Source organism: Ambystoma mexicanum, chromosome 5p (genome assembly GCF_040938575.1).
Source record: "Ambystoma mexicanum isolate Mex_15411 chromosome 5p, UKY_AmexF1_1, whole genome shotgun sequence".
Classification (NCBI taxonomy): domain Eukaryota; kingdom Metazoa; phylum Chordata; class Amphibia; order Caudata; family Ambystomatidae; genus Ambystoma; species Ambystoma mexicanum.
The window spans coordinates 778,728,683-778,872,861 of NC_090930.1; positions in this window are offsets into that span (position 1 = coordinate 778,728,683).

Here is a 144,179-nt window from a genome sequence, read left to right on the forward strand (position 1 = left end):
CATGATGATACAGCAAAGACTATAGTAGAGTCATTGATGTTGGTATGATGCTGGTGTGAATGAAGTGTGGTTTACCCTAATAGGAGTTGTATTGTATTTAGGAATACTTTCAACATGGGCAATTTAGGGGTAATGGTGTCACAAGAAGTGAAGTAGTTACCCGGGTATCTGGGCTACTCAGTCTAGTTGGAGGTGGTGTGTATTTAGGTACATACCGGTTTGCATTGTTGGGTGTGAGGGAGATGTGTGTGTGTTCTTTTGTGGGACGATGAAGTCAAGTTTAGGAAGAGAGGTATGGGTGCCTCTATTTGTAAAAGTTTTAGTAAGGATGTTTGAGCAGTTGGGTGCCTTTTTCCTCACTTGGTAGAAAGAGGAAGGGGCATTGATTGTAATTGTGTCCCACGGCTGTGTGGACTATTTTGGAATATGTAATGAGACTAGCAGAATGTTCTCAGTTAGGAGTGATGAGGCAAGTGCATTGAACGTGGGGTTGTTTGTGTGCGTGTTGTTATTAGCCATTATGGTTAAGTTATCTACTTGTGTTTTTATGTCCCTAAGGAAGGGAGATATGTAGGGATTTGGTATTATCCTGCATCCTAATGGAACCTTTGGTCAGTGTATTGATTGACAATGGAGTGTTAAGGGTTAGAATGTTTATGTGTGACTGGGGTTCTATGTGGTCAGTTGGGAGATGTAAGCCTACCTGGGAGGATGCAGGTGTATGTTGCCCTGAACCCAGCTGTACCTGACATTATATGACCATCATAATGTACTGGAACTAAATAAAGAAGTTACTGGAACTTCAACTGAGGTCATGGTCATCTGTGGGGAACAAGGAGTTCTACACAAACCTGACAATGCTCCCATTATGATGAGATATTAACCTTGGCAGGGGCACAGGACGAACATCAATCAGGCTGCTCAGAGTGTAGGCTTGTACCAATGAATTTAGAAAACGTCCTGATCAGCCAGTCCCCCACACTAGCATCTTGACCAAGCATCAATTGTCAGATTCTCATCACGTTCCTAGGTCCACAGATGCAAGCTGTCTGTGTTTTTCCCTGATGCCAATGCCAAAAGCCAGTAGAGGGATGCTGCTGAATGCACGATGGACATGCAAATTACCATTTGCAGTCACATATCATTACTAGAGATCAAATCAGGAATATTCTGAAATGTTTCAATCACATTTCTTCTTAGTAGATGGTATTCATAGTAAGTCCAACCCATCAGATTGTGTCACTGTATGTGTCTCAAAAAGAAAGCCGGTTGGAAATGTTTAAAATTCAAGTTTGTTTTCTTTGCCCAAATTCAGTTGTCAGTAGTACTTGCCACAAAGCTAGTCTAGGTGGTGAATTTCCCCAGATGAAGTGCTGTATCAGAACATCCAATTCCCTGAAAAGGCCACTCAGGTGTTTGAGAGCACATTGACAGAATGTAGTTAATCCTGAGTGAAATGTTCATTTTGATACTATTGACCTTGACCCATAAGGACAGTTTCAGGAGAGATCATCTTGTCAGGTCGGATTTGATTTTTGATAGAAGGGTAGCAAAGTTGATCCACATTAATTATTTAACAGCAGGGAACAACTATATTCCCAGGTATTTCATCTGTACAGGACACCATGTGAAATTCATTGGTCAAATAAATCTCTAATGAAGGAGGGCGAGATGGGCAGGATTTCAGATATACTGCAATTGATCGTATAGCCGTATATGCTTGAAAAGCAATCCATCAAAAATATTCATAATGGGGACCAAACCCCTGTCAGGGTCCTCCAACACTATCAAAGGATAATCAGCATAAAGCCAGGTCTTCCCTGATTATTCACCAAAGCCAGCTCCCTTGATGTCTTTGTTTGATCTCACCATGACAGCCAGAGGCTCCATTACGATGATAAATAGCAAAGGTGATAGCATCCCTGCCTGGTGCCCAGTCTTAGATTAAATGGACACTGGTAGAGGTCTACATACAAGAGGTTTGTCCATCCAATAAATGTTCACGGAAAGCCAAAGTTTTCCAAGACAGTAAATAGGTAGTCCCACTCAATTCAATCAAATGCCTTCTCAGCATCCAAAGATATAGTTGCGATCACCATACAGGCTGTTTTCTCATATTGTCAGCAATATTCCTACTATGAACAAAGCCGACATGGTTCTCATGAATTAATAAAGGTATCACATTCTACAGACGTGTAGCAAAGATTTTGGTCAGGATCTTGCAATCAGTATATATCAGGCTTATGTCCTGTAGTTGGCACATCAAGTAGGAGACTTGGCTCTTTTCAGGAGGACAATAATTAGGGCATGCCTGACACTAACAGGCATTCAGCCAGATAAAAGAGGCTGGCAGTATGCAGTAACATTCCATTGGCAGCCCATTCCTGACAGTGTTCTTGCCTGGATTGCACAACAAAAGTCTCCTTAAGAGAGATCCATCTCCAAGGCATTTGGCACATTAGTAGTAAGTTGAGGTGTTGTCTTACCATAGAAATATGAAGCGTGGCTTCAGAGGTATAGAGCTTTTCATAAAACCATTTAAATATGCAATTAATACTTTCTGAGGTTATATCCAGCGTGTGGTCAGGATGTCTGACAGCTGTGATAGCTCTGTCTCTTTGTTCAACTTTCAGCCTATAAACCAGAAGACAACCTCCTGTCTCCCCATTCCCAAAATTAATGTACCTTACTTCTGAACATTGCATATTCCACTCTATTCGAGATAATCTTGTTCAGTTCATATTTCTTCTTCCTAAGTTCAATTTGGATTGGTTCAATTTGGGGTTTAAGCCACATCATTCACAGCTATATGCCACTGTTCCAGGTTCTTGGCCTCTCGGTTCAGATCTTTGGTATCGTATTCTTTCTTCCATCTGTAGTGGCCACTTATGCATGACATAAGATTTGAGAGTTTCCCATATGGTTGACTTAGACATACCCACTGTCTAATTTCATTCAATGAATTCCTCAATATCCATAATGATCTCTCCCAAAAATGCATTGTTTTGAAGTATAAACGTATTGATCCAACAGAGAAATGATGTAGCGGGCATATGATTTAGGGCGAAGTAGGTAGACACACGCATATGGTCAGTAATTACAATCATCCGTGTCTTATAGCAGTTTGGAGTCACACGATGTCAGGAAAGAATTTCCATCAGTGAATAAACATCATGGCAAGCAGAATGAAAGCTATAGGGCCTCATTACGACCCTGGCGCTTCCGTAATGAAGGGTGCCGGTACGGGACCGGCACCCTTCATTACGTGAGTGCCGATTGCAAGGTTCCCTTTGCGGGACTTCGACCAGACTTCTGGTAAAACCAGACGTACATTCTGGGTTCCGTGAGGGGAAGAGGGAGGTAATAACGGGCCATTTGTAATGTGCCTGTTATTACCTCCCTCCCCATTCCCATTTGAGCCCTAAGGGGCTCAAATGGGAATGGGGAATAGTTCCTTCAAGGAGTAATAACCAGGTTCTCCAATGTTGGAATGACCCGGTTATTCCTCATTGAGGGAACCCAGTAATGGAGCCGGGTTTGGAGGCAGCCATGGTGCTAATAGCACCATGGCTGCCTCCAAACTCGTAATGAGGCCCATAGTCTCTTTCGCTCTAGCATTCCACTCTCCATGTATCTTTACTATGTTTAGTTTCTCAATCATACTGTTCAGAGCTTGTCCACTCATTGTTATCCACCTGGTCCTAATTATACTCAAACATTCTAACATGCGATCCGTTACATCATTGAAATCACCTCCAGTTATAACAGATTTCTAGACACAGGTCTGAATCTTTTGTCACAGTTCATGAAAGAAGTGGGAGTCGTTAGAATTCATAGAATGAATGAAACACAGTATTATTTCTGCAAGCTCAATCTTACCTCTCACTGAAACAATAAGCCCCCTCAAGTCTTTACTGGTTGGTAAGACCCTGAAGGACAGATCCTTAAAGAAAAGGATAGATATCCTTCTCGTTCGCACATTGAATGTAGAATGGAACGTTTGTCCCACCCATCTTCGTTTAAGTTTCTGAGCCTCTGTAGCAGCAAGGTGCATTTCTTGCAATAGGACTATGTCAACCCACATTGATTTAAAACATGACCTAATCTTCTCAAGGTTGGCAGGGTTATGCAAACCATCCACATTCCATGACACAAGTTTAACATGTTGATTTGCAGTATTAGAGGAAGAGCCCATTGTGCGAAAGAGGCAGATACAAAATGAAAGGGAAGTACAGATATGGAATACACGGTATGGTTATAAAATATCGGTTTAAATAGAAAATTGCATGTATTTTTTTTAATATTGCATTGCAATATGTATGTGAAAAGTATGACTATTGTGAACAGAAGCCAAAAATGTGTATGGGGGCAGAGTAAGACCCCCCCCCCCACACAAGAGGAGTGCAGGGAGAACTGACAATGATTGGAACAGATGGAACACTGTAGGTAGCCACAAATGTCAGAGCAAACAAATAAAAAAATAAAGGAACACTACCCACCCACCACAAAAAGTAAGTATCATGAACACATATTTAAATAATAAATCACAGATCATTCAGTCCGAAACACAATGTCAAAGCAAACATCAGCAGTGGCATTTAGACATGCTGATAAACCAAGTGTCACACATTGCAATATATACTTAAACCACTAAGATCAATCCCCACTTTTTATCCGAGCTCCCATGTGTAAAGGGACATCATTGCTGCAAGTGGGTAAGTAAAGTGTCAATAAGGGAAGTCACAAAACCTTTACGTGTGCACTCTCTCAAAACTATGTGTTTGTGCTTTAGAATTGAAGCCTACATTAAATGATAACGGAAGTGATACAACAATCAAAGGCAATCAACAGAACCCTATCAATGGTTTCTTATCTTATATACATTTTCTGATCCTACAGTAATCTAGTGGAAGTTACTGAGCACTTTGTCTAAATCTCTACATGAGCACTAATATTAAAGCAACTCTGCTGGTAAACAGAAAAATCCTGTACTGTAAGAAACATTATCCAAAGGAATGATTACTGGTTAACTGGTTTCCGGATAACAGTCTGGTAGTTGAAGATCCACAATCGAATGTAAAATGGTTGAGGGGGGCTGTAGTTATTACAGCCTTTGACATGGGTACTCTAACTACTTTTCTGCAATAGAATATGTTTAAGATGGGTGACTTGTGACTATGACCGCACTGTGAATTAACTGCCTGCTGTTTCTCATGCCCGTCTGGCCTCTGTAATGGGCTGCACCAGTTGGAAATGTAATGAAAAGATTGGAGAAAAAAACATTAAACAATAGTTTGCATAAGAAAAACTCACCAAAGATAGATAAAACAAATAATCCTTGCCCCCCTCCCACACTTCACAGAGCACAGCGGAGGCATCAGTTTGGTCAAATGGAAATACAGTGCACAGCTTACTAAAGGAGGAGAGGAACAGACGCATACATAGCTCTCAACTCACACGCTTTTGGCGGGTGTCACCCGCCTTGTAAACAGCTGACTCACCCGCCAAGCCTCCAGCACGCCCATTCATTTCAATGGGCGTCTCACCCGCCAAAACTAAAATCGGGTGTTTTCACCCGCCTTCGCGACCCAAATGGTTGAGAGCTATGCGCATATGATCATATCACGGCCTTGTGCTTCCCTATTGTATAGTAAAACCCATGCTTGAGCACACATGAGATACTTTAAAAGTGCTGCTATTCAAAAAAGTCCAGGCTCCAAAAGCACTTGTTATAAAATCGCCAAAAGTTCCAATACAGCAAAGTGCTGACCTGCTTTAGCCACATGTGACTGCAGATGATCACCTTGAGGGCACGAGAAGAGACGTAGAAAATAATATCTGAGCCAATCCCTAAACGCGGCCATGGAGACGTTGCAAATAGACGTTTGTTGTCCTTTCCTCAGTCGCGTCATGACGTAATCAAGCAGGAAGTCAGGCAGGCTGGTAAATACAAGGAGAGGACAGGTCGGCATGGGTACAGACTGTTACATAAGCATGCATTCTGAAGACCGTTAGGAACGTTTATACGGATTCAAATCAACGGTAAACAGCAAATCAATATTATCAATAATATATACATCAATGATTTATATAATTATATATTCGTACATAATTATAATTAAGAAAACAAATATTACAACATTACAACATGCCACATAATCAGTAAACAGTAGCAAACAATATGGAAGCAGCTCTGTAAAACGATAAGATTATATAAGATATGCATAACAAGAGGCCAATTAAGTGCAATCCTACATATTTACACATTCTCATTCAATCAGTTACTGGGCTCCATGGGATATGAAGTCATGTTTATCTCATTAGGTAGAAAGAGTTGTAAAGTTGCAGGATTAAGCAGAATTACTTTGATGTTCTTCTCCCTTGCAATCCTTTTGGCATCCCCAAACAGCATCCTTTTGGATACCACAACATTCGGAAATATAGGTACATTTGTATTGGGTTACCATGCCATAATAGAGGGCCTCTAATCCTGGCCTTTTGTATTATGAGCTCCTTGACTGAAGTTACACTGATTATTGAATTAAATGTGTTCTTCCTTCTTCTAAGTGTCAATGTACATCTTGTTTTACAGTAATTGAGTGACAATGTGTCTAGAGGTTTCATTTGCTTATTGTGTATTTTAAAGGCCTAATAAATCAATGTATATGTTTGTACTTACCTGTCTAAGTGGAATTATTGGTGTTGCTCTGTGTCGACTCATTGTAGCCCTTTACCACTCTCACACCCCTGCTAAGTCTAATCCTTGCTACTCTGCTACCTTACTTTGATTGGGGTTGGCAAGACCTCACTGTTTTCCCTTGTCACCATAAAAGGCTGGCCTTCCAAAATCCACCAACAGGGTGGATTTTGGAAATCCCTCTTAGCACCTTGCCGGAGACATTTACCTGGCCGGACACTGCTGAGGATTTGAGGTTAACCTAGAACCAGTCTACAGAGATTCAGACCACAAACTGATCTGTATAATACATTTTCTTTGCTTCTGAGGGTTATGTGAGTATACACAATGGGGCTCATGTTCAAGTTCCTCAGCAATTAAGCAGAGGAGGCCTGTTACATTCAAACCTTGACTTTCACATGTCGTCTCTGTGTAATTCTCAACTTTTGCTCAACAGAGTTTAAAAGTGCAGTGTAAAAAGGTGCTGTGGTCATTTGTAAACCAACCTTTTATAATCCGCCATGCAAAATGAGTAAACGTCGCCTGCCATCTTGTCATATCAAGCAGCGTTTACAATTAACTTCTGTAGAATCCACCTGGTTTTTAGTGGTGTAAAAAGCAGGCAGATTTCATAAGAGTCTGCGGTATTTGCACCAGAATTGGAATGAATGCTGCTCCAAATGCAGGAGGTTTTGTATGGTGGGGAGGAAAGGTGAGGCGGTATCATAACTTACAATCCTCCTCTCCTCTCTGCCATGCAAATGATTTAAAATACGCAGCACTATTGTTCAAAACATAAAACTCTTACGCTGAACGATTACACATTCAATTAACCTTGACAAAAATGAGCCCCAATATGTTTATCAGCTATGTTCTAGTGGCACAAAATACAAGCTGAAATGATGAAGGTTATTCACTTGATTTGTCCCTTATTTTAGTCTTTGCATGCGAATTGAAGTTCAGCTTTATCCAAGTTATTTGTAGTAGGCAACAATATATGTTTCTAACCCATCTGAATATTCACAGGTTGGCTGTCCTGAGGAATTAAAATACTTGGGTTCAATCACCCATGTCTGGAGGCAAACGAAACATGCAATGTGTTAATTGTATTTGTATCTGTACCCTCTCATATACACTCTCTCTGGGCAGCGCAATCTGAACGAATGGGATTAATAATCTGTATCTCTGGTTGAAGCGTGCCCTGCACCAGTGCCTCTTGCCGATATTTATTTATATTGCTCTGTCTCAGGCTACTCTCATCTCTTTCAGAGAATATGATGCGCTACACTGTCAGTAGTAGTTTTTATGTTATATGAATGTGTCTGATTTTTTAGGTTGGATTTCCTTTTGTTGTACTGAAAATTATTTATCCATTTCTCATTTGTTTTGGTTTCACCAAGGCTCATGTTTCTATCCCCTGTGAAATGGATATTTTTTAGCTTGATATTCTATTCAAATGTTTTCATGAGTAGCAACACGTTAAGCATGTTGTTAGGATAATGACGAATCTTAGATTCTCATGCATTTCATGAGTTTGTCATCACCACACTCCACGGACTTTATCAACTTCAAGAAACGTTTTTAATAGCACAGCATCATTTGGATGGTCCTTTTGCAGGTCTTTCCATGCATATTACTTTTGTTTCAGGGTGTCATTGTGTTGCTGAGGGAGGATACATGTATTGTGTTCCAACTGTATTTTTGTACCTTTCAGTGGTTGTCACAATGGGGCCCGTTTTTTAAGACCCTGTAACTTATGGGAACGGTTACGTTTACGTTTTGGTGTAAACAGGTCCCCTTAACGTAATTATCAACATTTGCACATCGAAGTGCAAAAGAGGAGTGTAGAATGATGTCCTACTTGCCTGCACAACACCCTTTTGCAGTCTGCTGTGAAAATTAAGTTCAGCCTGCCTATGGAATCTGCCTATTTTTTGGTGGTGTAAAGAGCAGGTGGATTTGGTAGAAACCTACATCATTTACGATAGAATTAAACTGTAATTCGGACGTAGATGCTGGCGTATTTGTTTGGCGGAGAGGAATGAGGAGACAGAATCGTAACTTACGATCCACGCCTTCTGTTCGGCATAAAAATGAATGAAAACTAGGCGTAACATCAATTCAGTATGCAAAAGTCCTATGCAGGACTTTTAAGGGTTACATTTACATTACGCCTCTTGAAAAATGTGTCCCATATGTTGTTCAATATGTTGTCATAGCTTGTTTAACACTGTAAGCAAATATATTAAATCTACTGTTGGAGTCACAATAGCAGAAAGCATCAGTGTCACTTATAGATTACTGTAATAAACAACATTTAATGCAGAAAGCTGCACAGAGCCAGGAGACCCAGCACATCACATGGAATATGGGGGGCTTAGGGGGGACAAGGAATACGTTGGGCCTCATTACGAGGTTGGAGGTAGCCTTGCCGATTTTACCGGCAGGGCTACCCCCGAACTCGGCGGACCCGGTAATTCTCCTTACGCGGGTGCCGGAGCCGGTACGTCCCGATTACCAATTGTGCCCCTATAGGATTCAATGAGAATGGGGAGGATGATAGCAGCGGTACCGTTAGTAACGGCACTGTTGCTACCATCCTGTTCTGCTTGCGGGTGCCGGTACGGCCACCTGGTCAGGCCAGGTGGCTGCAAGGGCACCCCCAAGCAGAAGTCCCAGTATGGCGGTACGGTAGCAACGGTGCCGGTACCGATACGGGCACCGTTGTTGCCTTACCGCCATACTCCTAATGCGGCCCATTGCCTTTTACACAACCGGTATTGTAGCGCAATTGACAATGCACACTCTGAATGCTCTACAACTAACTAAAGTTAAATACCTATACTCCATGTAAATTACCTTGCGTGCTGATTGTTGATAATGTTCTAAAAGAAAGTAGGTGCAGAATTGTCAATGCATTGATTTTTAGGGAGTACTGCACATGTATGCATTTAAAAAACCCTTTTAAAGTTCATTTTTTACCATCTCTGTTCAAACAATGTGTGCCCCTGACAACGAATGATGAGCAACAAAAGGGCCTCATTACGAGTCCGGCGGTAACCGAGGCGGTAAAACCGCCTGGTTATCGCCGGACTCGTATTACCATTCCGCCTCCGTGATTCCCGGAATTACCGGGGAATTACAACCCCAGTTGTCCGGGAATCACGGAGGCGGAATGGTGTTAATCCCCATTCCCATTGAGTCCTATGGGACTCAATGGGAATGGGGATCATGGAAACACCGGCAGCATCTCGTAATGCTGCCGGTGTTTCCTCGTCCGCCTGCAGGACTCGGGAACATCACCTCCTGCCTGCAGGACTCGGGATCAGGCGGTCCGGAAAACAACGGTGGCGGCGGGTTTACCGCCACCGTTATTTCGGGACTGCCTGATTTGTAATGAGGCCCATGGTGCTTCAAAATCTAATATATTGGAGCGGCAGTATCATTTTTTATGCAAGATGACACTTCTTAATATATTTGTTTAGCACATTATGTATTGATGTGCATCACTTTGCTATGCTAAGCCGCATGTCTTGTTACAAGTATTACATGTGTACATGGCATACGTTCTGCTCTCTACCTCTGTAATGGAAATACGCTAAAAGCACTGACTTATAATTATGATATGGTTTCGCTTCCCTCTGGGTGGAAGTTAATTATAATTATCTTCAAACGTTTTCAAAATATTCAATAAAAGGAAGAGTTACAGTATGCTGTTTGCGGTGATAACTTTTTTGCTCCAGGGCACATTAATGATTTATGAACTCAGTGTTGTATTTCTCTGTAATATTAGCTACGTTCCATTTCTATTAATATGACCTCGTTTCTAGCTACCAGGGGATTTCTGAGTACTTTTTCTCCTTGGCCCTTATATAACCCTGCATAGTAGAGTCCCTTGTGATGCCATAAACGTTGCTGCTAGATTGGAAAATACGTTCTCAAATTTCCAATTAGCCCAGAAAGAGAACAAAGCCTCGCTTGGAATAGAAGTAAGCCTGAGATAGGTAAAAAGATTAGAAAAGCAAATTGGATACGTTAACATTAAAAGAAAAACAGATGACTAATGACAAGATTACAAGATGGATGATTTGGTAATGTGCTTGACAACTCCTGTCAATGTGGAACTCACCTATATTATAAGGTTGTCTTTCTGGATTTAGCATAGATAAATCTGTCGGTGGAAAGCTCAATTTATTTATTTTTATTTATTTATATATTTGTAACGCGCCGAAAGCTCGCAAGCATCAGGGCGCGACAAAGACACGAGGACTGAGAGTTCACAGGACAGTAGGAGCAGAAAGTAAGGTAGGCTCAACATGAGCGCAGGGTGGTAGTGTGTCAATTATTTAAAGAGTGTAGTTTTCAGCTGCTTTCTGAATGATTGGATGTTTCTTTCAAGCCTGAGGTTGCGGGGTAACTCGTTCAAAAGGGAGATGGCTTTGGTGGGAAAGGCTCTCTTAGGCCTGTGGCTTTTACTCTGGCATGGCCGGATTCAAGTAATCCTTGCTTAGCAGATCTTAGGCTTCTGCTTGGTTCATACCAGTTAAATCCCTTCTTCAGGTATGCCAGAGCAGCGCCATTTAGGCAGCAGTTGACCAGAGTCAAGGATTTAAAACTGATACGCTCTTTTATTGCAAGCCAATGGAGATCGTTTCTGTCTTTTGTTATATGGTCGCGTTTGGATTTTCTTGCGATGGAACTGACTGCGTTATTTTGGATTATTTGACATTGCTTAATGCAATTAATGTTGGCACCTAACAGTAGTGTATTTCCGTAGTCCAGTCATGACAGGATAGTGGCTCTGGCAATTGCTTAATGTGCTTAGGAGTGCCCTGATAAGGCATAGGAGCCTCTGATAATACTGGCAATTCTGTTTCAGGTACTAGACCTGTGCCTCAGCTCCCAGTGAAGATTGCAAATAGATGCCAAGTGTTTTAACTTTATTAGCCAATGTGATGGTGGAGTCCTTTATGAGGAAGGAAAAGTAAACTGGGCCTAAGTTTTGTAGAACTTTTGTTGTGCCAAATGTCATGAGCTCAGTTTTAGAGCTATTGAGACACATTCAATGAGACTTCATCCAATTTTCGATGGTGTTGTATGTGGCTGATAGTCAGTTGTTGTCGAAAGTATGGTCCACACATATTTCTAAGATTAGCTGTGTGTCATCTGCTAAATTGGTAAAGTAGATCCCAAGCTGTGAGAGTAGGGAGCAGAGACAACGGATGTATAGATTAAAGAGCAGAGGGGAAAAACTAGCTCCCTGTGGGACACCACAGTCTACAGGTTTAGAAGTGGTGGAGTGTCCACCCCAGGTGATTTTGGAGTTTCTATCCTCTAGAAAGGATGATACCCATTCAATGGCTTCCTCTGAGCCGTTTCCAGTAGTATTTAGGGCCTCTCGGAGCTTCCCGTGATTTAATAAATCGAAAGCTGCCGAGAGGTACAAAATGATTAGCAAACCTGCTTTTCCTTTATCCAGAATATCTAGCATTTTAGTTTGTAGATCTAGTAATGCAGATCCGGTGCTATGAGCACTTCTGAAGCCTGACTGTTGTGAATGCAGAAGGTTATGCTTGTCAACGTATTCTTGTAATTGGTGTGTGGCTATTTTATCAAGGATTTTTAATGGAAAATTACAATTTGTGATTGGTCTGAAATTGGCCGGGTCCTGTTGGTCTAGACCAGGCTTTTTCACCAACGGAGTGACTGTGACTGTTTTTATTCCAACAGGGACTTTCCGATCTCTGAATGAGGAATTTGTCATACGACATAGATACGCTGCAAAGATCTCTGCATTGTCTAGTAGGAATTTGGGGGGCAAGATGTTTTCAGCGCATGAGGTGCAGTTTATGGATGAAAAAGTATCTAACATGTCTTCTAAAGAGACCGGTGAAAAATGGAACTTGGGTACCTTAGGTTCTGGATTTTCTACGTTGATGTGGTGTGTGGGTGGTTTGTCTGTTTCTTTACAGTTTATTATGGTTTCTCTGGCTTTTAAAATCTTGTTTGAGAAGACTGTTTGGACTTGTTCACAGTCAGCCATGTTTGGCTGGAATGGCGGGGAGAGGGTAGGTGGTTTTTCAATGGATTTTAGGATTTGGAACAATTTGCCGTTTGAATTTGAGGCGCCGGTAATTTGCTCATTATAGTAGTTTTTTTTTATTTCTGTTAGTTTGACTCTGTACAAAAGGTCACATTTTTTCCAATGTTCTTTGTTAAGTTCCGGAGCGGTTTTGTGCCACTGGGCCTCATCACGAGTTGGGCGGTAACCCTTAAAATCGGCGGTAACACTATCAGCGTCAATTTTAAGGGTCCATCGGATCACAAGTCCAAATACCACCGGCGCCATTACAGCTGGCGCAAGTACAGCCGGCTGTACAAGTGTCGGCTGTAAAAGCGCCAGTATCCATTCGCGCTAAAACATAGGGCCTCATCACGAGTTGGGCGGTAACGCTGGCGCTATTAGCGCTGGCGCTAATAGCCCTACCGCCGAAACCCCGGGGCTAATAGAGCTGGATCACGGGTTCGGCGGAACGGGTATTTCCCATTCCTCATTGAGCCCATTTGGGAATTCCCCATTGAGCTCAATGGGGAAATTTTGCACTCTTACCGCCGGTGGATTTCCCGCCGGCGGTAAGAGCGCGAAATTTCAGCAGATTTCCCCCCAGCTAAGAGCTGGGGGAAATCAGCCGAAGCCGTGATTTGGTGGACCCTTAAATGCGGCAGTAATAGCGCTACCGCCGCATTTAAGGGTTACTGCCAAATTTGTGATTAGGCACATAGCAATCACTAGTCTGGCGTAGGCGCAATTAACACCAGAAAAGTGGCCGAAAATACCCCCAGCAAAATGCTGGAGGTAAAAGAACACAGGCCACCGCAATAAGGGCCCAGGTAAAACCAATGCAAGTCAGAGGCCTGCAAAGGACCCACCAATGCACAACACACCCTCCCCAACACCATTCCACCAGCAGGAGCAGGGAGGAGACAGCAATAAGGGCCCAGGTGAAACCAATGCAAATCAGAGGCCTACAAAGGACCCACCAATGCACAATACACCCTCCCCAGCACCATTCCACCAGCAGGAGCAGGGAGGAGACAGCAATAAGGGCCCAGGTGAAACCAATGCAAATCAGAGGCCTACAAAGGACCCACCAATGCACAACACACCCTCCCCAGCACCATTCCACCAGCAGGAGCAGGGAGTAGACAGCAATAAGGGCCCAGGTGAAACCAATGCAAATCAGAGGCCTACAAAGGACCCACCAATGCACAACACACCCTCCCCAGCACCATTACACCAGCAGGAGCAGGGAGGAGACAGCAATAAGGGCCCAGGTGAAACCAATGCAAATCAGAGGCCTACAAAGGACCCACCCATGCACAACACACACTTCCAAACACCATGCTGCCATTTGGAGCCGGGAGCCTTGATGTGAACATTTACCTGCTGCGCCTGGAGCTACAGAGTCCAGCCAACCAGGGCAGGGCCCTGGGAGCGCAGGAGGAGAGCGGCACCAGCAAGGCGGCCAGCCATCCCCAGGGTCAGGCCAACACCTTGGGCCCTGACTGATGGCCAGTTGGCTACTGAATATCGGCTGGACAGGGCAACCATCACCCAGTTGCTGGACACAATCCAGGCTGACATCGGCAGCCGTATAGCCATCAGCACAGCAGTACCCCCGCTTGTGAAGCTTGTGTACGTGCTATAATTCCTCGGGACTGGCAGCTACCAACACACCGTTGCCATGATGCATGGCATGGGCCAGTCCACATTAAGTGCCATGCTGGGACAGGTGCAGGATGCACTGTTGAATCATGTGAATGAGCACATCGCATTGCCAGCCACACAGGCACAGGTGAACCAGCTGAAGGGTCAATTCCATGCCATTGCCCAAGTCCCAAATGTAATAGCAGCCCTGGACTGCACACATGTAGCACTTGTACCACCCCAGGCACATGAGGCAGCCTACAGAAACAGGAAAAATGTGCATTCCCTGAATGTGCAGATAACATGTGGCCCTGACCTCACCTTTAGCCACTGCTGTGCCCGCTACCCCACCCACGACTCCATGGTCCTGCGCCACATTACCCTGCCAACGTACATGGAAAGGCACCGAGGGCAAAACACATGGCTGCTGGGTGAGTACAAATGTATACCGTAATGCATGTTAAACCACATCTAATGGGGCTGGTCACACACAGTGAAATCCCTGAATGGTAATAGGCAGCACCATCAGTGCAGCATTTCCATTCAAGCACCTTGCACGAGAAACCTTGGACATGTCCGACACAGCAGAAGACACCATTCAGGATGTAAAAGAAATGTGGCAGCACAGTGACATATGAAAGGCCTACCACCACAAAGCCTCCTGTGTGAGTAGCACTATGGCTTCCCACACTGACACAGTACAGACATCCCCCCCTGCCCACCCGACAGTCATGCAAATGTAATACAAAAGTCGGCACATCCACAAAAGCACCACACAGAAGTAGTCTGATTAATGTCAATGTACATCCCCCAAACACTGTCCCCTGATTGGCCAATGAAATGCCTAGAGAACAGTACACAATAATGGCAACCAGCAAATGCAACAGCAGTCAAAGGGAATGGCAATGACACATGAGGTAGCCACTTCTCGTATGCACAAGAAGATGGAAGGATCCCCTTCCCCAGTGACAAGGGAATGAGTACTGTTACATTCTGAAACAGAGGCGTACCAAGTTGTGAGTACTTCATTTAATCAATGCTGCTCGTAGCACAGCACACTCCACAATGTTAGTGACCAAATGACTAGTATACCAAAATGACACTGATGACTGAGCCCTGTACACCCACTGAACTTACCTTCTCCCCAAACCTGCTTTCTCTCCCCTGCAGGTGATTCCGGATATCCCCAGTACACATGGCTCATGACCCCTGTGCGTCATCCACACGCTGCAGCAGAGCGGGCATACAACATTGCCCATCGTCGTACACGGATCTGCGTGGAGGGGGCATTTGGAGTGCTGAAGGCACGCTTCCGGTGCCTAGACCGTACAGGAGGGGCATTGATGTATGCACCTGAAAAAGTTGGAAACATTGTACTGACATGTGCCATGCTGCACAACATTTGCTGTCGTAGGAATATGCCACTGCCCCTGATGCTCATGTGCAGCCACCTGAGGATGGGAGTGAAGGTGATGACATGCCTGAAGGTGTTGCACGTGCACAAAGGGTTGGGCAGAGGAAGGGGAGGTTGGCCAGACAGGGCTTCATTGTTTTTTTTTTTATACGGGTGACGGCTACATTTTGCACATGTCACTTCAACATTAAAGAGCACTTAATCACAATCACTACTGTCCATGCTTTGTACATTTTGAAGCGTGATTTATTCTCAGTTTAACTATCCCCCCTCCCCGCAGTGAACACCCAGCACACAATTCCCCCTCCCCCCAGTGAACTCCCACAACAGTGCAGGTAGGTGCATGTTTGTTTTCAGGGCACCCACAACGATGCCATGTCCAACTACGATGGTCGTGGGTGCTTTCCATGACCAGGCCCCTCTGGTGTGTGTGACCTCAGGTGGCGCATTGAACGGTGCCTAGGAGAAGGCTCAAGGGATCCCTCCGTGGGTATAGTGGAGGTCGATGAGACTGAACCGGTTGCTTGCATATGCTGACATAGAAGGTTGTTCCCCTCCCTTGTCTGCTGAGCAAGTGCTGATACTGCCTCGCACAACTCCCTCACCCTTTGACCAAACCCTGTCAGGGCTGAGGTGCATTGCTCCACCACTCTGCGTATGGATGCACTGATGGCCTTGATGTGCCGGCTGTGCACTTTGGCCATGGATTCAACTTTGGCCTGTTTGGCCTCGATGACGTCCAGGCGTCCCATCACTGCTGCTCCCGTGACAAAGGGTACCCCTGGTGTGCCAGGTACCGGCCTGCCACTTGTGCGCTGTTGGGGTGGGGGCTACATGGGGACATGTTGCCGGCTGGGATTGGGCTGCCGGGCTCTGAGTGCCGGTCTTCAGGGCTGACATGTGATGGCGTGTCTTTGTCTGGCAGTGGTGTGCAGACGCGATGCACATGCACACGTGGGGTTTGTGCTCCCGTGTGCCTGGCCCTGGGGTCCCCTGTGGTGTGCCCATCCCTTCGGCGTCACTGCTTCCAGGGGAATGCAGACATCCTGCCTGATGCGCACATGGAGGTGTCACTCCCACGTTGGGCTCCGACCCACAGGTGACTCCCTCTGCATCTGGAGTATGCATGCTGGCTTGAGGTGAGCTGGCCGCTGACTCCCTGCGGGCATGTGGGTGCTGCTGCGGTCTGGTTGGGCTGTGTTGTGGTGATGTGGGATGTGGCCTGTGTCGGTTCCCTTCCGTGTGGCCCCTTCGTGGGGTGATGGTGCTGGTCGAGGCACGCTGCCTCGGATGCTGTGATGGTGTGGCCTCTTCCCCGTCATCTTCATCCCGTGAGGTTTGCTGTGTGCCTGTGGGGTACACAGGGTGTGGATTGAGTTCAAGGCAACCTACATAAGTATCAAGCAGTTCATGCCATCAAGTGGGATTGCAGACAGTATCAATTATGCATTCAACTTGCATTTTGTTCAGTCACCATGTGGTGATTGGTGTGATGTGTGAGTGTGGAGGTACACTGCATGGGAATGTTTGTGTGACAAGATCACATGTGGGGTTGGGGTGCACTGCGCTCAGGGTCCTGGGGGTGTATTCTTGCACAGTCACACTCTACGTAGCTGTCCCATGGCTACGGATGTCTGTCCTCTGCCCCTTCTATCGATGCAATGGCACGTGCAGGGTAGTGAGGCGGCACTACGGTTCAATGGTTCAAGGGGTCACTTATGGGTGTCTGCAGTGCCTCACATGCATTTCTTCACATTCATTCACTCAGGGTCTGCATGTGTGGTACTTTCAGTTGCATGCATTTGGGGTGGGACTCACCTGCAGTCGGATCAATGCCAGTGCCTGCCTCCGCTCCACCAATTCCCTCGATGGTGCAATGTCAATCAGGGCAGTCATCTTCTCCTCCCAGGGTGTGAGTTCGGGTGGGGTGGTGGTGGCCCTCCTCCAGTGCCACTGCTTGCACTCCTGTGCTGTGAGAGGATGCCGCAGACTCTCACACGCAAGTCATTGAGGCACTTGCGACAATCCACGCCATCCCGGGGCACGTGCCCCACTGCAGATACCCTTTGGCTGGAGTTGTGCCAGATCTGTGCTCGGCGCTGGCCACTGGTCTTGTGCTGCTGCAGCTCTTCATGGTGGATCTCTGCCTCCTCCACCAGTACGACCAGTTCCTGGTCACTAAATTTGGGCTTCCTCACCCTGTCCAGAGCAGACTTGCCCCTCGTGCGCTCCTGTGACATGATTCAGTCTTCCCAGGGGTGGATGGTGGATGTGATATCCGATGGATTGTGATTTCCAAGATGGCTGCCACTTTGTTTCCCATTCCGGCGGTGAAGCGTTTCCCACGCGCTAATAGCACACGCTCATGGCACGTGCTAATAGCGCAGTATGGCGGTAGCGCACTGTGCGCTGGATTTACGGGTTCTTGGCCCGTTTTCCCATCGAGCGCTATTTGCGCTACAACCACGTCCCTGAGCGCGTGCACGAAAACATGTGATCTGGCGGACTATCCGCTGGGGGGCTTGGCTTTAGCGCTATTTACACTCGACGGGAAAACCGCCGCATTTCCGCTGAACTCGTGATGAAGCCCACTGTCTTTCGAGTTTCCTTTTGGTTGTCTTAAGTGTGCCTAATTCTGCTGTGTACCAATTTTATTGGTTTGGATTAGGACGAGCTTGTTTATTTTTAAGTGGTGCCTTCTTATCCAGTAGCTCCTGAAAATGGTTGCTATAGATAGAAGTGATTAAATCACAAGGGTCGTCATCTGTGGTTTCATCCATAATATGTGTAATCCCTTCTAGTAGGATTTCTGGTGTCATTTTCTTCAGATTACTACTTTGGACAATTTTGGGTGAGTTGTCAAAGTAGTTTGTCTTGAATGTTAGAGAAAGCGTAGCTTCAATTTTGTAGTGGTTAGTCCAGATTCAAAGCAAAGTGTTTGTTACTGTGAGTTCTCCGGTGTTTGTAATAATCCAGTCTAGTTGTTTATTCGTTTTGATAGTAGGACCATTGTTTGCAATTGAGTAACTGATGTTTTAACGTTTTTTTCAAGGCTTGTGGCTTTTTTATCGATGGGATTTCCTTGCCATCTGTTTAGATCGCCCAAGAGTACTGTTCCCGTATTGTTTCCTTTTAGGCTGTTTAGGATGTGGCAGAGATCGTCATTGAAGTCAGAGATTAATGAAGGAGGTCTATAGATGGCGATAAAGTTGATACAGTGGTTTTGGGAGGGGGTTAGTTTTAGGTGGAGAACCTCACAACCAGGGCATTGGATTGTAGAAGTGAAGAGGTTAAGGTCCTGTTTTTCTATTATGGCTACCCCAACTCCCTTTCATGTTTCTCTGTTTTCAAAGTAGATGCTATAATTTGGAGGGACACTTAGGGACAATTAGCACACTGAAGATGCAGTTGAGCCAATTAGATGCCTTGAAAAGCAGACATTATCTGCAGATGTACTGCTGTATTCTGAGAAGCTTCCCACACTTCCCTCCAACATGCTGCCCTCAACAACTCTGGTACACCTACTCTTATCAATGCCGAAATGGCTTTGGCTGAATGTGGTGAATCACCCCATGTAATTATGCTCAGGCCGTTCATTAGGGTGGTGGATATTACTTACTAGCACAGCATGCCACCACAGCCAGTATCACCATATTAGTACCGGGATTGATTCCTTGGTGTGTCAGAGTCAATTAGGTCACTTGAAATGTAGGATGTAACCATTGGTATGACTCTTACAATCCCCTGCACAGGCTTTACAAAGCTACTTTGTCCTGCCCATATGCTGTTGGTATGCATATTATTGCCTGCCGGCCGCTGAGCTGAGCTTCAGCTCTTGCTGCACTAGCAGGTCCTTTCGCAGAGGTCCGGAAGAGAGAAGTCTCAGGCACCAACAGCAGGTAAGTGTGTGTGTGAACGCTTAAATAACATGTTTATATGCAGGGATTGTGGTCGGGTTTGTGTGTCTGTGTTTGTGTGTGTGTGTTTATGAGTGTTTATTTGTGTTTGGGGTGCAATGTTTGTGGTGCAAAGGGGCGGGAGGGGGAATGAAAGAGGGTGCAGGGGGGCGGCCGCTATGGTTAGCCTCCTTTCAGAGCAAATAGAAGAGATTCTAAACACAGGCCTAGGACCACCTCGATTGTGTATAGAAATCTATACAAAACAAAAGGAGCAAATTCCCTAACAAGCAAATTCCACATTGTAAACAAATATCTATGAATTGCACAAAGCATTTGAAAGACACACATGCAAGGACATGCTGTGATGTCTGAAGACCAGTTACAACAAAGGTGTATTTGTTCACAGTAAATGACAAGGCACAAACATACATCTTTTACATTACAGCGAATTAATTATACAGCAATCTGTATTCAATTGAGAACAGTCAATCTGGGATGAAAATGCACAGCATTTTATAGAAAATAAAAAATCGAATTGAGGCCTACGATATTTCTGCTTTCTTCTTTACAAGACTATCACCCTTATATAAGAAACCTATAGAAACATAAGGTGTACGTTTCTATCAACAGAATCCTCATTGCAAAGATTGTATAATATTCCTGATTAAAGAACAACAAAAAACATGGAAAGTTGCAAAATAAACGTGACTCTGTAAGTTACATTTTGTACATAAAACCAGTCACAGTGACTAAAAAACAAAACAGCATTTTCTCTGACCGCAATAAGAGTGCTGAGGAGACATTTTCCCAAAAGAACTAAGATAAAGTTCTGGAAGCTGGGCTATACACTTTATGACACCATTCTTCCACCAAAGGATCAATTGTTCTCTTTGTTCTGAGATGCAAAACAACTAAGGATGCCCATTAAGAGTTTCCATTTGTCATTGGTCTATTTAAGAACTCCCTAAAAATATAGAAACATATTTGGAAACCAGGGGGTCACAGTGGTCTTGCACCAAATGATCAGAAACTTTCATTATATAGTTCTTCCATTAAGGATGCCATTCACACTTGTACAAAGAATGAGTCTGGCATGTGTGACAACCAGCTGGCATAATAACTTAAGTGGCAGAGGACTCTGTTAACATTTGGGTTCAGCAGCTTACTTTTTTAAAATGTTTTTAGTTTTACAATGAAAGAAAAACTATTTACACATTCCTTGTACTAATAAATTTTTCAACTTGTCAATACATCCATATTGTCATCACTTCAATCCAATGATACAGTCTGCCAATATTGGCACCTTGCAGATCATCTTGATCTTTCTCTTTCATAGGTTTATCTAGTAAAATGATGGCTGCCGCTGTAAAGCGCCGGTTCCTGCCTTGGATGAAGTGCAGGCACCAGTCATCCATATCATATGATTTGTGTTCTTTCAGATATGTATGCAAACTTTTCATCCTTGTGCCGACAACCCCAATACAATCCAAAAGAACATGTTGTGTTGTCTACGGTTCCGTTACTTGTTTGCAAAATCAACAGGATCCATTCTCAATGCCTCGCTTTCCTGTATTATACTTGTGGGCATTAGTTGGATTGACTCCCAGTCTTATTTGCATCAATCTTTCTCTAACATGCTTAATGTAGGATTTCTCTAAGTATGCTGGTAACGTACCCCTCTTATAATGTTCTTTTGCAGTATCCTTTTGCGATTTATATAATAATCGTAATTCTCGTGTTATTATCCAGTCTTGTTTTTTTTCTCTGTTTTTAGTTTTTTCTGGATTGGTTATTAATTTATCCTCTGAGGAGCCAAGTTTTATCAGTTCTTCCATCCACTTCTTTTTCCAGATAGTCAGCATCTTCGCACTTTTACCAGGTTTGCAGTTTGCGAGAATTTGATAGCTTGATATTGGTTGTGGCAAGATTATTTTTCTTAATAGTGCCATCGATTTCCATCTTATGACAGAATAGAGTGATTGCAGCCCCAATTCAGCTCTTATTGCCACAATGGATGTCCATCTTGGAAGGTTTAATAATCATTTCCAAAACTGACTTTCAAGTTTAGTGCACATTTTCCAGGATACATTCAAGGCTGCCTGTCCTCCATATGTTAATGCTGGTATTACGTTTTGGACATGAAAGGATCTTACAGGTAATATAGAAAGCTTTTCATACCGTCCATTCAAAATTGCCCCTTGTGTAATCTTTTGGCTTTCATGTACAATTCTAGCTCCCAGTTCCTTTCGGTGATTGACTGGTTAAATTGGATCCCCAAATATGCTATTTCTTTGACTTTTTCTAGTTTTTCCTCACCTATTCTACAGTTGAATCTTTTCTCTTTCAGCTTCCTGGTTCCTCCAATCGAGACAACTTTGGATTTACTAATGTTGATTTCCAAGTCATTTGACTTCAGATAAGCATGTAGATCAGTCAACATATGTTGTAGGCCAATTTGTATATGTCTATTAGTACAATATCCTCAGCGTAGCATATGATAGAAATTTCCACGTTGTTCAACTTAGGTGGAAATTTCCTAGAGTTTCTGAGGCTGTGTGGGAGATCTGCTACATAGAGCTTGAAAAACGTTGCCACTTAGGGGAAGCCCTGTTTGACCCCTTTTTTTGTCTTGATGTCTGTTGAAAGAAGACCTTTGTTGTTTATCCTAATTTTCGTGGAGGTTTGATCATGAAGGGTCATTATTAGCTGTAAAATCTCACTCGGACAGTTCCAGGCCATTAGTTTCCTCCATAGTTTTACCCTATTTACACCACCAAAAGCCTGTCACAACTCTATGACGGCCAGATGTAGATTCTCTTTGGCTTTGATGGACTGAAGTTTCAGGAGGGAAAGAATAAACAGGTTCAACTCTGTGCCTGTGGTTTTGTAAAACCTGTCTGTCAAGGGTCAATGATGTGATTTTGCTCAGCCCACTGGCTTAATTTTCTTTGCAAGTCACTTGCGAACAGCTTTCCAATTGTATCCAGGAGGGCTATGGGTCGGTAATTACCAGGATCACTTCTCAAGCCCTTTTCGAAAATTGGAATTGTGATACTAGTTGTCCAAGATTCAGATATTTTCTTATGAGTTTTGATGTTCGTATTTATTTTACTAATCAGGCTTCTCCATTTTAGTAGATCTTTTTTTTTAGATGGATGTTTGTAATCCCCTCAGGACCAGCTGCTGAGAAAGTGGATAGTTTGGTTATTCTCAGCCTGATTTCATCTTTGTCTTTTAACACATCCCACGCCACTATACATTGTGGCAGCTCCTCCCTTTTACACACGTCATTACTCCCAAATACTTTTGAGTAGTACTGCACCCACGCAGACTTAGAGACAACACACTGCAGTTGGCTTTGTTGATTCAGAGCCCATTGTGTCAATAAATGTAATGTTCAGATCTCCAGCTATTAATACATTTAGGAGGCACATTTTCCCTAGTTCATTTTTTATTGTTGTTGCCAATTTTTTTATTAGTGTCCCAGTCCTTTTTTGGGCATGATTCCAGTAAATATTTACAATCAATTGTCGATGCTTTGCTCTGCCCTCAGTCCATCAGATTGCCATTCTTAATAATCTGTATATTTACACCTTGTTTTATGAGCAATAGTAGCCCTCCATAAGGCCTACCATGTCGCCCTGTTCACGCCGGATTCATTAATACCTTATAATTTGGGCAGACTCGTTGTTCTCGTACCCAAGTCTCTTGTAGACAGATGATTGTGGCATTTCTAGTTCCTTGTCTGTCTTATTGAAGAGGTCCTTAAAACCTGCAGTCTTCCAGGACAATATGTAGTCCCTCACCTCTGTTGCGTTCTTTTTTGGCTAATGATTAGAAGTGGAAAGTGCAGTTGCGATCCAGGCCCAGTCCTCTTGTCGACTATCGGGATGTTTATGATCGTTGCTTCTGTTAGGGTCCTGAGGTTCTCTCAAGGCATTATCAAAAGTGGCTTTTATGATCTGTCTTTAAGTAGGCTCCTTCTTATTTGGTACTTTCTGAGCTTTGGTATCTCTTTCCTTTGGTTGTTCCTCTGGTGGTTTCGCACAGCAATCTTCTACCTCATAGCCGAATTTTTGAAGTTTATAGGCAGATTCTAGCATGGTTTCTTTGACTTTTAATGAAGTCAGATGAACAATCACTCAATCCACTCTAACTTCGTCCACATATTCCACCACCACTATGCCATCTGTATCAATGTTTCTTTGCGAGTGAACCCCATGTAACAGATGCAAAACATTCTTTCTGTTTAAATTTGTCACATTCTATTATTACAAAATATTTGTTAGTTTGATTTTTAATTTGTTGGTGCCTCTTTGAATTACACCTTTATCCTTCTTTTTGTCTTAACTGCTTTACCTTGAACACTTGCAGGTTTTTTTGGATTTCAATTAATTTCTGACGAGTTTGTCAGCTTATTCCTCGTAGATTGCTGTTGTCTGTATTCCTCAGCATCGCGTTTTTTACTTTTGTCTTCCATAGACATGAAGGGGTAGTCACTTGAACCAGATTCAACAGCAATGTCATCATCTGAGAGACCATCATCTGAGCCAGAGTTTTGAGTGATATCATTTGTTTCTTCCGTGTCTGTATCCTGAGTGGCTGTTTCCTTAATGCCAGATGTCTGTGCGTCTTGGCTTTCTTTGATATAAAAGGAAGCATCATTGATTAAATTGTGCGTTTCGTTTTTCTCATTCTCAGAATCGACATCCTCTTGATCGTCGTCTGAAACGCTCAGTAAAACCACCTCTTTCCTTGGCTTTGGCTTACTGATCTTAGCTTCATCCACTTTCTTGTCTCCAATGTTCAACTTGATGATCAAATGCAGAGGAGTTTGAATATTTCTTAAGAAATCACAGGATCCCGTCGCTTTCTTTCTGATCCTGCTTTTAAATTTTTTGTTTTCTTCTCCACCATTTGAGAGCCCACATGTGGCATCATGATTTCCCTTTGAGGCGGGGCAATATTACTTCCTTCATTCTTTGTCTCCGCCAAGCTATCAACGTTTTTATGAAACACAGCATATGTGCTGTCAGACGCTCCTTTTTTCATTGCTTTTTCATTATTAGTTTCCAGCTTCGTCTTCCCTTTTGCTCATTTTTCCTTGTTTTGTGGCACTCCAATCAGGAGTGTCATCTCAAGAAGAACACTAGCTGATGTCACTCGCTCAGTACTTTTCTTTATTTCTGCAGAAGATGAGACTTCTGGAGGTTTATTGGTCGACATGTACTCTTCTTTTGCACAGCCTGTCGATCAAAGTTGCTTCAAGGAATGCTTTGAGTGCAACCAGGCATTTGTTCCGGGCAGTTGCTCTTTCAGGGTATACCTCAGTGTCCTTGCTTTTCGCAATTCCATTTCTGCAACTTCAGACCCCTGCATGTGGTCACCCATTAGCTGTTGGTATTCTTCTCTCATACACTGCAAGTTATGTTGGTGGTCTCTTTCATTTCTTTCCATTAACTTCCTCATCCATGTCATTTAGTCAAGGAGTGCTCTTGAAATGGCAGCAGATTCCTCTTGAATGCCAATGGCTATATCATTTAAATGTCTTTGCCAGGTGGCTGAGGATTCAGCTTCTCGATTTATGCGTTCTTCAATCTTTGAAGTAAATGATTCAAGATAGACAAGTTTGGAATGAACTAGAGCTAGCAATGTGGTACTGTCCTTCACATGTTCACTAATTGATTCATATAATTTAGTATCTGGCGCCAAGGAGATTGATAGCACTGCCATTACATTATTATGAATCTGCACCTCCGCGGCTATTGACAGATTGTTTTTGTCAGCTGGCAGCTGAAGATTCTCTTCCCTTTCTTTGTTTGTTGGCCCTGTTGATTTGTTGTAACCTCTTTCAGATTGTGCCACTGGCTTTGACCCACTGTTGGCCATCACATAAAGTTCCCAATCTGCCTTGGCTCTTCACCTTCAGAGTCCTCAACATGTATAGACTGAGTCTCTGTTGCATGAATGATTCTTTGTAATGATACTGGCAGCTGGCCATCCGTCACCATTGGTCTACTTCCTTCTAGTAGTTCAATTGTTGCCTTATTTGTTTGTCTTTTCTCCTTGTCACTCATAGCACAACCTCTTATTGTTACAAAATGGTCAGTATCTTGTCCTTGTGCACCCTCAATGTCTTCAAATTCCTTTTGGTTGTTGTGAGGCACTGCGTGCACACCTATTTGATGGCCCTTATTGTCTTTCACTCTTATGTTCATTTTTTTGATAAAAGAGTGTCGCGATTCAAGTTCACGGATTTCATCAGCAATCAAGGTTTCCTGGAAACTTAAACTTTGTTTGTTTGTCTTTCTTACGATCAACGGTATACACATTTGGTTCTTTACTCATAAATTGTCGGGTTGTATCCACTTTGACACAAAATTGTCAGGACTTTGTCTCTTCCTCTGCCTGGACTGGGATTGGTTCATATGGGCTTGAGTTGGATGACTCCTTTTATTCATCCAAATCATCACCGTCCAGACCTTGGGTATGGTCTTCCCTGTCATTGTATCATTGTTGTTAATCCAGTTCCTTATTGTGGAACGATTGCTGCCCATCCTCAATGGGATCACTACCTCCTTGCTTAGTCTTGTCCGCAGACTCATCATGTACATCAATCTTCGTGTCATCTGGTTTATAGGCTGCTTTTAGTTTGGGTGTCCGTGCTTGTGATTTCCTAGCACCTCCCTGTGCAACGTGGCCCCCTTCTTGGGATCCCACAGATGCATGGTTGTTATTGGATTGGATTGAGGTACCCATTGGACAGTCCAGTATTGCGCTTCACTCCTCCTCCCTCACTTGGTGCTCAATATACGGGTCGGTAGGTTCCACTATACTTTCTACCATTATATTACCCGTATGCATTCCTTTGTAGGTAGAGGAAGAGCACAGGCTTCTGTCTGTGCCGCAATCCCCTTTCATTTCCACTCTATCAACTACTGTTGCCGCTTTACACTGCTTGTCGAGTGTTTGATCAAGCCCACGCTCGGCCATTGTCGTATCCAGCGCTCCTTCAGACAATAATACTTGACCCTTACGGGGAGTAATCTTGTTGGCGTCATTATACAATTTTTTTTGTCCCTGTTCGTGCATTAGGCAAATGGATGGCTCTTGTTCTGCCCTTCTGGGCAAGGTTCTGCATATTATAGTCTTCATCTCCATGAAACGGGCAGACGGTGCACTCGCTCCCATCAATGGGTCTGGTGTGACGCTGGAGAGGGAGTAAACTTCCCAACACTCTGCATCTGTTTTGGCCTCATATACTGCACCTTCCTGCATCAAGCCACCATCGGTCGCCGAGCCAAATTCAATCAGCTCAGCATCCATCATATCCAGGCTGTCCTGGCTTCTTGTCACAAAATGAGTGCTACCCTCATTAGGATCTTGTGCATCTGTCGTATGCAGGCAGCACTCATTCGCTTTACGTACAGTTTGTGTGTTTACAGCAGAGGCACTTACCGATCGCCACCTGTTGCCTGTCATCCTCGCCTTCTCCCAGTGAGCATTCTGTGGTGCTGGAAGTAATGAGGGCTTCTTACCAAGGTGGGCACGGGTGTTAGGTCTTCGGCCTCCATCCACTGCATTTTCTTCTCCCGCCATCATCCCGGAGTGAAACTGGAGTTTGACTGGAACTCATGCCAAACTCGTGCCTGTGATGTGTTTTTATGTGAGGTCCTCAGCACTTAAAGGCACAGTCTTTTCTGAACAAAAGATTCAGAGGAGCTTATTCAGCATGTCGTCCTCTCACACTGGATACTGGAGTGTGACTGGAACTCCTGCCAAACCCGACTTTCAAATAACCTCTGACAATACTGCCATGACAGTCAGGTTTCTCAGGGGTTATAAATGGCCATGGTCTGAGCCTCAAAGGACTAACTCCTTTTCACTATTTTGTTATATAAGTAAATAAGTGCATCTTGAAATTTTACATATGGGATCGCATTTGCTTGAATACCTTTTGATAGGAATGCCATAGCAACTTCCTTTTTTTATTTGTTGAGAGTGAAAATCTCTATCAGCTTAGTGTAAAACAATATGTTAATGGTATTCTTTTTAATTACCTTTGAATAATGCAAATTATATGAATGTAGATATTTTTGTACAGAAATGTTGCACATCAGTGATTCATTTAGACTAGGATTCTTGCCATCTTGGTCAATATTTTGGGGTGGGATCGAATATTTGTATCAGAGAATGAAAAGCAAAAATCTGTCACACACAGATCACATGTTGTGTCGAGATGAGACTAGCATTATTTAATTCACCTGAGTGAAAGCAATCTGCCAAACTAATATGTAACTTAATTGCATGGATGGAACATAATGTTTTAGAAAATCATATTTTCTTAATGTGAAATATCCAAGATGATGTCTCATCCAATGGGAGGGAAACTGGGTTAGAATGTTACTCCAATTGGACTGTCCTCTTCATCAATGCTGACCAACTGAAATAGAGAAATGATACACACCTCTAAAAGGAGTTGTTTCTAATCTATAAACGTTCAAACCCAGAGATTTAAGGGACCGACTGACTGTCTGACTGGCAGGGAGACTGGAAGAAGTATATAAAAAGAGTAATTGCCAACAATAAAAAGAAGACTAGACCTGCTTGCTTTCCTTTGGACTAATTTTTAATAGCTGGCACACCACTGTGAGAGAGGCTTATATGGAGTTCAACCCCAGGCCTTTCTCATTGGAAAAGGAAGCAGATAGGCCCAATGCAGAAGGAGAGAAACCATGCTGCAGAAGGAAACTGACCCAGCTGGCTGATTGGTGCCCACCTGTTACTATAGGGAGAAGTATTGAACCAGTCCTTGTGATTGTGCCTGTGAGACATCTAAAAACAATTCATATGTGGATATACTGCTAAGTGGAAATATAATTCTGAGGGAAAGTATATTCTATTTGGGAATATTATAAATACCAGACCACTCGTATTTGTGTAATTTATGAGGGGATATATCAATTGACTTTACATCCTGGGAAATTAGTAAATATTACAGAAGTGTAAGTGCTTCTGGAAAATGTATATTTGATCAAATAGATTAAATGGACCCAACTTGTCATTTGAGAAATTCCTACTCCCTTAATGTGCAATTGCCAAGTACAGACTGGGAAACACATAGGGGGTAATTCATGGAATAAATGTGTGCCAAAATTAGTGGTGCAAGCTGGCACAAGCGTGAAAAAGCAGCCGTGTGCGATTCATGGAAGGCCCTGCACGTGTTTTTCCCGGGAAGGGTGCCAAATCCATGCGTGGCGCACACGGGCGCACAAGTCACTGCAACATCCCGAGTATGACGCGCACACCGAAAGTGCACAACGTTAGCGCACACACCAAAAAGGGGCGGAACACGGGGTGGAATACGCGGAATGGGGAACAACGCATGAAAATAAGGGCGTAACTGGGGAAGTACTGCTGGGAAATACACAGAACGCCCACACGCACGCGAACTACACGTATTCATGGAATGGAATAAAGGAAAAACGTGCACGCCAAAAGACACGCACAGGCCTAAACATGTCTGCCACACGAAGGCAGGACCACGCGCATTATAAAAGGGCGCACAAACAACAAACACGTATATACAGCTACAATGAATGTCCTATTCTGTTGCCCCTTAGGAGAAATGACGTGTCACGCAACGCCTAGGCATCCCAAAAAAGCAAGCAAAAGGGATATGCAACCCCTGTGGCCCACGTGCGTGTAAAAAAACACACGCAGTACGCTGTGGCAGCCAGGAACACAAAAAATGCATACGTGATCAACACACAGGCCAGTATGCCCGAAAAAAGGGGTACGCGACTAACAGGGACACCCGCAGTAGGAACAATAGCTTGTGCGACTCACCGTCTGCCTTGCATCTAGAAGAAGAATGCATAGCCAACACCCACGCCAAAAGAAGAAGTACGCATTGTAGCCGCTGTGAACTAATCGCGTGTGAAACCCAACGTCTGGAAAACACACACACCGTTTTCCATGAAAAGCATGTACAGATCGATGGAAACCTACGTGGGACCTTCAACCGGTGCCGAGGGAAACGCCTGCATTTTTCACGTGCCGAATCACTCCGTATCAAGCTGGCCATGCAACAACACACAGAAGACCATGCTCATGCCCAGAAGGCCGAATTACTGCCCCCCAGAGCCCCGAGCAGCCTCCCACGAGCCATCTGCTGCTACCTGCTTGCCTGCTGTCACTGTGCCCTGCCATTTGGTGCCTGCACATCTGCCATCCGCAGGGGTCCAGTTGCTGTGACCACCCCTGCTGGAACAGAAGACTCCAGACTGGTGTTCCATCACTCCACAGCCCAGCCCCAGGACCCAGTTGCCCACCCACACCTGCCTCGGGGGTTGCCATGTCCGACACAACACCTTCTGGCACCAGTGGCAACCAACGCAGCCAGCCTGGTGGAGATCCCGTCCATGTCACAGTCGGGAGTCGGAGGTCCAGCAGGGGTGGCCACCCCACCAACTGGACCCCAGCAGATGGAGGATGTGCCGGCCTCATCGGGCAGGGCATGTGCACGACGGCACTGGTGGATTCCATCAGCCCAGATGCCGTCGTGGTGGCAGAGGCAGTTGCGTCGGAGGCAGCAGCAGGCTCAGCGTGGGAGGCATCATGGCTCAGGGCCATCAACACCCCGGAGGCAGGCATCGCAGAGGGGTAGGAGGACCCCGGACTGGGAGTGTCTTCTGTGTAGCAGCGGTTGGGCCGGCAAATAGATGCGGAGAGGCGGCGGGCGGAGAGGGCACGGCTCACTATGGTCAGGGCAGAGAACTCCATGTGCAGGGCATTGAGGCAGGCTGAGTGCCTCGAGGCAACTCGCAGGGAGTTGGAGGAGGCCATGGATGCATCCCTGCGAGACCTCGAGGCCAGGGAAGAGGCCCGCCCCCCGGAACATCGACGTGGAGTTCGATGAAGCCCTGGCCTGGAACATCAACAAGTGAGCCGTTGAACTTTACCGCCGCCTTTGTACATAGTTCTTTAGGGTTAGATTTCCTTTGTTTTTCTTTTTATTTGGAGTTACTGGACTTTGCACCACCTTATGTATATAGTTTTTCATTCATACAACTTTTTTGTAGGTTTCCTTTTGTTTTGGGATCATGGACCCTTTGGACTTCGATTGTATATAGTTGAAGACTTGTACATACTTTCTTTTCTGACATTTTCCATGGATCAATACTTTTCTTTTTTTTATTATTTTGTTCATATTGACATTGGCAATGGACCACTTTTCTTTTTTCATGCCATGGATTTTGGTTTTTCATTGGATTGTCTGTTTTTTTTGGTAATATCTGTCATTGTTTATTGATTTTCAAGTTTGATTTTCTTTATGTTATTTCATCATGTTTTTAATAAATGTATTCTAACTTCCTGATTGGTGTTGTGTACTATCATTAGTTTTGTGCATGTCTCAATAAACATTGCCTCAGTCATGTGATGCCACTGTTTGGCTGTGTTGTGCATTTATGCATCGGCATGGTAGTTCTTTTATGACTGTCATGGCATGGGTAATTTGGGAGTGGGTGCAGTGGATGGTTGCATGCTTGTACTGGGGGGCAAGGGGGATTTGGGTTGGCATTAGGTCCTTGGGTCTGTTTTGTTAGGATATGTTGTTTGGTGGGCCATGTGTCGGGGCCTGCTGGCAGGTGCCCGTCAATGGGGGTGGGTGGAGGGTGTGGGGGACATGAGTTGAGGTCTGCTGGCAGGTGCCCGTCAATGGGGGTGGGTTGGGGTTGTGGGGGGACATGAGTCAGGGCCTGCTGGCAGGTGCCCGTCAATGGGGGTGGGTGGGGGACATGTGTCAGTGCTCCCGAGTGCATGGTTCCATGTGGCCTGCCTGTGTGGCATGGTCTGGGTTGATGGGCTGCCTGTGGGGCATGGGGAGGGGGGCATACCCGGGAGGGCACACACGGGAAAATCACATGTCTAAGTCCAGCGCACCCCCGGAATACACACAGGCAGCCCATCCACCCTCCCCATGGCCCACAGGCAGCCCATCACCCCAGTCCATGGGCCGCAGGCAGCCCATCACCCCTGGGCATGGCCCACAGGCAGCCCATCACCCCAGTCCATGGCCCGAAGGCAGCCCATAACCCCTGGGCATGGCCCGCAGGCAGCCCATCACCCAAGTCCATGGCCTTCAGGCAGCCCATCACCCCTGGGCATTGCCCGCAAGCAGGCCACACCACAGGGTGGACTTTTTCCATGCATTTTACTTGACGTAGTGGGGTACGTGTATTCCGAGGGGTGTGTGGGTAGTTTTACACATGTTTTCGCTGGCGCGAGTGGGGTACGTGTATTCTGGGGTGCGCATGGACTTTCACATGCAATTTAGCTAGCGTGAGCGGGGTGCGCATATTCTGAGGTGTGCGCGGGGAGTTTTACATGCGTTTTCACTGGCCCGAGTGGGGTACGTGTATTCCGGGGGTGTGCGTGGAGTTTTACACACGTTTTTGCTGGCGCCAGCTGGGTACATGTATTCTGGGGGTGCGCGTGGACTTTCACACGCGATTTCGCTAGCGTAGGTGGGGTACACGTATTCTGAGGGGTGCCTGGGCAGATTTACATGTGTTTTTACTGGCGCGAGTGGGGTACGTGTATTTCGGGGGTGCGCGTGGACTTTCACGCGCGATTTCACTGGCGCGAGCTGGGTATGTTTATTCCGGGGGTGAGTGTGGACTTTCACACACGATTTCGCTGGCATACGTGCATTCTGGGGGTGTGCGTGGACTTTCACCCGCGATTTCACTAGCACGAGCGGGGTATTTGTATTCCGTGGGTGTGCGTGGACTTTCAAATGCAATTTTGCTAGCGCAAGCGTGTTATGCATATTCTGAGGGGTGCGTGGGGAGTTTTACACGCGTTTTCACTGGTGCGAGCGGGGTACGTGTATTCCGGGGGTGCGTGTGGAGTTTTACATGTGTTTTCACTGGCGCGAGCGGGGTACGTGTATTCCGAGGGTGTGTGTTGACTTTCACACGCGATTTCACTAGCGGAGCGGGGTACGCGTATTCTGAGGGGTGCCCGGGGAGTATTACATGTGTTTTCGCCGGCGCGAGAGGGGTACGTGTATTTCGGGGAGCGCGCAGACTTTCACGTGCGGTTTCGCTGACGCGAGCGGGGTACATTTATTCCGGGGGTGCGTGTGGACTTTCACTCGTGATTTTGCTACCGCGTGCAGGGTACGTGTATTGCGAGGGGTGTGCAGGGAGTTTTACATGCATTTTCCCTGGCGTGAGCGGGGTATGTGTATTCCGTGGGTGCACGTGGACTTTCACATGTGATTTCGCTATTGCGAGCGGGGTACACGTATTCTGAGGGATGCGCGGGAAGTTTTACATGCGTTTTCGCTGGCGTGAACGGGGTACGTGTATTCTGGGGTGCGCATTGACTTTCACATGCGATTTCACTAGCGGAGCGGGGTATGCATATTCCAAGGGGTGCGCGGGGAGTTTTACACGCGTTTTCACTGGCGTGAGCGGGGTACGTTCATTCCGGGGTGTGTGTGGGCTTTCACACGTGATTTCACTGGCCCATGGGGGGTACGTTTATTCCAGAGGTGCGCGTGGACTTTCAAACGCGATTTCGCTGGCGTACATGTATTCGGGGGTGCGCGTGGACTTTCACACGCGTTTTCGCTAGCGCGAGCATGGTACACATATTCTGGGAAGTGCACGGGGAGTTTTACATGCGTTTTCACTGGCACGAGCGGGGTATGTGTATGCCGGGGGTGCATGTGGAATTTTACACGGGATTTCGCTGGCCCGAGCGGGGACGCGTATTCCAAGGGGTGCGTGGGGAATTTACCACACGGTTTCGCTGGCGCGAGCGGGGTACGCATATTTCGAGGGGTCCGCAGGGAGTTTTCCACGTGTTTTCATGGTTGGGGGGCTGTTTGCTGGTCCACTGGCCTTTGCACCATGTCCTGGATTTGGGTGATGTTTTTGGCGCATGGGGCGGGTTTGGGGGCGTAACTGGCGCTGCTGCAGGGTAGCTGCACCACTCTGCTCCACGGCTGGATATGGATGTAAGTATCCATGAATACGCCGTGTTCTAAAATGGGTTTTGACGGACGCAGCTGGCGCAGACTGACGCAAGCGCACTCTGTGCGCCAGCCGCGTGCGCCACTTGTGTGCTAAATTCTATAAATTACCACCATAATATCTCCTTGCACATATCTAGAAAAATTATGTAAATGAAGTCAGTCCCTGGTTATATAATTTAGCATAGCCATTGTATTAGCTCAGGACCTACTTTAAATAGCCCATCGAAAAACAACAAAATGTACAATTCCTTCACATTATTGCAATTGAAACACTATTGAAGGGAATCTATCAAAAATAGAAATTACATTTTATTTTTATTTTTCAAGAGACACTGGAATGGCAAGTAGCCTGCCACTAAATTGAGTGCTCTAAACTGCATTATGAAACAAAGTAGGTATTTATTCGCAATAAATGAAAAGTAAATATATTTAGATAGGAAGGGATTATCTGATTTAATTGTGTTTTCCATAAAAAAGCTTTTTTTCCAGAACCCTCATTCACTTTTGTATGCATTGTGAATGTGTGCGCAGGGTAAATCAAATGTACATATGGTGATGTGTGTGCTTTTAAAAAGTCTCCATTCAAATGTAATGCAGCTTTGACAATTGCATTGACCAGTGTATTTATCATTCATCATTGTAGTATTTATTGACATCAGGATTTAACAGAGAATGGAAAAGATGTATGATTTGTTTGTATTCTGAATTGGTTATTTTAAATGTTTTTTTTTAATTATAAATAGACCTTTTGTGAAACCTGTGTATTCCTTGTTCTGAAAAGGGAGGGAGGCTGTAGGGAATTGCCACTGTTAAAACTGCTGTGTCCCAGTTTCTTAAATAAATAAAAAATGTGCATGGCTGATTTTAGATGGGTGGACAATTCCCATTAACTAGGTGTTGCCCGATTAAAGCATCCTACAGTGACCCATAGGTTTAAACTTTGTACTTTTACATCCAGCTGCTACATTAAAAGCTACATCTCGAATTGGACACGTTCTTAAGATTTAATATGTCATTTATGTGACAAAATGAGCGGCTTGTGAACATGTGATGCCTAACTTGTTTTACTGCAACCCCCAAAGCTTCCTTTAAACTTAAATTCCATTACTGGGGGCGAAATGATCTTCCACATTTCCTCCAGCACTGTTCTGCTTACGTTACAGTCTGTCATTTGAACAGGATCCACCACAGGGGTGCCAGCTGTTACATAGAAAGTCCTTCCTCTGTTGTATTGTAACATTAGCTCTGTTATTTTTAAACATTCTGTTTAGTTCAAATTCTGCCCATACCCGATTTCTATTCTGCAATATGGTTGAAGCCTTGCATTGGTGTTGCAGACCCCAGATCCACAGATCTTAAGTCTGTGCCCTGTGCCAATTCAAATTTTAAAATAAATAAATAAATGTATATATGTATATAGTAGTTCATTGGACATTGCATCTTTTATGTGTACACCTGATAAAGAATGTACACATGTCTGTGTAGTGTCCTCTTGTGTGCATACTATTAAGACTAAGGGCCTGATTTGCAAAGCCTTTTTCTTATTGAAAAGTGTTTTTCTAAATCCTGCCCTGACTGTACCTAAGCACCAGTCTTCCTTCCTTCCTTAAGTAAAGGCTGACCTTTCTGTTTTAGCTATCTACAGGTGAATCTTTTGAATGGCATACTGCAATTCCTTTAGGATCGATCGGTTAATACTACTCACTATAGGGCTATGGAACACTCTCCCTAATGTCGGTGCTGTATACATCACAAATAAAATAAATAAATATATCCTGAAATTTATCCAATCACATGCAATGAATTTCCATCAAATTAGACACAAATGCACCATATGTCAAGTTTCCCCCCTCATTGCCCATATTTCTATGATCCTCTAATACATTCCCTATTTGTTTGAGATATTTGGTGACTGCCTTTATAATAATAATAATTCTTTAATGTGATATAGAATGAAAATAAATTCAAACTTTACACATATATTGATAATCATTCGTATAAGATCAAACATATAAAATCATAAACATAAAATCATCAATCATAGGTCACTGCTAATGACATCTAATGCAAAAACATGATTACTAACAACCTTCATATTGTTTGCCAGTACTTTAACTGGTTTGCAAATAATCCTGAGCAACTAAGTATTAAGTATTGATGATTGGGTATGCTTGAGTTCCCAATCCAGGTTCTATCTGTTGCCATACATTATAGAGTGCTATAAATAGATGCATGTTGGTTGTGTTGGTACAATACTGCCAGAATGGAGATTTAGGTATACTAAGAGGGTCATGCACAAATTCCCATAGGAAATATACAATGGTCTTCTTTAGTGCCATACATTGAGTTAGAACATGTCTGGCTGTCTCTGGGCACAAGGGAGATTTGCACACTCGGCAGGTTCGCTCTGCTATGGGAATATTTTCCCTTGCTCCTATGATAGATAAGGTGGGTAATTGTTCTTTTTTTATTTTAATAATGTTTATTGTTTAAATATTGAGTATGATACAGATGTCAACTATTTGCAGACTTTGAATAAAACAAGAACCATAAAGAAATTACATAGTAAATGATTCTGGTCATTTGTAATAGTATTTCTATATAGTTAAGTCATTTGTTAAAGCATTTGTTAAAATCACTTACGAATTTCATATGTACTATAGTAGTTATAAACTGCATTAACATAACAAGTGGTTTAAAATTAATAGTAGTATAAGTCTACAAAGAGTGACTTATATGTAATGAATATAGAGATTAGGGGGAGACGTACTGGGAGACAGACAAGAGACGTATAAGAATTAGGAGGGTAGAGGATAGGGGGGGAATGGGTATATTGGATTATTGCATCAAAATTAAACTAATCATTTCGAATATTATTAAGTACAAGCATTTCAATTTGAGTGTGAGAATACAGATAAAGATGCATATATATGGGTGTAGATTCATGTTCCATGAGCTGTTGCATTAAAACAGTTAAGATATCTGGTGAAGTAATACCACTTAGCATTATATTTGGGAATTGTGTTATGAATATTGGCCATGCACATTTCCAGTTTATGAGTGTTACAAATAGTGTTCCACCAGATTTTGGTAGTAAGCAAACTAGAGTCTTTCCAGTTGGCAGTGATGCATTTTAGAGCTATACAGATAAATAAATCATATAGTCTAGCAGAGTTAGATGGGAAATAAGATGTAATAGCTATACTTCCTAAGAATATGTTAACAAAGGTAAAGGGCACATCAACACAGAAGATACGCTTGAGAAGCATCCAAATTTCCTGCCAAAATTTAACAGTAAATGAACATTCAAAAAACATATGCATATACGTGGCTGGAGATATGCCACATGACCAACATTTTGCATTATTAGGTGGGTAATTGTTCTAATCGAAACAGAATAATAAAACAGCGGAGTCTTCTGGTGGGACATAGGAAAAGGTAGTCCTGCGGTTTCATGAACTTATAAACTCTGTAGTTCACAAAGCGGTGTGATTTGAGGGTGTCCAGATGAGCGAAGTTCTCCAGCCAATCCCAAAGGTCCACCTTTTTCTCCAGTGCATTTAACATTTCTTTGGTCACACTTGTCCCTTTAAGAGTCCAACCAATTTCATTAAGGAATTTTCCCATATCTTTATATAAAGACGAAGTGGTACGTTTTTTACTTAATTCCTGATGTAAAACTATAAGCAGAGGGTTAAGAGATCCACTTGTCATCTTAAGATAGAACCCAGTTCTTCTTTTTAGTACCATAGCTTTAAGCGAAGGCAAGCCAAGTTCTAATCTTATCAGGGCCATTGGGACCCCTGGGGGAAGCCTCAACATTCGTCACCAGAACTTTCCCTCTAGCACTTGGAGCCACGCCAAATTCGTCGTCAGCAGCGATTCCAGACCATAAATGACCATCGGTGCGAAAACTTGCATATAGAGGTGGCGTGTTCCCCACAAAGTAAAGCCCCCTTGTTTGCTCATGAAAGATGCAATGAGTGAGATCACTTGAAGGGCCCTGGCAATACGGCCCTGTTTGCATAGAGCATAGTCACCTAGAGGCTCTATTTCCACTCCTAAGTAGCGGTAAAACGGGGCGTACAAAATTGTGTGTCTATGTACTGTCAGGTTCATACGGGTTACGCTTTTCCTAGTGAATCTCAGAACGTTAGTCTTCTCCAGATTGATGGTTAGGCCATTGATCTTGACATATTCCCAAAGAGCATGGGCAGAACGTCTCAGCCCACCAATGGTGTTATCGAGGACTACCAAATCATCTGCATATGCCAGGACCACACATAACGCATCACCTATTTTTGGGGGACAGTTATTGACCTCCGCAAGTGTCGCAGGGATATCATGTACATACAAGTTATAAATAAGAGGCGCTGTAACGCAACCCTGCTTGACCCCTCTATTTTGCCTAACATATTGGATCGAATGGCCCTCCTGGTTGAGTCGTAGGCGCACCAAGGTGTCTCGGTGAAGCAGTCTGAGATAATATAACAAACCTATGGGGCAGCCCAATGCTTCAAGCTTGTTTAAAAGCCTTGCTCTTGGGATCGAATCGAATGCGGCCTTAAAGTCAATAAATAATGCGTACATAGGGGGCTTGCCCCTACTAAGTGCCCTCGTACACAATATATCCATTACAAAAAGGTTATGTGATGTTGAAAACTCCCTCCTAAAACCGCATTGGAAGCTACTCAATATTCGAGTTTTCTCAACCCATTTTTGCATTTCACAAAGCAAAAGTGAGGCAAAGAGTTTCCCAGTGACATCCAGCATGGATAAGAGTCTGTAATTATTAGGATCAGTCCGGTTGCCCTTTTTAAACACCGGGATCAGAATAGCGGTTTGCCAGGATCGAGGAATTTCCCCCAGTGCAAAGACCTTGTTAAAAAGTACCGATAATAACTCTGCCCAAAAGGACGGGTTTCTTTTCAACACCACATTTGCTAGCCCATTAGGGCCTGGGGCTCTAGATGACTTGAGAATCACAATTTTATTGAGTATAGCCCCAGGCGAGACATCAAAGGGTTGATTAACAGGAGGCATTCCCCTAGGGCAGCTCCCAGACCCATCCTCTTCCTCATTGCGATTAAGGAGGAATTGTTCCCATATTTTCACATTAATAGGATTGGCTACATAACCTTTGGTCTTGGTTCTGTTCTCATTTAAGAGTGCCCAGATGCTTCGAGAGTTTCTGGAACAGATGGTTTTAACGAGTCGCTGATAACAATTGTTCTTCTCTGTCATCTTGATACTCTTCACCTCTGATCTATATCGATTTTTAATCGTTCTTAATTTCTCATGATATAGAACTCCAGAGACATTCTGGGATTTTAGGGTGCGTATCATTCTTCTGAGTCCTCTCTTAGCATCCCTAATTTTCCTACTATAGGGGAAAGGGGCATTTCCCTCTTTCATGGCATACCCCTTTTTAATAGCTGCATGAAGGCCTGAAAATCCTGTTATCCACTCTTCTATTTCATTTACAGACATAGCCAGGAAGTCACTCCTGCCCTCTTCAATCTCCCGCTGGTGCTTCAGAGACCGCTCTGATATTCTTCTCCGACCAAACTATACTGGTTCCTGCACAGTTGGTCGAAATGCTTCCAATATTTAGCTTAGGAGAGTCTGGCAACGAGGTCAAGAATGTACATAGTAATGCCGCATGGTCACTCCAACTGTTTGGCTTTACCCACATGTCAACCACTCTAGTCTGCATCGAGGGGCACATGAATATATAATCCAATGTGCTCCGAGATGATCCATTGGACCAAGTGTGCTTCCCCGGCCTGTCGCCCGGTGTTCGGCCGTTGATCATGGCCAAATCCCAAGATTCAAACAGTTGCAACCACACCAGGCCTTCCTTCTCCCTCTTTCTATGGGTCATCATACATCTTGCGCTAAGGCCCGGATTGGAAGAAATGGGAGTTTCATCGACCATATGGCAGTTAAAGTCCCCAGCTACCGTAATTGCGGCATTGCTGGATCCCAATGTCCAGGAAGACAGTAAATCTTGTAAAGCCTCTTGCAAAGAGTCTCTTGCCACTGCTCCGGGGGGATTGTAAAGGTTGATGAGAAGAAACTTAGCACTTCCCTTATCCTGAGGGTAAGTAACTTCTACAGCCAATAGTTGGTCCTCAGCTCCGCTTTGAATTTTACGCGACATCATGGAGTTGACAATTCCCGTGACAAGGCCACCATAGGGACGTCCCTTGCTTCCCCGTCGTGCTCGTGACTGGTATGTAACATAGCCATCCAGAAAAAGAGGGTCCAATGCCCAAGTTTCTTGCAGACAAATACAGCTATGCTGGCCTCCAAGCTCTGCAGAGCCCTCCTCCCTCAGTAGGTGGGAGAAGCCTCTGCAATTCCATGATAATAATGATAGGCTTCAATGCTTCTGCATCAGCTTGGGAAGTGACTCCAGTAAGGACTTAATTGCCTGTTGTACTTCAACCAGTAACTGGTTGTCTCCTAACTCTGACTTGGAGTCGTTTTCCAAATTTGATGTTATATCTGGGACTTCATGGATTGCTGAAAGATCTTTCTCCTGCGGATCCACGTCAATAGCGATATCCACTGCTCTCACCTCTTCTTTATGATCTCTAAGAAATTGTGCCGTGTTCAAGAACACGCAATGAAGAGCAGAAACATTAGGATTCGGGCCTGATAATGGCTCAATGAACAGGAAATCCTCTGATTTTAGGACTCGGAGTTGAGGGATGTGATAGAGCCTGGTCAATAACTCGGAACGTGCCAGCCAGGGATGTTCGTCCCTCGGATATAGATTCTTAATGAAGCAGATGCGGTTAGTAGACTTTTTCTGCGCATCCTTTGTTTTCTCTGGCAGTGTGGGCTCCGATGGTTCCCCCAATAACCGTCCCTCATATAAGGGCTATGGTTGAGTTAACATGCTTGATTCACATTCTGGTGCAGAGTCCTCCCCCATAGTGAAGTCAGGGTCCCCCTCGTTTTGCTTCTCTACGGGCTTCAGCCAGTCTACGAGAGGACCTTTTTTCCCTGCCACCCGGGCTGCCGCTCTCATCATCCTTTTTCCGGGCTTTTTTGGAACGTGTTTCAATAATGGGGCCACTTCCCGCAGTATCACGTGGGAGACCCGTTTTATCAGGCTTGTTTTTAAGAGCCTTTTTTACCAGTCTCCGCTGTTTCCGTGAGAGGGGGCCCCGTGGGCTGTGATTCAGATCAAGATCTACTACCTCAATGGGAACCTCATCAATCAGGATGTTATTCTCCAGTGCCTCGTGGGACACACTCTCCTCCCTCTCGGCTGCCTTACCTTCCATCTCCTTAGCCATTAGCAGGGCATCTGATAAGTTGTCTTCCACATCCTCTTTCGATATGTTCTTCAATTCCAATGCTAATGAGATGGAATTTGAATTTGCCAGAATACGACCCGTCATCTGAAGTAATATTTTTAATGCAAATTGGAGGTCACCGACGGACGTTTGTAGCTCAGCTAGCTGAGTGGCGCAGGTTACAGATTCCCTGCCCCCATTGTCTCCTGTTCCGGCTCATCCTCCATCGAAGCCATTACAAGGTTCGGCGATGTGGAGAGGCGTTTGCAGTGCCCCGCCGAAATATACTCCCCCGCCCCAGCATGCATGCTGTTGTCTTTCTGAGTCGGAGGACCACTCGATGTAGTCAGTGGGGTATAGGGCTGCATTCCTCTCTGTATTGTCAAGCACAGGTCCAGGAGGGAGTTATTATCGATGTCATCAAAGTTGGAAGAATTAATAGACTGAATGTCCCTGGGCACTTGCACTGGTCCTTCATCCATTATGGTGGAGTTGATCTCGGGAGGAGGGTTCACCGGAAAAAACTCTGTGATGGCCCCTTGTGCCACAGGGAGTTCGTATTTGGAGTTCTTCCTGCATTTGGCCCCTTTTCTACTGGGCTCCTTTGGCTCTTTCAGAGCTTGCGACTTGTTGTTCCTCAAATTATAAATAGAGTGCGCAGCTCTCTTCCCCCGCTGCATCTCTATGTTGAAGCCGCCTTACTACAATTGAAGAAATCGTGGGGGCCGCCTAACTCTTAGACTGCTCAGTTAAGGGCACGCAGACTACGTGACAAAGGGCAACAGAGGCGGGATATACCCACGTGTCTAAGCCGGTAAAGCCCGTCAAAACCACGGCAGAGACACAGCAAACCACCACACCCCTTAGCCCCTCAACTTCCTTGCCCGCTAGCGTGCCCCTACGCTAGGTGCTGCCCTGCACCGCCCCTCTGTTGAACAGCCGTCCTCGGAGGCAGCCTCCCCACACGCCACAGGTGACGTGTGCAGTGCAGAGAATGCGACTTCCTGCAGCTTCGGATTCTCTCGGGCACTCCACCCAGTTAACACAGGCGGCACTCCACCACCTGGGTGAGCCTACCTCCGGAAATCATTTTCCCAGGGGCACATCTGCCCAAAACTCACTTGGCGTGCGGGATGGTCGTGAGGGGGGGAGGAGCGGATGGAGACCCAGCACAATCCCTCAGTTCGCAGCTCACCCCCACTCGCCGCCCCTCACCTCTGCGTCGTGCAATCCCAAAATCCAACAAGGGATCTCCAAGTCAGCTGCAAGGAATTGTGGGAACACCACGGAAGCCCCGCACACTGGGCCCTGGCTCCGCAACTCCGCCGCCTTCCCAGATCTCTGCAGCTCACACAGCCCTCAGAGCGAGCGGACAAACGTTCGCCCTGGGCCCCTCAGCTTGCCTCGCGCCTCGCGTCTCAGGATCGTCTCTGGGTCGCAGCCTCCGGCTCCTCACCACTAGAGGAAAGCACCCTGTCAGCGTCAAGCCGCACCAACGAGCACACGCTCAGACTCCGACTGTCTCCTCTCTCGCTCGCACAGTGTGACGTGGCCGCTTCCGACACCGCAAAAACGTTGCCTATTACTCCAGGAAATAGTCAGTGAACAGCATTATGCACTGCCTTTATTCTTGGTTGGTAAACGAGGCTTATGAGAGTACATGTTTTCACATTTCTAGATAACAAATCATTAATGTCAAGAAAATTGCAACTCCTCGAGCAACAGAAAAAAAGACACCACTTGCAAATGGCACACAGCCGAACGGCATTTGAGCAAATTGAGAGGAGTCCTTTTTTCGCTTATCTGTGTCATTCATCACATTTCTTCAATGCAGGATCCACAACGAACCAACGCAATGCAGCAGTTACCTATAGCTCCTGGTGGTGCACACATTTTTGAGTGTTTTCAGGTCAAGGACAATGGTATGGATGTGTGTTCTTTCTGCATGTAAATGTGAACAGTCTGCAACATCTATGATCTCTTTACAAGGCAAACCCAAGGTGCAATTGACCGATCAGAATCATGACATGCTTCACTGGTCTGATAATTAACAGTAAAGGCCTTGTTAGATGTCTATACATGTGGTCTGTGAGAGAGCAAACACTCGCTAACAGCACTTAAAATATTATTTAACATGGGCATAGCCCATTCAATTTAAAAATGAAGTATTTCAAAAGCTTTAGCAAACCAGAAATCGGTGTGAAGTGTTGCCAAATCAAACACACTGCACATAGCCGAGAGTAGCTAGTGGTAATGACTACAATGGCACTCATTAAGAATTTGGTGGCATCCCGCCAGTAAATGCAGCGGGATACCACTAAACAGTATTACCGTTCCTGCAGCCTGATATGCTGAAATTACCCGCATATTACAGGTGGTGGGAATAACGGTAAATCCCCATTCCATGGAGTCCAATAGGACCGGTATTATGGTAACCGGTAATACCATTACCAGCTGTTTTTTGCCAGTAGGGGCCAGAATGACCTCCAGCTCTTGGCTGGAGGTAAGTCAGGTAACCCCCACTGGCGACATTATACTCTGCCAGTTCAGAAAGATGCAGGTATACGAAAATACCAGCACTTTTTTTCCAAACTGGCAGGGTCCTAACAAGCCCCAATATCTCTTAAGTTTTACAACTTTACTTGTTTTCCAAACGTTTGTTCATGAGTTGTTAGTGAGATTAATATTTTAGGTTGATAGCTTTTATGCCTTCCCTTTGACAAAGTAGCTTCTGATAAAGGCTTTGGAGTAGGGGTGCTGGTTCTATTAGGCTCATTAGAAGTTTTCCAGTCCAGAAATAAGGTGCGGGAAATAACATATTCCGGTACCTTCCCGGACCGGCAAACTACAAGTCTGCTGTTAGGGGCTTTGATCTTCCAGCAGGCCTGTTCTGCCAGTAGATCAGGCCCCTACTGGAAGATAAATGCCTTAAATCCCCAGCACCGTTACTAACGTTGCTGGTGATTCGGGCAGCCCCATCGCATAAATGGGGAGTTACTGGTGTCTCGGCCATCCGTAATATCCTGGTAACACTGGGATATCTGGCGGTGGAGACGGTACGGTAGTTCCCTGGTATCCTGCTGGAATTACCAGTTGGATAATAGGGAACTCATAATGAGCCCCATGTCTTATTGGAGCAGTGGTATCTTTTAAATTTGTGATCTACATGTTTGTTTTATGTGTTGTTTAGCTAAGTGCATAGCTCAAGTGCAATGTTCTTGTCTTGGAAATAGGAAAATGTGTGCCACATGGGATCTTCTCCATTGTAATCCCTTCCGGTCGATACATTGAGAACGAGTACGTAATTATAGTGACACTGATTATAAAAGTGCTTGTAAGATCAAGGAATCCAGCAGGAAGTGCTATATCTTGGGCCCCAAGGAAATTCTTTCCAAACTCAACACTAAATACACTCACTTCACCATTGACCACATTAATATATCAGTCTCTACATCTGTAAAGACCCTCAGAGTCTACTTAGATTCTGCACTTTCGATGACAAGACAGGTCAGCGCCATCGCTTCTGCCTCTGCCCACACCGCAAAACACATAAGTGCCCTTTATAACTGCTCAAAATTGCCTATCCATAGCCAGAGCCACAAAAGGAGCCAGACTTGATTACTGCAACGCCCTTCTGGTAGGCGCCTCTATGAAAAACATGAAAAGACTGCTCCGCGCAGCCCTTCACATCCATAGAAGTGACCACATATCCCAGGCAAGACTCGAAGCCCATTGGCTCCCGGTCAAGGAAAGGATCAACTTCAAAATCCTCACCCTTACACACAAATGCATCAATCTTTCCGCACCATCTTAACTATCAGAAACATTATCCAAAAACATCTCTGCCCGCCCCACAAGAAGCCACCTTGCCAACCAACTCTGCGTACCTTCCATAAAAAGAGCCAACACCAGCGGCATTGGCTTCCCACACATAGCACCGAAACTTTGGAATGCCTTCCCCAACGCATTATAGAAGAACCTTCATTACTCGCCTTTTGCAATCTCTCAAAACCACACTTTTCATATAACCCTCACTACACCTAGCGCCCTAACCCTCTGTGCCGTGCTAACCCACTAGCTGCAATCTACATGCTTTCTGTTATTTATCCCTGTTCTTTGCACCCCCAACATGAACCGTAAAATGCAAATTCATAATACCTGATTGGTCTATGTATCTCTAAGATCAGTGAAAAAAACTTTGTTAACGGGACATTATGGTTAAGTTGCACTACAAAAAACCTATGAAATTCAGTGAAAAAATCAGTAAAAGGGATTTTATGGTTAAGTTGCGCTACTAAAAACCTATGAAATTCAGTGAAAAAAACATTGTTAAAGGGACGTTATGGGTAAGTTGCGCTACTAAAAACCTATGAAAATCTGTCAAAAAAACATTGTTAAAGGGACATTATGGTTCGAAGTAAAACCGAAAAACCCCAGAAATTCACAAGTTATGGTAAACTAAGCAACCATAACTCGTGCCAACTTACCCATAACGTCCCTTTAGCAACGTTTTTTTTTTTCACTGAATTTCATAGGTTTTTAGTAGTGCAACTTAACCATAACGTCCCTTTAACAACGTTTTTTCACTAAATATTAATATAGACAATGGAAATGTGAAAAATGTTTACGAAGACTCCCTTACCTTACATTTATATAACATAGAAAATACTAAACACCCAGTCCCGCTGGTGATTTTGATGTCCGCGGACCGAGCGCATGTCCGCAGGCGCACACGGTCACCATCAGCACTATCCAAAAACTTAGAGGGTATCTTCCATTATTGTATCATACAATAAAAACACACAAACATATTCAAAAAGCACCACATAATTACATTACATTTAATAATAAATAAGAAGTTGTGGGATGTATTGATCCACTTTTGCACAGCTATGCTGCCTCACTCTGTTATGATGGTGCCAGGAACAGCAAAATGGCCGCAAAACTCTTGTGCGCACCAAAACCCCTCTAAATCGTGCTTTTCCACGCACAAAAAGATGGCTGCCCAATTTGCCACGCATGTTGTCAGTGGTGGAACAGAGCAAAACTACTGAAATGTGTCACTGGGCTTCACAGCAATTGAAAGTGGGGTGCAGAAGGAAAAAGCAGTGCTTTGCTAAATGAAACGCCAAGATTGCTTTAAATCTCTTTTTCCTTGCTGCTGAAACTTCAGAATGCCGTTACAAACACCTTTCAAAAAATTCAAAATTCTTACTGGGTGATACAATTCAGTTTAAGAAATCTTTGTGAACTTACAAGGTCCTGAAAGGCTGAAAGCATAGAGAGATTTTCAGAGCAAAAGTGGCCTGCCTGTGGATCTGTCAAAAACCTCTGTGCAGCAGAGGGCTACTGTGTTGACAGGGGCTACTGTGTTGACAGCAATCAGGGGCCTGCCTGATTAAACTTTAACATGTATAAACTGAAAATCAAATGTTTGCAATCTAAGAGGCCTGTTACTGATAGTAACCCATATTGTAATTGTTTTATTCCATGGTTTAAAATGTTGAATGAGAATTCTAGCTGTATTTGATACGAGTTTGTTTTGTGCTAAGGAAAAGGCCACATAATTAAACAATTAATTTAAACCTGGCTGGAGCTGCAGAACTTGAATAGCAGGTTTCTCACAGAAGGAAGGTCTTTGCCCCCAGCAAGAAATCACGCAGAGGTGTTAATTACAGGGTAGGAAATAACCTTGTCTACAGAGGAAAAAGGAACAATGACAAGCTGCAATTCAGGAAAATCGAAGTGTGAAGACTGTCCTAAATGGCCTCTGCACAGAACAAACTAGGGGGATGGCTCCTGGGCTTCCAGGGAGAGACCAAGGGGTGGAGCCAAACAACCATGTGTTGCTTAACATGGACAAAGAACATATTTTAAAAAGACTGATAACTTACTAGTCAAAATTGTGAAAAAAATAAAAATGACAGAGTTGTTAATTTAACTTCCGGCTGCACGGGTGAAGAGGCACCAGAACTATGGGACAGGTTCTGGACAGCAATGGCAAGAAATGTGATTTTATGCAAACTGTATTTGCGCTAGAATTGTGAAACTTTATACACTTATTCCAATGTTAAACACGCACACTTGTAGAAATTTGCTTAAAAATTGGACATTGTGTTCATAATGAAAAGGGCAAAATTCTGTGAAAGATGGAGACAAGATCCCATAGCTATGGGGTTTTGAGGAATAGCTGCTAGGTAAAATATGTGATCTGTATATGTGATTTTTATAGAGGTTGCACATGTGGAAATATGTATTTTGCCAAAAGTAGATTTTGTGTTCCAGGGGCTAGGGGTGGATTCTCAGCCTCATAAAATCACACCATAAAGATGACACTCTGGGGGTAATTCATAGAATTTAGCGCACATGTGGCACACGTGGCTGGCACACAGTGTGCACGTGCGAATCTCTGCGCCAGCCGCGTGCGCTAAAATCCATTTCCGCGCACAGCGTATTCATGGATTTTAGCTACCAAAACCAGCCGTGGCGCACAGTGGCGCAGCGACCCAGCAGCAGCGCCAGTTATGCCCCCAAGAACGCACCTCGCGCAGGGAAAAGCCATCAAAATCCCCAATCCAGCGCAAAGGCTGCGCTAACCCTGTACCAGCACGGCAAGCGGGGTACTTGTATTACTGGGGTTTGCGGGAAGTTTAACATGCGATTGGCCCTGTGCGAGCGGGGTACGTGTATTTCAGGGGTGCGCGGGAAGTTTCACATGCAATTTCAGCAGGGTACGTGTATTACAGGGGTGCGCGGAAAGTTTCACATGCGATTTCAGCAGGGCACGTGTATTACAGGGGTGCGCGGGAAGTTTCACACGCGATTTCAGCAGGGTACGTGTATTTCAGGGGTGCGTGGGAAGTTTTACACGATTGGCCTGGGTACGTGTATTTCAGGGGTGCGCATGAAGTGTTACATGTGAGTTCAGCAGGGTACGTGTATTACAGGGGTGCGCGGGAAGTGGTACACGTGATTTCAGCAGGGTATGTGTATTTCAGGGGTGCGTGGGAAGTTTCACACGCGATAGGCCCTGTGCGAGTGGGGTACGTGTATTACTGGGATTCGCTGGAAGTGTCACACGCGATTTCAGCAGGATACGTGTATTACTGGGGTTCGCAGTAAGTCTCACACGCGATTGGATGCGGGTACGTGTATTTCGGGGGTGCGCGGGAAGTTTCACACGCGATAGGCCCTGTGCGAGTGGGGTACATGTATAACTGGGGTTCGCGGCAAGTTTCACCCACGATCTCAGCAGGGTATGTGTATAACTGGGGTTTGCGTGAAGTTTCACACGTGATTGGAGCAGGGTACATGTCCCACTCATGTCCCCCTGCACCCCCACCCCCCAGCAATGCAGGGCACCTTTCAGCAGGCCCCCACTCATGTCCCCTTGCACCCCCACCCCCCAGCAGTGCGGGGCACCTGCCAGCAGGCCCCCACTCATGTCCTCTTGCACCCCCACCCCACAGCAGTGTGGGGCACCTGCCAGCAGGCCCCCACTCATGTCCCACTCATGACCCCCTGCACCCCCACCCCCCAGCAGTGCAGGGCACCTGCCAGCAAGTCCCCACTCATGTCCCCTTGCACCCCCACCCCCCAGCAGTGCGGGGCACCTGCCAGCAGGCCCCCACTCATGTCCTCTTGCACCCCCACCCCACAGCAGTGCGTGGCACCTGCCAGCAGGCCCCCACTCATGTCCCCTTGCACCCCCACCCCCCAGCAGTGTGGGGCACCTGCCAGCAGGCCCCCACTCGTGTCCCACTCATGTCCCTCTGCACCCCAACCCCCCAGCAGTGCAGGGCACCTGCCAGCAGGCCCCCACTTATGTCCCCTGCACCCCCATCCCCCAGCAGTACAGGGCACCTGCCAGCAGGCCCCCACTCATGTCTCCTTGCACCCCCACCCCCCCAGCAGTGTGGGGCACCTGCCAGCAGGCCCCCACTCATGTCCCACTCATGTCCCCTTGCACCCCACCCCACAGCAGTGCGTGGCACCTGCCAGCAGGCCCCCACTCATGTCCCCCACAACATGTCATCACGATCCACAATCATGGGTCTAATGGCCACCCATATCACACCCACGCCACCCCAGTCGAAACACACAACCAAGTATTACATACACCCCACATTGAAATCCCCATCACATGAAACATCCCAAATGGCAAGTATGCACATCAATACATGTCCATCACACACACACAATGGGTGCAAGTGAATGAGGAAACATGCATCGTGACATGCAGGAAACCGCATACCACACAATGAAGTATCAAATAAAAATGTATTAGACACAAAAGCAAGGGAATTAAATGAAATCACACAATAAAGTACATAATAAATAAAAAGCTGCATGTCCAAAATATGAAAAAGAAGATGTGTAAAACCAGAATAAAAATCAATCCAAAAGCAAATGGGTCCAAAGAGTCTGTCCATCAAATCAAATCCAAAGTGAAAAAAAAGAAAAATCCATTGATCCATGGTTAAAAAAAAGGCAAATGAAGTGAAATCCATTGTGGAACTATATACAAAGTACAAATCCAGGGTCCATGAGCCCAACCATTGAAAGGAAACCTACAAAAACCCTACATAATGAACAACTATATACAAAAAGGTGGGGCATTGTCCAAGCGCCCCAAATGAGAAGAAAAACAAAAGGAAACCTAACACTATATAACTATTTACAATGGCAGCGGCTCACTTTCTGATTTCCTGGGCCAGGGCATCATCGAACTCCTGTTCGATGTCCCGGAGGAGGTCCTCTTCCATGGCCCCGAGGGTTTGCAGGGACGATGACATCTGGACCTCCAGGTCCCTGCGAATGGCCTCGAGGCACTCAGCCCGCCTCACGGCCCTATGCATGGAGTTCTCCGCCCTGACCATCGTGAGCCATGCCTCTTCCGCCCGCTGCCGCTCCGCATCTATAGCATGGCCCAACCGCTGCCACACGGAAGACACTTCCCATCCTGGGTCCTCCTGCCCTCTGGCCGATGCCTGCCCCTCTGATGTTGAAGGCCCTGAGCCATCATGGCTCCCACCTTGTTGCTGCTGCTGCTGTGCCTCTGCCTGTGCCCTGGCTCCTGCTGCCTGCACATCCTACTCCGGCTGGGGTGCAGTTGTTGATGTGGCCACCCCTGCTGGACGTCCGACTCCCGACTGTGGCAGGGATGTGTCCTCCACCAGCCTGGCCGCAGGGTCAGAGGCAGCTCCACAGGGCACCCAGGTGACACATGGGTGGGAAGATGGCACGGAGGACGACTTGCGCATTGGGGGTTCAGTTGAGGAGGGGGTCGGAACAAGGTCCAGAAAACGGAGGAATCCGGCCCTGGTGAGCTGTCCCAGTGGGTCAACGCGGTCAACGAGCCATGCGAGAAGACGTGCAGTCTCCTCATGAAAAGACTGCAGGTCAGCTCGCATGGCACGTTGACGCAACGCCACCCCACCCAGGACAGGCTCAACCCGGTGCCAGATAGCCACATCTGCAGGGAGAGGAAGGCCAGTTGGTGTAAGCCGATCCCCTCCCTGAGAACGGGTCTGGATGTAGGCATCCCTGCTGGTGCGGGATGATGCAGTGACAGGATCGGGGACAGGATTACACACAGGCACCTCCGCGGCGGCCTGTGCTGCCTCCTGTCCCTGCCCCTGCACTGCACCACTGGCATCAGTAGAATCCCCACCTCCAGACCCCGTCTCTGTCCCTTGCATGGCCTCCTCTTCCACCAAACCCCCCACCAACCTGGATGACTCCATGCCATCTTCGTACGTCGGACCCTGTGGGGTCTCAGCTGCCCCTTCTGCTGCCGAGGAGTCCAACTCCGACCTCTGCCTCTTGGACCTACCCTCGGCAGCAGCACCCTCTCTGCCCTCTTCATCAGTTGATGCTGCAGACAAGGAGAGATAGGAGACAGGCATCAGGGCACTGTACAATGGACTTATACACACATGACAGTTCCACATGAGTGGCAGTGTCAAACTTCAGACATGGCATCACAATCCCCAACACACATGTCATTTGAAATCACACACATGAGCTATTCAACAGCCATATCCCAACGGCCAGCACCATCCATACACATACAACAGCATGAGCAGCCAAAGATGAGCCAGACATCACATGAAACACAGGGAGTGCACTAGACATGCACACACGCCACCACACTTACATGCATGTGTACACCTCCACCAACTGTCACAGTGATGAGATCGGCATCCATGTCACATCTGGCAATCAGCCTTCTACATATGAGTGTCACATGCATCCACGTTGCATCACTGTTGCACCCCTGTCAAATACACACACATGCACATGTACACGGTGCAGATACATGCAGCTGGAACCAACATCCATGTGTGACACCACTACCATGCCAACTTACATACGCAGTCATTCAAACATGTGTGCTCACACATATGCATTTGGCCTGAATGCTTACCCACACATACACCATCCATGTGTCACACATGAGAGGACTCACATGTGTTAGCCTCACGGCCCTATACATACACATCCATACATGGCCCTACAAAACCACATGTGCAACCTGCACACTACTGGCACACCACCAGACGTACAGCTTCCAATCAGTATGCATGTACACTTACCGCTTGACTCCAGATGGGTCTGCCTCTCAAGGACCCGGACGTGGAGCGCTGGGCATATGCGTTCCAGGACCCTCATCTGGTGTTCCGACAGGTGGCCCCGGTGCCCCTTAGAATCCGCTGCCTTCAAGAGGCGCCGGGCCTTGTTCAGGGTCCTGGACCTGAAGTCCTCCCAGCGCTTCTTGACATGTTAGAATTTGCGGACTGCCACCCCCTCCGCGTTGGTGGCAGTCACGATGTCCGTCCAGATCCTGGTCCGTCCTTCATTGTCGGCGCGCGAACATCCGAAGAGGGCATCATACTGCCCCAGGACTTGCTCTACCAGGACACCAACTTCGGTGGCTGTGAAGCTGGTGGCCCTCTGCCTCTCTGGCTGGGGGTTGCCAGTGGTCTCAGATGGTGGTGTGCCTGACATGGCAACCCCAGACACAGGTGTGGGTGGGCAACTGGCTCCTGGGGCAGGGCTGTGGAGCGATGGTATCTCAGTCGGGAGTCTTCAGTTCCAGCAGGGGTGGTCACAGCAACTACACCCCTGGCTGATGTGCAGGCAGCAAATAGCAGGGCACGTGGGCAGCAGGCAGGCAGACAGCAGCAGATGGCAGGTGGGAGCATGCTCTGGGCTCTGCGGGGCAGGAAAATGGCCTTCAGGGCAGGAGCGTGGTTTTCTGTGTGTTTTCGCGTGGCCAGCTTGATACGGAGTGATTTGGCACGTGAAACAATTGCACGTCAGCGTGTAATTCGAGGAAAGGCCCTTAGCGTATGAGCACGTCAGCGATTTCATTGGACCAAAGGCCCTTCACGTGTAAGCGCTTCTGTGACGTGACGCGCGGGGGCGTGTGCGGGCGTTTCCCCCGTGATGTGGGCACAGTGGATTAGCGCGCGCGAAAAAAATGCACGTCCCCATGTGAATGCATGTAATCCGAGGAAAGGGCCTACGCGCGTAAGCGACGTGACACGCGCGAGCGTTTCCCTCAGCATGGGTTAAAGGTGAGCAGGGCCAGCAGTTCGCTGTACGTGCCTTTCGTGGAGACCGACGTGTGTTGCACTTTGTGTTGTTTCGCGCACCATCACAACTTCACAGCTATCAAGGACGTATCTCTTCTTTTGAAGGGGGTATTGGCTACGCGTGTTTTTCTGCATCGCGCTAGTCAGACGGTGAGTCGCGCACGCTATTTTTCCCACTGCGGGTGCCCCTGTGTATCGCACCGTTTTTTATGTCATAGTAGCCTGCGTGTCCCACGCGTATGCGTTTTTTGTGTTACTGGGTGCCACCGCGTACTGCGGGAGGTTGATTCCACGCACGTAGGCTGCAGGGTTGTGTGCACGGTTTTCCAGCAGTATTGGGGTGCCTGAGCGTTGCGTGACCCATCACTACATCACTGGGGTCACATACAGCCTTGCAGGTGCAGGGGGGCTGTTAACATCTTGCTTCCCACCCCTTTCACCCCAATTGCCCAGGTCAATTGTGGTGTACACCTCCCATTGGCACTACTCCATCTGTGCCAGGACTACTACATCTGTGCCATGGTTGGGAGGACACCAAAGGTGAGGGGTGCCTCAGCTGGGCATACTCCTCGTGGCGGGCGTGTTCAGGGATGTGGCTGGGGTGACCAGGGAGTAGGGGGACTCCAGGGTGTCCAGGGCAGCAACAGAGGGGGAAGAGGCAGGGGTGCGCCACTTGAGCACGATGTCGTGCCATGTGTCAGTGCAGTCATGCCAGCACCCCCTGTGGTTCCAGGAGATGCAGCTTCTGCATCAGGAACTGGCACCCGTGTGACCCGGCAGTCCGTTCCATCGACTGATCGGGCCCAAGGGTAGTGGTAGCTGCAGGTGCAGCTGTGGACACCGCCACCCAGGCTCAGGGTCTGCCAGCGCAGCCTGTGTTGGCACTTGAGGAGCCTTTGGAAGATTTCCAACAGGCCAGGAGGGAAACCGTAGGGGCACGCAGGGCTGCCCTGACTAAGACACGTGTCCCTGGGGCAGCTATGTCATCTGCTGCCCCAAACAGCCGGGTGTTGGCAAGTGCAGGGGCAGATGCACCCAACAACACCCCGGTTGTGAGTCTGCCAACCAGGACAGTTGCGGTCAATGTTCCTGCCGCAGCGGATGTTGCTGCGCAGGGTCCATTAGAGGGCACCCAGCTGCCACTGACAGAAGTCAGGCCTTTGGTCATCCCTCCACCTGCCACTCCCTTGGGACAATCCACCAAACCCACTGGCCATACTGGTCAGGGCGGCATTAGCCAGCCACGGTCTGAACCACAATCCAAGAGGAGGAAAGTTGCACCTGCAGCACAGGCTGGGACCTCACACACAGCCACGACCTCCTGCACGTCGAGGAAGAAGCCTTTCTGCAACCAGGAACTGGACTTCCTCGTGGGCTACGTGCGGGGCCACAGCTGAGACATGCTAGTGGGTGCCAATAGTCAGACTACGGCTGCCCAACGTGATACCCACTGGAAGCATGTTGCAGAAAATGTCAGTGCATTCGGCCATGAGGTGCGCACGTCGCAAGAGTGCAAAAAGCGTTGGAATGACATCAAACGCAGCGCTAAGGCTAAGCGTGCCTCAAATTACAACTTGACTCTGGTGACTGGCGGTGGGCCTGCACCAGAGGAGGAAGTCCTCACTCCACATGAGCCACTCATTGCTGCCCAGTCCAGTGAGTGTTGATGCGTGTTTGTTGAGGACGTGTTTGTTTTACTTGTGGGATGTGTTGTGCATGATTGCCACTACATGTGACGTGTACATGGTTCGGATGTGCAAGTAATGCAATACTTCTGTGACGCATGTCTGCTCTGCTGGATGGTGGACATGTGGAGCAGACGGGGACTGTCGGCATCAACACTATTGCACCCTTCTCACATTCTGGTTACCAGTATGCCCCTGCGGTCCATGTCCCAGCTCACTGGCCCTTCTGCATGTAGCGTGGGGTGACCTTCCTCTCAGCCCAGGCACGATGTCATAGCATGACTGACGTGCATTTGTTCTCTGCCTGCATGCGGGTACTCCATGTAGGCATGCTCACTTGCCCCTCCACCCCCCGCTCTGCACCTCAATTCCACCTTTGCACTGGTCTGCTTCAATATTGCTGTTGGGTACTTCCGTGTTAATGCGTCCTGTGTACATGCTAACTTCCCGCAACCAATCTGCTAGACATATGCTGTGTGGCACAGCCTTACTTCTTGATGCAGGGTATCTCACTTGTACTGTGCAGAGGTCAGATGCCCCGCAGGGACATGAGTGCCCATTCATGCTCCATGTGCATTGCACGCATGCCCCTATGTGTCCTTGACTGGATGATCACTGTAATACAAGTCCTGGGTGACATACATTGCATGGCATATCATCAGCCTTCCCATGTCTACTGTGGCTCAGTACTGCGTTGCACACATGTTTAGGGTCTGACAATCTAGGTGGGTCACAGGACTCAGCCTGTTTAAAGGCCAATGACTCTGTCTAACTGGTGTAGTGTCCTCTTCACACGTAGGTGGCCTCCAGACGTTTCATCATGTGTCCTGCTTACTGTCCCTTCATCATTTGCAGTGTTGTCACTTGACTCACATGAAGCTGTTGATGCTAGTCAACACTGCCTGTCAATGCACAGGTCTATGGTCAGCCATTTGATAACATGCTAGGCATCCATGCTTTTGCACTTGGGTGGAGGGGTGCTTTACTTGTAGATATGCTACCCATTGAATGCACACTGCACGTGATGCCTGAAGTTGACCTTGCACTGCCTTCACATTTTCTGATACACACCATGAAGTACTTGTACATGTAGGTAGTGAGTAACATACACATTGGCTGCACTGCATAGACCCACTTCAATGCAAACTGCCACCTTTCAACAGGTCTGATCACAGAAGCAATTCCAAGTTGCCCCAGCATGCATGCCAGGTTCTATTTTGTGTGTCACATGTCTACCTGATGTTGTCGGTGTGTGTGTGTGCGTTGTGTGCTTCTGACATGTGTAGTGACCTTTTTTCTCTCTATTTTTCAGATGATGACGCAATGGAGCCCGAGGATGGTGTTGTCATGCCAGGCAGAGGGTTGGTATCACTACATCAACCCGGCACAAGTGGGGGTCATGGGGTGGCAGGCCACGAAAACAACCAAGTGCTACAGGCCATTTTGAATCTGGCTGCCTATGAGTCCAGCCCTGATAACGACTCTGAAGTCCATGTCGAGTTGGATGAGCATCAGGTCCATGTGTCAGGGGTGAGTGATTCTGATGTGGACACTCCTCTGTCCGTGACACCTGCACTGAGGTGTCAGACAGTCTTGGAACCTCTGCCCGTGGTGGATCGGGACGCAGGGTCACCCTCCACACCAGTCACTGATGTGCCTGGGACATCACATCGATGGGGGCATGTAGTCGTGCAGCCGCGGGCGGTGCCAACACAACAAGGACAACCGGTCCGTAGGTCCCGCACGGGTCAAGCCCAGCAACGCGGTCGCCGCGTGCAACCGCTGTATACTGAGTGGGAGCAAGACATGACTGCCAATTCAGAATGGCAGGGGGCAGCAATGGAGAACATCGCTGAGAGCATGGAGCGTGTGGCCCGATCTGTGCTCCCCCCTGCTAGGCAGGTACTTCTCCAGCAGCAGGCGGCACGGTCCACGGCCCGCTCGCTCAGGCTGGGCATGGCGGCCTCAGACAGGGCACGCCATGCTGAAATGTCATCTCTGCGTCAAGCAATTGCTACTCACACAGAGGCACACATGGAGGCCCTGAGGGAGGAGTATGCTTCCCTCAAATCCACTCTGGGTGTCCTTCTGATGTCCCAGATGGAGCGGTCAGAGGAGAGGTTTGCACATCTTGAGCGTACCATCTCGGCTGAGCTACAGCCTTGCCGGGAGGTTCAACAGTTGTCCAGCCAGGCCTTGCAGGAGGAACTCCGTGTTACACGTGCTACCTTGCAAGAGGAAGCACATGTATCACGGGAATTTCTGCATGCACACCTACGTGTCATCGCCACACAGAACCAGGCTCACCCGTCTGGCAGACTTGCTGCCGATGAGGGGCAAGCTGCGGCTAGGTGTGGCCAGGCTACTGTGCCACATTCTCCTTTCCAGGATGAGCCAGACTCGGACGACCATCTATCTCCCACATACGTCGGGCTGTGCAGGCGTTGAGCCCATGGAGGTTTTTGTTTTTGACTCAGCATCATCGCATGTGGGTGTTGAGCAGCACCCTGTACCTCCCCCCTCCTGGGTGCTCCCCCCCTGGTCGTAGGTGTCCATTTTTGATTTTTCTTTTAGTTTAGTTAGTTAAGTTTCTGTTTGATAGTTAGTTTAATTAGGTAAAGTAGGTTTTTCGTAGTTAGTGTAATTAGTTAATATAGTTTAAAATTGCCAGCTGGGCCGTTCAGGCTTGTCTTGTGTATGTGTTTGCTGCTTGGGGTCCTTGACTCACATATGCCACTCCTGCTTCCCTTATCCATGAGCTCGCAAGGATGGTTCAGTGTAACAGCCTATTACACAAGGGCTTTGGACTGTCATATCTGTGGCATGTCTGCTGCTGTGGAACTTGTGTTAACACCCCTAGTGGGGATGATTGGGGTGTTATTGACCACTGTTCTGCTTTTGCTAGATGGGGTGTTTCATGATTCATGTGTACATTCATTGCTATGCATTGTGTAGTATGTTTCTTATCTTTACTATACATTTGCTTGTTGCAATTCATGCCGTAGATAGTGTGTTCCACACTTTGGCTGTGAAAGACGGACTGTGGTGTGATTTCTGATGTACGTCTCTGACATGGTCCAGTGATGTGATGCCTGAAGAGACACACACAGATGAATCTAATGCATTAATCATGTGTTTCATGCCCTTTCTATAGGGGGATGAGCCTCCAGACCACCTTTGCCAGCAGACATGGGCCATTGGACGTCTGGAATCTGGACACGTTTGGTGGTGCCCACATGCACATGTGTGTGCAAGCAGAGGCACAGGGATTGCAATCATACATCCGAAAACTGCTGACATCTTTCAAGGGACTCCAGGCAAGGTGAGCAGCACAGGAGGGGCACAACACAGCAAACCTTCCAACAGGCCAGTTGCACATGCATGCTTAGTAGCAGCACTGAGGGTGAGCTTGGACGAATATTGGTGTTCAAAAGCACAATACAGCTCAGATGTGTTGGTGGACTCATGGCTAGTTGATTGTAAGGTTGTCTGGGGCACTTGCAGGGGCAGTGGCACATTCCCCCCGGTCCACCATGGTCCATTGAGGCACTTGTATCACCCAAGTAGCATTCCGAGACATGGAAAGAAGCAGCTGACAGGGACAGACGGCAAGGGACAGACTCGGGTGCAGTGCATTTCATTTCCGTGTAGAATTTGAAACATGCACTGCTTACTTTATTTGGGTCATGGTGGAACACGACTTGTTTGGAAGTCATACCTTGCTATATGCGTCTGTCTGCTTACCCAGGGAACATTGCATGTTGTGTGATTCGTGACACATTGGTGTTCCATTTGCCATGCACCCACCAGCGCCTGACTTACTACATTGACTGTGTATGAACCATTGCAGGGGTAATGTTACGTATGGTACGAAGCATCCACACCAGATTGTCTGTTTGTAGAGTAGTTTGTTACTTTGGGGCATATTTGGTGGTGTGTTTGTGTGTTATGGGCACGCACAGATTTTTAACTGTGGCTCTCTTTGCAGCACTGAAGTGCTCCTGTTACCGGACCTGAGAGTGCGCAGGCAGGAGGCCAGCACTCACCCAGAGATAAGTTTCTATTTGACTTCCATTTCAGTGAATTGCTGCTATGTTTATGATGAACAAGTTTGGTATGATTGTGTATGTTTTAATGTAATTACTACATTCTTGTCCATTCCCTACTTTCCCGTGTCAATCCTACTCCCCTCTCCTGCCCCTCATTCCGGTTATCCAGTATGCCAATGCCTGTCCCGACTCCATATACCTGACCCTCCTTCCCTACCAGGGTCTCAGAGGCCTGTGTGAGTTTGACCTTGAAGCCACCCAGACCACGGTGGGGGTGGTTGGTTCATGCCACTCCTGCACCTGTACACGGGAGCAGTGACAGTACACATCCGTTTGTGGTGCTTCATTCTATGTTATGTACCACACATGGTACACATCCTGCTGTGACATTGTTTTACTGTGCTAATTTGGTTGTTACGTCATTGTGGTAGTACTTGGCCTTTGTGAGGTACTGCTACTTCAAGTCATCTACTGGAGGCTGTTCTGGTTAGTTTTTCTGCCTGCAGGCTTTTTGCTTGGCTTCTGTGTTGGCCTGCTTTGAGTTCTCTTGTATGTAGTGTTTTTGCAAATCAAGGTGGACTCTGAGGGTGCAGGCAACTTTTTACACACAAGATGGGAGATGGTGACAAAGGGGAAGGGTGATCCTGTGGCCAGGTGAAATTCAAGGATGTAGGCTCCATAACCCTGGTGCAGTTGTTCAGTGGGTCATGGTGATTTGTGAGGGAGGGGTGGTGCTTGGTTGTTGATAGTTGCCTTGCCCTGCAGTGTGATGGGCACCCTGACATTGTAATTGTGGTATCCTATGTACATGATGTGTTCTGCTGATCAATGCCTGTTCATGTGTTGTGTTTACCTTTCAGGTGTGAGGGGATAGTTGTGGTTTGACATGCTGGGGTGTACACATGGTGAATGTTCACATGTGATGTGTAGAGGACACTGATGGTCACTTGATTGCACATGCATATGTTGAGTGCATGTCCCTACTGACCCACACACTCGCACTATAATGCACTACATGTACAACCAACCTTCCATGTCCACGTGTACACTCTGTTTTCCTTCTGGTGCCCACTGTGTCCCTGCAGCACATGTCCTATGACCAATTGTGGATCCTGTACATGCCTAGTTTGCTTTTTGATGTAGTTTGTCGCTTAGATGTGATGCTCAGGGTGTGCATCACACGCAATGGCTGTTAACTGTGCTGTGCACTGAGCAGTGTGTTGCAGGAGATGGACAAGGCACACAGAAGCTGCAGTGTTGATTTTTCAATGCACAATGTGCATGTAGACAGGCATTCATTGTTGTGTTACAACTTCGACTTTTGGAATGCATTTGGGCATGACTTCTTTTGGGTGGGAGGTTGTTGGTCAGTCATTTCATCTGATTCCATGTCAGGCATCATTGTCTGATGCCAATTTACATTTTTCACATGGCAATGTGTACCTTATTGGTACTGTGTTGATGTATGGCTATTGCTTGCCATGTCATGCTGTGCTTTGGGAGGGTTTGAGTGACATACCAGTGATAGTCATGGCCTGTTTTGCAGGTGTGTGTGATTCACACCTTGCATGTGTGCCTTTTGGTCACACAGGATTGCTTGTGTTTAAGTAGCTAGGGATGCACACAATGTGGCACTTCCATGGCAACAATCTCAGGGTGGTAAGGTTGTGACAGTTGACTGTCTCTTTGTCATCATCGATTGTCACCTGGTATGTGCCAGGCCTGTGTGCACTCCGCAGGGGTGGGAGTTTAGGTGAAAAATGTGACCAGAAGCTCGGTCCGGGGATCCTCGCCACATGCCCTATCCCCACCCATGGGCAGCGCCTGTGCCTGTGGTTGGGGATGTGGGGGCACCACCATGTCCACCGGTACGCCCTGCCATGTTGCAACATTGTGTAGGACACATGCTGCCACAATGATCCTGCACACTACTGGGGGTGCATAGAGTAGCTGCCCACCAGAGCGGTCAAGGGAGCGGAAGCGTGACTTGAGCACTCTGAATGTGCGCTCCACTATGGCCCTGGTTGCAATATGGGCCATGTTGTATCTTACCTGGTGTGGTGTGGTGGGGTTCCGGATTGTCATCATCATGTGGTTGCTCAGAGGGTAGGCACTGTCCCCTGGAGAGGTGATAATGTTTGTGATTATTGGGGTTTGTGTATTTGTGTGTGTGTGTGACATGCATGCATGTGCAAGGGCATTGTACTCACCTAGGAGCCATGTGTCACCATGCTGCCCAGCTTCCAGGGCCCGGCTCAGGGCAGACATTCTGTATATGAAACTGTCATGGGTGGAGCCAGGGTAGTTTGCATAGACAGAGGTGATGATTCCCTTTGCATCGCATACCACCTGTACATTGATGGAATGCCGTTTGATGACGTGTGTGCCCGCATGCGACATGCACCGATTTGGCGCACAACCAGTGGGAAACAAGTGCAGCGCCTTCCTTGAATCGCAAGCGTGTGTGCGCGCGTGCGCTTGCTTTCTCATGCTTGCGCCACCTTGCGCCTGCTTGTGCTGGGATTTTCGGCGCACGTTTGTTCCATGAACCGGCCCCTCTGTTTCTCTCCTCCTATCAAGGCAGAGGGTAGACTCTGACCCAATCACCTTTCAAAGGGGCAAGCTTAGGCTAAACCGGCCCACACCCCCACTTTACGATGTCATTTCATAGCATAAATATAGACAGCTCACCACTCATAGAGACAGACAGTCTCACTGGGCCTCATTACGACCCAGGCGGTAAGTTACCGCCTGGGCCGTGACTTTACCACCATGGCGTAAACTACGTTTACGCCATGGTGGTTGGCGGACTTACCGCCCCATTCCGAGGTCGGCGGGGCGGTAAGTCCCCAATCCCCATTTACCCTTCCCCATTCCCATTTTTGCCCCATAGGGCATAATGGGAGTGGGGAAGGCGTTATTTACGCCACCGTAAATTACGGTGGCGTAATTAACTCCATGGTCCCTTAGCGCCATGGATTTTAACACCCGCTAAAAGCAGGTGTTAAAAGCGCCATGGCGCTAAGGGACCCCGTAATTGGCGGTAAGGGGTCGGCGCAGCTAACGCTGGCGCTAACCCCTTACCGCCAGGGTCGTAATGAGGCCCACTGTCCTGATGCTGGCGGAGCACCCTGCTTCTGAACTCTACATCTTCCTTGCTCCAGACTCCAGAAACTTGGAAAATAAAAAGGCCTATTGCATAGCTGAACCACTCTCAGCTAGGTCTCAAATTCCAGAACAGAACCCCACAAGCCTAAGGGGAAGCAACATAATACAGCCGGGCTGTGCTTTTACTGCTTGCCTGCTGAAAAGAAATAACCTCAGAAATCAGAAGGGCAGATCCGATCCAGTCCTGTGCCGTGCGGTGACCAGAGCGCCTTGCTGACCCTGCCCAGTCTGATGTGCCAAGCTGTCTTTCCTAAAACAGATCCAATTCCCTGACCAGAACTGACGGTTCCAGTTAAAAACATATCCAGTGAGTATAAATAGGAAGAATTGTGTCACTAGCATATTGTAACGCTCACTTGGTTTCCACGGAGGCGCGAGCGTGGTCTGGACGGCAGTGGCCTCTTCGAAGGAGATGTTCAGCACCCTGAAGATGGAGTGGGCTGGGTTCCCAAATCTGGCTTGTCTGGCTCGGATGAATACCCTTCTGTGAGCGAAAAGGAAGGGTTAATACTCTGCGGGTTTTGTGTTGATCTCCCGTTCCCCTTCTCACCCTCCTTGCAACCCTTCTGTAATTCCCTGTGGAGACTCACCTTACGGATTGAAAAGGCGAGCTCTCCATCCTACTTCTGATGCAGGGGCGCGTTGGCATCCAGTTACGTCACTGGATAGTAAGTTCGAGTTTGCGTGTCTGTTCCGGTAAGTACCGTAAATGTTTATGGCAAGCTTGAGTCTAAACTGTTCCTCTTCTCTTTTGCAGGTAATGGAAGACTCCGGGCTGAGGGCGGTTTCCGTCGAAAACCTGATTTCAGGTGAGTTTTGGTGTAGGCCCACTACTGTCTTTTCCTGTCTCTTTTTCCTTAGGGGCCGGAGTTCGAGAATGCCGAAGAAATGGAGCCGGCACGAAGCAGAAGCTGAGTCCGACCTGTAAGCAGGTAAGTTTTGAAATAGTTTGTTTGCTACGGTTCTTGCATTCACTAATGTGATGTTTGCTTTTTCCCATAGGGGCCGGGGTGCTGAAATGCCCAAGGAATGGCATCGACCCGAAGGTAAGAAGAATTAGCTTGGCGGGTAAGTGCTTCTTGGTTATTTTCCCCTTTTCACCTTGCTTTCTTCTCTTCGTCTCCCCGTAGGTGCTGGAATGCTGAAGGAGATCCGGATGGGCGTCGCAGAGCCGAAGGCGCCACGTGCAGGTAAGAGAAGTGCGCTGAGATGTATGCGATGCGGTGAGTATTTAAAATGATGTCTTTTTGCAGGAACGTTGGCGCGCTGAATCCGGAATGCAGCCTTAACAGGTAAGGTTTGTTTTCACCTGTTTCTTCTTCCCTTTTCTATCCTTAGGTGTTTCCAGGATGCTGGCAGGCGTGGTCGAGGACTGGAGCAGGAGCAGGCACGGTGAGCGTCCAGCTGCTATGAGCAGAACAACGCGAAGCATGGTTTGCTGTCTGGGCGTGGCTTAAATAGCCTTTCAAGTAGTCCCAGGTATGTATCCTTCCACTGAAGGTATGTATCCTGCCACCAGCCACACCCGCGTGGTTAAGTAGTTCCTTTTTCATCTGGAAGTTGTAGAATGATCTGCCAGGTAAGGAAATTGCAGCATGGTCTGCCAGGTAAGTTTGCACCAGACACTATTCCTTCCATATCTTGTATGAGCCTGGCGCCGATGGTGCCAGGACTGTTATCCCTTATGAGCCTGACGCCAACGGCGCCAGGACTGAGTCCAAAGAGCCCCTATCTGGGGTGGCTGGGACTTCCCTAGTATACATGTTGCCTGCCTCTGAGGGTGCCGGGCCCTGTCTGGCTCCTTGGAGGTAGGCATCATGACACATATGTACTTTGCATAGTCTTATCCCTATCTTAGACCCATCCTATCTTGTATTCAGAACCTCTATTGTTATGAGTGTCTTTGCATTGATGGAAATCTCTCTGCAACCCATCCTATCTTCCCTCCAGAACTTATATCCTTAAACTATCTCTGTGCTGATCTTTTTCTCATCTGAAGAAGGGGAGTTTGCTTAGCAGGCAGTCACCCTGATCAAGTGACTGTGTTCCTGTGTGGTATTCGTTTTGTTCATAGTCATCCTATAGGGTAAGCAACCCATCTGTCAATTTTAAAAGCGCTCTCGAAAAAACAACCTCTTCTAAAACGTCTCTAACTCCCTCAGTTTCTGTGAAAGTAACAAAATTTCAACTTCTGCTTGTAGCTAACATCCACAGCCTTCCATCGCACCTAAAACTTTCCAAATCAATGCGATTCTCCCGTTATCGTGAATATCGCGCAGTGAAAAGTTTGCCGCAAATTTTCATTTTGGGAAATTTTTACACGTGTAAAACAGATTTTAATTGCATCCGACTTGAATTTTAAGATTTCAAATGTTTTCTTGGGATTAAAACATTGCTTGTGTTTGTGTGCAACTTTCCAAATCGGCTCCCATATGCCGCTCCCATAAGAATTTATAACAATTTCAGCAATTTTGACCATATTTGGTGTTTTTTCCCAGTCCATTCTAAAGATAACTTTAAAAGCCATTCTGACAGCTTGACAGTTAATTCTGTTTTTCTCTTGCGTTGCTGGGGGAAAGTGGGATTGATTCTGTTTGAATTCTGCCATTCCTGAATACCTGCTCTCTCCTCCTATCTCTTTACATTACCTATTGGGGGTTGAGTGGTGTGCAGGGGGAACCTCTAACCACAGTGCTATTTGATCTGAACCAACACAAAAGTATTATTTTCTGTGGTGATTTGTTTTGCTCACTACTCACTCCTTGTGTATTAAAGAGATTACTCAGTGTTACCTCACCCAATTGGTGATTGTTGTGTACCTCTTAAGACATATTGTGATTATTTTTTAAATATATAAATAAATATTTACCTTTGCAAACCAGCCTGATTCCTGGTTCAGTGTGTCCAGGTATGGGGGTGTTCCAGGAGAAGGGTGTGATATGAGTGGTATATTGTTCAGAATAAAGAACTTTTAGACAAAAATAAATAACAACTTCAGTTGTGCCCTACATGCTAGGCGTTGACTTGGATGTGTGCCGGATTGAAATCACTTACAAAGTGGAAACTGTATATGTAAGACACCAACCATCCACTGAAGTTGCATTTCCAATATAATGGAACATACCAAGACAAAATAAATATGCCTCCAACTTAATTACCTCACAGAAACTGCACAGCAAAAAGCAAGAGCATACTTACACACCAGTAACTGTCAAAAAGTCGTAAGTACACTACATTTATTTCATATACTTATACATTTTCTGTATTATGTACACTAAAACTAATATATATATATATTTTTTAACACAGAAATGTCCAGTACTTTGGAATGGCTGGAAGAGAATTTCCCACGAGACGAGATGATTGAAGAGAGTGATAATAATGGTAGACACAACATTTCTCTATATAAGCCAATTAATAACCATTACTTTACATGTACTTAACACATTTTTTTTAACAGACCAGACAACCCATAAAAGTAATATACCACAAGAAATAATAGAAGATCCTCTCAAACGAATGGAACTGAAAATGGATTTATCACTACAAAACTTCAATCAACTAAAAGTGTGTATTGTGGACCACATTAAAGAAAACATTAAATACCACTGTCCCACATGTACCTGTTCCCCCTTTCCATGTCCCAGCCATCTATCCCCAAACCCTTCCCACCAAGAAAAACGGTACAATGAAACTTCCATCCCTTCTTCCCCTCCCACACACCATGTCCAAACCCCTAATTCCCCTGTATTTGTTTCAGTTTCTGCTTCCCCCTCTCTTTCCTAATTTTTCTACTGTTAAACAATAATAACATTTTAAATGTGTTCTTAGTGTATATCCTTGTCTTATTTTTGTTTTTTAAAAGGCAGTTAGGGTGTCTGCGAACAGCGCAGGTGTCCGTTATGTCCACAATTAACCAAAATGGGGGTGTCCTAAGGACACTATACCTGTTCGTACTGTTCTTAATTAAAATGGAGGTGTCCTTAGAACACACAAGATGTCCGCCTGTCCGCAATCACCCAAAATAAGGGTGTCCTAATAACACCCCCGCTGTGCGTAATGTGCGCAACCAGAATGAATATATCTGTAGAACACATATCCCGTCCACTAGTCTGCAAAGTTTTGACGCACATTTATTTTATTCAGGTAGTTCAACATTGTTCGTAGAACACCTGCGCACATGCGCATCACAGACTTGGGTCCTACGAACATCGTGCCTCTCCACAACAGTCCGCCGCACATATGTCTCACTTGTAATTAGTTCAGGGACCCGAACACTATCCGTAGAAAACCTGTGTGCATGCGCACAACCACCACTGCGCATTTGGTGTCCTGCGGACAGCCGTCCCATTTGTGAACATGTCTGCGACATCATCATGTGACCGCACCCACGCTGAGCGCCTGTCCTTACTTGTGGACACTGTTCGGGTCCTCGGACATTTAAAAAAAGTGCTTTTTGAGCAATCCAAGATATTTTACAGTAAAAGTTGACCATTTCACATGTCCCAGACAATGTCCCAACTGATCTACATACTTTTTGGAATTTTTTGAGCCTGTGTTTAGTGTTCGAAGTGTTCGGGATGGCGCGGGTTTCCGCGAAGCAAGCCCCAGCACCCCTATAAAAGGCCACACCCCAGAGCTGATCCTCATTCTGCTTTTGGATTTCCAAGATTTACAACAGGACAATTGTGCAAGTTGCTGTTCTAGGTTCCTGCTTCCTAGTTCCTGGTTATTAACCTTCCAGATGGCATCTAAAATTGCTTCTGCTGCTACCGCCTCCACATCAGCCCCTCCAACCCCTCCCCCACCACCACGTCCCCAAGGGCCTGCAGAGGGGAACATGCGTGAGGATGCAGGGGAGACAGATGAAGAGGATGAAGAGGATGAGTTAGTGGAAGTCCCTACTACTAGCACTCATCATGAGTCTTGGGTGTGGCAGTTATTTACCACCATTGCTGGAAAGTCAAAAGCTCATGTGAGCAAGGTAATGTGCACTCAGTGCCGCATGGTGCTGAGTCGTGGCAGGCCTGGTTTGTATAGCTTTGGAACTACATCAATGAAGTGAAACCTAAACTACGGTGGGTCTATTGCGATAAATGTAGGTTGAGTTCCTCTACAGCATCCTCTGTTTAGGCTCCTGTCTCCATAAAAGACACTCCTGTGGGACAGTGCATCCCTCTAGCTGCCTCACAGGCCATTCATGATGCTGTTGACCCTTACCTTTCGAGGGTCAGAATATTGTGCATCTACTGCGATGCAGTATTCTGCAGGGGAGGAACATGAGAAGGACTGCCCACTACCCAAATAAGGCCCACCCTACATCTTCCTCTCTCCACCTGCCCTTTCTTATCCCCCTGGTTGGTGTCCCTTCCTTACCCTCCTTTCACCTCCTTTCCTTCTGTGTCGTGTTTAAAAAATCCCAAAAATATAAAAAAGGAAAAAAAAGGCTCTTTTCAGAGCAGCCTTTCACAGTTTAAAAATAGAAGTCATAAATAAATAGTGCAGGGCACTGTGTTTTTTTAGATGTCCGCGAACAGTCCGCGAACACCTAAATTCTGTGCAGTGCTACCCTGTCTCAACCATTCAAAAAACTTCAAATGGTCAACACCTACTGCAAAATGGATTGCTCTAATTCCGAAAAAGGTTGCAATGCATTTTTTATATTTCGCAGAAAAATCTCATTGCCGGCATAAGTAAGATGTACTCCATCTCTGCGAAAATGGGTGTGCTACAAAACATAATGTTTTCATTCTGAAAAGAGGGCATACCAAAATCTCTCAAAAAGGCACAAACATCCTTGTTAACATTGCGCCTTGCTTTCTCCATTTAAAGACCAAATGAAAAAGAACGCAGCCACATTTATCTCTGCGCAATACAGGCAAAAATTACTCTGGAGTTTGGATACATGTCCATGACTTTCCCAAGTCCTTCTTTCATTGCAAATTGCAAAGAGATTCCAGACACGTCCTAAACTGTTCCCTCCACAATGAATATTAATAATGTCTGGATGACGCTGTGTCACCAAAGAAACATGGAGTGGTACCAAATCCATCCACTTCATTCCACGCAGTCCATGCCAGTGCACTTCCACATGAGAGAATCCAAGATGTGCAGCCACTCCACAGCGATCTGCATGCACCTCCAACCTATTTATCCATGAATCTCCCAAAATCCAAACAATCTGCTTTCTGAAACACACAGCCATAGCTATCTGCTCTTCTGTCAGGAAAATGACCTACTGACAAACTCTCTCCTTACACAACACACCCAGTTATCATTATTGACCAATCCCTTGCTCTGCTCAGTTTCATTTGCATGCCTTTCTACCCCAAAATCCCTGTTTGTAATAGGCACTGTCCTCGGACAACTGTGCTGTCTGTGGACAAATCAAAAAATCTGAGCGTAGGGGATGAAAAATTAAATGGTGTGCCCCATTTCCCCATTGAGGTTGGCTCTGAAAAGAGCCTTTTTTGGGGGATGCTTCAGAAACACCTTTTATTTTCAATTATAAATCTTCACATTTGCTTCTCCAAAGCAACCCTTATGTTCCAAAACAGCATGGTATTTGCCATAATAGATAAAGAAATCCCATCTTAGTTAAAGTAATCAACATTACCAGAGTCAATGTTGTCATTGTCGCAAAACAACGTGCCCGATCTCGTCATAAAACCAAACATGCCTCGGTTGAATCAGCACCTAGCAACATTTTTCAGAGGACAGAAAACAGATTTATTGTCCCATTTTGCCCTAGGTGTCAACCCAGAAAAAATAACCTTTGCATTCGGAAGGACTTTCATGATTGCCTGAACCAAAATTTGCAAATCTTGCAACAAAGTAGGGCCACTGACATAGCCCAAATGCACAGCACCACAGTGTAGCACAACTACATGTGGACTATGAAACCTAGCCACATCCTGACAAACTACTAGAATTGCCTGCAAATTCAAATCAGGCACAGTGCTCCACACCATATCCATTATTTTTGTGTCAAAATGGTTAGCCACATTCCTAGATTTTGCATACTGCTCCAAACCATTCACAAACATATCTCCAACCACCAACACACTGACTTTCTGCACCTTCGCCATCTTCACTACACACAGCCTCTCTCAATACGAAGCAGAACCTCAAAACCTGATTGGCTAATCTTCAAAATACACTCCCACTTCATGCTTGGAAACCTCAGCCATAGCATGTCCTGTCTCCAAACATCTGCGCTGTCCACGGAGCGCACAAGTAACACTAAGGCAGCCCTTCTACCCTTTCCACTGCACTCTCTGCACCATTTCCTCATTGGCTACTGTTAAGCAGTCACACAATCATCCACCAATCACATCCAAGAACTCTACATCTAACTCTGTCATCACAGATCAGCACTTTAGAGGTACTATTGATCACTCTCAGTACAATTCAGCTGTCACTGCAAAGGACCTACAGCAACAACTACTATACATTTTCCCAAGATTTCCACTTGAAGATTCATGCACATCCACATGCATGAACACAAACTACAGGTATGAATTTTTTCTACACAGTACATGTACACCTCTACTAGAAATACAATACAACCCGAGAGCATAACTCAGCGGCAACGTGCGTGCCTTGAAAGCAAGACGACACGAAGCAACATAGATTCGATCTGAGGAACCTCGCAGTGTTTAAGCGCGTTATAAATACGCAACTAAGACAAAATAATGACGCAACTAAAAAACAAACAATTCCTATATCAGTGCCTCGATGCACGCGGGCTGTGTAAGTGCTTTAAAAATAAAATGTAAAACAAAATATTTAAAAATGTGAACAGAGTAAATGCCACTGACCCTGTATAAACGGTAAAATGAACTTACAGTCTTTTCTCACATCTGCTATGATGAAGTGTCACTTGCAAAGCTTTCAACTCTACAAATGTTTGTTTACACACACACCTATCTAAAAAAATATTGTTTCATATTATAAGATGTGAAAAATAACAGTATAATTATGAAAAAGACTGCCCAGTGTGTTATAAAATTGCACGCATGCAGGATCAGTACATACATCTTCATTCAAGCACACACACAGACAATATCATTAGAAAGGCTCCCCGATCAAACACCACCACTGCCTCTATATCAAATCCTTCAGCTTTATTACCCACACCTTCACAAAGGCATACATGCTTTTATGTACAATCTCTGCCATTTACCCTGCAAAAATAGCACAAAATGCATGACATCCATTAACATAACATTAAAAAAACAACTCTGCTCTATATGTTTACTATGAGACTAATTAAAAAAAAAACTATTCAACTAACAGATGCTAAATAAAATATACAGGATGTACATAGGCAAAGAATAGTGCAAAACAATGTCTACATTAACAAAACTGCTATAAACACACATATGCACTAACTTCTTTCTTTTACACTTTCAGTGAACACCAGTGTCGTGAAAAGCAGCAGCGTCTGAAGTGCGAACAAGGACTTAGAAGAAACTGACTCTTTCTGTACAAAAAAGTAAGTACAAAACTAACATAATGGGCCTCATTACGACCCAGGCGGAGGACCATGGTGCTATTAGCACCATGGTCCATGCCAGTGTCCGCCATGGCGGAATGGGGAATTACCACCCCATTCCAAGGTTGGCGAGGCGGTAATTCCCCATGCCGCCATGGCCCTTCCCCATTCCCATTTTTGCCCCATAAGGCTCAATGGGAATGGGGAAGGCGCTAAGTACGGTGCTGCAAATTGCGGCACCGTACTTAGCATCAAGGTCCCTTTGCGTAATTAGGCGCTAATAGGTTAACGGCGCCGCAGCCTTTTACGGCGCCGTTAACCCATTAGCGCCTGGGTCGTAATGAGGCCCAATGTTCTAACTGTTACTCAAACACCCTAGCATTTTACTATTGTAGAAGAAACAAATCTGTTATCCCTTTACCATTAGATGTAGTATAAGTGCTTCCCTTTACCAGTTGCATACTTTATATTCTCATCTGAAGCCCAGTATAGTAACACACAAATACAAGAATAGCCTTCCCAACTTGATTTACCTGCCCATTGCACAATCACACACCTCCACAATCATACTTACCATCATACTCAAACACTCATGCACAAAACACGCATACACTGCACAACAGCCCAACCCATACTTTCTTTTTTTCTCCAACAGACCCCAAAGAATGCCTACCAAAAAGCAACTCCATAGAAAGCAACACAGAAGTAGAGCAAATCAAAATAAAAGTGCCCAAAATAAGCATCCATCTCTAGCAGCTTTTGTACAAAAAGTTCAAACAAAACAGTGAATACAGTCATTAAGCGAAACAAAACATGCTTCCACTACAGAAACCTTCCCTCCTCTATCAAAATTTAAAACCAAAGAGAAAGTGAGTAACAAGACTTAAGCTATTGCTAACACTGGACCTATAAATCTTGATGTAGTGGCAAGTAAGCATAGCAAAATAAATTTTTACTAAAAATTTGCCCCCGCAGAGTCCTTCAGAACCTTTTAAAAACAGGAGAGAAATCATGCACAACCCTTAAAACCTACCATAGAAAATGAATCCTAGAAGCTCTCGTAGAGTGCAATCCTTCTCAAAAGGAAGTTATTTTTTTTTTTTAAAACAGGATGAAACCACTAACAAACTAACCACTAAACTACAAAAAAGACTTCCCAATAAACTGAATATTACCAAAAATAGCCTCTTTAACATCTGTGGAGGTGAATGGGGAGGTGAATGGGGTCACACCACGACCACAGAACCATATTTTAATGAGGAAGCATATAAACAAAAGCAAACAAACCCAATTGCCATACATAGCAGTGGATGAGGGTATGAAAAACTTAAAAACACCATTATGGAACAAGAAACTTTGCTCACAACAGTATCCACAGCACCTCCCCAATCTACTCAACCAAAACGTCCCGTCCTCAAATGGCTGTGCACATCAATGTGTAGCATTGCCAAAAATCTTTCAAATATTTACGCCAGTTCCTTAATCAGTATGTAAAAAGCAAAGACAAATTCAAAATGAAACTACTAAAAAATATGGATGCCTGTCCAGTGCGCAAATATACAGGACTACAAGGACATTCATTAGCCTGCATTTTAGGACCTATTTGCAAAAGCACCTTCCATCATATCGAAATGATATCAACACATCATTCAACTATAAGAAATCTAGTCCAAAAACTCTACTATGCTAAAAGTCCTGCTTTAGCACCAGTCAACTTAAGTAACATTCTTCTACAAGGTACAGCCAAACAACTACTTGAAGAAATAGACCATATCCAGAGAAAATATTTTGTAATTGAAAGCCACTTACAAAATGAAATAGATGTACAACAAACTAGCAACTACTGTTCAAATAGCAACCTTCTATTAAACATATACAAAAAAGAAATACTAAAGTTTAAAAGTACCTCCGCTGAAGTACCAAACCATGTGTGTGTGTGTGTTGATGCAGAACTTCTTATAAAAGTACCACAAAAATGATATACATAATGTACAAAATAGAAGACAATGAAGATTCGAAATGGTTCCAATTAGCTCTCTACCTTATAGCAGAAAACAAATACGACATTACTGACCCCTTAATACTTTGCAATTACTGCACGTGCTATCACAAATAACTTGGCAGTATTCCCACTACCAAAACCCATGCAACAACTACATTTATATGAGAGCATCATAATTCAAACAGTGCACCCATTTCAAACAATTATATGCCTCCAACCAAAAACAGCAAAATTACCTCCCTCTGAATTAGTCAATGGCATTTGTGGCAAAGTAGTTTATTGACGATTAGATCTCTCAGAAAATGTGCACACTCTAGGAGTGCAACGGCCAATAGATCAATCTTTAATTGTCTTAGTAAATGGCGTACCTACAAAAGGCAAACAAATTTGGCAACAACTCATAGACCTACATAAAGTTAGACAAGCCATGCAATATCTAAAAAACAACAATGAATACTACAAAGAAATTAATATTGAAGAAATCCTAAGAGAAACAATTGAAATAATTCAAGAGTCACCAGAAACTGGTCAATTTGAACTTCTAAATTCTACTACAGAATCCAATATTTTAGACCATTATACAATTCACCCATGACACTCTAAAGATACTATAGATGATGCAATTGAAACATACCAAATGCAACAAGCCAAAGGATCTCCAATCAGCATATGGGAAAAAAGTATAGAAGCACGGGCCTTTCCGATACTCTTTCCTACTGGAAAAGAAGGAAGTTACGATGACAGACCCACACAGATAACAGCATCAGAATATCGCTCTCTACGAATGTATTCTGACCACCCCAGATTCAGACAAAACGTGGAATACATAGTCCACCTTCTTTTTGAAAGTGAACTAGCAACTCTATGCTACAGAGTTGCACACACATTAAAATCAGGTACCCATTTTCAAAATAAGTCAGCTACGCAATTATTACAAAAAGTGCAAGAAAAAGATGAAGTTTTACTGTCAAGTATTACAAATCCTTTAGCAAACATGTGTGGTACAAATGAATACTGGTTCCGACGTCACGGAGATGTACGCTGTATGGTCAGAAACCTTGGCCCACCCAATTGGTTTGTAACATTAAGTAGTGCAGAATATGCATGGGAATATTTATACAATTTCCTATGCATAGCAAACAAAAAAAAACAAACATAGATATAAAAACACCAGGAGAACTCTGCTCTCTAGATCTTGTAAATGTATCAAGATATTTCCATCATCGCTTCCTTGCTACGCTACACTTTATTTGTAATAAGACTGTTCCTCCCCTCGGAGAAGTTCAATACTTCTTTTGGAGATAAGAATACCAAGCAGGAGGAGCACCACACGGCCACATGCTTTTGTGGATTAAAGATGCTCCTAAATTTGGTCAGGACAGTGATGCCACTGTTTAGCAGTTCATCCAAAAATATGTCACTTGTGAAATCCCTTCCCAAACAACACATAGCGACCTTCATGCACACATTTTTCAATTTCAAATATACAAATGTGGTCAATATTGTCGTCGCAAATATTGAAAAAGGGAAATACTACACCAAATGCCGCTTTGGTTTCCCTAGACCAGTTTCAACAACAGGTCAAGTAAACAACTTTGTTGGGGTGATTATCCTGGGGTCGGCTGAGCTGTCTGCGGACCTCTGGGCTGGGAGGCCCCAACTCCTCCCGTGTTCCCCAAAAATTAGTATGAGACACACACAAGAAGCAAGGCGGTTTTGCTGTTTATTAAAACAACGGCAGGGATGGGTCTAGGATCGTACGCGTCCGTCCAGACTCTCAAAATTCGTGGGGCTCGCAGGCCCTTTTTGCCTCAGTATGACGCGCTACTTGCGTCACCTGGGAAAGTTAGCGAAAAACCTATTGCCACTCCGGATTGGTTCCTCGAGTGGTAGGGTTAGTATAGCATACATATAGAGAGCAATATTAGTGGTTGAGGATGAATCATGTGGTATACTTGGGTTGTCCCTTCTATTAGATAGTTGAAAATTGTTACACGAAGACCCCTGATGATTGGCTAATGTTAGTGGCGTCAGTGATGAGTGCCCCCATGTTCTGATTGGTCCTCCCGCGAGCCCCCCAGTCTGGGACCATCGTTGTTCCCAGCTCGCGGTGTACCTGTCACTAGCAACAATGTGTAACTATGTGTTTGTGCAGACAATGTGCGGATTTGCTCATAGGCTTGAGAGCAGACCATTCCCATCGCTGTAGGTGTCCATCGGGTCATTTCATTGTTGCAGCCTATGTCCCAGACGTGGGACCCGGGCGACTTCTCCCTCGTGGGTCTGGCACCTTGTCAGGTTGGCTTGGTCACGTGTGGAGAGACCGTGGCTGGGGCGGAAATTCTGCACATTTAAAGTTGTATTTTGCTTCTGTGTGCTTGGCTTTGCTTACAGGTGTGACCTTGGCGCCGGCTGGTAGCATACGAGTTGCAACATCGCCCCCTTGGCTGTGAGCTCTCGCTAGGCTCATTCTGCATGATCAGCACTTATACTCTCGCTCATTCAGTGTTCATGCCGGTTCTTGCTTGCGGCCTACTTGGGCCTGGTTCATGGGTGGGGATGTGTAATGCACGGCACCTGTGTTGTGGTTTGACATGGCTTCATAGGCAGTATTACGTCTTTGTTATATTCTCATCACAATGCAAGGGGTGGGAGAAGCGTCAGCAAGCGTATACACGAGTGCTGTATGCGTCTTGCGTTTCTGCATTACGGAAAAACCTATGTGAAAAATAACAAAGATGCACGTCAGTGGGTGTATCCGTCACCTACGTCATAGCACTGAATATATTCTTCGTGTGGGTTGGTGCGTGAGTGACCAGTGTGCATGGTGGCACCTGTGTTCTTGGCAGTTGGCTAGGTCGTTATGGCATCTCTAACGATGTGGGTGCTTGTTGTTGAGGTCTTAGTCGAGTTCATCCATGCCGCAGGTGTCGGCTTGAGTTGGGCAGGCTGGTGGGCATATCCTTATGTTCTTGAACCAGGGTATTTGGTCATCTGGTAGATAGATGAATTCATCTCGTGGCGGGGGTCTGGGCCGCGATCCTCTAGGCCATGGTCGCGAGGAGATTGGGGGGAGCTTTTGGTCCCATTCTCCCACTTCAGTCTCCCCTCTGGTCGACTTGTCGACCACAAACATATCTTTTTCTTTATCTCCTCTTACTCTCCATATTTTGGTCACTCCTCCCAGGTGTCCATAGTGGTTGACATGGTCTTCAAATGACCAGTACATATATACACAGCTCCCTCCCGGTTTGCAGTATACCCACCGTCCGATATAGCTCCTCGGGTTCTCAAGCTTTACGGATGGTGGGTCTAGGTGATTGGTGATGATCTGTTTGTGCAGTTTCTCTCTTTCCTTTATTATCACGTCGGTGTGCTGGTCACCGTCAGTTGGCATCAAGGGGTGCATGCCAACCATTTCGATCATTTCATCTGTAGTGCGTGCCTTCCTGGCTTTCCAAAACCTTATTACAATCAATACAGCTGCAACCAGTATTATGCATCCAACTATTATCTTCAGCCCGTCCGACAGACATGATGGCATCTATGACCATAACAATGAAAACCAGCTATCATCCTTCTTTACTGCTTTACTTTCTTCCATCATCTTGGAGTGCATCTGGGCCAGTTGTGATACTGCTTCGGTAAGTGTACCATTATCTGCATTGTTAGCAGGAATACATGTGCAGCATGATTGTCCTATTTTTGCACAAACTCCTCCTTCCATTGCTGTGAGAAGATCCAGTACATATCTGTTCTGTAGTGCTACCATTCTTACCGCTCGCAGTTCCTCTTTTATGGCATTGAATCCGTTTACTGTCGAAGTAATCGTCATCATTAGTTCCCATCTGGTGATCTGGAGCCATTTAGCGTTTGCATAAGCTTGCAGTCCAGGGTGTATTATTGACGAGAAGAACATTGCAGCCCTGCTGAATAATCTATGTTCTGGTGGAATAGAGGTGAGTGCTGTTTCCGACCTTCCCCACAGGTAGTTTCCTGTTAGGGGTTCTCCTTGTCTCTTTATCCTTGTTAGGACATTATTGTTGTTGTTGTTCTCTCCCCCCTGTGATTGTACAGATCTCTTCTTCCTCTTGTTCCCTTCATCCATTTTGGGGAAATTGGCCATGTTGACATGTTTTTGGGGCACCACTAGTGATGGTACGTTGATGTGTACCATTGTGCATATACCATTCCACAACGGGGGCAGGGTGTGATATGCCTTATCTCTGCAGGCCCAATAGTGATCCATTATCACTGCCGTTCCAGCATCCCCCTCTGGTAATTCTAACACACTTCCACAGTTGGTGTTGTATCCCACCTCCACATCTCCTCTGTGTTGGTAGCATAACTTGGGCGCGGTCAGCGGTAGTATGCTTATTGGGTCTTCATCCTTCTCCATCCATGTCAGCATGGGTACGTATTTGCCCCATGTCGTCCAACATCTGTCGTTGTGTTCCTGTATGGTAGTAATATTTTCTCTTGTTATCATGTTGCTACCGACCACTCCTATTTCCCATTCATTGTTCATGTATACCTTCCCTGTTATTGTTATCAGTGGCCTTTCCCAACATCCTTGTATACCAGGAACTTCAGTGGGGTACCAATCACATGGTAGGTATTTTAGTGTTATTTTCTTCATTTCTCCCTTTTCAGGGCCACTCGTCATGTATATGAACGCTTCAGCGTGTAAACTGCTCTTATGGTAACTCAAATATGACTTGAGGAAATTGTTTTCGTATGGGTATGTGTCTCTTGTTTCCCACTGCATTCTCACCACTGTTCCTTGAAATCGTCCTCTCGTTTGAAATAGTGCCAGATATACTATACATCACGCCATCTTTTCTTGTATTTCTGTGGCGACGAATGTTCGTGAAGCGCTCATGGCGTATGGGATCAGTGAGCATACATAACAGCTATCTTCTGTTGTATGCTTACCAATTTGGGTCATGTGCTGGTACCACATGTTGTTTGAGACGTGTGCTGAATCTGTTATGTAATTATCAATACCCTTGTTATCTGTATATGTGCTGCATTTAACTCGACTTCCCTTATGCGTAGGGTTGCTAGTACCACCTGACGTCATACCTGTTACAGCCGTGGGAGGGGGCATGTTAGTTTTGGGTGCAGCCATAATATTGATAGCATAACTTTTCTGCCATACAGAGGCAGCCAACAGACCAGTGATGACCAATACTCCTGTCATTTTTATTACAAGAGCTAGTCTCACCGGCATTTTGCTCTTACCTTGCTGCAGTCCGGCAGCTTATTCTTGCGACGTTAAAGGTGCCCGCCTGAAAATCCTCAATATGCTTGTTATTATTGTTAGTCGTTGTTATTAAGCTCTCCCTATCAAGTAATCGTTCAGTGCCCAGGTGAAGATCTGTTCCCACGCTAATTTTAGTGATCTATCTCTTAGAGCCGGTAAGTGCTCGTGAAGATGGGGAAATGATTGTCCTATGGCCAAAACAAATGCGGTGTAATATACGCGTAACCTCCTTCTTTTTGGGTACTTTGGCCTTCTTATATGATATACAAATTGGTGTGATAGGGCTTCAGGGGTGTTATCATCCATGGGCAGCATCTACTCCTGGGCAGAGTACACTGTTAGTTACTTATTTTCTTCACAATACAATTATACACGGTACCTGCATGTGCGAGAGAAGAAAAAGAGAAAACATACAAGTGTTTTATATGTGTGTGTGTGCAATACCCAAGTTTGTTATACAACGTCCTTCAATCGGGGGTGACCTTAGAGGGGAGGGGGCTGGGGCTCAATTGGCAGAAGTTTGTTTACTTTGTGATCTCGTGACCATGGGATGGGCTGTGGGCAAGCGTCCAATGTCCATCTCAGTAGTTGCCTCTGGGGAATCTGGGGGGTGATCAGGTGTAGTGACACTACTGTCATCAGCTGTGGTTGACGTCTCCTCCTCTGTAGCCGATGCTGTTGCTGTCGTTGCTCTTCCAATGGCCCTGTCGTTAACGCTAGGGTGGGTCTGTAGTTTGTAGATCTTCACGTCTTGTAGGTGATTCCAGGCACGCTTATCCTGCAATTTCACCGCTCTGGTAGCTACCTCCTCTACCAAATGAGTACCAGTAAAGCGTGGGCCGTTCCACTTTCTATTAAAGTTGCGGAGTAGCACATGGTCACCTTTAGCAATATTGCATAGTCCTTCATTTCCCAGTTCCTTGTTAGTGTCTTCTTGTTGAGAACTCTTCGACCCGCCCCGCGTGCGCTCGAGCTGTTGAGATACAAATGATACACTAGTAATCAAAGAAGACACATATTGATACATTCGGTCACCAAGAACAGTTGCAGTGTTTTCATGGTCTGTGAATGCTCTTGATGTAGGCGTTAGAGGAAGGCGCATTTGACGTCCTGTCACCACCTCGTGAGGAGTGAGGTGGTGATCAGACCCTGGCCTATTCCTTAGCTCAAATAGAGCTAGCGGAAGACAGTACAACCAGCTCCTCTTGGTTGTTTGCTGAATTTTTGATATTTCTTCTTTCAATAGGCCATTCAGGCGTTCACATACACCGTTGGCCTGCGGTCAATATGCACATGCAAATTTATGCTTAATACCCAGCAAGGACGTGATGTGCTGAAACATTTCATTAGCAAAGTGTGGGCCGTTATGGGACCGCAGCACTTCGCACACAACCCACCTGGGGAAAACCTCTATCACTAAAAATGTAGCTGCTCTGAACGCATCCGCGTGTGAGCAGTGTCCAGCCTCGATCCACCTGGAGAATGGGCACACCACTACAATCATATACCTATGTCCTTGACATACATTGATCATATCAACGTAGTCAATATGAATGTTCAGGAAGGGTCCCTCTGGCCGGGGTATAGTACCTTTTATCACTTGCAGCGTGTGACATGCCGTAAACTGTTCGCATGTGAGGCAATTGCTGACGAAATTTGTTACATGAGAATTTAACTCGGGGCAGAACCAATCTTCCCTAATTCGTGCTGCAATTACTTCCTTTCCTGTATGTGCTGGGTGATGGAGCTGGGCTAGGGCGGTGTTCAACAGTGCCAACGGCATGACCACCTTTCCAGTGTTATTTTGACACCACAGTGCGTCAGTTGGGGGACATCGTACATCCTCTTTTTACCCATAGTTCCTTTTCTGCCATTGGTGCGGCTGCCTGTAATTCCATTATCTGTGTTGCGGGGAGATGGGTGTACCCTTCTTTCATCATCATCTGTTTTACCATCCCCCTCCCTCTCCCTCTCTCTGACTCCGGGGGGTTCCATGTTTCACCAAAGTATGCTGCATGCTTGGCATGTGCGTCTGCTGTTTCATTCCCTTTCGAGATATGGTTGTCTCCATTAGTGTGTGCCGGACATTTAACCAAAGCTATTTCTTGGGAATCATTAATTACTTCAATTAGTTCTGCTAACAAGAGAGCATGTTGCACTGGGGTGCCATCAGCTCTCCTAAACCCCCTTCTCTGCCATTTTATCAACCCCGAGTGGACAGTTGACGTGACATATGCGCTATCAGAATATATAGTAACTCTTTTGTCAACGCTTTCCTTCAACGCCAAGATCAGTGCAACCAATTCTGCTGCTTGAGCCGAATAATGCTGCGGTAACTGTCCACATTTCACCGGGGCACACATCAAATCTTCTGTCATTTTTACAACTGCTGCCCCAGTTCTCCTTATCCCATCACTTTGGTCTATTGTTGATGACCCATCGATGTACAAAATCTCCCCACCCTTAAGTACATCCTCTTCAACTTTTCTAGTGCATGAGTACGTTTCTGTGTACAATCGTGAGCATAATCACCTTCCTCAATAACTTCCGCTATAAATCTGGCTGGGTTAACTGTACTTCATCTGACAATTGACAGTTCGGGTCTAGACAAGATGATCTCATACCCTGACGCCCTCTGTGTGGTCAGTGTGGACTTAGGCTTATTCAATATTGCAAATAGCGCATGCTCCACAAATAGTGTGGGTTGGGCACCCCATTGTAATCGATGATGATTTCTCTACCGCAAATGCAGCTGCGGCGAGACTCTGTTCACAAGGGAAATGTCCTAGCATGACAGGGTCCAAGTGACCGCTGTAGAACGCTATTGGCCTGTGTCCCATGCTGGTTTTCTGAGTCAATACTGCTTTCATTACTGCTGAGTCGCAATGCGAAAAGATAAAGAACTGTCGTTCATAATCTGGGGTGGCTAGTACCGGAGCAGTGGATATGGCGTGCTTCAACTCGTCAAATGCCTCCTTCATTTCCCTATTCCATCCCAATGTTTTGTTCCCTTTGTGTGCTTCTTTCAATGCCTCAAGTAGGGGTCCTATGTATGAGCTGTAGTCAAAAACCCATGCTCTACAGAAGTTGCATAATCCCAGGAACTGCTGCAGCTCCCTCACCGTTTGTGGTAGTGGTGTGTTGGATATAGCTTGTGCTCTTTGTGGTGCAATCTTTCTTCCGTGTTGGGATATTAGTTGACCAATGTATAGTACCTGTTCCTGACAGTACTGTAACTTTTCTTTGTCTACCTTGTAACCCTTTTCAGCAAACACTGTCAGCATTTTCAATGAGTCCTCCCTGCACCTTTTCTCGCTTGTGCTGCAAATTATTATATCGTCAACATATTGCAGCACCGTACTTTCTAACTCAATGTTTCCCAAGTCCATCTGTATTACTCTGTTGAAAATTGAGGGTGACTCGCAGTACCCTTGTGGTAACCTTGTGTGTTTCCATTTTGTGTTCTTGTATGTGAAGCTTGTCAAGTCTTGGGTGCAGGGGTATTGAGAAAAAGGCATTTTTGAGGTCAATCACGGTGAACCGTGAGGCCTCTGCCGGAACTCCACATAATATTGTGGCTGGGTTTGCTGCTATGGGGTATTCTGCTTCTACAATGTTATTCAAGGGTCTGAGGTCCTTGGATAAAACGCCAAGACCCTCCTTTAGCTTTGCGCACTGGGTACACAGCCGTGTTACATGGTGATTCTGAAGGTACCAATATGCCATTATTTATTAGGGCCGTTATGGTTTCGTATATGCCCTCATCTGCCTCTTTTGATAGTGGGTATTGTTTCACTCTAGGTAGCATTGCACCCTTCTTCAGCTTTATTCTTACTCCCGCGATACTCTTTATGCAGCCCACGTCATAGGGACTGGTGGTCCACAGTAATGCTGGAACTTTTGCCATATCTTCCTCGTAGAATGGAACTGGGGTAGATGCGGGTGTCTCAAGTGCCATGGCCATTTTCTGTGCCACTTGCTTATAGGTCACTCTTAGCCATATATCTACACTCATCATAAATACCATCTCACCTTCTTCCCTGTCTTCTGAAAAGAGCTCTTCATCAGACACCTGGGTGAACCTGCATCCCTCAGCCAGGGCTATCACTGTCATCCATGCTCTCCCATCCTCGTCTTGGGCATGTACTGCGATATAATCAGCAGTTGCTATAATACTCTCGATGCTTACCGAAATCACCTTCCCTTCTGGTTCATTGGCTGGTGTCTCAGGCCTGAACAAATATGCTGCTGGCCTCCTCCAGATCTTTCCTTCTATTCCTGGCATCCAGGGCGAATGCCATGTCTGTTCCGTACTGGAACAGTTCACCATCCACTGGCTCAGCCCGAGCTACTGTCTGGCCACAGTACGCTTGCAGTATTTGTCGTGCAGTAAGCATGTTTATTCCTGGTGTGGAGCAGATTATGCCATCCTCCGTGAAGGAGATTGTCATATTTAATCTGCTCATTATGTCCCTCCCAAGTATGTTCACTGGCGACTCCCTTGAATACAGGAGCGGGACAGACATGTCATAATCTCCAATAGATAAGGAGATGTTATCAGTAAAGGGAACCAACCCCCTAGCCCCAGAAAATCCTTGGGTGTTCATGGCCTCACCTGACATTTTAAATGTACCCTCCCTTATGCAAGACCTGATTGCCCCAGTGTCAACAAGGAATGATAATTTTTTGTCACCTATCGTTACCTCATTGCGTGGTTCCTCCGTACTATTAGGTGTTATCGACAGCATGGGACACACCAAGGACGTCTGTGGGCTGTCCTATTGTGGGTATAATGACTGACTACTTCCTGTGTAAGGGTTGTGTCCCAGGATAGTCACCCTTCCCAATTGTGTTTGTTGTAGCTGTGTATCGGTGAAGGTTACCTTATGGTCCTGTATTTGAGTGGGCTGCTGCACTGGCTGCACTTGGTGTTGTTGTGTTTTTGCCACCTGTTGTTGCGGTAGCGAATATGTCTGCAGCTGTTGTTGTGCTGTGAATTGCTGATGTGTGCTGCTCTGTTGTAGCCCCTGTGGTTGTTGGTAACCCTGCTGCTCCCTCATAGGCCCTTGTTGTCCTTGTTCCCCCATGCTGGTGGGGAGGGTCTCATTCTACACGTACGTGACATGTGTCCTAACATCCCACAAACCCAACATACAGGTGGTTCCCTGGTCTGCCATGGGAAACTTCCTGCATTATCTTGGTACCCTGGTTGCCCAGTGGGGTAGAAGCTCCAGAATCCTCCCCCTTGCTGTTGTGCAGGTTGGCCATATCCCCTCCCCCTCATCATTCCTCCCCTTCCCCTGATGTTATTATAATATCAATTTCCTGGTACCATGTACCCTCCTCCCATGTTAGCCGTGTGTGGTGGGGGTGGTGGCAGCTGTTGTGTTATAAGTCATGGTGATTGTGGTAGTGGTGGTATTTGTAGTTGCGAGGGATCCTGTGCGGCCACTACTTGCGTGGGGTTTGGTGTCATTGTTGTTGGTGTAGTTATTAGTGCTCCTTCCATGGTGTATTTAGTCAGTTTTTTCTAATTTTGCCTCTTCTGCTTTTCTATCTTCTTCCTTTTGTTTCATCTTTTCTTGCCACATCCTACGATGGTGTACTATTGTCAATTGTATTTCCGGCCAAGCCTTGGCTTCCATCCCCACTACTTTCTTCAATTGTTTTTGTACTGCCTCCGGGAGCCCTTGTATTAGTATGTGGTAAAATATTGCCGGTGTCTTGTCCCATTGCTCTCTAGTTTCCATATGCCACTTCTCCTGAATCTCCTGGATATAATCAACAGGATCTTCGTTCTCACGCATCTTGCGTGACGTAATTGCTCCTATATCTGAGGTGTCTGGGTATTGTACCCTCAGAGCTTGCCATAATGCAGGCCTGCAATTCGCAAATGGCGCCCCGTCATGTGATGTGTTCGTTATTGTGACCCCGGGGAATCCCGTTCTCTTCCAGATGTCATCTGCCGCATCCCCTAATATTGATATTAATAGGCCCTTCATGTCTCCTACTGCTAGTTTCTGTCCTGCAGTGTGCTTTTCCATCTCGTATATCCATTTTCCCGCTCCTCCACTTAGTGATGGGAGCCTACACTTTATATTTTCCTTATCGGCATGCTTCCAAGGGACGTATTGTGGTCTAACCCCCCCTCTCCAATAGCGGCATTAGATTGTGTCCCATCTGTCCCCCCAGTTGTCGCGGTGTGGAGTCCGCATACCCCTCCTCTTCTTCTGTGTCGTCTAGATCATCTGTCATGTCCATATTACCGCCGCTCGTTTTAGCTTCCCCTTCATCTCTTCCCCTTCTCTTATTATTTTCTTTATTTAATGTGGGTGTGTGCGTCCGTTCTTCCTGCCTATGTCCGGGGAGATCTCTAAGCCTGCCGGCGTAGGGGGTGTGTTCAGCAGCGGGTGTGGGCAGACATGTTGGACGGAATGATGCGGGTGTAGCTGCACGTGTTTGCCTTCCCGCCACTTCTCGTTCTTTCTCCTCACTTCCCCCACTTCTTCCTTCCTTCTGCATGCCCATGGTGATTCCCGGTTGGTGCGGGTGATGTACAATTTGTCTAAGCTTTCCCTATCGCCGCTTCTTCCTTCTCCCCCCATTCCTTCTTCTTCTTCGCTGCAGAATTCGTCCAGGAGCAACAACCCCCAATCTGGCCTTTTCCCCCTATTCGTCACTGTTTTTAAGTCTATTAAATCCGTTCCTTCCTCTTCTCCTTTACCAATTGCTCCCCCTTGTGCTGATGCTGTGGCTACTTCTGCATCCCGACGTACATATGTCCTTACCCCACTTTCCCCTTTCCTATCTCTTCTTTCCCCTTCCCTCTTCTCCACTATTTCACCACCTATTCCTCTCTTTTCTTTTTCAATTCCTCCATCACCTCACTACTCACCTTCTCTAATATCCTTTCTTCCTATCTCCTCCTTTCCCATCTCTCTCTTTCCCTTTCTAATATGCTTTCTATTACTTTACCTTCCTCGTATTTCTTGGTGCTTTCTGATAGTATTTTCTTCTTCCATATTTCCATTTCCTTTTCTTTCTCTTCTTCCTCTCTTTTCCTGTCACGCTGTGCTGCTCGAGATACCCTTTCTGTTATCGCCTTCATGCTTTCAGCTTCCCGCTTCCGTTCTTCAGTTCGTTCCCTCATTTTTTCTAACTCATCCTTACTTTCCTTCCTTTTCCTCCTTCTCTCTCGTTCCTCTTTCTCAAGCTGTTTGATCTGGGCATTTTGCTCATTCCTTAATTCTGCCAATCGTTCCTCCAACATCTACTCCTCTGCTCGTAACAGCTCCCCTTATTTTCTTTTATCTTCCTCTCCTCTTATTTCACTGCTACCCTCATTGTCCTGGTTCAGTCTCCGTACTACCTCCTTTTCTTCTCCCATTAGTGTCCCTCGCAATTTTAACAGCACCTGCGCGGCTACCCACTCGTCGTGTCCTATGGTTGGGATTGGTTCTTTGCGTGCATCTTTGTATAAGTTGGGCCTACCGTACTTGTCACCTCCCCCCCTGTGTAGCTACCTGTAGCTGTATATGGTGGTGGGCTGTACGCGGGGTTCGAATACCCCTCAGTCTTCGTTAGTTCTTGCCTTAACGCTTCTCGTAGTTCCGTCACAGGATATAACCCCCCTTCTTCCTTCTTCACTACTTTCGCTAAGGGCATGTCGTCTGTCCTTTCCTTTTTTATTTCTATTTCATTTGCGATGCTAAGCTTTTCCTCCCCCTCTCGGTCTTTTCCCGCGCTCCCGCGCATTGTGCGCTGTCAACCTCCTTTTCCCCATTTCCCTCTTCCTCCTTAATCTTCTTCCCCTCCTTCGTTTCCTCCACAGTGAACATCCCGGTTGGTTATGCTGTCCTTTCCTGTATTTGTTTTTCTTCCTTAATACCGTTACGGCCCCCTGCGGCCACGGCGCACAAATCCCCCTGCGGCTGCGTGCCCTGTGTGACGTGCTTATACAGCCGTCCCACCTTTTCTCCTCCCCTCCTCCTCCTACCTCACTCGACGTGGCCGGCGTTCTCCGTGCACGGTCACTTCCCCCTCTCCACCTGTCCCGTATTTTGGGGTGGCCGACAACCTCCGTGCGCACCCCCTGCCCTCTATTCACTTCCCCACAACCCTTGAACAATGCTGTGTGGTCAAGGTATCCTATGAAAGCCCTACGGGTGACGTCACCGAACTCTTCCAAAAACTACCGGTAAGATCTTTTACACTTCAGAAAGCTCACAATAACTTTTTGCTGTTTGTCCCCGTTAACCCCACAGCTGTCCTCTTGTTTGGAACAAGGTAACCAACAATATAATCGGACTGCGCACGCTGCGTCGCCTTGCGTGTGATACGCCCCTCAAGGGAAGGGCTTAACCAGCCAATTATCTTCCGTACTAGGCAACAAGTTAGCCACCACCTACAGGAAAACGTCATCTATCTATCGAGTTTCACTGCTCGATCAATAGGGATCCTCATCTACTCATTGATCAATAACCGCCAATTCGTAGGAAACCACACACACACCCCCCCTTACAGGTGGCCACTACCTAGGGCACTCAGTGTCTACGAGCACCCGCACATGATGCTTTCTTGCTCCACCCACCCTTCTCCGTGACGTGGTAGCGGACGGCTCTCGCGCCTGTTCTGCTACCATTCACTTCACCATCAACACTAATTGATCAGATCCTCGCCGCACACCTTACTGACACCTCCCACCGCCCTTATTTCACTCCTCCCTCCTCCCTCACAATCTCACATTGCTTGTTGGGTGTGACATACTCACCAAGTTCTCTTGATGTGGGGCCACTCGACTGCGTGCACCCCTCCAAGCGGCTCGCCACCTCCCCTCGTCTGGACCACGTCTGGACACTCGCCAACCGCGGGCGGGATACCTCTCAACCGGCTCCTGAGGGTCAATATCTGGATTGTGCTGTCCGGTCTTCTCGCAGTTCCGCGATGGTCCTGTAGTCCTCAAAAAGGGGGCAGCGGCAGAGGGGGCCCGCGCCGCCGGGCCTCCTCGCAACGAGAGGCCTTGGAAAAATAAAAAGGTAGATCGTAAAGAGATCTCAGCAGTGCCTCCAACTTGTCGGGCTGAGCTGTCCGCGGACCTCCAGGCTGGAAGGCCCCAACTCCTCCCGTGTTCCCCAAAAATGAGTATGAGACACACACAAGAAGCAAGGCGGTTCTGCTGTTCATTAAAACAACGGCAGGGATGGGTCAAGGATCGTACGCGTTCGTCCAGACTCTCAAAATTTGTGGGGCTCGCAGGCCCTTTTTGCCTCAGTATGACGCGCTACTTGCGTCACCTGGGAAAGTTAGCGAAAAACCTATTGCCACTCCGGATTGGTTCCTCGAGTGGTAGGGTTAGTATAGCATACATATAGAGAGCAATATTAGTGGTTGAGGATGAGTCAGGTGGTATACTTGGGTTGTCCCTTCTATTAGATAGTTGAAAATTGTTACTTAAAGACCCCTGATGATTGGCTAATGTTAGTGACGTCAGTGATGAGTGCCCCCATGTTCCGATTGGTCCTCCCGCGAGCCCCCCAGTCTAGGATCATCGTTGTTCCCAGCTCGCGATGTACCTGTCACTAGCAACAATGTGTAACTATGTGTTCGTCCAGACAATGTGCGGATTTGCTCATAGGCTTGAGAGCAGACCATTCCCATCGCTGTAGGTGTCCATCGGGTCATTTCATTGTTGCAACCTGTGTCCCAGACGTGGGACCCGGGCGACTTCTCCCTCGTGGGTCTGGCACCTTGTCAGGTTGGCTTGGTCACGTGTGGAGAGACCATGGCTGGGGCGGAAATTCTGCACATTTTAAGTTGTATTTTGCTTCTGTGTGCTTGGCTTTGCTTACAGGTGTGACCTTGGCGCCGGCTGGTAGCATACGAGTTGCAACATCGCCCCCTTGGCTATGAGCCCTTGCTGGGCTCGTTCTGCGTGATCAGCACTTATACTCTCGCTCATTCGGTGTTCATGGCGGTTCTTGCTTGCGGCCTACTTAGGCCTGGTTCATGGGTGGGGATGTGTAATGCACGGCACCTGTGTTGCGGTTTGACATGGCTTCATAGGCAGTATTACGTCTTCGTTATATTCTCATCACGATGCGAGGGGTGGGAGAAGCGTCAGCAAGCGTATACGCGAGTGCTTTATGCGTCTTGTGTTTCTGCATTACGGAAAAACCTATGTGAAAAATAACAAAGATGCGCGTCAGTGGGTGTATCCGTCACCTACGTCATAGCACTGAATATATTCTTCGTGCGGGTTGGTGCGTGAGTGACCAGTGTGCATGGTGGCACGTGTGTTCTTGGCAGTTGGCTAGGTCGTTATGGCATCTCTAACGATGTGGGTGCTTGTCGTTGAGGTCTTAGTCGAGTTCATTCATGCCGCAGGTGTCGGCTTGAGTTGGGCAGGCTGGTGGGCATATCCTTATGTTCTTGAACCAGGGTATTTGGTCGTCTGGTAGATAGACAAATTCATCTCGTGGCGGGTGTCTGGGCCACGATCCTCTAGGCCATGGTTGCGAGGAGATTGGGGGGAGCTTTTTCTCCCATTCTCCCACTTCAACTTCATGTCTCAGTCAGATATAGTGTCAAAGGTAAATCACCTAAGAACTCATATTACATAAAAAGAACAGAAGGATCAAAATACATCAATGATTACAATGCAATCATTGCCCTCATATGGAATGCAAACATAGATGTGCAGTACATTGCAGACAATTCCACTGCAGATGCATGATATGTCACAGCCTACTTAACCAAAGCATAGAAAACAGAGCTTCAGAACCTCTGGCATGACATATCATCTGACAAAACACTATCACAGAAATTGTACAGATTAGGCATAAAAATCCTCTCATTGAGAATGTGGCTGCTATTTAGCTGCAGATGGTTTAACTGGTACTGCCTTGCATGGAAAACCTGACAATATAGTATGGCTAAGTCTTGGTCCTGCTAAATCTAGAAAAAGAGTTCTCAAATCATATGAGGACATAGAAACAATAGCCAGAAATGATCCCAACAGCCAAGACATTTTGAAAAACAATTTACTAGACACATACTACCCAAACAGGAGTACCACTTTGGAAACCATGTGTCTCTACCACGTAGCCCAAAACTTCACATACAGAAATAATGTTAAACCAGATGAAAAGAAAGGTAGATACATAGTGGTACATTGTGAAGGCAGCTTAGTGAAACTTACCAAATGCAGCTGAATTAATCATATAAAATTGTCATTAAAAACTCCTCAACATAAAGAGCTGTATTACATGTCCCTGCTACAACATTTTAAACCATGGAGAAAAGGAGAAGAGTTACTGGATACGTATGACTCCTATGAAGACGCTTTCAAAGCAAATGAAAGCACTATAACAGACGTAAACTTTACACAGTTCCAAACAATGTTGCACAATGAACAGCAACACGAAGAAGAACTCCAGGCCAAACTACAAGTAGACACTCCCGACAGTAGTCAACCTTCTGTAACAGGAAGCCAAGAACCACTTGGACAGCCACTAATAGAAAATGAGGCAGAATTAGCCATGACAGAAGTAGAAAACATCATGTGTCAGTATGAACAAGATACAGAAGACTTTGCTGTACTGAAATCACAACTGAACAATGAACAGCGTAGCATTTTCCAAGAAATAACAAAACAAATTGAACATGGTGTGGAACATGAAAATAAAAACTGTACCTGCCAAGCCTACAAACCTATACTGCTATACATGAGTGGTGAAGCTGGTTCAGGCAAAACATTCTTAATCAAAATCATCAGCAAGTTCCTTCAACAACTGACAAACAACAAACTGTCAGCTGTTGTAACTGCCACCACAGGTTTAGCTACCTACAACATAGGCTGCTCCACTTTACACCGATTAATACTTCTTCCAATAGAACACCAAAAGAAATTAGACTATTACAAACTTTCCACAGAAGCTGCAATGGAACTATGCAGAGTTTTCAAACAAATGAAAATGCTGCGAATAGATGAGGTGAGCATGGTCTTCAACCTAATGTTGGCTTTAATTCACCTCAGATTACAAGAGGTCCTCAAAACAGACTACGTCCAGCTCTTTGGAGGAAAACACATTATTGTTTTCAAAGATCTTCTTCAATTGACACCAGTGAAAGCTGAATCTATTTTTAAAACCTTAGAGCACAAACTGTGCCTCAAAACTCTTGGCAGCGTAAGAAATGTAAACCTTTGGCAACATTTCCAATACAGAGAATAACTGAAAGCATGCTGCAGACCTCACATACGCCAACATTTTAAAAAGTATTAGAGTTGGTGTACTATCTCAAGAAACACAATCAATATTAAAAACCATGCACATCCATACACTCTATGGCCATAACTCAAGTGCTACTGATGGGATGCAACAATTAGCACACAAAAATGTCAATTGTAAGTCCTTGATGCCAACACTTGCAAGCTGTTCCAAATTCAATGAAACAATGTTGAAAAAAGAAATGCAACCAATAATTGAAATTTGCTCCACAGATAAACTGGACATACATGGTATGACACTACCCATGTGTCAACAAGCCACAATAAGACTAAATACCCTAGAAAACTCTATCTGCAACACAGCTGGTTTGGAGAAAATATTAAAATTATCTTTAAAGAAAAAGATTGTACAGTAATGTTTAAACATAACCTTGATGTGAAGCACGGACTAATTAATCGAGCACTTGGTCCAGTTGTTGGCTTTCAAACATACCCATGTGACAACAACATTCAATTTGTCAATATTCTCTTTGACAAACTATCAGAAGTTAAAAGTATAGGACGCTCAACAGCCCGCTTCGTTCTTTTCAAAGACATGTATGTACGCAGAGGACAATTTTCACTAACTCTAGCATTCGCAGTGACCCTTCACAAATCACAAGGTCTTACCCTAGATGAAGCATTGATAGATATTGGTAGCACAGTCTTTAAAGGAGGCATGAGCTACGTAGCACTATCACGCTTACGTGCACTTGACGGGCTATTTTAATCAACTTTAATGCATGTAAAGTAAATGCTGATATTCCTGCATTCTAGAATAAAATGGACTACGTTCACTCTACACCCCCATCTAAAAACCTATCCTGTTCCACAAGAAGCAAAACATTGTAAATGAAAACTACTTCAAACTGAGATGATACAGGATATCACTACAATTCCTCCAAAGAAAAAAAAAGAAACTAATTCTTCATCAAGTACCACAATCAAACAATAATGTAGTGGTCAAAGTAACTCAACTACTTCTTCAAAAAAGCAACACAAACGCCAAACAAATGTCTTACACAGAACGATCTGGTCCATTCAAATTTTCAAATGCAACTGCTGTAAATTGCTACACAAATGTAGCAATAAATATTATATTCCAATTACCACCAATTATTGAGAACATTTACTTACACAGTACAGACCAATTGTGTTTGTAAATGTTAGTCCTTCATAGAAATGCAACCAACAATCCTGACAACACTTACAGTGTGCATGGAATAAGACAAGAATTGGAGAACTGTGCTGGAATTGTCAAATTCACTATAAACTCACAATCCGATCCACAAGAATTTCTAATGTACTTACTACAAGTACTGGAAAACAAAAACATACCTATAAATGAAATCTTTCAGATTTCATACATGTGGAAACATACATGCACTCTCTGCAACCATGTGACACAGGAAGAAGTCACTAATGAACGCTTTGTGTATGTATCCATACCTAACTGTGAATCCATTCCATTTCAGCAACTTGTACAAAATGCAAACCATGCCAGATTATGTACTACCTGCAATTCAGATAATCGCTCCACCTTACAAATACAGACACATAGTAAATACGTAATAGTAATGCTTTTATAATACAATGCAGATGGTACCAAAAAAAACTGCAAGCTGACTGGATTCACACATGGTCAAGTATCACTTGGTAAGAAAACCTTCACAGCAATAGGTATAATCTACCACGCAGGAGCCACAACCAATGCAAGTCACTACACTGCATATATAAAAAAGAATTGTGGATGGTTCGAATGTAATGATACTACCATTACTCTAATGCAGAGATTGCCAGCAGATCTTGTAAATGCGTACTTAATATTCTTAAAACCAAAATTGAATACGTGATCTAATACACAGTTAGAATACGCCAACAGGTATCTAACTGCCCCAAGATTCTGCAACAAGCAAACACATAAATAAATACCACTAAAATCAAACGATACATATACAGTTAGAATACGCCAACAGGTATCTAACTGCCCCAAAACATATGCAACAACCCAACAGACAGATAAAAATCATAAAAGTAAAAATAAACAATTAGAATACATCAACAGGTATCTAATTGCCCCACATATCTACAACAAGCCAAAGATAGAAGATTAGCAAGAAACAAGAAATAAACAGTAAAAAAATGAAAGAAATGTACTGTACCACACCATAGAAGTTTTTTTTTTTTAATCCAGCATGGACTTCTTTTTTCCCACAGACGCAATGATTTTTAGAAATCAAACACAGAAACTGAGCACATTGCGCAGTACACTGGTTTGAACTTTAGTTCTCATAAAGTAATAAATATGAGGGCCAAAAAATACAGAAATGTCTATTATGCAATGCAATAACTCATTATGAACTACCTGCTCTAACATATGATATTTTCTTTTATCACTGAGATCGAAAAAATATGTCTGGTCCAGTTACCCATGTCATGAAAAAACTGCATACAACCACAAAAAACTCAACCAGTAAGTATCCAAAAAATAAACCCAGAAACACTGCACTCATTGTTACAAACTCTACAATCTCAACTGCATAACCTAGCCAAAACTTCACAGACAAACTCTACAAATGAAACAGTACACAAACTTTTGTGTTGTGGATATTTGATGGGTGTTTGATTCTAAGGGTGTGTTATGCTGTGGTGGTTGTGGCCAGGGCCTAGAGTCTTAGGTGCATGGCCTACGGCCTACGGCTTTCAGCCATGCACCCAAGAATCTAGGCCCTGGCCACAACCACCGCAGCATAACACACTTATAATACCAAACATTTTGACTGTATGTGGGTATGCTGCAGTGGTTGTGGCCTGGGCCTAGAGTCTTCGATGCATGGCCTACGGCCTATGGCCTTCGGCCATGCACCCAAGACTCTAGGCCCTGGCCACAACCACCGCAGCATAACACAACTATAATACAAAACATTTTGACTTTGGTATGTGGACTGCTTATAGGGGGTATTAATTACAATCAATCATCTACTAACAACCCAAAACCAACATCATACTAAAGTAAAATAACTAGTAGTGCATTCATTATGTCAGTGGATAGCCGCTATGACCGTGGGCATGGTGAACACATTAAGGGCACCTGCCACCTAATAAACAAATACAATATTTGACCCATCTCTTACTCCTCAACCCTCCCCAAGCACTCCTGCATACCAACACACTCCACAAAATTACGTTTTGCCTCTGTTCGCCGCCGCGCTGTCGGCGGATCCAAGATGGCCGGTCCATTGAAACAATGTAAAGCGCCTCATGGTTCACCCCACCCAATCAGCGAACACGTTCATGTCTGCGGACAAGACGCAAGCTGCTCAACCAATCCGTGTCCTGTCCGCGGCACGCACAGGGAAGTGTGTCCATAGAGCGGAAATAGATATCCCTAATCTTTTTTTTTTTTAAACTACTTGATGGATTTACACCAAATTAACAAAAGCACGCTCTCGAGACTAAGCCGCCTCTCCTGCCAACAATTTGATGGAAATCCGTCCAGTGGTTTGAGCTGTAGCTGTGCCAAAGTTTTTTCCCATTATGTCTATGGGAAAAAAATTCATTTTGGGACCCCCCTATAATTTTACCCCCCCTGAACCAAACCTCACTAAAATGTGCAAATAAATTCAGAGTGGGCCATATCCTTTTTTGCAAAGTTTGGTGAGGATTCCTCCAGAGGGAGCAAAGTTATTAGCTTCCCAGAGAGTGTTCTTCCTATGGGATTAGCATCTTAACCATAACTATAGTGTAATGTAATGAACCGTAAATGTAAATATCAATGTAACTACTAAACCTTTTCCTTGTAACCAGCAATGTATATATGTAACAGCGCCACGATGCCTTTGGGCTGTTGTGTGCTTTAAAAATATGAATAAATAAATAAATAAAAATAAACATCATTCACTAAATTAATAGAATGATTGCACCATATTATGTTGTCCGTTCTGGTTTTACTGTGGAGTGCTCAGCAGGGTTTTTGGCCAGGTCTATAGTTCCACTAAGTGCACAAAATAAAATACAAAATAAAAAATGGTCTATCTCCTCAGACAATGTCATCAAACAGCTGAGTAGCTCGTGAGTCTTTATATTAACCTATTTGTGTAAATGAAATAGAATTAATAATGGTATGTAAATAGAGTAGCCTTTTTATTTTTTGCTGCAGGTATTTATGATGCATGAAACGTCCATTCTAACCATGTCTTTAGCAGCTGGCATTGTCCTGCCACTTCTTTAAGCTGACTTGCATGCATTCTTAGGGTAGAGTTATGGCCCTGCCATACTCGAATTTGCTCAGCAGGGAAACAACTGATTAATGAGTGCAGAAGAAAAATAGATTATTTTTCGGAAGCCCGTCCTGTTGTAGTGACTCATAGCACATAATCGGAATTAAGTCATGTCTGGCAATCAGGATTCACTTCCTGCAGTATTTAGAGTGGTCACATTTCCCTTCGGATAAAATATTTCAATCCGGGATCAAGGTACTTTTCATTTTTGTGATCCTAATAAACAGCCACAGACATTTACATTAAATGAAGCCTGTCTTTGTATAGTGCACACATTGTCTGGACTTTGTGGGAACACATGGGTACATCATGACATCCTCAGGTACCGTCTGAGGTAAAGAAATTGAGAATGTATTATACCTGTTGGATGGTGGGGGCTGCCCAGGGACCCCACCGGCACTCACACGCATGCCAGAACACACTCGCAAGGAACCACGCAGGACGCGTGTGTTCTGCTCGGGTCCCCAGCTCGAACTGCCGGGTGACCGTCTTTATTCCACCCAGCGCATGCACGAGCTTCGTTGCCACTCACGCATGCGTATCACCAGCGTAGGCACTACGCAACATCCCTCCTTTTTCCCCAAACAATAAACCCTTTCAACTAGTGCACTCAACAGTAACAATCGAAACTTAAACTGACAGTCTTCCACCAGTTACGAGGCAGGATCCATAATAAAGTCTTGGAACCTGTGCGGTGGCTTGCGTCCCGCCCGGCTCGGGTACCTGCGTGCCTCGGATGCTGGCGCCTCTGGTGACCCTGGAGCCTCTGGCGGTCCATCATCTCTCGGTGTCGCTCCTGCGTCTTCCTCTTGTCTCTGCATGTCGTTCTCTGCCGGGTTTGGCGCCACCTCTATGCGCTTGAAGAACGACGCATTCCTGGTGACTGTCCCTCGGGCATTGGGCGCTGTGACCATGGATCCCTTGATGTGGGTCACCCCCAGCGGCTGTGCTTCGTAAGGTAACGACAACTTCCCGTGCGGTCTTCGATTACGCACCAGCACGGTGTCTCCCACTGCAATCACCTTCTCCGGTAGTCTTCGCCGGACAGTCTCTCGCTCGTTCTGGGCAGCCCTCTCTGCTCGCACCCGGTTGTTATCAATCTCTCCCAGACGTCGACCTTCAACTTCGGGTAACAGTCCTCATGGAGCCCGCTTGAAAAGGGCTTCCGCCGGCATGACCCCAGTGGACTGATGCGGCGTTGTGCGGTATTTGCACAGGAAGTCGAACAGTTTGCGCCGGAGTTCCTCCCCTCCATTCAGCGATATGCAGAAAACCTTATTGAGATTTCGCATTAAGCGTTCTACCTCCCCATTTGCTCTGGGCCAGAGCAGGGTGACTTTCCGATGCTTTATTCCCCTGTCCTCATAGTACTGAGTAAACTGTTGCCCCTGGAATGGCGCTGCGTTGTCCGAGCATATCTCCAGGGGAAATCCATGGGTGGCAAACATCGTTTCCATGGTCAGGATGGTGTGGTCACTGGCCGTGGACTCAAATAGCTCCACCTCGGGATAGCGCGACCACTGGTCTGTCACTGCCAAAAAGTACATTCCCCGGCCCGTAGACCCAAAGTCTGCATGCACTGTCCCCCACGGGTGTTCACACCTCTCCATGGCCTGAATGGGTGGCCCTCTTTCCACTGGACTTGCTGCTTGGCAGGGGATGCAAGCCCTCACAAACTCGTCAACCCTGCTCTCCAGGTCCGGGAACCAACCTTTTAACCGTAGGCGTGCCTTCGTCTTTGCCATCCCCTGGTGCCCTTTGTGGGCGAGCTGCAGCACTCTGCACACCAATGTCTGTGGGATCGGATTCGGTGCCCCCTCAGCAGGAGACCGTCCTCTGCTACCGACAGCTCGTGACGTGTCCTCCAGAGAGCCTGAAAGTCCTTTTGTGCGCCGTCGTCCCTCCGGGCATTGTTCGCAAGGACTTCGCGCCATTCCCCGCTGGCCACAGCTTCTTTTATTCTCAGGAATACCTCATCAGCATTTGATTCGTACGCAATCTCTTGGCGTGCCAGGGTGACAGGCAGTGCCGATTCCACTACCAGGTGCACAGCTTCAACGCAGTCTGCCACCTCCTCCGAGTCCCTGGGCCGCCCAGCTCCCGGATGTCGGGACAGATAGTCCACTGGGTTGTGCGTGCCAGGCCGATACAGCAACTTGACCCCGTACTCCATGAGCGAGAGCATCCATCTCTCGATGCGAGACGGTGGCTTGGACAATGCCCCCGACATGATCGGGATAAGGGGCTTGTGATCCGTCACAACAACTACAGGCTTCCCCAGGATGTAAATCCGATAATGCTTGCAGCCCCATAAAATGGCCAAGGCTTCACGCTCAATTTGGGAACAGCGCTTCTCAGTTTCAGTAAGAGCCTTGCTAGCGTAAGCAATGGGCCGCATGGTCCCCTGAGGATCCGCCTGCATTAGGACTGCTCCCAGCCCTACCGGGCTTGCATCAACCACGATCTATGATTCCTGGTCAGGATTGAAGTAGGCCATAGTCTCTTGCCCCGACAGGGCGTTCTTGATGGCAGTGAACGCCCTCTGTTCCTTCCCGGTCCAGGCCACATCATTTCTAGTGAGTGCCCGCAATGGTTCCGACAAGGAGGCCAAATCGCGAATAAATCGTCCACAGTAATTGACCATCCCCAGGAAACTCCTTATTTCCGCCGGGGACCCCGGTGGGAGCGGCCTGCTGAATGTCCTTCACCTTCTCCGGATCTGGGGAGATGCCCCCGGCGTGAAACACGAACCCAAAGAATTCCAGCCAGTCCTTCAAAAACTCACATTTTTGTCTGTGCAGGGTCAGTCCTAGGCTGCAGAGTCTTTCCAGGGTGTTCTCCAGGCGCTTCAGGTGTTCCGCCTCTGACCTTGCGAACACCAGAATGTCGTCCGACATGTTTATTACCCCTTTTAGTCCCAACAGGGCCCCCCTGATGGCAATTTGGAAGACTTCCGCTGCCGACGAGTCCCCGAAGCTGACCCTCTTAAACTGATATAACCCCTCGTGAGTCGTAAAGGTGGTAATGTATCTTGACTCGGGGTGAAACTCCAGCTGGTGGTAGCCCGACCTCAGATCTAGTTTAGAGAAGACTCTCGCCCCCTGTAGCTCACCAACAATTTCATCTAGGGTGGGCATGAGGTGACGTTCCCTTTTGATCGCCATGTTTGGCAACCTCATGTCTATGCAGAAACGGACTGCCCCTGGTTGTTTAGGCTTTGGGGCGACCACGATCGGGGAGACACAGGGGGCAGGGCCTTCCACCCTCTCGATAATGTCTAAGTCAACCAGTGTCTGTAATTCCTTCTCCACCTGTGCCCACAGGTGGAACGGGATGCAGCGATGCTTGAGTGCCGTTGGTCTCACTGACCCATCGATGTGGAGCCATATGGGGTCGGCCTTTAACTTCCCTATCCCTTGGAAGATCATGACAAAGCTTTGGAACAGGTGTTCCAGGTTGGTGTGATATACAGCAAACGTGAAGTGCACCATGTTCAGTGCTTCAGAGACAGTACAACTCAGGAGGGAGTGTGGGCTCACGCTTGTGACGAAGAATCTTGCTTTTATCTTGCTCAGTCCATGAGACACAGGTGCCACAAACACCACTCGGATGGGGAATGGCGTGTCTCCCCTGAAGGCATATATCCGCACCTTGGATTCTGTCAATACGGGAGGACCTGGGAGTGCTTCATAATATTCAGTCGCTAGCACACAGACAGACACCCCCGTATCTATGAGGACCGGGGTGGGAACTTCTCCGATTTTTACCAGGCATGTCGGTTGTCGGCTTCCTCCGGGGCCTGTGGCAATGCTTGAAATAAAGAAGATTTCCTCCTCTTCCTCCTCCTCTTCTGTGATATTCAGGACCTGCAGGCCTTGCTCAACATCTGACACGCCCCTCACCCTCCGGGCATTGCTTCCCCCAACTCTTGCCGGTCCTCTCGAGGCTGCTACCGGTGTGGTTGCCCTACACACCCTCGTGTAATGTCCTGGTGTACCACACCGGCCGCAGACCCTGGACTTTGCTGGGCACTCCCCCACGTGTGGCAGGTCATACCCGCAGTAGGGGCACGACTGAGCAGCACCAGGCGGTGGAGGGCTATTTCCTCTCTTAGGTGTCCATCTCGCCCTCCCTGGAGCAGAGCGTCCAATGGCAAATGCCTCTTCGCCCTTGCCAGAGTGCGTGGCTGCATCCATCTTTGCCCCCCTGGCCTCCGCCAGCTCGTAAGCTCTCCCCGTGTCCAGGATTTGCTGTAGAGTCAGACCAGGCTCTCTCAGTACTTGCCTCCTTAGCTTCCCTGAACTGCACCCTTGCAGTAGCTGGTTTCAGACCATCTCCTCCTCATTCACCCACCTGCAGGAGGTTGCCAGATGTCTCAGCCGCGCACAGAACTGGTCCAGCGATTCCTCTTCTTGCTGCCTTTCCGCGCACATGACGAATCTGTCAAAATCCACGTTGGCCATGGGCAGAAAATGATCTCATAGGGCCTGCTTCACAGCGTCATACGTGACCACCGGGATATTGAGAGAGTCATACATTCTGTGCACCTCCATGCCTGCGGAGTACACCATGATGGCAATTTTGGCGTCATCATCCTCCTCCCCAGAGCCCCTGAAAAACATTTCTAGTTTCTTGACCCACAGGAGCCATTTCGGCCCCAACTTGGATGGTGGACCCTTGGTGTCAAACTCGGGCATGGGGCATCCTGCGTAGGATGGGCGCAACGGCACCTTCCACCTCTCCTTCCTCGCCCATGCTGATGATCAGGCAGATTACTCACAGGTTGATGGTACTTGAAGGTGTAGGTGTGATCCAGGCACCAGAGGGGATGATGTTACTCCAAACACCAGTGACTGCACCTGGGAGGCCTGTAGATGCCAAACCTGGCAAGTCCTTTTCACCCTTGTAGATCTTCTTTTTTTTTTTGAAGCCACAGCCCAGCAGTGAGCCAGGGCTGTGTGAGGTCGGTCCAAAAATTGTTTGTGATGCAATGGGGATCGCAGCCGGTGCACGAGCACCCTCCTGTGCTGCAACCACTGGAATCCTTAATCATACAAAATGGCCACCGGCCATACGCGCGAGTTCAAATATACACAGAGCATCAATTCCGACTCCGATGCTGTTGAAACGGTGATGGAATGATCCTGAGCCTCCTCGTCGCCAGTGTTGGATGGTGGGGACTGCTCAGGGCCCCCACCGGCACTCACACGCACGCCAGCACACACGTGCAAGGAACCACGCAGGACATGTGTGTTCTGCTCGGGTCCCGGGCTCGGACTGCTGGGTGACCGTCTTTATTCCACCCAGCGCATGCGCGAGCCTCGTTGCCACTCGCGCATGCGTATCACCAGTGTAGGCACTACGCAACAATACCGACAAACACTGGTCCGAAAGGCAGCGCTTGTGCATTTTTTTGATGCGTGATATTTTCACTTACTCCCTACATGTTTTTTACTTAGATTTTAAACCTGAAGATTTAAATGATTGATAACCATCAAGGGATTTTGAAGATATAGTTCGGGTTTCGTGACGTCAATTGCGTAATCCTCTGACAGCATCTTTATATAGGACTTTGAGTTAGGTGATGTTTGCTCGCATAGGCTTGTCATGGAGCTTGGTAAATGTATGCATACAAACGGTGGCAGAAATCAAAATCATCTCTGGGTCCGGGTATGTGTTAAGTCCTCACCCTTCTGACTCGGGCTCACAGAAGACAGGAAGCCAAATGTAGGTAGGTGTAACTTCTGCTTTATTCTTATACCTCGCATGGGTACCTTTAGATGACACACAATCCAGATCTGGTACCCCAATAGCCGGCGGCCACCACCCGGCCAGAGGCTTTCTTCCAACTGTCCGCAACGGTCAAGCCCAGAACCCTGGCCCACCGCACACCACATTCAAACTCACGAGATATACACTAACAGCTTGCGTCACTCACTCGGTCTCCCTGCAGGCAAACTTGACATTTGGAATCACGCACCCAGCAATACAAGGCATGGCACCAATAGGTCACCACTACAGTATGACAGAAAATGAGAAACATGGCAGCGGTGGTTCCTTTAGAATTCCGCTGTTCAGGTAGGGAGGTTATTTATAGTTGCCAGGGTAGGTGCCACTACACCTGGCAATCTGCTCCCGAACGCGGCCACTGCTTCTGAGAACAATAGTCACAGAGGCAGATAGCAAAAATCATATTACTTCCTGCAATTTCTAGCCTTAATCCCTCCACTCACTCTCCAATTCCGATAAGATGGATGGAAGAGAAGCGGGCTGAGGGTTAGCAGTACAGTTCATAATGCTGTATGCTGTTTTATAGTCGCATGCCAATGCCTGCTGCATGGCTCTTTAGGACCTTAGCACCTAGATGGATAGATATATTGGAGCAAGCCCCTGATAGCCTTCCTAAGTAGCTGTGGAGCTGAGCATTCAGCACTGTATGGCATTCTTGTGATCAGACTACACAGATCCTGTAAACATCAGGAGACAGGTTAGCCCTGAAGGTAAGAGAACAGAGCAGGTCAGAGCTAGCCTGATGGCATATGACCTGTGGAAATGAGGGAGATATATCTGCCCACTCCCTTAAACGTGTTACACACAGTGTGGCAAATAAGAACTTCAAATGAGAGCAGTCTGAAAAGAACAGTGTGTCCAACTATAACGTTGGCCTTATGTGGCCCATTGTAACGTTGCCCGTACATGGTTTTGTTCCTAGGTGTAGCCCTCTCTAATTGTCCCTCTGGTATATTGCTCCTTTGTATCTGACTGTAATGGTGCCCGCCTGCGAGTTTGCTCCAATGTGTTCTATTGTAATTCTTCCTCAGTGTGCTTTTCCCTCCAGCTTCTCCACTCAAATTCTGCTCCTACATTTCCCTATATGCTCCGTCCCCTAGAGTAATTTCTCTCCTACTTTGTTTTGGTAGCCACTGCTCCCTCATGGCTTCACCCAATGAGATTGCTAAGGACACCACTCAGCACACTGTGTGCTGCTAGCAACACAATCCGATTCCAGGTTGACTCAGGATTTCTCCTCAAAACTACCCTACCTTAGGTGCACCACTATCGGGACGTTGGCACGGCTGCAAAGGATGCATTCCTAAATGCCCTGTGAGGTCTCCACTGACTGCCCTTCCACAGTAACATGCTAAAATTATATGTTCCAACATGTAATTAACGTGCTAATTAAACGACCCACAAATTCCAATTAAACATTCCTCCCAATAGACATCAAACATCAGAATGCTAAAACGTGCTGGCTAAGATATATATCGCATTCCCGACTAATGCATGCCCACACTATGTGCACTCGAGGCTCCCCTCTGGTACCCACGTGTTAAAACAACAGCAATTATATCTTGTATACTTTTGTCTCCCCATTAACGTAAAATACCCTCCTCTTCAGATATAGCACCAGCACATCTGGGGGCCATGCAAATAATAGCATGCTATCTCTGAATCCCAGTAACATGGCAAACATACCAAAACATAACAGAACATACCATAGCATGTGATAACTACCCCCGGCATATCAGGCTTTGCATGGCAAAACTGTGTCTTTTGAACCCCAGAGTTTGCATATGATGGTAGCACCTGGGCACGTGAGGCTGTAACTTGCACATGATGACTGCAGCTGTTGTTTGGGGCCATAACTGAAATAATGTGACAATAATTTGACATGCAACCCTGGTCTTGGCAGATTATGGCAACAGCTAGTCTTCTGAGGCCGTGTGCAAAATATGATGACCCTATCTGTGTGTGAGGCTGCAACAGGCATAGAATAACAGAAATGTGATTTAAAAGACGGGTCTCGTATATGAAGGTCCTGCCCAGGCCTATACTTTCTCTGCTAGGTGTGCCAATAGCATGTTGGGATTTCACCCCTGGCACAGTATTGCCAGGCAACACTCTAATAAATTTATTTTTGGTAGCTATAGTAAAAGATCGTTTGTCTGCTTCAGGGACTATTCTATTGTCATTAGTGTTTCATCTACTATTTGGTTTTGTTTGACATCCAGGATGTAACTTTCTATGATGTCAAAAGGCCTTAAGTTCATGTGGCATCACATTCTGGGATATTGCCGGGGTGAAAGGTCATGTCAATTTCTGTGATCTTATCAAGCCATTGATGTCATTCATGCTTCACCTGGCATTTTGATGAATTGACTAATTTGAGGACTGGTTGGGTTTTTCAAGGCTAAGAACATAAGGAATTTCTGTGAGCTGTGCATGTGAAGTATTGTATTTTATTTATTAACAGGTCATACAACAGAATCGTTCAACAAGTCGTATGCTATATTTATAAAGGTTTGACACTATTAAGACTTCCCTAAATCCAAGAATAGCAGTCTATAAAATCCTAAAAGACAGATATATATGTGGTCAAATTATTGCCGACTTCAATAATGATCAAATAGCCTTCTTAACTCCCCAAGTTAGTAAATAGTTAGATACAGATTCAAAAACCCAGAACGTCTCTGTAGCAGATAATGAAGTCATCACTGATTCCATATTAGCACTATCTGAAGAAGGAAAGTAGTTCACTAATAACATTAGAAAACTCTGTGTATTCCACCCTGTAGAATAATTCATACACCAAAACAGACAAGAAAAAGATTAACTGGATCCTAGAGCATTTTTGGCATGTATAGCATGAAACACTTGTGTATAGGCGTGTTATAAATGCCATATCATATCATAAGTTCAGTAAAGGATGTATACAAAGTAAAAGACCAACTTCCCATTGCAGAACTCCACCTAATCTACCCTCTTCCAAACAATCAATGTAAGGCCTGCCTTTTGAAATTCCAGGTTAAGAATACCGTCTGAGCATATTTATAATCCTAAACAGATCAAATGTATAATGTAATGGTTAAGCACTTTGAATCATATCAGTCAGAAACTAGCACTTAAGGAGTCTGTTTTAGTCAGTTGACAGCATCTCAGCCACTGCTCATTCCCCAACGTAATATCCAAGTCTTTTTCCCACACCGCCCTCATTCCATTTTTCGACTGTAGGTGTTATTGTAGCAGACCGTGTAATCTGGATACCACATGAAGTGCCCTATCTGCAGACACTATTGAGCTGATACACTCATGCATCTCTGGTTCAGCATGGAACGAAGGCCACCTTCCCAGAAACTCAGCCTGCATTCAATCATATTGCAGCATTCGGAAGGGACCGCCGCCCAGACGTTGAAGCAAGACCTTCAGGGATGCAAATCACCCTCCAGGTGACATGACCTCCAAAGTCAGCTCCCAAGCTTTTTTAAGTTCTCTGTCAAAAGTGGGAGTGATACCCGAAAAGTCCCAAAGCAGGATCACATCATGGTCTGCAGTTTTTAAAAAAACATCCCCAGCCAGCATTGACCGTGGTTTCTGGCAGGGTCATTGGTACACAAATCTATATACTTGTCACAGAATATTACAGACTGAATGTCAGTGGAGGATAATCCGTAGCTTCCCAGTGGTATATGAACCCCTGCTGTATCAATATTGTACCTGTATCTGGCAAAATGGGCCTGGGACGCAATATAATAGAGTCCAAAGTATGGTGCCACCACGCTCATATCGTTCAGTTATCTTATCCCAGCTGATACTGGCAAACCAGCCCCTAGATAAATCTTGAAACCAGCATCCAACCCTTTGTGAAAGAAGCTCAACCCGGCCAAAGAGGAACAGTGCAAAAATAATAAAGCAACTTTGGGAGAACCAACATCTTGAGTAACGATACCAGCACATATAAAGAGATTGGGAGACCAGCCCACAGAGTTAGTTTTGCCGCCAATGATTGTAGGTATAGCTCATGATTTTCTAAGTATAATGTTTGACGGTCACTGGAAACCACAAACCTCAAGTACCAAAACTTCTAAGGGGCCCAACGAAACCCCCCAAGATCAGCAGGCTGTAGTGTGGAGGGCGTTAAATGGAACAGTTCTGACTTAGTATTATTTATCTTATACCACAAGTTTTTGTAAATCTCGGTATGTCTTGCATAATAGGGTCTAGCTTTGACCAGGGTCGCAGACAAATAGCAACAAATCATCTGCATACAGAGAGATCACCTGGGGTGGTCCCGATATTCTTATCCCTCGATGTCCGTGAACGTCCCATACCAATGCTGCCAGTGGCTCAATCGCAGGTGCAAATAACAAGGGGGAAAGTGGGCATCCCTGCCTGCCCTGTCTGAATGGGAATGGGACAGAAAGGTTTTTGTTGGTACGAACTCTAGCCAGTGGGCTTGAGGATAACAATTTCAACATTGCAAAAAGTACAGGCCCATTCCAAATCGGTGCAGAGCTAGCACCCGTAGACCGAATTGAAGACTTTCTCACCATCACTGCTTTAGCCTGGGGACTTATCTGTGCCAACACACAAAACAGCCACCATACGTTTCGAGTCATGGATTTGGTGGCGGTAAAGCCAGACTTGTCTGGGTGAACCAGCTGTGGCATCAATGGAAGCAGGTGTGTGGCCAAAACTCTGGCAAACACGTTGGCATATGCATTAATTAACAACAGCGGTCTGTATGAGGACACATCATTTGAGGGTCTTCTTCCCACACCTACAACAACCTGGGAGCCAACTCTGGGTAAAAAGTCTTGTTAAGTTCTATCTCTAGCCCGTCCACACCCAAAATATTACTGAGGCAAGTGATTTCCACTGCCACAACTATTTCTTCAATCGTTATGGGCCGTTCTATGATCAGGAAAGCCTCTGCTGGTAGTGCTGGCAAATGAATGCGGTCAGGTACTGGGAGATCTCATCCCCTATCGCAGTGTCATAATTAGACTATAGGACAGAACAACATTCAGAAAAAGTGTCATTAATGTCAACTTCATGCACCTGTATCACTCCATCCTGCCCCTGTAAACTCCCAATGGGCTGTCGAAAACACTCCCCTCTAGTCATCCGAGCTAGTAACCTACCTAATTTATCCCCTTCCCCATATCTCCTGGCTCTGGCTGGAGCACCAATGTGTAGAATGTCTCGATGAGCCCTCAAAGGCCGTTCCTGGATCTGCCCTAATGTGGGCCCGATTGTATTCACCCATGTGCATTCTTCAGTGCCTCTCAACCTCACTTAGCTCCTGCCTAATAGTCTTAAAATCGCTCATGGATGTGGACATGAGCATCCCCCCCATCCACACCTTAAATGCCTTGCAACCATAAATCTATACGTGATTCAGAATCATGGACAGAGGAGTAGTAGGTGTATTCTCTTTCATATGGGTGCATTTGTTGCCATGCATCAGTTAATGTCAGGTACAACATCAGCTGGTTCAATGTCTGAGCCACCTTAGTTAGAACCCGGGTAGCATCTGATGTTCTGTCCAGGTGGGAATCCAGGATGGTATTAAAATTCCCACCCCATATTATCATCGCCCCTTCAATATCCAGCTCGTTAGACACATATTGGTAGAACCCAAGGTCATCCAAATGTGGCCAAGACGTATTGAACAGGATAACCAGATGTTCTGCTAGTGTTCCACAGACTATAACATATTGGCCCATGTCGTTCAATATATGAAAGAACCTTTCGTGATTGGACTGGGTTATTCAACCCCCATATGTTCCATGTTAAGAATGAAAGCAGAAGCCCTCCCCCACCTTCTCCCACCTTCCCCCATCATGTGGCATTCACAAATCCTGGTACCAAAGCTGGTATCAAGATCTGCAGTAATGACCTGCATCCCTGCGACCCTCAAAATGGTTGTCAAACGTTAACTTTAGAACCCATCCCCCATCGCAGAGTCAAATTGAAGTGTTCCCTTCTGTTTCTAGCCAGCTAAAGGTTAAGGTCTCGGTCATGAAAGTTTAAAAGACTGGCAATAATTGTGCATGTAGGAGCCATAGGCATCGGGCTATCGGCCCAGGGCCAGCAACCGGTGTTCCCTTTCCACCGAGGAACAGCACTGCGAACTGCACCTATTCCGGTGGTTGCGTGATTCTAAATCTTCACATTTAGAGCATACCACCAGGAGCGCCTTCTTAAAGATTTGAAGATCCTGATCATGACCCCCCACCATGTCCTCCAGATGACTGACCTGTGTCTCCACAACTGTGATAGAACCACTCTCCTTATCCAGTTTTGTTTTGAAGGAGTGAATGGTGGACACAATGTCATCAAGTTTAGAATTCACAGATGCATAGCAAGCCTGCATCGCTGACAGTAGGGATCCATGTTTGGATTGCTTGGTGTGCCCTCCCCAGTACCCTCCACCGAGGTGTTGCAAGTCGTAGCATCCCTGTGTAGGGTGCTTGTGAAGGAGTCCAAAGTGCCCCTCCTGCCTTTCCCACTGCCACGTGTCATCTGTACCAAGAGTTGACGCAGGATAGGGGGACCGTCCCAACTCAAGTGTCACCAATGTGACCAGCTCACAGCACAGCAGTCAAAGGATCAGTATGCTCCCAGCCAAATGGGAACTCTCTACAGGTACAATTTCAGCAGCCCCAAGCAATATGTGCAAAGAAATATGAGGGAATCAGAGTTAGCCTCAGCTCCGGCAGGCAGAGCAGACAGGCAGAAGCTTCAGGCAGCAGGCATAGTGTGCGTGTTGTTACTGACCCAGCCCATGCATAAACACTTGTGTATTGAGCGTGATATAAATAAAATATCATATGATAACATATCATAAAGCAGTCCACCAATGTGGGCTGAAGTATAAGTTGGTCCCCCCTCCAGATATATGCTGTATGAGGAAGCCGTAACTGGGGCCCTGTGAGCATTAGGCATAGGGGCAGGATCCCCACACTTCCCTCCACCGCAGCGCAAGCCGCGGGAGCTCGCAAATACTCAGTGCAATGTTGTAACTAAAATGTGGGCTGCACTGGCACCGATGCATGTCGCTGCAACAACGAAGCACTACATCCCGTGCAGCTCACTGTGTGAGTGCCAGTAGTTGAACTGTGCTGGGGCACAATCCACCACCTGCCCCCACTATCTGCCACTTCTTACTGTGATCCTGCTCCCAGTCGTCCTCCAGTCACGACGGGGCAGGAACAGGACCACATGCAGTGTCTTCCGCCACAGCGGAGATCTCCTTCAGGAAGGGTAATTGCAGCCCAAAAAGGCAACAGGGTAATGCTGCTGCACTTAATAATAATAATGTGAGACACAGAGCTGCAGTCTCAAGCGGCCATACTTGCTGCTGCTCAGGAGCACACCCCTCCTAGGGAGCAAGGACATAAATGGTCCATGGCACGATACGTGGGTCCAAAATGCATCCTAATCCCAGAGCATTGAGTTATTTTGACAGCTGCTTCCTATTTGGGGAGATAAAAAGTTGGACAAAAGCTATGTACCATGCCAATTAGACCAGCTCTCTGGACTGGTATGTCACTCTTTAACAGCATCCCTTACTGGTGAATCAATGACCCTTCTCTGTTGTTTGTTAAAAACCCACATCCCCATGAAGGTTTGCATTTACAAAGCCTTTGGATAGATAAAGAAATTGTTTCCAAAATTGGCGTTAGCAAAAGCCAACTCGAGCTGCATTCCTGTCTAAATTCCAAATCTTGGCAATGGTGCCGCAAAATTTCCCACGGTAAACCATTTTAACTTCAGGACCCAAGCTGTCCCTTTGTTTTCATGCAAAGTTCATCATGGCACTCCCTTACCCTGCCGCCATATTAGTTCCGAGCTCCACTTAGGCTTTCCAGGAAAGGTTTGATGCTAAGGTTACACGGAAGTGTTTGAAAAAGTCTACCACCTTGATAGGTTCACCTTCCATCTGGAAACACAGCCTTTTTTTTCCTACTGTGATGGTTATTAAGAACCATGATTTTTAAGTATGATGTTTTCAAAATTAGATGGTTTAGGTTACAATAGTTCACTTGTGCCTGATTTAAGTTGTGGGAGCATTGGGCACCCTACTGAGGAGGACTGAATCAGCTGCATATAGAAGAATTGGCACAGGCTTCCCATTAAAAGCGGGGTTGTCTTGTGTGACTTCTTCAACACATTTGGGCCTTTCATTAATATACAGGCAAAAGAGAAGAAGAGCAAGCAGGCGACCCTGCTCAAACCCTCTAACTGTTGATATATATATTGTTTTGTGAGTTGGCCACTCTGGCCAAACCAAATTTGTACTATGGTACTAGAATATATTATCCTGATGACGTAAAACAGGGATTGGATGATTTCCATATTTGCCAGCTTGTCCGATAAACTCTCTCTGGCCACCAGGGCAAAGGCAGATGAAAAATCGAGAAAGCTACATGTAGAAACATCTTCTTGGTTACAGCATATTTGTTAGATGGCAAAATATTAAAATATGATGCACTGTGGATATGCCAGGTCAGAAACCGCCTTGTACCCACTCTAAAATGGGATTTTCTCTAATCCCAGTTCTAGTTCAAACAAGATTATGTAGGAAATAATCTTACAATCAATGTCTATCATACTGATTAGTCATTAGGAAGATAACTCTTAGGTGGATCCTTTCTTGTAGAGAGGTATGATCCATGGTCCATGAAGAGGGGAACACCCCTTGTTTCACAAAAGTGGGAATACAGCTTTAAGCAACTGTGCCCACCAATCACATACAAACTTGAATACTTCAGCTGAAATCATATTTGTGCAAGGGGCCTTACCACTTGCTAGATGACAGATAGTTTTGTGGATCTTAACATCTGAAATTAGTGATGTCAGTACTTGGCCCAAAAATCTAGCAGTAGGAACCCCTGACTCAAAAGATGTAGACAGAATGGTGTTAAACCCATCATTCAACCCATTCACCATGCAAAGTTCCAGGAACGGTGTTAAAGCTATTATTCAACCCATTCACCCAGCAAAGTTCCAGGACACAAATTTAATGTCCGACCAGAAAGCACTATGAAACCTATTTGGTAGCTTATCTGATGCAATTAAAAATTGGGGTTTAAAAGATCGATAGCCATCAGATTACTCAGCTACAGAGATTGATTGACACATAGATCCGGCTGGTGTACAGGGCAGGCATAGTTTTGACTTATTACGTTATAGAGGCATAAAGGTAAATGCTGTTACTATGCATACCTCCTGTTCCACTGGGGTGCTAATGGTCTCTGCCACAGATGCCCTGTAGATCTGTGAAAAATGGGTTACCTACTCCTCCTCAGAAATATTGGCATCAACGCAAGATCTATAGTTCCCCAAACCCTAAGCCTCAGCTCTCCAGATCGATTTAGGATCTTTGTCATTTGCAGATATTTCCAGATTCTGCCAACTTCAATTCCAAATATATGCCTTTTTCTGAGCTGCACAGGTTTTGTAATTTGTCCTAATGACACTGACCTCTTGACTAACCCACCTTGTCTAATTGTGACTTGCAATGCGCCCTTGACATCAGCACATTCCTTTCCAAACAAACCCAAAGTGTTGGACTCATTAACCCTCTTGGAAGAATGGGCTTTCTTTTCTTAGCTAATTAGAGGAGTGAGAGAGTTAGAGGACATCAGTTGGTCAAACAACTGTCCAACCCAAGACCCATTCGCAGGACCATGCTCGAGAGATCGTGCATACACTTGATCTTTCCTGGAGACCCTCACTTGCTCCTATATGGTCAGTAACTGTGCAGTATGTTCCTCAAGTCTTGGCCTCACCTAACCCTCACATTATTAGACAATTCAAGGTCAAACAGTTCTTCAGTGGTGCCTTTTGTACTACAGGTCACCTATACATATTTGACTAAACACATTGCCTTGTGGTCACTTTCAACCTAGGAGCAGATTTCAAAGTTACCATAAATTGACCATTTGTCCACCGAAAATAGGACATAGCTTGTCCCTCTTCCTCCATCTGAAGGCAGGAAGAGGATTCAGAGACTAACATATTTTGTTCTGATACTAAATCTAGCTCTATGCAAAAAGATGTGATCCTGTGCAGTTTTGAATCTATCTTGGACTGATGGTGCCTCGGAATAGTTTTTTTTTCCGTATGCACTGAATTACTGATGCTGCACTTCATTGATCCCTCCCCATGTACTCATCTTAGCATTCAAGTCCCAACACAATTTAGTCACAATTACCATTTAATAATTCAATGGCCTCAGTTTGTGGAGCAATAATGAAAAATCATTCAAATTTTCAAGTTGGCGTAAACATTTCCCATTCAAAAGGACCAAATGTACTGCCATTGCCTGTTTGGTGTTAATTTGGCATTCCACTGCGTGCCTACATGCCCTGGTCCTGCGTGAGATCTTGAGACCCCATAGATTCCTTTGTTGCGAACCTTCATTGCTCGAATTAGGATAACCACCAAAGTCCCAAGGTTCCAGCTCCCATGTTTCCTGCAGTTCGATTACATTGAATCTTGAACCAAATGCTTAGAAATCCAGATTGCCCAGTTTCTGAGGATTGCCAGCAAAGTGCCAGGACACAAATTTGATGTCCAACCAGAAAGCACTACGAAACCTATTTGGTAGCTTATCTGCTGCAATTAAAAATTGGGGTTTAAAAGATCGATAGCCATCCGATGACTCAGCCACAGAGATTGATTGACACATAGATCCGGCTGGCATACAGGGCAGGTATAGTTTTGACTTATTACGTTATAGAGGCATAAAGGTAAATGCTTCATGACTCTTTGTCTGCCCCTTGTGCCATGAAGTTTAAATTGTCTTGCTCTACACTTCCCCTGTAACCTCTGAGTGTGAACTCTCTTGTACTGCCATACGTCTGAATCATGAGTACAGTTGGTTAGAATTAGTCGAACTTTTCAGAAGCGATTGAAAAGTGGATCCATTTTTCAGATGAAGGATATCGCATTGCATTTGCCACACCCAAAAAGGATTGCATTTCGATGCATGACTCCATCATTCACTCTGAGCCCCTTCTGAAATTTCAAATCAGACCTCAAGATCATACTTTTACAAAGCATATTATTCAACCATCTCTACACCTTGTTCATAAAGCCAGCATTATTTTCAGGTTCAGTGGGCTCAGGGAAATTCGTCAAAAGCATCCGCCTGGTCTGATCATGCTCTCCTGTCGTCTCACCTCTCTCCTGGTCTGATCATGCTCTCCTGTCCACTCGCCCGGATTTCCTGGGTCCCCCACTAATACCCCACCTGTTCTGCCAGCCTCCTTCTCCATCATTTGACCTATGAAGGGAGTGGCAGTTGCTGCCTTTGCCGCCACCTTCAGTCATCCCCCACTCCTGCCACTGACTCTCGCTCTGACACTGCCCTTACTAAACTTCAACTCTCCATCTCCAACATTCTAGACATCCTTGCCCCTGTCATGAGGATCTGCATGAAACCTGCCTCGAAGTGCAATTCTTGGTATGACTCTGACCTGGCCGCTCTGAAACACAAGTGTACAGCAGCTGAGAAGAAGTTGCAGGCTTCGAGCACATCCTCTCACAAACTGGCCTGCTGCCTGCTCCAAAGGCAAATCAGACTCTCCAGCTGCTTGAAGAAGAGGGCCTATTTCCAAGCCCACATCTCTGCGGCCACTAACAGTACAGCTGAACTTTTCAAAATCTGCAAGGAACTTGCCAACCCTACTGCAGTCTTTACTTCTCCTCTGCCTTTCCTAGCCCTCTGTACTTCTCTGGCCTCTCACTTAATTTATAAAACTTAGGAAATCTTGTCTTCACTCTCCTCTACTCTTCACCTTTCTCCCTCACCTGCTTCCAGGCCTCCCTTGGCCCCCTCTCCTCTCCCACTCTCCTCTTTTTCTCCCATAACACCTGATGAGGTTTCTAGACAAGTCTGCTCTATGAAAGTCCCATCCAAACAGGTGCTCCCCTGCTCCTCCAGAACTATCAAGGACAACATTGTCTCCCTTGCTCCAGCCTTGGCTGATTTCTGCTATCACTCCTTTGCCATTGGATCCTTCCCCTCTCTCCTCAAGCACCCTTTTGTGCACCCTCTCCTAAAAAAAGCCTTCTGCTGACCCTTCCTTTCTGGCAAACTACTGCCCTATTTCCATTACCCCCTTCCTGGGCAAACTCTTGGAGAAGCTAGCCATCTCCCAGATTATCCACCACAATGAGTCTGTTGGTTGTCTCTGCGACCACCTGTCTGGCTTCAGAGCTGCCAGAGGGACAGAAACTACTACCCTGAAAACCTGTGAAGATTTGCTCTCTAATCTCGATTCCAGCCCTCCTTCTGTTCTCATCCTTCTTGACCTTTCCTCTGCCTTTGATACCACCCTGATAAATCAGCTCTGTGATACCCTTGGCATCACAGACCTGGCTATGAACTGGTTGACCTCCTTCCTCTCAGACCACTCTCAGACCGACCTTCACAGGTTCAACTGGACCCTTTCCTCTCCACCATCTTACTCTCCACCTGCAGTGTCCCTCAGGGCTCTATCTTCTTATCTTTTCAACATCTACCTGGCCCTTCTAGGCCATTTGATCTCCATATTCCCTCCTAACTTCCAGTGTTATGCAGATGACACACAGCTCTCCTTCAATCTTCCCATCTCTGCTAGCTCATCTTCCTCTCTCATTCCCGACTGCCTGTCTGCTATGCAGGTATGATGCACTACTAGCAATCTCTGTCATAATGCCAGTAAAACAGAGATCCTTCACATTGCTCCCCCTTTGCCTCCCACACTCTGGCCCCCCTCATTGGGTACCCTCCCCTCATCCTCTTCTGAGGCAAACAATGGTGTCATCTTCAACTCCTCTCTCTCCTTACATCACAGACCTTGCCAAGAAGGTCCACTTTCAGCTGCAACTCCTCAGAGGCATTGTCCCTTTCCTCACCTTCCCTCAGAAACTCAATGTCTCCAGAGCTCTGGTGCTCTCCAGGCTGGACTACTGCAACAGCCTCTTCATCAAACTGCCTAACTCCTCCCTTCACCCCCTCCAACTAATCCAGAATAGGACTGCAAGACCTATCCTTGGCCTAAAACCCAGGGACAGCATCTCTCCAACCTTAAAATCTCTCCTCTGGCCCCAGGTTGCTGCGAGGATCAAGTTCAAGACCCTCTGCATCATCCACAAGCCTTTTTGGGGACTGGGACCCCTCTACACCCAACTCTCTCTCCCTATATACCTCCCAGCTAGAGCCTGTTGGTCGTCTAGCTCAAACTCTCTGCAGATCAGACCTTTTTCCAAGCAGCATCGGGCGTAGTTCTCTCTCCTCCACAGGTGCTTCCCTCTGGAATGGCCTGTCTGCCCCTCTCAGGCTAGAGCCAGATTTCATTAAGTTCTGGAAGCTTCTCAAAACCTTCCCTTTCTCTTCTTCCTTCCCTCACCCCCTCCCCTGCTAATGTCCCTGTCTGCCTCTTGACTAACTACCTGGTGTCTTCAGAGTCATGCAGGGCACCAGGCCTTGCTAACTCCAGTCTACCCCTGCTATTGGTCTCCCCTGCACCCCCTCCTAACCTGCACTTGCCCTTCTGGGCTCTTTCCCCCACACTATCCTGGATGCCCTGCACCCATTTAGCCCTTCCAGCCCCCTACCTTGCACTTAGCTCATGGACCCTCCTTCGCCTGCCCTGTCCACCTGGCCTCCCCTGGCACTCTCTCTCATTGGCCCTTCCACCCTGACCAGCACTTCCCCCATCCCCTCTCCCAAGCACTTCTCTTTACTGCACTTGGACGTTCCGAATGCCACAAGGCCTAGTAGAATCGTTTTTGTTTTTGGCCTCCCATGTTTCCCACCCTCTTGTCTAGCTTCACCTTGAAACACTTGTGCATATGTGTATTATAAATACCCAATGAATAAGAAAATACATGTTCCTTTTATCGCCAAGCAACTCTGATAGGTTGCTCTCCTCGGCCATTGGCCCTCGATTGGATAAGGTTTTGCACAGCTTGATTTCTTCTTTTGTACCATGAGCAGATGAGTCTTGCCACTCAGTCAATCTGAGTCAATATAAGGAATTTACCTCTATCTGGATAATTTTGTGCACAGCGCTAGAGTTGGGACTGCAGAAATCCCATCACTCGGGTGCAATGGGACAGGATAGAAAAGTCCACTACACGCGACTAAGTTTGCCTGTGAAATGTGAAGCTCCTTTCTTCATCATATTTCAGATCAGTGGAGATGTTTGCCTTGGGTATTTGAGTAAGATTAGTCTGTACAGTTATCCTTGACTCCTTGCCAAGACAGTTGAGTGGCTGACTGAGATTGAAACTTAGTCATCAAGGAGGGCACCTGGAAGAGACCTGTTCATGACAGTTAAGGGAATTGTAATGTTATCGACTGGAATTACCCATGAGGTGTACTTGCTTCATGGGACAGCCCTCTCCCCATGACATGGACCGTATCACTCAGCACTTTCCTTAGTTCTCTTGCTGCTTTCATTCTCAGAATCCTGGTATTGGAAAATCATTAAATCATGATTCCATAGCTGTTTTGCGGGCCAGTACAGCAGTGTTCAATTCGTTGACAGATGTTTGGCTTACTTGGGCATGAGACAAAGCATGAGAAGGTATTGCCTGAGAATCTGCGCTCTTATAATATGAGGAGGCACACTCAGCACCCTTAAACCCCTCAGAGAGGACCTGCTTAGGTTGTAGTGGACACACCTGTGTACCCCCTATGACTTCTGATTCTGCTGCAAACACTGGTTGAGGTGTCACCAACTTGTCCCCACCACCCCTTTGCTATGGGTTCTTAAGGGACTTGTTGGACCCTGTGCATACCCCCAACTTCCCCATTTTGTGTAACTGGCCTGGATTTCACTAGCTTAATGTAATCACACAAGCTTTTCATTCTTGCTTCAGTTTTGGCATTTGCCTCATGAAAGGCATCATCATTAGTGTTAGGTTAGTGACGTTATGATCGCAAGTTAAAATTGAAAAACAAATGAAATTTGTCAGTTAGGGTAAACTAGGCAATCATAACTCGTGCCACCGCCATGCACTGTTAAGAGTGACACCCAGGACATCAAAGATGACATCACAAATGGCATCATAAATGGCATCACTAATGACAACACATTTCCTGGGTGGTTGCTTTTGTTCAGGGTCAGTATGGATTTTAAGCAGAAGACTTGACCTGGCCGTACTGCATTGAAAACATGATACACATACTCTAAAGGTTCTGTAAATGTAGTCTCTATCAGTGGGCTATGTTCTTCAGTTACTTTGGCCTGAGCTCATGCTGCACAAACATGGAACAATAAGCAGGCCCCAGATAGACAATACAATGTTTATACAGGATGATAAAGTCTAATCTTAGTGTCATTTCCTGTCCATAGTATGTGGTTCCTCCTTACTAAAACACAGGACAGATTTGCAAAAGCGTGCTTTCAGATCCTTGCTGATGCTCTTTGCACAGGTTTTCCCTTTCAAGCCTAACCCGATTTTGAACACGTTACCACATAGCCGGTCCCTGGTGGCCATGTGTAATTTAACCCCATTGCCGGTCCCCCACAGGCTATGCCTCAGGAACCAAAGTTATATTACTATTTGTTGCACCTGTCCTTGCCAGGGGCCAGGCCCACTGTCCACCTTAACCAAATAATCTGTGTCCGGTGGCCATGCCCACTTTAACCCATAGACGGGCCCTTGAGGCTATAGAGAGCAGCCAGATTGTCTGGCACATGGCCTTCTGCCATCTCCTGTACAATCTGGTCACTGTCCATGTCCACAGGCTATGCCTCAGGCTCCAAAGTTATATCACTTTTTTCTTTTGTCCCTGACCACTACCCAATTTCACCATATAGCCGGTCCCTAGTGGCCATGCCCACTTTAACACCATTGCCAGTCGATGGTGGCCATGGCCAGTGGCCAGATTGTCTAGGGCCTAGCCACTCAGGCACCAAAGTTATACCACTGATTTTTGTGCCTGGCCTTGCCGAGGGCAAGGCCCACAGGCCACTTTAACCACATAGCCGGTCCCTGGTGGTCATGCCCATTTAACCCCATAGTTTGTCCCTGGTGGCCATGGCCAGTGGCCAGATTGCCTGGACAATCAGGCCTCTAGCCACAGGCTATGTAGCTGGGACCAAAGTTATATCACTATTTTGTGTACCTACATTGGCACTTTTCAAAAAATAAAACCCAGGACAGGTTTGCAAAACCATGTTTTCGGTTCCTTTCCAATGCTCCTCACACAGGTTTACTGCAAATCCATCCTGCACTTTGGGCTGTAACTGTGAGCAGAATTTGCAATTCAAGCCTATCCTGATTTCGAGCATTTTGGGACCCCCCCTACAACAGCAAAAACAAAAACACAAGGGGAAACTGGGAAAGGGCAACAATATTTTTGTTTGGGTTGGGGGGGTGTTTTGTGAGAATGGGATTACGGGCAGGACTTTTGGGATTTTTTGACAAAAACCTGTCTCATTCCCGTGGGATAGACATATCTTTCCTGAAAGAGGTATGGGCTCAGCCAGGTTGTTTTCTTGGAGGTCCGCCTCAGCCTAGTCACTGCAAATTTGGAAAGGAGCATCACAAGAGAAGGCTTCTTACAGTGCTATGTGCGTTGACGCAGGGCTCTGTGCTCTGTCTTTCCCCATCTTTGCTCGACAGGATCCACCCAGGCCTGCTGAAAGAGGAAGGAACGCTTTGTTCAGATCTGGTCTAGATTGATTGGATTCCCAAAACATTTTCAATATTCATCCTCGCAATGTATATGGAATCTGGAGTTAAAAAAAAATGTACTCAAAAAGGCTGTATGATCTCCCTTCTATGCTGCACCCTAGTCTCCCTGGGTTCCCTTTAATTTGTTTTCAAAGTTGTATTGCATTTTAAATGTGCACAATTATAAAAACAGCATTAGCAAAAGGAGTGTAAAACTGGAGAGCATCATGTTCTATTACAACTAATTGAATACTAAACTAATGGCAGTTCGGTGGATTATTCACAAGAGTAACATTGTGAACGTCTGCTAACCATGTGTCTGTGCTATGAGAACAGTTTATATACATGGTGCCTGGGAGAGAGATATATCGGGAGAGAGAGGGGGCGGGGAGAGAGAACATTGTTAATTCATCCCAAGGCTGCAATACAGAAAAAGCTACTTTTAAACATAACTTTCCCTTCCCTCTTCCCATCCATTCAGGTCAGAAAATATACGACGGAATTGCAGATAGGTGTAGGTTGCACACTATCTCAGATGTGTTTAATTCTTCCTCCAGAAAGAGTGATTGAATAACCTTTGTAAGCACCTCAAGTTTTTCTAAAGGCAAAAAAGTACTGAACAACCATCACTAATAATATGATCATGATGTGCATACCACTTTATACCTGATCCTTGCTATTGCTAAGCAATGTGATGCACAGATCTAGGGCAATATTTATTTTGCTCTTCCCATTTCCAAAGGTGCCATTCATGTGTTGTGTTCTTCGCATTTGTAAGGGTGTCATTAATTTTCTATTGGTTTTGGAATGGTTTGATATTGGGTACAGTACTGTGCTATGTTCCTCCCATTGCGAGGGTCCATGACTTTAAGGGCCTGTCTGTTTTCTTGGGACCATCATTTCAGCTGACCCGACAAATGCTGGACCTCTTCTATGAGGCATTGCCAGTGGATGACACCATTAAGCGGCAGGAGGATCAGGAGTCAAAATAACCTGCCGATGGTCTTCGTGATGGGGCCAAAATACATTCCAGGAGCAGGAGGAGGCAGCAGATTCACAATAGATGGCCAATAAACTAGTGGGTGACACTATTAAGGGGGTAATTCATAGACTTCTTCGCACAAGTGGCGCACGCGGCTGGCGCACAGTTTGTGCATGCGGCAGTCTGCGCCAGCCGCATGCGGCAAAACCCATTTCAGCACACAGAGTAGTCATGGATTTCAACATCCATAACCAGCCGTGGTGCAGAGTGGCGCAGAGACCCTGCAGCAGCACCATTTACGCCCCCAACCCCGCCCCATGCGCCATGACCAGCGCACAAATCCAATACATGGCGCAAAGGGCAGTGGACCAGCATACAGCCCCCAACCACGAAAACGTGTGTAAAACTTCCCGCGCACGCCCCAGACTACACGTACACCTCCCGCGGCAGCCAAAACGCGTGTAAAACTCCCCACGCACCCCTCTGAATACATGTACCGCACTCGCGCCAGGTAAATAGTGTAGAAAAAGCACCCCCCCGTGGCGTGGGCTGCCTGTGGGGCATGCCCAGGGTGGATGGGGTGCCTGCGTGTATTTGGGGGGTGCGTGTGAAGTATCACACGCAATAGGCCTTGTGTGAGTGGGGTACATGTATTCTGGGGGGTGCGCGGGGTGTTGCACACGCGATAGGCCTTGGCCGAGTGGCGTACGTGTATTCTGGGGGTGCGCAGGACATTTTACACGCGATAGGCCTTGTGCAAGCGGGGTACGTGTATTCTGGGGGTGCGCTGGACATTTTGCATGCGATAGGCCTGGGGGTGCGCGGGAAGTTATACACGCGATTGGCCTTGGCCGAGCGGGGTACGTGTATTCTGAGGGGTGCACGGGGAGTTTCACATGCGTTAGGCCTTGTGCGAGCGGGGTATGTATATTCTGTGGGTGCGTGGGACGTTTTACATGCAATAGGCCTTGGCCGAGCGGGGTACATGTATTCAGGGGGTGCATGGGACATTTAACACGCAATACTTCTTGTGCGAACGGGGTACATGTATCCTGGGGGTGCGCAAGATGTTTTACACGCGATAGGCCTTGGCTGAGTGGGGTACGTGTATTCTGAGGGGTGCGGGGAGTTTCACACGCGATAGGCCTTGCGCGAGCGGGGTATGTGTATTCAGGGGATACGCGGGAAGTGATACATGCGATCGGCTTTAGCCGAGCGGGGTACGTGTATTCTGAGGGGTGCACAGGGAGTTTCACATGTGATAGGCCTTGTGCGAGCGGGGTATGTGTATTCTGGGGGTGCGCAGGATGTTTTACACGTGATAGGCCTTGGCCAAGCGGGGTACATGTATTCTGAGGGTGCGCGGGATGATTTACACGCGATAGGCCTTGTGCGAGCAGGGTACGTGTATTCTGGGGGTGCGCGGGACTTTTACACGCAATAGGCCTTGGCCGAGCGGGGTACGTGTATTCTGAGGGGTGCGCAGGGAGTTTCACACGCGATAGGCCTATTGCAAGCGGGGTACGTGTATTCTGGGGGTGAGCGGGAAGTTATACAAGCGATAGGCCTTGGCCGAGTGGGGTACGTGTATTCTGAGTGGTGTGTGGGGAGTTCCACACACGATTTCGCTGGGCGAGCGGGGTACGTGTATTCCTGGGGTTCCCCAACGCGAATTGGCAGTGTGTGTCCTCCCAGGTGTGCCCTCTCCCCTCTCCCCATGCCCTCCAGGCAGCCCACAACACAGGGGACTACCCTGCACCCCTGGCCATGCCCCACAGGCAGCCCATCCACCCTGGCCGTGCCCCCCAGCCTGCCCACGTCACCATGCACAAGTGAGTACCGACACATGTCCCCCTGGACACCCACCCACCCAGCAGTGACAGGCACCTGCCAGCAGGCCCCAACTCATGTCCCTGCACCCCCACCCACCCAGCAGTGACAGGCACCTGTCAGCAGGCCCCGACTCATGTCCCCCCACCCACTCATCCACCCAGCAGTGACAGGCACCTGCCAGCAGGCCCCAACTCATGTCCCTGCACCCCCACCCACCCAGCAGTGACAGGCACCTGCCAGGAGGCCCAACTCATGTCCCCCCACCCACTCACCCACCCATCAGTGACAGGCACCTGCCAGCAGGCTCCGACTCATGTCCCCCCACCCACTCATCCACCCAGCAGTGACAGGCACCTGCCAGCAGGCCCCAACTCATGTCCCTGCACCCCCACCCACCCAGCAGTGACAGGCACCTGCCAGCAGGCCCAACTCATGTCCCCCCACCCACTCACCCACCCATCAGGGACAGGCACCTGCCAGCAGGCCCTGACTCATGTCCCTGCACCCCCACCCACCCAGCAGTGACAGGCACCTGCCAGCAGGCCCCGACTCATGTCCCCCTCAACACGTCATCACGGTCCACTATCATGGGCTTTATGGCCACCCAAATAACACCCCACGCCACCCCAGTCCAAACACACAACCAAGTATTACATCCACCCCACATTGAAATCCCCATCACATGATACATCCCAAATGGCAAGTATGTACATCAACACATTTCCGTCACACACACACACAATGGGTGCATGTGATTGAGAAAACACACATCGTGACATGCATGAAACCAAAGAGAGACTACCACACATTGAAGTATGAAATAAAAATGTATTAAACACAAAAGCAAGGGAATGAAATGAAACACACAATAATGGAAATAATTAAGAAAAAGCTGCATGTCCAAAATATAAAATAAAAATGTGTGAAAGCAGAATCCAAATCAATACAAAAGCACATGGGTCCAAAGTGTCTGTCCGTCAAAACAAATCCAAAGTGAAAAAAATAAGACAAACCATTGATCCATGGAACAAAAAACAAAAAAAGAAGTGAAATCCAGTGTTGAACTATAGACAAAGTACAAATCCAGGGTCCATGAGCCCAACCATTGAAAGGAAACCTGCAAAAAACCCTACCTAATGAACAACTATATACAAAAAGGTGGGGCATTGTCCAAGCGCCCCAAAAGAAATAAAAACAGAAAGGAAACCTAACACTAATTAACTATATACAATGGTGGCTGCAAGTCCTACGGCTCACTCTGTGATGTCCCGGGCCAGGGCATCATCGAACTCCATGTCGATGTCCCGGAGGCGGGCCTCTACCCTGGCCCCGAGGTCTCGCAGGGATGCAGTCATGGCCTGTTCCAACTCTCTGCGAGTTGCCTCGAGGCACTCTGCCCGCCTCAACACCTTGCGCATGGAGAACTCCACCCTGACCATAGTGAGCCGTGCCTCTTCCGCCCGCCGCCGCTCTGCATCTATCCGCTGGCCCAACCGCTGCCACACGGAAGACACTCCCATTCCAGGATCCTCCTACCCTCCGGCCGATGCCTGCCCCTCTGATGTTGATGGCCCCAAGCCATCATCGCTCCCACCTTGAGCCTGCTGCTGCCGTCCATGTGCCCTGCCCGACGATGCCGGCATATCTTCCATCTGCTGGTCTGCAGTTGGTGGGGTGTCCACCCCTGCTGGACCTCCGACTCCCGACTGTGGCAGGGATGTGATCTCCACCAAGCTGGCTGCGTTGGTCGGGCCAGGTCCACAGGGCCACTGGTGGAATCTGGGCCGGAAGACGGCAAGGAGAATGACTGGCGCATAGTCTCCACAGAGGAGGAGAGGGCCGCCAGAGTGCCTGACAAATGTAGGAACCCTCCGACCAGGGCCCCTCCCAACTGGGCCACGTTGCCACGCAGCTCTTCATGATGGCATGCGTGGTCCCCCCAGGAAGCACGCACGTCATCACGAATGTCACGCGTGCGCAACATGACACCAATCAGGACGCACCCTATACGGTCATGGGTCTCCTTGTCCGCAGGTAGTGGAGTGCCAGATGACGTGGGCCTCCCCGCTACCTGCGGACGGGACTGGGACGGGGCATCCCTGCTGATGCATGGTGGTGCAGTCACAGGGTCAGGGGGAGTGACATACACAGGCCCCTCCACAGCGACCTGTGCTGCCTCCTGCCTCTGGCCCTGGACTGCACCACTTGCGCCAGTGGTACCACCCCCACCAAGCCCCATGTGCGGCTTAGTAGAGGCCTCCTCCTCCTCTGTGTAGACCACCAACCTCGATGGCTCTGCACCGTCTTCCGCCATCGCAAGCCCCTGTGAGGGCTCACCCGGCCCTTCCGCTGCAGCCGTAGTGGCAGACGCGGCACCAGTCCCCTCGCTCGCAGATGATGGTAATTCCTGGGAGGGTGGCTGGGCCTTGCGTCGCCAGCCGGTGGAGGCATCCCCGCCGCTTTGCTCCACAGCGCCGTCTCTGCCATCTTCTTCACTCGACGCTGTGTAGAGGGAGACATAGAACACAAGCATCAGGGTACTGTACAATAGTCCCCTAGACAGGAAGCAATAGCACATGAGTGGCACTGTCAAATGTCACTTCCATCCTGTGCCTCCACAACACATGGGTCAATGCAGACAACACACATGCAGAAACAGGCACGGCGCATGCAGTCAACATTTGCATCCATGTTCAAGGGCCTCTATTGACATAAATGTTGTCTTCAAACTCACATGCATCATGGGTCACACTGATCCCATGCACACACATCACCGGAGGCTCATGCATCTTGCCTCGTACACCACAGACACAGTGGATACAAGGATGACTGGACTGCATCATTGAATCAACACATCGTCACGGCCATGTGTCATGCATCCATGGCGTTTCAAAGTCACACACACGCTACTCAGACACACAGACATATACACCATACACGTCCATGACAGCGGCACCCATCTCTCACACCCCATCCATGTCCAAGAACAGAGACAGGCATGCATTCATGTGTGCATTCCGCAAGCTGCTCCCCATGTTGCATTGTAACACATGCACCATCCATGTGGTTCACGCATGACTGGTCTCACATGCAGCACCATGATGTCCCTACACACACACATCCATACATGGCCTATGTCACACATACAGGCAAGTAGATGACTACCAGCACACTGCTACATGCCCTGTTTCACACAGCAATGCATGGCCACTTACCTCTCAACTCCAGACGGGTCTGCCTCTGAAGGATCTGGACGTGGAGTGCTGGGCTTATGCATTCCAGGACCCTCGTCTGGATGTTGGTCAGGCTGACCTGGCACCCCTCTGCATCCTCTGCCTTCAAGAGGCGCCGGGACTTGCTGAGGGTCCTGGACCTGAAGTCCTCCCAGTGCGTCCGGACGTGTTTGATGTCGCGGGTTGCCACCCCCTCCGCATTGATGGCAACCACTACATCCTCCCAGATCCTCTCCCGTCCTTCCTTGTCGGCACACAATGGTGTGAAGAGGGCATTATGCCCCAGAACTTGCTCCAGCAGGATACCAACTTCCTTATCGCTGAAGCTAGTAGCCCTCTGCCTCTCTGGCTGGGGGTCAACAGTGGTCTCTGATGGTGTTTGCCCCGACATGGTGACCCCCGAGGCAGGTGTGGGTGGGCAACTGGGTCCTGGGGCTGGGTTGTGGAGCAATGGTATACCAGTCGGGAGTCTTCTGTTCCAGCAGGGGTGGACACAGCAACTGGACTCCTGCAGATGGCTGACATGCAGGCACCAAATAGCAGGGCACGTGGGCAGCAGGCAGGCAGCAGCAGATGGCAGGTGGGAGCGTGCTCGGGGCTCTGGGGGGAAGGAATATGGCCTTCTGGGCAGGAGCGTGGTCTTCCGCGTGTTGTCACGTGACCAGCTTGATACGGAGTGATTTGGCACGTGAAAAAACTGCACGTCAGCATGTAATTCGAGGAAAGGCCCTTAGCGCGTAAGCGTGTTTGTGACGTTACGTGCACGGGCGTTTCCCTCGTGATGGGTGCATAGTGATTCAGCATGTGAAAAAACAGCACGTCCACGTTTTAATGCGTGTAATCCGAGGAAAGTGCCTAAGCGCGTAAGTGACGTGATGCGCGCGGGTGTTTCCCTCAGCATGGGTTAAAGGTGAGTGGGGCCAGCAGTTCGCTGTACATGCCTTTAGTTGAGACTGACATGTGTGTTGCTACTTCGTGTTGTTTCACGCACCATCACAACTTCACAGCGGATCAAGGGCGTATCTCTACTTTTGGTGGGGGTATTGGCTACGCGTATTTTTCATAATCACGCTAGTCTGACGGTGAGTTGCGCACGCTATTTTTCCCACTGCTTGTGCCCCTGTGTATCGCGTACCTGTTTTTGAGGTCATAGAAGCCTGCGTGTCCCACGCATATGTGTTTTTCGTGTCCCCGGGTGCCACCGCGTACTGCGGGAGGTTAATTCCACACACGTGGGCTACCAGGGTTGCGTGCATGGTTTTACTGCAGTTTTGGGGTGCCTGAGCATTGCGTGACCCGTCACTTCATCACCGGGGTCACATACAGCCTTGCAGGTGCAGGGGTGCTTTAAACATCTTGTATCCCACCCCCTTCACCCCAATTGCACAGGACAATTGTCGTGTACACCTCCCATTGGCACTACTCCATCTGTGCGGGCACTACTCCATCTGTGCCATGGATGGGAGGCCACGAAAGGTGAGGGGCCCCTCAGCTGGGTGTACTCCTCATGGCAGGCGTGGTCAGGGATGTGGCCGGGGTGACCAGGGAGTAGGGGGACTCCAGGGTGTCCAGGGTGGTTGCAGAAGGGGAAGAGGCAGGGGTGCGACACTTCGGCAGGATGTTCTGCCACGTGTTGGTGCAGTCATGCCACCACCCCCTGCGTCTCCGGGAGATGCAGTTCTTGCATCTGGCACTGGCGCCTATGTGACCCGGCAGTCCGTTTCATTGACTGCCACAGGCCCAATGGTAGTGGTAGCTGCAGGTGCAGCTGTGGACACCACCACCCAGGCTCAGAGTCTGCCAGCGCAGGCTGCGTTGGCACTTGAAGAGTCCATGGAAGATTTCCAGCAGGTCAGGAGGCACACCGTATGTGCACGCAGGGCTGCCATGACCGAGGCAGATTTACCTGGGGCAGTAATGTCATCAGCCGGGTGTTGGCAAGTGCAGGGCCAGATGCAGCCAAAAACACCCAGGTTGTGAGTCTACCAACCAGGACAGTCGCGGTCAATGACCCTGGCACAACGGATGTTGCTGCGCAGGGTCCATTCCAGGGCACCCAACAGCCACTGACGCAAGTCAGGCCTTCGGTCATCCTTCCACCTGCGACTCCCTTGGCTCAATCCACCGGTGCCACTGGCTATACTGATCAGGGTGGAATTCGCCAGCCAGGGTCCGCACCACCATCCAAGAGGAGGAAGGTTGCATCTGCAGCACAAGCTGGGACCCCAGACACAGCCACGGCCTCCTGCACGTCAAGGAAGAAGCCTTTCTGTGCGCAGGAACTGGACTCCCTTGTGGACTACGTGCGGGACCACAGCCGTGAGATGCTAGTGGGGCCGAATTGTCAAACTACGGCTGCCCATCGGAATACCCACTGGAAGCATGTCACGGATAATGTGAGTGCATTCGGCCATGAGGTGCACACAGCTGCAGAGTTCAAGAAGCGTTGGGATGAACTCAAACGCAGCGCTAAGGTGAAGCGTGCCTCTAATTACAGCATGACTCTGGTGACTGGCAGTGGGCCACCACGTGAGGAGGATGACCTCACTCTGCACGAGTCACTCGTTGCAGAGTTCATACCGGCAGAATCGGTCTAAGGAGTGGGAGAGATGCAGGACTTTGATGCCCCGTCCAGTGAGTGCTGTTGCGTATTTGTTGAGCCCATGTGTGTTTTACTTGTGATTTGTCTTATGCATGACTGCCACTACATGTTATGTGTACATGGTTGTCATGTGCAAGTCATGCAATGCTTCACTGATGCGTGCATGCTGTGCAGGATGGTGGACATGTAGAGCAGACAGGGACTGTCCTCATCACCACACTTGCACCCTACTCACATGCTAGTCACCCGGATGCCCCTTCAGTCCATGTTCCAGCTCACTGGCCCTTCTGCATGTAGCCAGGGGTGTCTTTCCTCTCAGCACTGGGACTATGTCATTGCATGACTGACGTGCATGTGTCCTCTGCCTGCATGCGGGTACTCCACATAGGTATGCCCCCTTGCCCCTCCACCCCCCCTGCACTCCAATTTCACCATTGCACTGGTGTGCATCATTTTGGCATATTGCAATGGCCTGTTCAAGCCTTCTGTGTACATGCTAACTTCCATCCTCTGCCCTTCATGAAGGGTGTCTCACTTGGACTGTGCAGATGGCAGATGCTCCACAGGGACATGAGTGCCCATTCATGTTCAATGTGCATTCCATGCATGCCCCTATGTGTCCTTGACTGGATGTTAATTGTAGTACGTGTCCAGGATGACCTACATTTCATGGAATTTCATCAGCCATCCCATGCCCACTCTGGCTCAGTCCTGCATCACACACATGTTTAGGGTGTCACAGTCTGTGTGGGGCACAGGTCTCCCCCTGTTTCAGGCCCACTGACTCTGTCCAACTGGTGTAGTGGCTTCTGCACACATGGGTGTACTACGGAGGGTTCATCATGTGTCCTGCTTACTGTCCCATCGTCATCTGCTGTGTTGTCAGTTGACTCAAATGATGCAATTGATGCTAGTCAACACTGTCTGCCAATACACAGGTCTCTGGTCTCCCTTTTGCTACCATGCAAGCCATCCCTGCATTTTCACTTAGGAGGGAGGGGGGTTTGCTTGTAGCCATGCAACCCATTGCATGCACATTGCACATGATGCCTGAACTTGCCCTTGCACTGCCTTCACGTTTTTTGATACACTCCATGAAGTACTTGTTCATGTAGATAGTGGGTAACATACACATGTTCTGCACTGCATCAACCCACTTATGAGCCATGTAACACCGTTCTACATGCCTACTCACTGGTGCAGTGTCAAAGTGACCTGCCATGCATGGCAGGTTCTCATTCGTGTGTGACATGTCTGCTTCATGTGTTGGCTGTCTGTGTGATATCTATGTGTGTGTGTGTGTTATGTGCTTCTGACATGCGTACTAATGTATTTATTTTTTCTCCACTTTTCAGATGATGACGCAATGGAGCCAGAGGATGGAGTTGTCATGCCAGGCACAGAGTTGTTATCACAACAGCAACCCGGCACAAGTGGGGGTCGTGGGGTGGTAGACCATGAGAACCCACATGTGCTACAGACCATCTTGTCTTTGGCTGGCAATGAGTCCAGCCCAGATGACCACTCTGACGTCCATGTCGAGTTGGATGTGCATCAGGTCCATTTGTCAGGGGTGAGTGATTCTGATGTGGACGCTCCTCTGCCCGCGACACCTGCACTGAGGGGCCAGACGGTGGTGGGACCTCCTCCTGTGGTGGATCGGGACGCAGGGTCACCCTCCACACCAGATGCTGATGTGCATGGGACATCCCATTGACGGGGGAATGTAGTCCTGCAGCCGCGGGTGGTGCCAACCCGACAAGAACGGTCAGTCCTTGGGACCCGCAGGTGTCAAGCCCAGCAACGTGGTGGCTGCGCGCCACCGGGGTATACTGAGTCAGAATGCCAGGGGGCAGCAATTGAAAACATCGCTGTGAGCATGGAGCGTGTGGGCCAATCCATGCTCCCTCCTGCTAGGCAGGTGCTTCTCCAGCGGCGGGCGGCACAGTCCATGGCCCGCTCGCTCAGGCTGGGCATGGAGGCCTCAGACAGGGCACGCCAGTCTGAAATGTTGTCTCTGTGTCAAGCAATTGCTGCTCACGCAGAGGCACACATGGAGGCCATGTAGGTTGAGTATGCTTCCCTCAGATCCACTCTGGGTGTGCTCATGATGACCCAGAGGGAGCGGGCAGAGGAGAGGTTTGCCCAGCTTGAGCGTACCTTCTCGGCTGAGCTATGTGCTTGCCGGGAGGTGCATCAGTTGTCCAGCCAGGCCTTGCAGGAAGAACTCTGTGTTACACGTGTTACCTTGCAAGAGGAAGCACGCGTATCACGGGAGGTTCTGCATGCAGACCTACGTGTCATTGCTGCGCAGAACCAGGCTCACCCATCCGGCAGACTTGCTGCCGATGAGGGGCAAGCTGCGCCTAGGCGTGGTCAGGCTCCTGTGCCACGTCCTCCTTTTCAGGAAGAGGCAGACTCGGACGACGAGATATCTCCCACACAGGTCATGGCGCTGAGGCGTTGAGCCCATGGAGGTTTTTTTTTTGTCTCAACATCATCGCATGTGGGTGTTGAGGTGCACCCTGTAACTTCCCCTTCCTGGGTGCCTCCCCCCCGGGTCGTATGTGGCCATTTTGATTTTTGATTTTAGTTTAGTTAGTTAATATTGACTATTTGATAGTTATTTTAATTAGGTTATGTAGGTTCTTCATTGTTAGTTTAATTAGTTAATATAGTTTAATATTGTTTGTCTATTGTGCATTCATGTGACAGTTTGGTGCTTTGTGGCTTTTTGAAAGCATCAACTGTCTGTTCCAGCTGGGCCCTTCAAGCTTGTCTTGTGTATGTGTTTGCAGCTTGGGGTCCTAACTCACATAGGCCACTCCTGCTTCCCTTATCCATGGGCTTGCTAGGATGGTTCGGTGTAACAAACATTTACACCAGTGATTTGGACTTTCGTCATAACTGTGGCCTGTCTACTGCTGTGCTACTTGTGTTAACACCCCTAGTGGGAATTGGTAGAGTTTTATCCACCCTATGTCTGTAATCAATTTGGGTGAGTACGTGATTGATGTCTCCATTAATTGATGTGGATTGTGATGTATGTTATTTTCTTGCCTGTATATGTGCTTGATGCACTTCATGCTGTAGACAGTAGCCTGTACCCTTGGTCTGTCAAAGTCACACTGATGGTGGGAGGTGTTTGGATGTAGGTCTGTAACCTGTGCCAGTGACAACCAGCATGAAGACACACACACACAGGGAACTTTCCGGCCTTATTAATATCTTTTATTCCCTTTATGCAGGAAAATGAGCCTCCACACTACCTTTGCCAGCAGACACAGGGACGAGTAATCCTGATAACTGGCCACGTTCGGTGGTGCAGACGTGTACATGTGTGCGCACGCAGAAGCACAGGGCTTGTGCTCAGACGTCCGACAGAAGCAGACGTGTTCCAGGAGCTCCAGGCAAGGTGAGCAGCACAAGGGCCCACACCGCAGCCAACCTTCAACCAGGCCACTTGCACATGCATGCTAAGTAGCACCAGTGCTGGGGAGCTTTGCCAGGCATTTTGGAGAAGCGCACAGTACAGCTGACATGTGTTGAGGGCCAAATGCCAAGTGGCTTTACAAGTTGTCAGGGGCACACGCAGGGGCCATCGAACATATCCTCGAGTACCCCCTGCTCCATTGAAGCAGAGTTATTAGGGCAGTAGTGTTCCTAGCCAGAAACTGATACAGCGCACAGGGACACACTGCGAGGCACAGACTCATGTGCAGTGCATATCATTTGCATGTACAAATTGCCATGTGCACTACCTATTGAAATCCGCGGCTGCCAGAACAGAACTTTTACTGAAGTTGCACCTCGCTATAAGCATGTAGCAGCTCACCCAGGGACCATTGTATCTTGTGTGATTCTTGACACATTGGTCTTCCATTTCCTGCGCGCCCACATGCGTCCGCCTTACTGCATTGACAGTGTATGAACCATGAGGGGGCCAAGCTAATGTATGGGTACAAAGCAGCAGACAGGCGTGTTTGTGGAAAAGTCACTTACTTTGGGGCATGGATGTGTGTATGTGTTGTTAACACACATTCAGAATAGTAACACACTCTCTTTGCAGCATTGAACTGCTCCTGTTACCAGACCTGAGAGTGCGCAGGCAGGAGGCCAGCACTCACCCCAGAGATAAGTCTCTCTTTGGCTTGCATTTGACTCATTTGGTACAATGTGCATGATGAACATGTTTTCTCTGATTGAGTATGTGTTATTGTGAATAGTAGTGTTTAGTATTTTGACTACTTTCCCTTGCCAATCTGACTCCCCTCTCCTGCCCCTCTTTCCGGTTATCCTGCATACAAATGCCTGTCCATACAACATATCCCTGACCCTCCTTCCCCAACGGGGTCTCAGAGGCCTGTGTAAGTTTGACCTTGCAGGCGCCCAGACCACGGAGGGGGTAGTTGGTTCGTGCCACTCCTGCACCTGGACACCGGAGCTGTGACACTACCCATCAGTTGTTGCATCCTCATTGTATGTTATGTACCGTAAATGGTACCCATCCTATAGGACCTTTGTTCAACTGTGCTACCTTGGTTGTTCTATCATTGTGCTTGTACACGTGCTTTGACATTTCCTGCTACTTCAAGTCATCTACTGGAGACTCTTCCAGGGTTTTTGGGTTCCTACAGGCCTTTTCCCTGGTTTGTGGGTTTGGCTCCTTGGGGTTCTCTGTGATTTGGTATTTTAACCAGTCAAGGTGGCCTCTGAGGGGGCTGGACCCTATTTACACGCAAGCTGGAACATGGAGACCAAGGGGTAGGGTGATCCTGTAGCCAGGTAGACTTGAAGGAAGAAGGCTACATACCCCAGACACAGTTGTTCAGAAGGTCACAGTGATGTGTAAATGAGGGAGGGCCTTTTGTTGTTGGACAGTTGGCTTGGGCTACAGTGTTTTGGGCACTCTGACATTGTAATTGTGGGGTACTATGTACATGATGTGTTCTGCTGGTCAATGCCTGTTCCTGTGTTGTGTTTACTTTTCAGGTGTCAGGGGATTGGTGTGGTTTGACATGTTGGGGTGTTCACATGGGCAATGTCCACATGTGATGTGTACAAGACACTGAGGGTAACTTGATTTCACATGCATATATTGAGTGCGTGTACCTAATGACATAAACAGTTGCACAATGATCCACCACACGTACAACCATCCTTCCATGGCGACAGGTGCACACAGATTGCCTTCTCGGGCCCGCTGTGTCCCTGCAGCACATGATTTATTACCATTTGGGTATCCTGTACATGCGTCATTTGGTAATTTATTTGATTTGTCCTTTTCATGTGATGCTCAAGGTGTATCTGCAACACAATGGCTGCTCACTGTGCTGTGTGCTGAGCAGTGTGTTGCAGGAGACACACACAGCGCACGGGTTCGGGAGCTGGGATTTGGTCGTGCCCAGTGTGCATGTGAACAGGCATTCAGTGTTGTGTTCATGCTACGACTGGTGGAAAACATTTGTGTCTGAATTTGTATGTGTGGGAGGTTGTTGGTCAGTCATTTCATCTGATTCCATGTCAGGCATCATTGTCTCGGGCCAGTTTTAATTTATGACATGTCAGTTCGTATCTTATTGGTCATGTGTTGGGCTTTTGCTATTGCATGCCATGTCATGGTGTGGCAGACAAAGGTGATGTGGTTTGGGAGGGTTTGGGTGACATACCAGGGATTGTGATGGCCTGTTTTGCATGGGGAGTGGGGGTGATAAACAACTTGCATGTGTTCTTTTTGGTCACACAGGATTGGTTATGTTTAAGTAGCTAGGGATGCACACAATGTAGCACTTCCATGGCAACATTCTCAGGGTGGTAAGGTTGTGACAGTTGACTCTTTGTCATCTGGTATTTGCCAGGCCTGTGAGGCACTCCGCAGGGGTGGGAGTTTAGGTGAAAAATGTGGTCACAAGCTGGGTCCGGGCTGCCTCACCACGTGCCCTTTCCCCTCCCATGGACAGCGCCTGTGCCTGTGGTTGGGGATGTGGGGGCACTACCATGTCCACCGGTACGTCCCACCATGTTGCAACATTGTGCAGGACACATGCTGCCACAATGATCCTGCACACTACTGGGGGTGCATATAGTAGCTGGCCGCCAGAGTGGTCAAGGGAGCAGAAGCGTGACTTGAGCACTCTGAATGTGCGCTCCACTATGCCCCTGGTTGCAATATGGGCAGCAGTGTATCTTACCTGGGGTGGTGTGGTGGGGTTCCGGATTCGCGTCATTATGTGGTTGCTCAGAGGGTAGGCACTGTCCCCTGGGGAGGTGATAATGGTTGTGATTATTGGGGTTTGTGGGGTTTGTGTATTTGTCTGTGTGTGACATGCATGTGCATTTGTACTGCATTTGTACTCACCTAGGAGCCATGTGTCGCCATGCTGCCCAGCTTCCAGGGCCCGTCTCAGGGCGGACATTCTGTATATGAAACTGTCATGAGTAGAGCCAGGGTAGTTTGCATAGACAGAGGTGATGATTCCCTTTGCATCGCATACGACATGCACGTTGATGGAATGCCAGTGCTTGTGGTTTCGATAGATGTGCTCAGTGGCCCTAGGTGGACGTAGGGCCACATGGGTGCAATCTATGGCACCGAGCACTTTGGCGAAGTGTGCCACCCTGTAAAAGTCCTGGACCACAGCCTGCCTTTCTGCAGGTGTTCTGGGCATGTATATGTGCCCGCGGACTGTGGAGCGTGCAGTGATGATTGCCAACACCTGGTGTAGGCAGCGTGACTGCGTGTCCTGTGAGACCCCCCCCCCCACTATGGCAGTTGTCCGCTGAAATGACCCAGTGGCCAAAAAATGCAGGACATTGTGCACCTTCTCCAAGGGGCTCAATGCTTGGGAGCACAGGGTGGGGGATGTAAGGTCATCATCCCACTCCCTGACCAGGTCTAGGATGATAGGGGGTGGAAACCTATACTTGCCATAGACCTGGTCATCAGGCATCCCAAAAAGGCTAGTCTGGGAGAAATAAAATGCGGGCCCTGGCTATTCTCCTCCTCCTGCGGTGTCCCACGATCAATGCTGCGACAAATGGGGCATTCATCGTAGCTGGATATACGTGTTTGTTGTTTGTGTGCACTTTTATACTGTGCGCGGGGACGCTTCCGCCTGCCTTCGTGTGGCGGACGTGTTGACGCCTATGCGCATCTTTTAGCGTGTGAGGGTTTCCCGTATTTGATTCCATGAATATGTGTTGTTCACGTGCGTGTGGGCGTTCTGTGTATTTCCCTGCAGTACTTCCCCAGTTATGCCTTCTTTTTCACGCATTGTTCCCTATTCTGCGTGTTATGCCCCGTGTCCCGCCCCCTTTTTGGTGTGTGCACCGATGTTGTGCACTTTCCATGTGCGCGTCGTGCACGGCGTTCGGGATGTTGCAATGACATGTGCGTCCATGTGCGCCACGCACAGGTTTGGCGCACATCCCGAGGGTAACACGTGCAGGGACTTCCATGAATCACACGCATGCGCGTGGTGCGCCTGTTTTTTCACGCTTGCGCCAGCTTGCGCCAAGATTTTCGGCGCACGTTTGTTCCATGAATCAGATCCTAAGTACGAAAAGCAGCAGGGGTCAAAACAATATGCCTCTAAACTCTGGGATGGCCCTGAGGTGCGGGAAGTGCTGCATGCTTCAGAAATCAAGTGGGAACGTCATTCATATGAAGTATGAGGCCTTTTGGGAACCCACAAAAGAGTCTGGTTCTTGTTGGGCTGCCCCTACTCCCCACGCACTGAGATGCAGAAGATGTTCAATGAACTGTTATGGTACATTGGACATAAAGAGAATTTAGAGCTGAGTGTATAGGACCAGCACCAGGGAGAAACACAGATGCACTGGCAGGGGTCATCACTTTTGATATACAGTTTTTCATTGATGAGAAACCCGAGGACGGAGCTGCCAGGACTTCTACCTCAACCTTTAATGCGCACTCCTGTATCCTCAAATATCAAAGCCAGAGCTTTTCAGATTGTCGCCTCATTTAAGCATTTAGCTGTCAATCCAGATTCACCTCGACTCCTTGACATCATCCGACTGGCATGATAATGCTGCAACATAGCCCTATTGATTGTACATATCCAGAAAAGGGCAAACCCTGCATGAGTGTTAGTATGAAGGTGCCCTTTAACTATGAAAGTAGAAGGAACATTTGCATGTCAAACACAGTAGATGCTGGTAGTTTATATTGGTAAGGGCATGTTGCATCTAATTGGTGCAACACCTGCAAAGAAAAGGTGAGATGAAATGTACAGAAACAAGGAGCAATGGAATATTTGCAACAACCGCAAAGAACTAAGCCTGAAATTAGAGACAGCACAGCATTTTTCAGAATTGAAGATTGTATGCAGGTGAAGGGCCAGAACATGGATGTGGCCCTCATTAAGAGTTTGCCGAGATTACCTGTGTGATACCGGCAAACTGCTCTTACCGTCGCCGCCTCCCAATATCCCGAAATTACTGGGATATTAAGGGCGGTACGAGCTGGGAAGTTCCCATTTCATGGAGTCCCACGGACTCCATAGAATGGGATTGCCTGTATCAGTACCAGTGCTGGTGATTCAGGTATTTCTTTGCATGTAGGGGCCTGATCTACTGGCAGGTCAGGCCTGCAGGAGATCTGTGCCCCCCCACCAGCAAACTTAAAGTGTACCGGTCCGGAAAACATGCAGGAGCCAGAATTACCTGCATTTTTTTCTAGGACTTTTTTCAGACTGGCACACTTGCAATGAGGCCCAAAGTCTTTTAAAGTAGTCAACACGATCAACCAGATTTTATGTTAGGGTGCACTATTTATGAAGCACTGTAATGCTGGTGGGGCCATAAAAGGACATTGTTATCAAATGCTAGATGTGTTAGAACTGCCAAATGTGAACACCATGGTATTATTTCAGGAATATCCCATATAATTAATTTTGTGAATTAACATGCCTGGTACATTTGTCCTCCACTCTAGTTTTCTCACTGTTTCTCCCCCATCATGTCTGCACTTGTTTGAAAAATGTGCATACACTGCTGTGCATCCTAAGGAGTGCAGAGGTTTTACTGGATCTAGATAGTATCATGGGACTCTGTTCTGTCCAGGAGAAGCAGCGTGTTTAATGACTGAAGATCCAACATAATATTGCATTTGCTATTTCTTCTTTTTTTCAGAATAATTCGGACACCAATTACATGTTCTCTGTTTGAATACATTCTCTCTTTCTGCTTTGCCTTTATTTCAGAGCTGATGATTTTAGACATTGTGCACTGCCAAAAAAGTTGAGAATAGTGCACTGTGACGTAAAATTGCAATGCACAGGGAATGGGTTTAGCCTTCAAAAGGGGTCCTTTAAAGATCTGATGGGGTTCGAGGATGTGAAGGTGTCTACAAGGCGTTCCAAAGTTGAATTATTTGATAATGTATCAATTAACAGGGCCAATTGGCAATTGCTTCCAGCGTAGACAAAAATCGCCCATCTGAAAAGATCTAAATCAACTGCTCATTGCAAAGGCAATAGGAAGAAAATCTCGATGCTGTACCTGGCACTTTGTAGGAGGTTCATTCAGAATGTCATCTCTTTGGGATACCCCAGTCAGTATTAGAATACAGTAGCATGTGAAATGGATATCACAGAAAGGGCACAGAGGCCTAAGACAATGCAGAAACCGACTCACCCATCACGCATAACCTGTGGCCTATTCTGGCCTTATGAAACTTAGACAGGGTGCGCATGATCCGTTGTGCAAAGTATAATTTTCCATCTCAAACAAATGGTATGTTGACTATTTAGTTCATTATTACTGTACTATTGACAATGGCCTAAAATGAAAACAAAATGCTCGAATGAAATCTGTGCCAATGTTTGTAGAGAGCTGGTAAAAACGGGATTGGTCACCTGTGGTATCTGAATAGTGGCACTTGGATCCTGGATGAACTTTCTTCAAATATCAGGCATCTGGCCCATTAGCTACCAAATCCAGGATGCTAATTTCCTAGCCCGTTATCTATGCTATTTACTCAAAATTAAGCAAAAACAAAGCCTTCACGATTCTTACAATGTTCACTGTATTTTGGTTATGATATTTATAACTACAATGCGTTTTTCGCGTGAAACGGGGGCTTTGGCAGCTGAATGGGTTGGTAGCAGGGGGAACCTGTCACCGGCAAAGCAGGATGTAACATTTTCCAAGAGTTCACAAGTTGGGACCCTCTAGTTGACCATTGTCATGTTTCAGTTTTCCCTCTTTTCCATCTGTTAGACATGTGCAACTGCATCCACTTGGCAGGAGGTCACCTTTGCTTCTCCCATTTAGTCCCTAAACCAGACCCCTTTTTTGGTATCTTTGTGGGTGTTTTTGTTTTGTTTCCCACCTTTTTATGAATGAACAAGAGCACATTTCAATCAATCTATTCCTCCAAAGATCGAGGCTTTTAAACTCTGGAATACACATGTTCTATTCCGCAACAAACCCCATGGTAGACATTTAAACATTCAGTTGGGGGAAATGATCAGGCCTCCAGAGAATGTATGTAAAATGAGTGGCAAACATTTAAATCAGGCAGTGCATTTTAACTGTTGGCCAAGGTAGAGTGACAGTACAGCAATTAAATAGTGAATTGCCAAGTGATTTTGTTCAAGATGGAACATTATACTTTGCACAACTGATCATATTGTTATTGTTAATATTGTTGTTATTATTATTATTATTATTATTATTGCTATCTGTCTCCTTTAGGTCATATCATATTAAAAGGCATTGAACAATAGGTAATAACCAAGCTCCCATGGCTGCTCCTTTTTTCAAGTTAAGCATGCAAACCTCTACATTACCAATGATGTGCTCATGAAGCACATTAAGCTTAAAGGCACACACTTCATGTCATAATGCACTCTCTGCAATCTTGGGGGTGGCAATGAGTGCCTACTCTGCAAGTCAGCAGATAATGCAAAATGTTGGGCATTGCTTAAACCTGGGCAATGTGATTTTTATCTAGTCCGACGCTGTAGAGAGAGGTGCTATTAGTTTGGCTTTAGGCTTATCAGCTATGGGGTAAAATAAATAAATATGTTGGAGGATGCTTATTGATGCAAAGAATCTTGTATCACGGAAACGTGTGCATCCTGTGTTAGCTAATATTATAAGTACTATGTACAAGTACTGAACATGATGTGGACTTTCTCTGGGCCCTGTCCTTTGCACCTTGCTATTTTATTTTCAGCTTGCAAACCATTTTTTTTTGTTCAGGGTGCTATTTTATAAACACTGATGATATGCAATTTCTTTATTAGTAGAAAGAGGTACCGATAATATTAAGTCTAACATAATGCTCTGCATGTCAGCACTTATTTCCTGGATGAATGACAATTGACTAAAATTCAATTCCTCTGAGTTAATTGTATGTGGCAGCACAGCCAACAGACCCTAGTTTCTGGCCAGAAGTCTGCGGACCATGCCACACTCCTACTGAACAATTGAATTATCTGGGCATTTTAGCATTTCCATACTGAATCGAACTTCTCAAATTAACAAAGTATTCCGTCCGCTGCTTCCAGATCTGAACTTTCAAGAACATGTTGACTTCACTGTCAGTCACCATATCTCACAAGACCGCTTCTGTTTCATTGCACCTAACTTGTGATAGTGTGGTTCAACTCTGCCTACAGAAGTATACAATTCACTGCTTTGAGAAAGGCCAAAATACGTTTGCCTGCTTGGCACACTACTACACCAATTACATTGGAGACCTCTGGCGTGTTGTATTCCTTTTAAGTCCTTCTGTGTAGTTCACAGAGCTAGCCATCCCGTAGGCCCTAGTTTTTTACAAGAAATGATCTCTTCCTCTGACTTTCTGCCATCTTCACTAAGCCAGCAGTCTTTGCTTCTAGGTCCCCAAAGACCACCAGGCAAAATGTTGTTCGCAGTTTTTATTGGGTTAACCTTTTTACATAATAACCACCAAACTATGAAAAGACTTTCCAGCACAGGTCCATGCTATATATATCTAACTGTTTGAAGTTTCTTATATCATTAAAATGATAATTAAAAGCATAAAACTAAAATATCTTTTCTTCGCCAAAGTTCACCCCACTGCTGCCCCCACTGACCCTGTTCCTTCTTTACTTATTCCTAAAATCTACCCGCTTGTGGTGCCCTTTCTTGCCTCTTTTTCTAACATCTGTCTCACCACCTCTACTTTTCCCTCTGCTTTCAAACATGCAATTATCATTCCTACCCTAAAGAAACCTACAGCAAATCCCCTTCTTGTTTCACACCTTCGTCCTATATCTCTCTTATCCTTTCTATCTAAGATTCTTGAGCATCTTGTGTAATCACAAATTTCAACATTTGTGTATGATCTATCTCTCCTTCCTCCTACTCAGCCTGGCTTTCATCCCTGCCATTCCATTGAAACAGCCCTGACTTGTGTGCTTAGCTCTCTTCTTACAGCTCCTTATTCTAAGCACTCCTCTGTTCTTTTTCTTCTTGATCTGTCTGCTGCTTTCAACACTTTGCTTCTGGATTCTCTCTCCTCCTTTGGTTTTCGTGGGTCTGTTCTATCATGGTTTTCATTTTATCTATCCAACCGTACTTTTGCTGTCTCCTGGGGTGGCAACACTTCTCCATCTTTTTCCCTCGATCTTGGTGTTCCTCAAGGGTAAGTCCTTGGTCCTTTTCTATTCAATTTATATACTTTTTTTCTTGCCCCTATCAATTCTTCTTTTGGAGTATCACACCACTTCTATGCTGGCGATACTTAGCTCTTTCTTTTCTTCTCATCTTTCACGCCTGATATTCATCATACTCTCTAATCCCGCCTCTCTGCCATCAAATCCTGGATGACCTCTCCTTTCCTCACTTTAAATGCTGGAAAGACTGAAGTCTTATTCTTTCCCACCAACACTCTCTTGTCACAGTCTCCTCCCTCTTTTATTTCTTTTCCTTCCTTCAGTCTCTCTATTTCTCCTACTACCCATAATCTTGGTCTTCATTTAAATTCTAATCTATCCTTTGCCCATCATATCCCTCTGACATCCCTCGCCTGTCGGTATCATCTCTACAATATTCGCACACTCTTCCCTTTTCTTACTTTTCACACTACAAAACTTCTTGTCTCTTTGTTAGTCTTCTCCCGACTATTCTATTGTTCTGTTTTTTTCTTTGGTCTTCCCTGCTCACATCTCACTCCTCTTAAATCAATCTATCATTCATCTATTCGCGCACTCTGCTTTCTGCCTTTTCGGGACTCAATCTCTTCTTTTCTTGCCTCACTTGGCGGGCTGACTTTCTACTCTCAACTTAAATATAACTTTCATTGTCTAGTATTTTAATCTCTTTACGGACCCGCCCCTGACTACCTTGTATCTCTACTCTCATTTTATTCTCCTTCTCGCTCCCTCTGCTCTGCTGGTCTTTTAAGACTTAATGATCCCCGTCTCCCTTGTGCTCAATCCCGATTTCGGTTTTTTCAGCTCCTTGCCCCTTTTCACTGGACCCTGCTCCCTCTGTCTCTTTGCTCTATTACTCCTTATCCTTTGTTACGTTCCTCTCTAAAAACTCACCTGCTTCAGTCCTCTGATTGATTGATACCGGCAGTATCTGAACGTTGATTTGCATTGCTGATTTTATGTACTGTTGATCGTATTATGTAAATCGCTTTGGACTAAGGCGCTATATAAAGCACAACAAAAATACAAATACAAATATACAAGCATAAATGTCACAATATTTCTCACCTGTTTAATTGCTGTAAAGTAATACGTTGCACAGTTTTGGTGAAAAAAGTGTGTTCAAGATGTATGAAATTACATCACAACATAACATTAAGAAGCTGAATTGTGAGGCGTTGACCCATGCATAGAACACAAAAGTGATTTATTGCTTTTTGAGAGTGGAAGTGAAGCCCTCACTCTGCATACAGCAAAGGCACCCAGAGATGCACACATAGACCAGCCAACAACATCTTTTTTGGCCTCTGTAGAGTCTTTTGGGTCGATTCATTGAATTAATGTGCGCCGAAAATTCCCGCGCAGAGGTGCCAAAACGTGCGAATCGCAGGAAAAGTGCGAAAATCGCAGTGCAAGTGCGAAAATCGCAGGAAAACCAGCGCACATCGATTCATGGAAGTCCGTGCGCGAGAAAAACATTGGATGTGCGCTAAAAATGTGCGCCGCGCACGCCGGCGCACAGGTTATCCAACAGCGTGCGCCACGGTCACTGCGAAATCGCACATAGCGTGGCGCACATCACAAATGTAGGCGGAACACGGGGTGTAACACTCGGAATGGGGAACAACGCGTGAAAATATGGGCGTCACGGGGGAAGTACAGGAGGCAATTGCGCAGATCGCCCACACGCTCGCCTACAACCCGTATTCATGGAATCGAAAAGGGCAAACCAGCGCACGGTCAAAGACACGCACAGGGCCAAACAAGTACGCCACAAGAAAGCAGGCGGTAGCGCCCCTGCGACTGAAAAAAATGTGCGCCAAAATGTGCGCTAACAAAAAGCACCCATATACAGCCATGATGAATGGCCCATACAGTGGCCCCCTAGGACAAACGAGGTGCAAAGGGGCACCGACAAACACGGACACCTGCTGTGTGAAAAATAGCGTGTGCGCGTGTTCCTGGGTGCGCAGGAAGTTCCACACGCGATTAGCCTGGGTACGTTTACTTCGGGGTGCGCGGGAAGTTCCACACGCGATTAGCCTGGGTACGTGTACTACGGGGTGCGCGGGAAGTTCCACACGCGATTGGCCTGGGTACGTGTACTTCGGGGTGCGCGGGAAGTTCCACACGCGATTGGCCTGGGTACGTGTATTCCGATGTGCGCGGAAGATTCACACGCGATTTCTGCAGGGTACGTGTATTTCGGTGGTGCCGGGGAATGCTACACGTGATTTGGCCATGTGGGTCCCCCCAGGTGTTCCCTCTACACCCTCCACGGCCCCTGCAGGCAGCCCACACCACAGGGTACTACCCTGCACCCCTGCTCATGTCCCACAGGCAACCCATCCACCATGGCCATGCCCACCAGCCAACCCACATGTCACCTTGCACTACTGATCACCAACACATGTCTCCCACTACCCCCACCCCCCAGCCACCAGGGGCAGCCTCCACCAGGCCCCCACTCATGTCTCCCACCACCCCCAACCCCCAGCCACCAGGGGCAGCCTCCACCAGGCCCCCACTCATGTCTCCCACCACCCCCACCTCCCAGCAGTGCAGGGGCAGCCTCCACCAGGCCCCCACTCATGTCTCCCACCACCCCCACCCCCCAGCCACCAGGGGCAGCCTCCACCAGGCCCCCACTCATGTCTCCCACCACCTACCCCCCAGCAGTGCAGGGGCAGCCTCCACCAGGCCCCCACTCATGTCTACCGCCACCCCCACCCCCCAGCCGTGCGATTAGCCTGGGTACATGTACTTCGGGGTGCGCGGGAAGTTCCACACGCGATTGGCCTGGGTATGTGTACCTCGGGGTGCGCGGGAAGTTCCACACGCGATTAGCCTGGGTACGTGTACTTCGAGGTGCGCATGAACTTCCACACGCAATTTGCCTGGGTACGTGTACTACGGGGTGCGCAGGAAGTTCCACACGCGATTGGCCTGGGTACGTGTACTTCGGGGTGCGCCTGAACTTCCACACGCGATTAGCCTGGGTATGTGTACTTCGGGGTGCGCGGGAAGTCCCACACGCGTTTGGCCTGGGTACGTGTACTTCGAGGTGCGTGTGAACTTCCACACGCGATTGGGCCTGTGAGAGTGGGGTACATGTATTCCAGAGGTGGGCGGGAATATTTACCCGCGACTGTGCCTGTGAGAGCGTGCTACGTGTATTCCTGGGGTGGGCGGGAAGATTCACACGTTCGCCTACGACGTGCCGAAAAATAAATGGACCAATCCTGAGACACGTACGCCAGCATGAAGCAGGCGTACGTCGACCCGCGCAGCATAAAAGTGCGCGCAAACAATAAACAAGCTCATACGCCAGGATGAATATACCATTCCTAGCAGCAGTGGCCGTGGGTTACCAACGGAGGAGGAGGAGGATAGTGAGGGCCCGAATTTTCACTCCCAGAACCAGGTCTTGAACATCATCACTGCACGCCCATCAGTCCGTAGGCACATATACCTGCCCAGGACACCTGCAGAAAGGCAGGCTGCCACCCTCAATTTCTACGGTGTGGCACAATTCCCAAAAGTGCTAGGTGCCATTGACTGCACACATGTGGCACTAAGTCCGCCCAAGGCATCTGAGCACATCTATAGGAACCGCACGCACTGGCATTCCATCAACGTGCAGGTAGTATGTAATGCTAAGGGAATCATCACCTCAGTATATGCCAACTATCCAGGGTCCACCCACAACAGCTTCATTTACCGAATGTCTACCCTAAGCCGGGACCTAGAAGCTGGGCGGCATGGCGATACATGGCTGCTTGGTGAGTATGAATGCCACTGCACATGCATGCATGTCAGATGCAGAGTTATGTCACTACCCCACTAATGATACCCATCACCTCCTCACCAGGGGACAGTGCCTACCCTCTGAGCACCCACATGATGATGCCAATTCGGAACCCCATCACGCCTCCAGAGGTAAGATACAACACAGCCCATATTGCAACCCGGGGCATAGTGGAGCGCACATTCGGAGTGCTCAAGTCACGCTTTCGCTCCCTTGACCGTTCTGGCGGGCAGCTGTTATATGCGCCCCCAGTAGTGTGCAGGATCATAGTGGCAGCATGTGTCCTGCACAATGTTGCAACACGCCGGGGCCTGGCCGTGGACATGGTGGTGCCCCCACATCCCCAACCACATGCACGCCCGCTGCGCATGGGAGGGGAGAGGGCACGGGGTGAGGCATCCCGTACGCAGCTGGTGGCTAATTACTTCACATAGAAATCACACCCCAGTGGAGTGCACACAGGCCTGGCACATACCATCTGATAAGCAATGATGACTCGACCTGACAATTAAGACGAACAAAGTGGGTTCAACTGTCAGAACCATAGCAGCCTGAGATTGTTCATGTGGAAGTGTCACAATGTGTGCATCCCTACCTACACAAACACCACCAATGCAGTGTCATGCTGCAGAAATGAATACCCACTTGCAAAATACTACATGAAAACAGTGCCATGTCACCCACCCCCTCCCCGGCACGGCCACACAACACACCATGGCATGTCATGCAATGTGAGAGGAAAGAAATTAATCCCCACAACATGCCCCAAGTGTCAGCAGCTACAGTGTCCCTAATGAAAACATGTCCACACATGAAATGCTCACAGTAATGCAGGACCTACAACCCACATTACCAAATACTTACCAAGAATACCAATCACCTACACAACCTCCAACCTACCTTAAACATGACATTACAGACTTAAAAATTAGCTAGCCTCACCACCTGATGATGACAGCCCTCTGAACACTTCCAAGTATACAGTGTTAGCGCCACGCAAGAGTGTAGGTGCACTGCTTACAACCTGGACTCCAGTTCCAAGGTGGACCGCATTGTGAAGACATGAGGAATGGACCTGCAAATATGGAGGATGAGATGGATGCAGAGGCTCATATCAATACACCACGCAGTGTACAATACAACAACAATATGCACTATGAATGTATACACAGCTCATGGGAGTCCATGTCACCATGTACGTCAATGTCACTTGGGCACAGCCTTTGCAAGCGCATGGAAAAGGGAAGCAGGAGGGGTGTGTGTGACAAAAACCCAAGCATCTGAACCAAATCCATGACAAGCCTGCATGTGCCCAGCCACAATGCAGCGTATGCCCACGGGAGCCACACAAGGCAACACACTGTCCCAAAAAAAAAGAAAAAAAAAATCAAAAATGGCCATTAATGGGCCCGGGAGGGTTGGGGAGGCCACCCAGGAGGTCCGAGGACAGGGTGCACACCAAAACCCACCTGTGTGGATCTTGCGAAAAAAAAACACCTCCATGGGCTCATGGCCTACACGGCTACCCTATTGTGGGAGTATCACTGCTGTCGCTATCCTCACCCTCTGCAGCTGCATCCAGAGGTGGTGGCACTATGGGAGGCAGCCCACGCAAAGCCCTAGTCTGTTCCTCCATGGCTGCAAGCATGCGGGTGTGGTAGGTCTCGTTCTGGAGGATAAGTGTGCGGAGGTCCCCATGCAACAACTCACGGGATGCCCGGACCTCCGCCCTAGTTGCCTGCATCTCAGCTGAGAGCGTACAGGTGAGACGCTCCAGCTGCTGTTCTGTCCTTCGGTTTGTTGAAGCCTCAAGCTCAACAGGAGTCGTCCTGAGGTGAAGGAGTTCCAGCCTCAGGGCTTCCCTGTGGCCCTGGGACTCTATGGAGGTGGCTTCCTGCAGAGTCGCCAGTGCCGCCCGCCTGTCCCTGTCGGACGCCAACATGTCCTCCCTGTGTGACTGGCAGATGGAGTCGGTTGCCTGCTGTAGTCGCTCCATCAGCCTTTCGGGGGGGACAATGGAAGGGGCCACCCTATCCATGGCCTGAGCCATCATCTCTGATGATGCTGACTGTTGGGTTGCCATACCGTAAATGGATTGCTCCCATGCGGTATTGCCAGGTGGCGTACGGCCACCACGTCGATGGGCACCACACCTGTCTGGGGCAAGGCGAACTGCGCCTTGCAGTGCCGGCACTGCCTGAGGCTGCAGGACTGCATTCCCCCTCTGATCTGCTGGCCCAGGAACAGGATCAGTTGTCGCGGAGTGTGACCCTGCATCCGTAACCACCAAAGGCGGCCAACACTGACATCCCCATTGAGAGTTCTAACCCTGGTGCAGGTGGGTCAGACAGAACAGAATCCCTCCCAGGAACACTCACCTGCGACGGCACGTAGGTCTCATCATCCGAATCAACACCTGAGTACAGCTCGGGGGAGGTGCAGCCAGAGACACCCCTTGAGAGCACGACCTGCAGCAGTTGTGGGTTCTCACCCACCACCACTCCACGTCCCTCACTGGTGGTCGGTCGGCCCAAAGACCGCTCCTGGGTCTGCACCATCTCCACAACCCCAGCAGTATCAAGTGCGTCTTCCCCTGCAAAGACATAAAAGAAAACAAATGGAAACAGGCATTAGCACTATGGTACACAATTAGGGCTGAGAGGCTACAGAAACAGTACTTGATTGACACATGTCCCACATGACTAAAACACTCCCATGCATGCACCGTCACTGCG